Source organism: Chanodichthys erythropterus, chromosome 3 (assembly GCF_024489055.1).
Source record: "Chanodichthys erythropterus isolate Z2021 chromosome 3, ASM2448905v1, whole genome shotgun sequence".
Lineage (NCBI taxonomy): Eukaryota > Metazoa > Chordata > Actinopteri > Cypriniformes > Xenocyprididae > Chanodichthys > Chanodichthys erythropterus.
Genome location: NC_090223.1, coordinates 7,471,344 through 7,615,522, shown reverse-complemented (window position 1 = coordinate 7,615,522; position 144,179 = coordinate 7,471,344). Strand labels below are relative to the sequence as shown.

The 144,179-nt window shown below is 38.7% G+C and overlaps 8 protein-coding genes and 1 pseudogene across 13 annotated transcripts in view; 5 read left to right on the top strand and 4 right to left on the bottom strand.

Annotated features, from left to right (window-relative positions):
- LOC137008218 (CD9 antigen-like) overlaps nucleotides 1-5,819 on the top strand; it is a 10,716-nt gene extending 4,897 nt beyond the window's left edge. For 2 of the 3 annotated variants that reach the window (XM_067370136.1, XM_067370126.1), the window contains exons 5-9: nucleotides 1-4; nucleotides 86-187; nucleotides 597-686; nucleotides 4,746-4,829; nucleotides 4,960-5,819. The exon at nucleotides 1-4 is cut by the window's left edge and continues 71 nt beyond it. In XM_067370136.1, coding sequence (XP_067226237.1) covers nucleotides 1-4; nucleotides 86-187; nucleotides 597-686; nucleotides 4,746-4,829; nucleotides 4,960-5,088 — 409 coding nt within the window. In that variant the 3' untranslated portion in view covers nucleotides 5,089-5,819. The remainder of the gene's footprint in view (nucleotides 5-85; nucleotides 188-596; nucleotides 687-4,745; nucleotides 4,830-4,959) is intronic. The other variant, XM_067370144.1, reaches the window with a different exon arrangement.
- An 8,931-nt stretch (nucleotides 5,820-14,750) lies between these two features.
- Nucleotides 14,751-16,285, top strand: LOC137002907 (CD9 antigen-like). The gene is made up of 7 exons (XM_067362847.1): nucleotides 14,751-14,826; nucleotides 14,955-15,052; nucleotides 15,140-15,214; nucleotides 15,296-15,397; nucleotides 15,712-15,801; nucleotides 16,021-16,104; nucleotides 16,238-16,285. Exons 1-7 carry the CDS (start codon nucleotides 14,754-14,756, stop codon nucleotides 16,283-16,285), a joined length of 570 nt encoding a protein of 189 aa, XP_067218948.1. The 5' UTR covers nucleotides 14,751-14,753.
- Nucleotides 16,286-22,467: 6,182 nt separating this feature from the next.
- On the top strand, nucleotides 22,468-24,045 carry LOC137002898 (CD9 antigen-like). Its single transcript, XM_067362836.1, has 7 exons — nucleotides 22,468-22,540; nucleotides 22,669-22,766; nucleotides 22,854-22,928; nucleotides 23,010-23,111; nucleotides 23,470-23,559; nucleotides 23,781-23,864; nucleotides 23,998-24,045. Exons 1-7 carry the CDS (start codon nucleotides 22,468-22,470, stop codon nucleotides 24,043-24,045), a joined length of 570 nt encoding a protein of 189 aa, XP_067218937.1.
- A 6,162-nt stretch (nucleotides 24,046-30,207) lies between these two features.
- LOC137002892 (CD9 antigen-like) lies at nucleotides 30,208-31,800 on the top strand. The gene is made up of 7 exons (XM_067362827.1): nucleotides 30,208-30,297; nucleotides 30,426-30,523; nucleotides 30,611-30,685; nucleotides 30,767-30,868; nucleotides 31,227-31,316; nucleotides 31,536-31,619; nucleotides 31,753-31,800. The coding sequence occupies exons 1-7, from the start codon at nucleotides 30,225-30,227 to the stop codon at nucleotides 31,798-31,800; spliced, it is 570 nt and encodes a 189-aa protein (XP_067218928.1). The 5' UTR covers nucleotides 30,208-30,224.
- Nucleotides 31,801-53,320: 21,520 nt separating this feature from the next.
- LOC137008212 (epithelial membrane protein 2-like) lies at nucleotides 53,321-57,296 on the top strand. Its single transcript, XM_067370113.1, has 5 exons — nucleotides 53,321-53,379; nucleotides 53,836-53,915; nucleotides 54,288-54,390; nucleotides 56,264-56,404; nucleotides 56,491-57,296. The coding sequence occupies exons 2-5, from the start codon at nucleotides 53,838-53,840 to the stop codon at nucleotides 56,649-56,651; spliced, it is 483 nt and encodes a 160-aa protein (XP_067226214.1). The 5' UTR covers nucleotides 53,321-53,379; nucleotides 53,836-53,837; the 3' UTR covers nucleotides 56,652-57,296.
- A 168-nt stretch (nucleotides 57,297-57,464) lies between these two features.
- LOC137002884 (germ cell-specific gene 1-like protein) lies at nucleotides 57,465-60,668 on the bottom strand. Its single transcript, XM_067362817.1, has 5 exons — nucleotides 60,383-60,668; nucleotides 59,012-59,059; nucleotides 58,762-58,926; nucleotides 58,572-58,683; nucleotides 57,465-58,014 (listed from the first exon to the last, which is right to left on the bottom strand). The coding sequence occupies exons 1-5, from the start codon at nucleotides 60,666-60,668 to the stop codon at nucleotides 57,465-57,467; spliced, it is 1,161 nt and encodes a 386-aa protein (XP_067218918.1).
- A 7,036-nt stretch (nucleotides 60,669-67,704) lies between these two features.
- On the bottom strand, nucleotides 67,705-71,193 carry LOC137002875 (uncharacterized; annotated as a pseudogene).
- tcf20 (transcription factor 20) lies at nucleotides 70,352-88,463 on the bottom strand. Of its 4 annotated transcripts, none has more exons than XR_010894537.1 (7): nucleotides 88,162-88,463; nucleotides 73,488-81,375; nucleotides 73,260-73,353; nucleotides 73,098-73,147; nucleotides 71,761-71,854; nucleotides 71,291-71,684; nucleotides 70,352-71,211 (listed from the first exon to the last, which is right to left on the bottom strand). XR_010894537.1 is itself a non-coding variant. In XM_067380895.1 (6 exons), the coding sequence occupies exons 2-5, from the start codon at nucleotides 80,442-80,444 to the stop codon at nucleotides 71,798-71,800; spliced, it is 7,158 nt and encodes a 2,385-aa protein (XP_067236996.1). In that variant the 5' UTR covers nucleotides 80,445-81,375; nucleotides 88,162-88,463; the 3' UTR covers nucleotides 70,352-71,684; nucleotides 71,761-71,797. The 4 variants fall into 4 exon arrangements, 2 of the variants coding, with proteins under 2 accessions (XP_067236996.1, XP_067236997.1); XR_010894536.1 differs by having other exon boundaries at nucleotides 71,296-71,684; XM_067380895.1 differs by having other exon boundaries at nucleotides 70,352-71,684.
- An 8,670-nt stretch (nucleotides 88,464-97,133) lies between these two features.
- grin2ba (glutamate receptor, ionotropic, N-methyl D-aspartate 2B, genome duplicate a) lies at nucleotides 97,134-123,689 on the bottom strand. The gene is made up of 14 exons (XM_067370104.1): nucleotides 123,447-123,689; nucleotides 107,115-107,258; nucleotides 106,378-106,648; nucleotides 106,119-106,311; nucleotides 105,544-105,658; nucleotides 105,202-105,410; nucleotides 104,780-104,951; nucleotides 102,567-102,720; nucleotides 102,352-102,477; nucleotides 101,517-101,746; nucleotides 100,737-100,897; nucleotides 100,430-100,617; nucleotides 99,315-99,553; nucleotides 97,134-99,170 (listed from the first exon to the last, which is right to left on the bottom strand). Exons 1-14 carry the CDS (start codon nucleotides 123,672-123,674, stop codon nucleotides 97,134-97,136), a joined length of 4,467 nt encoding a protein of 1,488 aa, XP_067226205.1. The 5' UTR covers nucleotides 123,675-123,689.
- Between the last annotated feature and the right edge of the window lie 20,490 nt (nucleotides 123,690-144,179).

The window sequence follows — 144,179 nt, the reverse complement described above, 5'->3', positions numbered from 1 at the left end:
AACGGTAAACAGACAAAGAGATCATGAGCACATATCTGTATAATAGGACAGATTTGAAGGCAGTTGTGTGTTTATTGTGTTGTAGTTGTCAGAGGAATTGGCGAATTTCTACAAAACGATCTATGCTCAGTATGTGAACACCGGGAGTCCCGGTCAAGCCATGACCCTCAAAATATTCAACAACGCTGTAAGCCACTCACACACACACTCACACACACACACACTCACACACACACACACACAAACACACACACACACACACACACACACACACACACACACACACATTGGTACTTCAATCATTATGATAACATTCCATAGACATAATATTTTTATACTCATCAAATCCAATTTCTTTAACCTCTAACCCTAAACATATTCCTCACAGAAAAATGTATGCATTTTTACATTTTTAATAAAAAATAATTTATTATGGTAATTTAGTTATTTGAATTATGAGGACATGCAGATGTCTTGTAGCGGGTGTGGCCTGAAACCTGAATACATACTGCATACTGCAGACGTTGGTTTAGGGCACATGATGTGGGTAAACCAGTGGAAACATCATTTAACAGCTGTGTGTGTCTGTCTGCCAGTTTGACTGCTGTGGCATCGGTGGACCCATTGAAATTTTAGTGCGTGACACCTGTCCAGAAGGCAACTTCCTGAAGCAGATCACATTTCCCGTGAGTCACTTCCTGTTTGAATTAAGGCCCGTTCACACCAAAAAACTATGACCATAAAGATAACGATAACTATATTATTGTTCACACCAGTGGACGATAACTATAACGATAACTATATTAGTGTTCACACCAGCGAACGATAACTATAACGATAACTATATTAGTGTTCACACCAGCGAACGATAACTATAACGATAACTATATTAGTGTTCACACCAGCGAACGATAACTATAACGATAACTATATTAGTGTTCACACCAGCGAACGATAACTATAACGATAACTATATTAGTGTTCACACCAGCGAACGATAACTATAACGATAACTATATTAGTGTTCACACCAGCGAACGATAACTATAACGATAACTATATTAGTGTTCACACCAGTGGACGATAACTATAACGATAACTATATTAGTGTTCACACCAGCGAACGATAACTATAACGATAACTATATTATTGTTCACACCAGTGGACGATAACTATAACGATAACTATATTATTGTTCACACCAGTGGACGATAACTATAACGATAACTATATTAGTGTTCACACCAGAGAACGATAACTATATTAGTGTTCACACCAGCGGACGATAACTATATTAGTGTTCACACCAGCGAACGATAACTATAACGATAACTATATTAGTGTTCACACCAGTGGACGATAACATTAACGATAACTATATTAGTGTTCACACCAGCGAACGATAACTATAACGATAACTATATTATTGTTCACACCAGCGAACGATAACTATAACGATAACTATATTAGTGTTCACACCAGTGGACGATAACTATAACGATAACTATATTAGTGTTCAAACCAGTAAACGATAACTATAACGATAACTATATTAGTGTTCACACCAGCGAACGATAACTATAACGATAACTATATTATTGTTCACACCAGCGAACGATAACTATAACGATAACTATATTAGTGTTCACACCAGTGGACGATAACTATAACGATAACTATATTAGTGTTCAAACCAGTAAACGATAACTATAACGATAACTATATTAGTGTTCAAACCAGCAAACGATAACTATAACGATAACTATATTGGTGTTCACACCAGTAAACGATAACTATAACGATAACTATATTAGTGTTCACACCAGCGAACGATAACTATAACGATAACTATATTAGTGTTCGTACCAGCGGACAATAACTATAACGATAACTGTATTAGTGTTCACACCAGCGAACGATAACTATATTAGTGTTCACACCAGAGGACGATAACTATAACGATAACTATATTGGTGTTCACACCAGTAAACGATAACTATAATGATAACTATATTAGTGTTCACACCAGCGAACGATAACTATAACGATAACTATATTAGTGTTCGTACCAGCGGACAATAACTATAACGATAACTGTATTAGTGTTCACACCAGCGAACGATAACTATATTAGTGTTCACACCAGAGGACGATAACTATAACGATAACTATATTAGTGTTCACACCAGTGGACGATAACTATAACGATAACTATATTAGTGTTCACACCAGAGAACGATAACTATATTAGTGTTCACACCAGCGGACGATAACTATATTAGTGTTCACACCAGCGAACGATAACTATAACGATAACTATATTAGTGTTCACACCAGAGGACGATAACTATAACGATAACTATATTAGTGTTCACACCAGTGGACGATAACTATAACGATAACTATATTAGTGTTCACACCAGAGAACGATAACTATATTAGTGTTCACACCAGCGGACGATAACTATATTAGTGTTCACACCAGCGAACGATAACTATAACGATAACTATATTAGTGTTCACACCAGTGGACGATAACTATAACGATAACTATATTATTGTTCACACCAGTGGACGATAACTATAACGATAACTATATTAGTGTTCACACCAGAGAACGATAACTATATTAGTGTTCACACCAGCGGACGATAACTATATTAGTGTTCACACCAGCGAACGATAACTATAACGATAACTATATTAGTGTTCACACCAGCGAACGATAACTATAACGATAACTATATTATTGTTCACACCAGCGAACGATAACTATAACGATAACTATATTAGTGTTCACACCAGTGGACGATAACTATAACGATAACTATATTAGTGTTCAAACCAGTAAACGATAACTATAACGATAACTATATTAGTGTTCACACCAGCGAACGATAACTATAACGATAACTATATTATTGTTCACACCAGCGAACGATAACTATAACGATAACTATATTAGTGTTCACACCAGTGGACGATAACTATAACGATAACTATATTAGTGTTCAAACCAGTAAACGATAACTATAACGATAACTATATTAGTGTTCAAACCAGCAAACGATAACTATAACGATAACTATATTGGTGTTCACACCAGTAAACGATAACTATAACGATAACTATATTAGTGTTCACACCAGCGAACGATAACTATAACGATAACTATATTAGTGTTCGTACCAGCGGACAATAACTATAACGATAACTGTATTAGTGTTCACACCAGCGAACGATAACTATATTAGTGTTCACACCAGAGGACGATAACTATAACGATAACTATATTGGTGTTCACACCAGTAAACGATAACTATAATGATAACTATATTAGTGTTCACACCAGCGAACGATAACTATAACGATAACTATATTAGTGTTCGTACCAGCGGACAATAACTATAACGATAACTGTATTAGTGTTCACACCAGCGAACGATAACTATATTAGTGTTCACACCAGAGGACGATAACTATAACGATAACTATATTAGTGTTCACACCAGAGGACGATAACTATATTAGTGTTCACACCAGAGGACGATAACTATATTAGTGTTCACACCAGAGGACGATAACTATATTAGTGTTCACACCAGCGAACGATAACTATAACGATAACTATATTAGTGTTCGTACCAGCGGACAATAACTATAACGATAACTGTATTAGTGTTCACACCAGCGAACGATAACTATATTAGTGTTCACACCAGAGGACGATAACTATAACGATAACTATATTGGTGTTCACACCAGTAAACGATAACTATAATGATAACTATATTAGTGTTCACACCAGCGAACGATAACTATAACGATAACTATATTAGTGTTCGTACCAGCGGACAATAACTATAACGATAACTGTATTAGTGTTCACACCAGCGAACGATAACTATATTAGTGTTCACACCAGAGGACGATAACTATAACGATAACTATATTAGTGTTCACACCAGAGGACGATAACTATATTAGTGTTCACACCAGAGGACGATAACTATATTAGTGTTCACACCAGTAAACGATAACTATAATGATAACTATATTAGTGTTCACACCAGTGGACGATAACTATATTAGTGTTCACACCAGTAAACGATAACTATAACGATAACTATATTGGTGTTCACACCAGTAAACGATAACTATAATGATAACTATATTAGTGTTCACACCAGTGGACGATAACTATATTAGTGTTCACACCAGCGGACAATATGAATCATAAAAACATATTCCGGACAGCGAATCACAATACACAGCTAACCAATCTCAGTCCATTGCGTATTTCTGAGGGAGGGGCTTCATTGAACCAGGAACTCAACAGAGCATTTTTAGGAGAAGGGAAACAGCAGTGTAGAATAAAGGTAAAATATATGAAAAATTTGGCATCTTTTTCTTAAAACGAAGCATTAAGACATGTTTAACTGCGCCCCATAAACACAATCAAGCCTAGAAAAAAACAGTGAACCACCCCTTTAAAGCAGGATGGATTCTGATTATCGTTTATCAGCTGGAAAAAAATCATCCTGAAAGTGATTCCAATGATATCGTTCCTCTGCGCTGTTATCGTTATAGTGCCGTGGACTCCCTACTCTTTTACATTTAGAAGGATTTTGAAAACTACTATAGTTACAGTAATCATCCATTGTGTGAACGGGTCTTTACGTTTATTTCTGCATGTGTGATGATAGAGGAACGAAGCTAACACTCATCTCTGTGTGTGTGTTAGAGCTGTCCCAGTGTGATCCGGGACATGTTCAAGTCAAGCGCTCCGCTGGTGTTGGGAGGGTTCCTAGGGACGGCAGGAATCATGGTGAGTCCATCTGAACAAACACTGGAGTTTATGTCCATTCACATCCACTCACACTGGAAGCGTGTCCAGTGCTGCATGCTGATCGTCTGTCTTTGTGTGTTTGTCTGCATGTGTTCCCGCTCCTCATCAGGTGGTGGCACTGGTGTGCAGTGTTGTTCTCAGCAGACACGTCTCTCGGTCTCACGCATCTCCTCCTGCATACGTGCTCCTCACCTCCCAGCCATCAGTCCTGATTCCTCCAGCAGTCCAGCAGATATAATCTCTCTCTCTTTCTCTCTCTCTGTCTGTCTGTCTGTCTGACAGTTGGCGGCGCTGTTGTGCAGCTCCATTCTCTATAAAAGTCTGAAGTCGCCTGTCTACTCGTCTCCTGCCTACTACTGAGAGCCGACCTGACCCTCCACTTGTCTGTCTGATGGAGGGATGAACACTTTCTTCAGCCGCGCAGGTCAAGGAGAACCACACCTGAGTGTGTGTGTGTACCATCCAGAAATTAGTGTATTAAAAATGTTTTTTCTTGGTTATGCAAATGTTAAGGGAACGTTCCATTTTATCACTCTGTAAACATTGTGAGAACGTTACAATTGAAAGTTTTCAAACGTTCTAAAACAAGTAGAAACATTTAAAAAATGTTAAAGAACATCCAACTAAAATGTTTCAGAAAATCATTCCATGAACAAAGTATAGATAATATTTTTGTACTAATGCTTTGAGAACATTAAAGACCAGACAACTTTGAACAAATTGTTTGTTTATAACTTTGAGAGAACGTTGCCAGAACGTTAGAAAGGTCCCTGTTAGCTGTGCAGAAACATGTTCAGACACAACCTATAGCCTTAAGGTTGGGGTTTATTTCATTTTATTTAATGGAACTTTTCATTTCTGAATTCTGCATAAACTCCGTCTGTTACAATCCCATCCTGAATATTTCATTTTCTTGTCTTGTTGTATGATTAAAGCTTCAATTTTACTGAAAAACATTAAAGAAACTTCCACAAACCCGTCTCAGTCGAGTGTGTTTCATCAGATGGATTTTTAATCCATATCAGGATATTTATGGATTGATTAATTAAACCTGTCACTCATATCTTTTAAGTTGTTGCGTTTGTGATAATGATAACGTCAACATGGCGGATGATGTCTGGATCGCATTCATACTCAACGAGGTCAGGCTATATAGCGTTCGTTAAGTAAGTAGCCTACTTATTGAAATTAAGTTCCTCCTCATTCAGTAGGTGGTTTCTCCGTCTCGCCTGCACTTGTTTCACTCCTCCCTCACCCTACTCTCGCCTGCTTTTCAGGGGAAATGAGGCGCATCTCTCTTTTTTTAAGTTCAGAAAAAAAACATCAAACAGCACTGCATTGAAATACCATAACAAAAAGGAAAAACAAACAATAACGCCTCAATCGGTATGAAAATATCACCATAAGTCTTAAGAAACTTGTTATCAATGAGTTGAAGAGATTTAACAACAAGCAAAATCTCAACAAGAAAGACATCTCAAACTAGCCTATACTCTTGCGTCATCAGAACAGGTGTCAGCACGCCACAGTTTCCATTTTAAAACGCTTCGGGGCTGAACGCAAACATAACAAATGTGACCACATGTTTTTTTTGTTTTTTACTTTCTTTTCCACATAAATCTTTTAAGCCCGCTGCAATTGCATGTTGTAAAATGACCATGTGGCATCTCAATAATTGTATCTGATCTAATAAAAACATAACCCCATAGATTATGCAGTTTAATGTCGAAAGTCCTGTCTGGATGGATGCCAAACTTCTCATATATGAAGACTTCAAAGACTGAAATGTTCTTCTATCAAGCTCGTATGCTTAGGTTCAGTTATTTAACTTCAATGGCAATAAAAATAACCTATTATATGCCATTAAAGTGAAATTAAAGTGCAAAAATTGACAGTGAGTTTTGTTTGTATATTGACTTGCTAGAAAAACTTAAAGTACAGCAGTGCTCAGTGCAGCTGATCGTTAAAACGATCGTACCAATGATCTTAATATTATGGTCTGTTTCCCAAAAGCATCGTAACTTAAGTAGCATTTGAAAATGATCGTAGATCTACGAGTCCTCTGGAGTAATTGTAAAGCCCAAGTGCAGAAGACAGAGTTATGAGGTCACCTGCAGGACAATCGGCAGATTACACCTTTAACTTTATTCATGTGCAGTCTTGTTTTTTGTTTAAATGAGGGCAGAAAACAAAGAAATAAAATATAAAACCACATTTAAATTAAATGACTGAACAAACATTGAATAGAAGAACACCCACAGATGCTGCAAGGATCAGGATCAAGGTACCATCGATCACTCCGATGACCTGTGGGATGTGATGATGTGTAAATACACATTCTGTGATGTCCTGTCTTGAGGCTGGAAATTTAATGTGTTTCGCAGTAAGTGGAAGTAATGCATTGGTAACCGTTCGAACTGCTCATGACACTGATGCCTTACACAGTCCAAGCACATTACCAAGTAGCTGGAGAAAACTGCCTGTTGCAAAAAATCTCAAGGCTGCTAAGAGTTGGACTTAAGAGGACAAACCAAAGTTTCTCCTGGTGGCACACATCAGTTAAGGTCCAATGCTATTCAGCCGTTGGGCTATTTGTCCTATTGGCAGACGGTATCTGCCGATTACAGCCATGTCATCAAGGATGCCCAACATAACCACACACAGAGTAACTCAAATGACCGCAAATAGAATAACAGGGAAAATAAAACACTTTAAGCAACAAAGAAAAATAAAAGGTTGGTTCCATTTACACTTTAAGCCTTATATAGGTGTTGTCAGGGAAAACACACACCAACAGGTAATCAGGCATCCCTGCCGAACATGAGAAAATAGGGTGTAATCAAGTTGGAAGGCCATAATCGATTAAATACTTTTCACAAATAGTCTTTGCCACAGTAGGAACTTCAGACGGCTGAAGTTGGTCTTCGTCATTTTTTTTGGCCGATTCGTCAGGTAGAATCGGCGTCGGGTTTGTATCAGAGAACTCTGATTGACTGTTCAGTACAGCAAACCAGTCAGTTCACGAGAATATAAGCAAAAGTTATGACGGCACAGACTAATTTTACATCATCTTACCGAGCACTCGAATGCACAAATATTTTCATAATAACATGAGTGGAGTGGAATAAAGAACGTGATCAGCATACTGAAAGGCAAACTGTTCATCGTAAAACTGTAATATATTGCTAAATCACATGATGTTTCATATCAGCAGAAAAATATACCGGGATAACCTTCTTTTGAGACTTTGAGCGGTCAGTTAATGATATGCTAAAGCTCCGCCCCCCTCATGACGTGATTGGTTACAAGGTAGTTAGAAACTGCAGTTTTAAAGAGAAAACACTCCAACTGTAAATAATTTCTGTTTTCACAGCATTGTTACTGTATTCTCAACAGTTCCCTACTGTAGACTCTGAGTACAGCATATTACTGTAGATTTTCAATGCTTTCTGGAAAATATTAGCCTACTGTATATCTAAATACAGTACTAAATGACTGCAAAAAACAACCACACATGCATGACAGACTCATCTTGAAGATGACAAGAGTATGGTGGGTTAACTTTTCTTTTTTCACTTTATATGTTTTATTCTGATGTTACTTGCAAGATATAAAGCTATGTTTTAGTTAATAGGTTTTCAAAAGAGTATCTGAGCAAGCGTTCGTTTTCTGGCCTTTTCCTCCAGCAGCATGGTGAAGATGAAAGTGCAAATTGTGTGCAGTGTAAAGTTTAGAATAGATTGGTTCAGGAATGTGCTACCAGGATGGTGTGTCCATTAAAACACAGTGGATCTAGTACTCAGTCCATGATCTTTATTTGACATCTTTATTTGAGGCATAGGAATTGAGCCATCTCAACATGTGTTTCAGACAGAGTTGTATGGTGTCTTAAAAAAACAAAACAATAAAGAGCAGACAAGTCTTAAATTCAATACAACTCAAACAAATCATATAATCCAATTAACACAACAAAACAGTTTAGCTATCAAATATGAGCACTAATACATATGAATCAAGTGACATAAAACTCAAACATACATAACTTCAAGCAATAACATTAAATACTAAAAGAAATAAACTTACATAATCATAACACTAGAAGTCCCAGAGAGCAGCCATTTGGCTTTTCTACCTATAAAACCCGCAGGACAGCCGATGGGCTGGAAGGCTTTAGGCTAATATCCTTAATCAGCTGTGAACAGTTGCTTTTGTTATGTAAACAATGTGGGGCCATGCTGAGCCACTTCAAGGAAACTTGTGTTTCACTTTGCCATCTTAGGGAGAAATCAACACACATGTTTTTTTTCCTTTGTTGCTGAGATTTATTGATAAAAATAGTACAAAATAAAATAAAGAAACCAACCATTTGTACACATATTTACAAATAATATTAAAAAGTGAGTGAGTACATTCCAGCAATCACTCACAATCCTGGCACTGCCTGGCAATATATTATAAATACATTTTGTATATATTCATTATATATTAGTCTTATATTTGAAATACATCATAAGTCCATTTTTAAAAGTGTTTGAAAGATGGGTTCAAGTGTACTACAAGTGGTAACTAAACTACAAGTGGTAACTAAATACATTTTTCTATACAGATAGTATGTTAAAAGCACATTTTAGTTCAAATTCATGGTGTCTCAAAATAGCACAGTTGAGTACACTTAGATGTTCTTAAGATTATCTTAAGAAGTACTAAAGAAGAGCTTTTAGTATGTTAAGTACAAAATAAGTGCACGGAAATAGAGCACTGGACATTATGGAAGTGTAAAAGTGTACTAAAATAAAAGTGTATTTTACTGCACTTTTTTTTCACCTGGGTAGACACTCCAACAATTTCCGTTTGCATTAAGATTATTTTTATTACCACACTGGCAGATCATTTTACTTAAGTAAAATGCACTTAATTTAGATCCCCCCAGGAAACAAGACTAAATATCATATATAATTTTCTCCTATAGAAAATCCATCTTGATTTAAGATTTTTTTTTTAATTTACTTGAAATAGGATAAAAAATACTTAGTATGAAAAGCATTTTTGCAGTGTGAATGAGTGAGTTAACTTTTTAAACATCACTTGCACTCCCTCATTTCAGGGTTAACATACTCAGAGTTTTCACTTAACCTCCTTTCTGAAACCGGCCCATGGTCAATCAAGTTCTCCGCTTTTAGCAGCCCTCCCTCCCCCACACATACAAACAAGCCACCAGCAACCATTCACACACACACCCCCAACCCCCCTGCAGATTGCTCAGGTAATGACCATATTTACACATGAATTGATGCTAATGATAGCCAAAAGACTAGCCAGTTAGCATCCACTTGGCTAAAGGAGGGTTACAAATCTCTGGGACTTCTAGTGTTAAACACATCAACTCTACTAGAAGCTCTCTATGAGGAGGAGAAGGAGGAGGACAAGGAATGTCAGGTTCAGCTGCATGCTTCACACACACCAAACAACTGCAGCTAAATAATGATCAGTGCACCTGAGGAGACTTAGCTCCACCCCTGGCTGACTGTCATGTGACCTGGGAATTCTCCACATGCAGAATGTGAAATTGGTGGGGTCGGTATAATTGTATTTTGTTCTTTGATGAAATTAATATGCTGGTAAATCTGCATTCAAGTTCAGCTATGAAATGTAAAAGATGTGAAGCAATAACTTATGTTATTGAATATATAACATTTAAATTTAAATAAATTAATAATAATAATGATAAAAACAGTATGGTAACAGTATTTTTTATGGTAGTTTTACTATGAAATACAGCAACTACTGGATAATTGTTGCCACTAAGTTACTGTTAATTTGACAATAAACATTGTACAGTGTTGACTGAATCTGCACATGGTTTGTCTTAAAGCATATTAAAAACACCAGACAAATAAACAATAAATGTAAATTTAAATACAGAAATGCATTTCCATTTTACATATTACATTTTATATTGAATAATGCTACAAAACAGCTTTCATATTACAGTACTGTACTGCTAAATCTACAGCAACATTTAACACTGATGAACTCTTTTGTTCATTTTCAGATGTTTGTTTAATTAAATGCTCAATAGTGTGAGATCTAATGTTGTGGCCGATCTAGGCTACAGTTTACATTTACATTAAATCTGTACACAAACCTTATAGGTGATTTATTCCCTCTTAGAAAACACTGCCAAAAAAACAACAAAATTATGTAAATGAAAATTATGTAGAGTTTTAACCATAATTCGGCTTTGGTTTTCACTGTTCATGTTATAGCCAGGCCTATAAATTATTACTAATAATATATATGTGTGTTAATCAGTTATCATCATCATTAGTGTTTAGTAGATCAGCTGACAGAAGAAAGTCAGCCACAGAATGAGATGGATGACAATCAGTGAATCATTGAATATGAATAGAAGAAATAGATTTGATCAGTGAAGTAAAACATAAAATCTTTTTGCTTATTACTGTGTTTCATGGAATTAGTTATTGATCTGAAGCTCATTTCATCAGAGCTGCTGATATAATGACACACAGTGTGTCAGGTTTGAGTTTAGCACATCACATGTGTGGACTAACATGCCTCATCATGACTATCTATCGAAACAAACACTCATTAAAGACATATAATCTCACTTAACCGTTAAATCCTGTTCTGTCCAGCTGTTCACCGTTGTTGTGCTGCCTGTGTTAGTGTTTATTTCGGGTCCTTGTATCTTTTGGTCATTCGTTTTTTTTTTTTGTTTTTTTTTTATATTTTAAAATATTAAATATGAGGTCGATGGCGTTTCTGACGGTGGTGCTTCTCCGCTCTCACCTGCTGGCCTGTCATATTTTATAAAAATATAATATATATATATATATATATATATATATATATATATATAAATTTAATATAGAAATGAAAAAACGGCACCTTTTTCGTTTTTTATTTTGTTTAAACAACGATTTGACGATTTGGTAAACGATTTGAATGTGGCTACTGTTGGAGCACACCTGATCTCTTCTGGAAGCTGGTTCCAGCTGCGGCTGGCGTAACAGCTAAAAGCAGACTCTCCTTGCTTTGAGTGAACCCTTGGTATTTCTAAATGACTTGATCCTGATGATCTGAGTGATCTGTTAGGTTTATATTCTATGAGCATATCTGCAATGTATTGAGGTCCTAGACCATTGAGTGATTTATAAACAAGTAACAGTACTTTTAAAAAAAATTAATTCTAAATGCAACTGAAAGCCAGTGCAAGGACCTGAGGACTGGTGTGATGTGTTCATGTTTTCGGGTTCTGCTTAGAATCCTGGCAGCAGCGTTCTGTACGAGCTGCAGCTGTCTTATGGTGTTTTTGGGAAGACCAGTGAGGAGCCCATTACAATAATCCACCCGGCTGGTGATGAAAGCATGAACAAGTTTCTCTAAGTCTTGACTGGAGACAAAGCACCTAATTCTTGCAATATTTTTGAGATGATAATACGCTGATTTAGTTACTGTCTTTACATGGCTACTGAAACTCAGGTCTGACTCCAAAATCACACCAAGATTCCTGACTTGATTTTTAGTTGTTTGACCCCTAGAGTGAAGGTACATGTTCACTTTGAAAACTTCATCTTTGTTTCCAAACGCAATGACTTCAGTTTTGTCTTTGTTTAACTGAAGGAAGTTTAGACACATCCAATTTTTAATTTCATCAATGCACTGGCACAGGGAGTCAATGGGGCAGTAGTCGTTAGGTGATAGGGCTAGGTAAATCTGGGTGTCATCTGCATAGCTGTGATATGCAATTTGGTTCTTTCTCATTATTTGGCTCAGTGGCAGCATATATAGGTTGAACAGGAGGGGTGCAAGAATTGAACCTTGAGGGACTCTGCATGTCATGGATGTCCACTCAGACTTATGGTCACCGATACTCACATAATAACCTCTCCCTTCTAAGTATGACCTGGACCATTTAAGGACCATCCCAGAAAGCCCAACCCAGTTTTCCAGCTTGTCAAGAAGAATGTTGTGATCGACAGTGTCAAATGCAGCACTGAGGTCGAGTAGAACCAGCACTGATAATTTACCTGAATCTGTGTTTAGGCGAATATCATTTAATATCTTTAAGAGTGCTGTCTCTGTGCTGTGATGCTGTCGGAAACCAGATTGAAAGTTGTCAAAGTATCCATTCAAGCTTAAGAACTTGTTCAGCTGATTGAAAACAACTTTTTCAATGATCTTGCCTATGAAAGGAAGATTTTAGATTGGTCTGTAGTTGTTCAATATGGCGCTATCCAGATTGCTCTTTTTCAGGAGGGGCTTAACAACTGCAGTTTTCAGGGATTTTGGAAAAGTCCCAGAGAGAAGTGAGGCATTTACCACTTCTAGGAGATCTGCTTCTAAACAGTTAAACACGCTTTGAAAAAAGATGTGGGAAATGTGTCAAGGGCGCAGGTTGATGTTTTAAGGTGCTGTACTGTTTCTTCCAAGTGATCCAGTGATGATAATTGTGATCCAGTGATGATGATTGTGATGCAGTGGTGATGATTGTGATGCAGTGATGATGATGATTGTGATGCAGTGATGATGATTGTGATGCGGTGATGATGATTGTGATGCGGTGATGATGATTGTGATGCAGTGATGATGATGATTGTGATGCGGTGATGATGATTGTGATGCAGTGGTGATGATTGTGATGCAGTGATCCAGTGATGATGATTGTGATGCAGTGATGATGATTGTGATGCGGTGATGATGATTGTGATGCAGTGATGATGATGATTGTGATGCGGTGATGATGATTGTGATGCAGTGGTGATGATTGTGATGCAGTGATGATGATGATTGTGATGCGGTAATGATGATTGTGATCCAGTGATGATGATTGTGATGCAGTGGTGATGATTGTGATGCAGTGATGATGATGATTGTGATGCGGTAATGATGATTGTGATCCAGTGATGATGATTGTGACGCTCTGATGATGATTGTGATCCAGTGATGATGATTGTGATGCAGTGATGATGATTGTGATGCGGTGATGATGATTGTGATGCAGTGATGATGATGATTGTGATGCGGTGATGATGATTGTGATGCAGTGGTGATGATTGTGATGCAGTGATGATGATGATTGTGATGCGGTAATGATGATTGTGACGCTCTGATGATGATTGTGATGCAGTGGTGATGATTGTGATGCAGTGATGATGATGATTGTGATCCAGTGATGATGATTGTGACGCTCTGATGATGATTGTGATGCAGTGATGATGATTGTGATGCAGTGATGATGATTGTGATGCTCTGATGATGATTGTGATGCAGTGATGATGATTGTGACGCTCTGATGATGATTGTGATCCAGTGATGATGATTGTGATGCTTTGATGATGATTGTGATGCAGTGAAGATGATTGTGATGCAGTGATGATGATTGTGATGCTCTGATGATGATTGTGATGCAGTGATGATGATTGTGACGCTCTGATGATGATTGTGATCCAGTGATGATGATTGTGATGTGGTGATGATGATTGTGATGCAGTGCTGATGATTGTGATGCAGTGATGATGATTGTGATGCAGTGCTGATGATTGTGATGCAGTGCTGATGATTGTGATGCAGTGATGATGATTGTGATCCGGTAATGATGATTGTGATGCAGTGATGATGATTGTGATCCAGTGATGATGATTGTGATCCAGTGATGATGATTGTGATCCAGTGGTGATGATTGTGATGCAGTGATGATGATTGTGATGCTCTGATGATGATTGTGATGCAGTGATGATGATTGTGACGCTCTGATGATGATTGTGATCCAGTGATGATGATTGTGATGCTTTGATGATGATTGTGATGCAGTGAAGATGATTGTGATGCAGTGATGTGTGTGTCTTTCAGCTGGTGGGTTTTGGCCTAGTCTCTCTGGGAATGTGGCTCCTGTTCGGCGCTGAAACCAGAGGATTGTTCGACATCGATCTGAACACAGCACAGTTCACTATCGGTTCGTCCTTCTATGATTTCTCATTTGACATCTGTTGAACTGTTGATATCTACACTCTCTTTATGCTGACACTCTTTCAGTCTGTAAGTTTATCCATGATTTGATGTGTTCTGTCTGTCATCTGTCAGGTGTGGCGGTGTTGGTCGTCACCGGTGCACTGATGCTGCTGGTCGCTGTTATCGGCGATTGTGGCGCATGTAACCACAGTAAATCTGCTCTTGGTGTGGTGAGGAAAATACTCATATTGTCAGACCTGAATTAGATGAACTCTGTTTATGTACTGAATAAACATTTCTGTTTTTCTGATGTTCAGTTTTCTGGCCTGCTGTCCTTTCTGATCATCATTGAAATTGCAGCTGGTGTGATGGCCTTCATGTGGAGTGAAACGGTAAACAGACAAAGAGATCATGAGCACATATCTGTATAATAGGACAGATTTGAAGGCAGTTGTGTGTTTATTGTGTTGTAGTTGTCAGAGGAATTGGCGAATTTCTACGCTACAATTTATGCTCAGTATGTGTACACCAGGAGTCCCGGTCAAGCCATGACCCTCAAACTACTCCACAACGCTGTAAGCCACTCACACACTCACACACACACACACACACACACACACACACACATTGGTACTTCAATCGTTATGATGACATTCCATAGACATAATGGTTTTATAATCATCAAATCCAATTTAACCTCTAGCCCTAAACTTATTCATCACAGACAAATGTCTGCATTTTTAATAAAAAATAATTTAGTATGTTTATCTAGTTATTTGAATTATGAGGACATACAGACGTCCTGTAGAGGTGAAACCTGAATACATACTATATTATGAAGACATTGAGTGGAAACATTATCTAACAGCTGTGTGTGTCTGTCTGCTAGTTTGACTGCTGTGGCATCGGTGGACTGATAGAAGTGCTTGTGCGTGACACCTGTCCAGAAGGCAACTTCCTGAAGCAGCTCTCATTTCCTGTGAGTCACTTCCTGTTTGAATTAAGGCCCATTGTCAGTGTAGTTGTGCTGTGGACTCACTATTCTTTTACATTTAGAAGGATTTTGAAAACTACTATAGTTACATTAATCATCCATTGTATGAACAATTGGTCTTTACTTTTATTTATGTGTGATGATAGAGGAACGAAGCTAACACTCATCTCTGTGTGTGTGTGTGTGTGTGTGTGTGTGTGTTAGAGCTGTCCCAGTGTGATCCGGGACATGTTCAAGTCAAGCGCTCCGCTGTTGTTGGGAGGTTTCCTAGGGACGGCAGGAATCATGGTGAGTCCATCTGAAAACACACTGGAGTTTATGTCCGTTCACATCCACTCACACTGGAAGTGTGTCCAGAGCTGCAGCATGCTGATCGTCTGTCTTTGTGTATTTGTCTGCATGTGTTCCCGCTCCTCATCAGGTGGTGGCACTGGTGTGCAGTGTTGTTCTCAGCCAGGGGCGCCGCTAGCAATTTTGTGCCCTATTAAAAAATATGAGGTTGGGCCTCCAACCACACCCATTCCGCACCAAACATACAAGCCAACCTAGCTATCCAAAATGTTTGTCTGCAATTTAATAATACTGACCTATTACCTTTGCTATTGCTTTTGACCAGTAGGTATCAGTATTTAGTCAGAGACCTACCATGGCTATTGCACTAGCAGATGATTTATTTATGCAAATGTAAATGTAATACAGTACAGTATTCAAATATTCATAGAAAATGCAACATTCTTAAACAATGATTAAACATACATTATATTAAACACAAACATATATAAAAATAGTTCAATATGCAATACACTGCAACAGTGACTTAACAGTCAATTAGACACAACATAAATTAGAAAATTGTCTTTTGTTTAACCTGCCAGTGACTTAAATGCCAAAACAATTTGCAGGGAGTTTGATTGACATGATCTAACCAATCTTAGTGCCGAATCTGCTGTTTTGTCCGATGATCGGTTCACGAGCCGCTTAAACTGAGGAGCTACAGTGATCTGTCATGACACATTAAGGAACCACATATGGTTATTTGTTTAAATTTTTCAAGAAATTACAAATTTAGAAATTTGAGACTGTGTTTCATATCAGAAATCACCTGCTCTGTCTTGTCTGTCGACGCGTTGTCAGTGTCCTCTTTGCTCCGCAATGTATTTTTCACAGCTTAAGAGTGGCTTGGTCGGATGTAGCAACAGTAGCCTAACTAAAGTTGTCGGGTCTTTGCGAACATTCAATTGTTGGTATAATTTTGCTGGAAATGTAGAAATAAGCCGTTGTTTTGTTTTATTTGTAACTCTATAATTTCTATTACATTGCTACTAATACTATTTCTACTAATAAAACTTATCTCTGGGGGCACCAAAAGTTTGTGGGCCCTTAGAATTGTCCTAACTTTCCCCCCTTAGTGGTGCTAACTGTTCTCAGCAGAGACTCTTACGCATCTCCTCCTGCATACGTGCTCCTCACCTCCTAGCCATCAGTCCTGATTCCTCCAGCAGCCCAGCAGATATAATCTCTTTCTCTTTCTTTCTCTCTCTCTCTCTCTCATTGTGTGAGTGGATGTGTGTGAGAGCATTTCTAATTGTTGCATATTGTTGCTTTTCTACTCTTTCTTTATTTCTGAAACATACTGAGATAAATCTTTTTTTTAATTTTTTTTATTTGTTTTTTTGGTGTTGTTTGGTAAGTTTAGGTCAGTTTAGGGAGTTTTTTTTTTCTGTGCTGCCTTTTTTGCTTTCCGCATGGAGGGAACGATGTCGGTTTCCCTCCGGAATGGGTTTAGATGCGTACCGGAGACGACCGCTTCGATTGAGGACATATTGATTGTAGTTGGTGATCAGGTTGGTCACGAAAATATAAATTCAACTTCACAAATGAACAAAGCATGCTTTTTTTTTGAAGACTGAACAACTTGTCAATCAAGTAATCGAAAATGGGCTTTATGTGAAAGGAAATTTATTTAAAGTGAAGTGATTGTTAAAGAATTGTCTCATTTTGGGAAAGTAGTCAGTTAAGATGATACCTTAAGGATGTATAAATCCAGTGCTAAAACATGTACTGTCATTTAGAAGTTCACATGTTTTTAAATTCTCAGGATAAAAATCTAGATGGACTTTTAGAGTGAATGTTCCTATGTGTTATATGCAAGCACTGTGAAAGCTTAAGGTGCTTTGAGTATGGTGATATTAGCCACAATAATTCCTGTGTCTGCAAAGAAATAGACCAGAGGAGCCTCGGATAAGAGAAGAACAAGAGGTGGAAAATGAAGCTACAATGGAGAGTCAGGGTGACCAGAATCAGGGACCAGAGAAAGTTTCAGAAGGCCAAAGTGTGAATACTGGTGAAATTAATGAAGTGAGTGCAATTTCTAGTGAATCTGCTTTTTTTGCAAGAAGCCTTGTTGTAGTAGCAAAATAGGCTTAAAAGCAGTAACTGCTGCTAAAGATCTGGTTCCTGATGAGGCCTTATCAGTGAGTCAGGATGTAAAGGTGGTGACTGTTGTGGAAGATCTGGTTCCTGATGAGGTCTCACCAGTGAGTCAGGATGTAAAGGTGGTGACTGTTGTTGAAGATCTGGTTCCTGATGAGGCCTTACCAGTGAGTCAGGATGTAAAGGTGGTGACTGCTGTTGAAGATCTGGTTCCTGATGAGGTCTCACCAGTGAGTCAGGATGTAAAGGTGGTGACTGTTGTTGAAGATCTGGTTCCTGATGAGGCCTTACCAGTGAGTCAGGATGTAAAGGTGGTGACTGCTGTTGAAGATCTGGTTCCTGATGAGGCCTTACCAGTGAGTCAGGATGTAAAGGTGGTGACTGCTGTTGAAGATCTGGTTCCTGATGAGGTCTCACCAGTGAGTCAGGATGTAAAGGTGGTGACTGTTGTTGAAGATCTGGTTCCTGATGAGGTCTCACCAGTGAGTCAGGATGTAAAGGTGGTGACTGTTGTTGAAGATCTGGTTCCTGATGAGGTCTCACCAGTGAGTCAGGATGTAAAGGTGGTGACTGCTGTTGAAGATCTGGTTCCTGATGAGGCCTTATCAGTGAGTCAGGATGTAAAGGTGGTGACTGTTGTGGAAGATCTGGTTCCTGATGAGGTCTCACCAGTGAGTCAGGATGTAAAGGTGGTGACTGCTGTTGAAGATCTGGTTCCTGATGAGGTCTCACCAGTGAGTCAGGATGTAAAGGTGGTGACTGCTGTTGAAGATCTGGTTCCTGATGAGGCCTTACCAGTGAGTCAGGATGTAAAGGTGGTGACTGCTGTTGAAGATCTGGTTCCTGATGAGGCCTTACCAGTGAGTCAGGATGTAAAGGTGGTGACTGCTGTTGAAGATCTGGTTCCTGATGAGGTCTCACCAGTGAGTCAGGATGTAAAGGTGGTGACTGCTGTTGAAGATCTGGTTCCTGATGAGGCCTTACCAGTGAGTCAGGATGTAAAGGTGGTGACTGCTGTTGAAGATCTGGTTCCTGATGAGGTCTCACCAGTGAGTCAGGATGTAAAGGTGGTGACTGTTGTTGAAGATCTGGTTCCTGATGAGGTCTCACCAGTGAGTCAGGATGTAAAGGTGGTGACTGCTGTTGAAGATCTGGTTCCTGATGAGGCCTTATCAGTGAGTCAGGATGTAAAGGTGGTGACTGTTGTGGAAGATCTGGTTCCTGATGAGGTCTCACCAGTGAGTCAGGATGTAAAGGTGGTGACTGCTGTTGAAGATCTGGTTCCTGATGAGGCCTTATCAGTGAGTCAGGATGTAAAGGTGGTGACTGCTGTTGAAGATCTGGTTCCTGATGAGGTCTCACCAGTGAGTCAGGATGTAAAGGTGGTGACTGCTGTTGAAGATCTGGTTCCTGATGAGGCCTTACCAGTGAGTCAGGATGTAAAGGTGGTGACTGCTGTTGAAGATCTGGTTCCTGATGAGGTCTCACCAGTGAGTCAGGATGTAAAGGTGGTGACTGTTGTTGAAGATCTGGTTCCTGATGAGGTCTCACCAGTGAGTCAGGATGTAAAGGTGGTGACTGCTGTTGAAGATCTGGTTCCTGATGAGGCCTTATCAGTGAGTCAGGATGTAAAGGTGGTGACTGTTGTGGAAGATCTGGTTCCTGATGAGGTCTCACCAGTGAGTCAGGATGTAAAGGTGGTGACTGCTGTTGAAGATCTGGTTCCTGATGAGGCCTTATCAGTGAGTCAGGATGTAAAGGTGGTGACTGTTGTGGAAGATCTGGTTCCTGATGAGGCCTTATCAGTGAGTCAGGATGTAAAGGTGGTGACTGTTGTGGAAGATCTGGTTCCTGATGAGGCCTTATCAGTGAGTCAGGATGTAAAGGTGGTGACTGTTGTGGAAGATCTGGTTCCTGATGAGGCCTTATCAGTGAGTCAGGATGTAAAGGTGGTGACCGTTGGGGAAGATCTGGTTCCTGATGAGGCCTTATCAGTGAGTCAGGATGTAAAGGTGGTAACTTCTGTTGAAGATATGGGTATTGATGAGGCCTTATCAGTGAGTCAGGATGATGGAGTAAAGGATGATGATTATTGCTCTGATATATCTGATTGTCCAAAAGTAGGTGATAATTTATACACTTTGAAACAGATCAATGAGTTTTTGGATGAAACAAAAGGTAGAAAGGTAAATGTTGCTGATTGTTTCCCAGATACTGACAAATTCGTTGCTTCAGTTGTGGGCAAGTAAAACGTATAATTTTTCTGTGTTATCACAACAGAAACGCTTTCGATAAGGCAAAAGAAAAGAGTAGGAAAGGAAATGAGGGGAGAGTTTTTAAAATAATTATAATGGCCGTTTGTCTGCCTCTTTGTTTTTCCTTTCTTCACTGTTTTTCCTTCCTTTTCTGTCTCATGGAGCCATTGCGAGTAGCATCTTTGAACACAAATGGCCTTAGAGATAGGAGAAAACAAGTCTTGCTTTCAGAATGTTTAAAATTAAATAAATATGACTCAAAAACAGTTTTTATCCAATAGCTGTAGTTATGAATAATTATTAATATTCCCCCTTTGAGTTAATTTGCTACAAGGTTTTCTATTCTATTCTATTCTATTCTAAATAACCTTATTGCATCTTCACTCTGGCATAAAATTGCTATCTTGGACCCTCCTCTTAACTTTATCAAAGATATCCAAAGACAATTGGTTAATTTTTTATTTTGGTTTGACATAAAAATGTCTGTTTTCTGCCCATTTATTGGCTGAATTTGCCTATTATAAACTTATTGGAAAATTAGAAAATTACTCACTTTTCAGGAAGTTTGGTGCTTAAATGGAATTTTATGCATGATAAGTGATGGTTGTTTGGAAATTAATTTGTAATTTTATAGAGTATGTAATACTAATACAGTTTTAAACTCTCGAAAACAAGGGTGTGTCAGTTTTCTGGGGAAATGAAGAATTCGTAATGTATAATCCTGTGCTGTCTGTAAAAATTTTAAAATCTGTTTCAATGAGAAATGCATTTGTAAGAGCAGGTCTCTGCAAGGTTTCAGCTTTTTGGAGTAAGGTGTTTTTTATTTTATTTTGATGATTGTGTAATTTTGTAAATTTGTTTTTAAATTGTCATTAAAGGGTTTTGAAAAGTCAAAAGTCTCTCTAACACACTCTCTCTCACTCTCTGTCTGACAGTTGGTGGCGCTGTTGTGCAGCTCCATTCTCTACAGGTTGCCTGTCCACTCCAAGATACAAACTGTCTACTCGTCTCCTGCCTACTACTGAGAGCCGACCTGGGGTGTGTTTCCCGAAGGCATCGTTAGTCAACTATGGTCGTAAGTCCAATTGAACTCTAGTGGTAACGACGGAACTTGCGACCACAGTTCGCTTTGGGAAATGCACCCCTGACCCTCCACTCTTCTGTCTGATGGAGGGATGAACACTTTCTTCAGCCGCACAGGTCAAGGAGAACCACACCTGAGTGTGTGTGTGTACCATCCAGAAATTAGTGTATTAAAAACGTTTTTTTCTTGGTTATGCAATCGTTCCATTTTATCACTCTGCAAACATTATGGGAATGTTACATTTGAATGTTTTCAAACTTTCTAAAACAAGTAGAAACATTTAAAAAATGTTAAAGTACATCCAAACAGAAAGTTTCAGAAAATCATTCCATGAACAAAGTATAGATAATATTTTTGTACTAATGCTTTGAGAACATTATTAAAGACCAGATAACTTTAAACAAATTGTTTGTTTATAACTTTGAGAAAACGTTGCCAGAATGTTAGAAAGGTCCCTGTTAGCTGTGCAGAAACATGTTCAGACACAACCTCTGTTACAATCCTGTCCTGAATATTTCATTTTCTTGTCTTGTTGTACAATTAAAACTTAATTTTTACTGAAAAACATTAAAGAAACTTCCAGAAACCCGTCTCAGTCAAGTGTGTTTCATCAAATGTTGAGCTGGATGGCGATGAGGGGTCAAAGGTCAGGGGTCATCAAATCTGTGATCGGCACATGAAACAGTGAGAAGATCATGCTGTTCTCTGTGGGAGAGAGAAAGAGATGAAGATGAGGTGTGGATCTGTGTCGAATTAAAGTGTTTTCAGAAGTGTCCCAGTCTCACCACAGATTGAAGGACTCAATCATCCTCAATATGTCACACACACTTCAAACTGACATGAAATCAGCTGGTGGGTTTTGGCCTAGTCTCTCTGGGAATGTGGCTCCGGTTCGGTGATAAAACCAGAGGATTCTTCGACATCGATCTGAACACAGCACAGTTCACTATCGGTTCGTCCTTCTATGATTTCTCATTTGACATCTGTTTAACTGTTGATATCTACACTCTCTTTATGCTGACACTCTTTCAGTCTGTAAGTTTATCCATGATTTGATGTGTTCTGTCTGTCATCTGTCAGGTGTGGTGGTGTTGGTCGTCACCGGTGCACTGATGCTGCTGGTCGCTGTTATCGGCGATTGTGGCGCATGTAACCACAGTAAATCTGCTCTTGGTGTGGTGAGGAAAATACTCATATTGTCAGACCTGAATTAGATGAACTCTGTTTATGTACTGAATAAACATTTCTGTTTTTCTGATGTTCAGTTTTCTGGCCTGCTGTCCTTTCTGATCATCATTGAAATTGCAGCTGGTGTGATGGCCTTCATGTGGAGTGAAACGGTAAACAGACAAAGAGATCATGAGCACATATCTGTATAATAGGACAGATTTGAAGGCAGTTGTGTGTTTATTGTGTTGTAGTTGTCAGAGGAATTGGCGAATTTCTACGCTACAATTTATGCTCAGTATGTGTACACCAGGAGTCCCGGTCAAGCCATGACCCTCAAACTACTCCACAACACTGTAAGCCACTCACACACTCACACACACTCACACACACACACACACACACACACACACACACACACACACACACACACACACACACACAAACACACATTGGTACTTCAATCGTTATGATGACATTCCATAGACATAATGGTTTTATAATCATCAAATCCAATTTAACCTCTAGCCCTAAACTTATTCATCACAGACAAATGTCTGCATTTTTAATAAAAAATAATTTAGTATGTTTATCTAGTTATTTGAATTATGAGGACATACAGACGTCCTGTAGAGGTGAAACCTGAATACATACTATATTATGAAGACATTGAGTGGAAACATTATCTAACAGCTGTGTGTGTCTGTCTGCTAGTTTGACTGCTGTGGCATCGGTGGACTGATAGAAGTGCTTGTGCGTGACACCTGTCCAGAAGGCAACTTCCTGAAGCAGCTCTCATTTCCTGTGAGTCACTTCCTGTTTGAATTAAGGCCCATTGTCAGTGTAGTTGTGCTGTGGACTCACTATTCTTTTACATTTAGAAGGATTTTGAAAACTACTATAGTTACATTAATCATCCATTGTATGAACAATTGGTCTTTACTTTTATTTATGTGTGATGATAGAGGAACGAAGCTAACACTCATCTCTGTGTGTGTGTGTGTGTGTGTGTGTGTGTGTGTTAGAGCTGTCCCAGTGTGATCCTGGACATGTTCAAGTCAAGCGCTCCGCTGTTGTTGGGAGGTTTCCTAGGGACGGCAGGAATCATGGTGAGTCCATCTGAAAACACACTGGAGTTTATGTCCGTTCACATCCACTCACACTGGAAGTGTGTCCAGAGCTGCAGCATGCTGATCGTCTGTCTTTGTGTATTTGTCTGCATGTGTTCCCGCTCCTCATCAGGTGGTGGCACTGGTGTGCAGTGTTGTTCTCAGCCAGGGGCGCCGCTAGCAATTTTGTGCCCTATTAAAAAATATGAGGTTGGGCCTCCAACCACACCCATTCCGCACCAAACATACAAGCCAACCTAGCTATCCAAAATGTTTGTCTGCAATTTAATAATACTGACCTATTACCTTTGCTATTGCTTTTGACCAGTAGGTATCAGTATTTAGTCAGAGACCTACCATGGCTATTGCACTAGCAGATGATTTATTTATGCAAATGTAAATGTAATACAGTACAGTATTCAAATATTCATAGAAAATGCAACATTCTTAAACAATGATTAAACATACATTATATTAAACACAAACATATATAAAAATAGTTCAATATGCAATACACTGCAACAGTGACTTAACAGTCAATTAGACACAACATAAATTAGAAAATTGTCTTTTGTTTAACCTGCCAGTGACTTAAATGCCAAAACAATTTGCAGGGAGTTTGATTGACATGATCTAACCAATCTTAGTGCCGAATCTGCTGTTTTGTCCGATGATCGGTTCACGAGCCGCTTAAACTGAGGAGCTACAGTGATCTGTCATGACACATTAAGGAACCACATATGGTTATTTGTTTAAATTTTTCAAGAAATTACAAATTTAGAAATTTGAGACTGTGTTTCATATCAGAAATCACCTGCTCTGTCTTGTCTGTCGACGCGTTGTCAGTGTCCTCTTTGCTCCGCAATGTATTTTTCACAGCTTAAGAGTGGCTTGTCGGATGTAGCAACAGTAGCCTAACTAAAGTTGTCGGGTCTTTGCGAACATTCAATTGTTGGTATAATTTTGCTGGAAATGTAGAAATAAGCCGTTGTTTTGTTTTATTTGTAACTCTATAATTTCTATTACATTGCTACTAATACTATTTCTACTAATAAAACTTATCTCTGGGGGCACCAAAAGTTTGTGGGCCCTTAGAATTGTCCTAACTTTCCCCCTTAGTGGTGCTAACTGTTCTCAGCAGAGACTCTTACGCATCTCCTCCTGCATACGTGCTCCTCACCTCCTAGCCATCAGTCCTGATTCCTCCAGCAGCCCAGCAGATATAATCTCTTTCTCTTTCTTTCTCTCTCTCTCTCTCTCATTGTGTGAGTGGATGTGTGTGAGAGCATTTCTAATTGTTGCATATTGTTGCTTTTCTACTCTTTCTTTATTTCTGAAACATACTGAGATAAATCTTTTTTTTAATTTTTTTTATTTGTTTTTTTGGTGTTGTTTGGTAAGTTTAGGTCAGTTTAGGGAGTTTTTTTTTTCTGTGCTGCCTTTTTTGCTTTCCGCATGGAGGGAACGATGTCGGTTTCCCTCCGGAATGGGTTTAGATGCGTACCGGAGACGACCGCTTCGATTGAGGACATATTGATTGTAGTTGGTGATCAGGTTGGTCACGAAAATATAAATTCAACTTCACAAATGAACAAAGCATGCTTTTTTTTTGAAGACTGAACAACTTGTCAATCAAGTAATCGAAAATGGGCTTTATGTGAAAGGAAATTTATTTAAAGTGAAGTGATTGTTAAAGAATTGTCTCATTTTGGGAAAGTAGTCAGTTAAGATGATACCTTAAGGATGTATAAATCCAGTGCTAAAACATGTACTGTCATTTAGAAGTTCACATGTTTTTAAATTCTCAGGATAAAAATCTAGATGGACTTTTAGAGTGAATGTTCCTATGTGTTATATGCAAGCACTGTGAAAGCTTAAGGTGCTTTGAGTATGGTGATATTAGCCACAATAATTCCTGTGTCTGCAAAGAAATAGACCAGAGGAGCCTCGGATAAGAGAAGAACAAGAGGTGGAAAATGAAGCTACAATGGAGAGTCAGGGTGACCAGAATCAGGGACCAGAGAAAGTTTCAGAAGGCCAAAGTGTGAATACTGGTGAAATTAATGAAGTGAGTGCAATTTCTAGTGAATCTGCTTTTTTTGCAAGAAGCCTTGTTGTAGTAGCAAAATAGGCTTAAAAGCAGTAACTGCTGCTAAAGATCTGGTTCCTGATGAGGCCTTATCAGTGAGTCAGGATGTAAAGGTGGTGACTGTTGTGGAAGATCTGGTTCCTGATGAGGTCTCACCAGTGAGTCAGGATGTAAAGGTGGTGACTGTTGTTGAAGATCTGGTTCCTGATGAGGCCTTACCAGTGAGTCAGGATGTAAAGGTGGTGACTGCTGTTGAAGATCTGGTTCCTGATGAGGTCTCACCAGTGAGTCAGGATGTAAAGGTGGTGACTGTTGTTGAAGATCTGGTTCCTGATGAGGCCTTACCAGTGAGTCAGGATGTAAAGGTGGTGACTGCTGTTGAAGATCTGGTTCCTGATGAGGCCTTACCAGTGAGTCAGGATGTAAAGGTGGTGACTGCTGTTGAAGATCTGGTTCCTGATGAGGTCTCACCAGTGAGTCAGGATGTAAAGGTGGTGACTGTTGTTGAAGATCTGGTTCCTGATGAGGTCTCACCAGTGAGTCAGGATGTAAAGGTGGTGACTGTTGTTGAAGATCTGGTTCCTGATGAGGTCTCACCAGTGAGTCAGGATGTAAAGGTGGTGACTGCTGTTGAAGATCTGGTTCCTGATGAGGCCTTATCAGTGAGTCAGGATGTAAAGGTGGTGACTGTTGTGGAAGATCTGGTTCCTGATGAGGTCTCACCAGTGAGTCAGGATGTAAAGGTGGTGACTGCTGTTGAAGATCTGGTTCCTGATGAGGTCTCACCAGTGAGTCAGGATGTAAAGGTGGTGACTGCTGTTGAAGATCTGGTTCCTGATGAGGCCTTACCAGTGAGTCAGGATGTAAAGGTGGTGACTGCTGTTGAAGATCTGGTTCCTGATGAGGCCTTACCAGTGAGTCAGGATGTAAAGGTGGTGACTGCTGTTGAAGATCTGGTTCCTGATGAGGTCTCACCAGTGAGTCAGGATGTAAAGGTGGTGACTGCTGTTGAAGATCTGGTTCCTGATGAGGCCTTACCAGTGAGTCAGGATGTAAAGGTGGTGACTGCTGTTGAAGATCTGGTTCCTGATGAGGTCTCACCAGTGAGTCAGGATGTAAAGGTGGTGACTGTTGTTGAAGATCTGGTTCCTGATGAGGTCTCACCAGTGAGTCAGGATGTAAAGGTGGTGACTGCTGTTGAAGATCTGGTTCCTGATGAGGCCTTATCAGTGAGTCAGGATGTAAAGGTGGTGACTGTTGTGGAAGATCTGGTTCCTGATGAGGTCTCACCAGTGAGTCAGGATGTAAAGGTGGTGACTGCTGTTGAAGATCTGGTTCCTGATGAGGCCTTATCAGTGAGTCAGGATGTAAAGGTGGTGACTGCTGTTGAAGATCTGGTTCCTGATGAGGTCTCACCAGTGAGTCAGGATGTAAAGGTGGTGACTGCTGTTGAAGATCTGGTTCCTGATGAGGCCTTACCAGTGAGTCAGGATGTAAAGGTGGTGACTGCTGTTGAAGATCTGGTTCCTGATGAGGTCTCACCAGTGAGTCAGGATGTAAAGGTGGTGACTGTTGTTGAAGATCTGGTTCCTGATGAGGTCTCACCAGTGAGTCAGGATGTAAAGGTGGTGACTGCTGTTGAAGATCTGGTTCCTGATGAGGCCTTATCAGTGAGTCAGGATGTAAAGGTGGTGACTGTTGTGGAAGATCTGGTTCCTGATGAGGTCTCACCAGTGAGTCAGGATGTAAAGGTGGTGACTGCTGTTGAAGATCTGGTTCCTGATGAGGCCTTATCAGTGAGTCAGGATGTAAAGGTGGTGACTGTTGTGGAAGATCTGGTTCCTGATGAGGCCTTATCAGTGAGTCAGGATGTAAAGGTGGTGACTGTTGTGGAAGATCTGGTTCCTGATGAGGCCTTATCAGTGAGTCAGGATGTAAAGGTGGTGACTGTTGTGGAAGATCTGGTTCCTGATGAGGCCTTATCAGTGAGTCAGGATGTAAAGGTGGTGACCGTTGGGGAAGATCTGGTTCCTGATGAGGCCTTATCAGTGAGTCAGGATGTAAAGGTGGTAACTTCTGTTGAAGATATGGGTATTGATGAGGCCTTATCAGTGAGTCAGGATGATGGAGTAAAGGATGATGATTATTGCTCTGATATATCTGATTGTCCAAAAGTAGGTGATAATTTATACACTTTGAAACAGATCAATGAGTTTTTGGATGAAACAAAAGGTAGAAAGGTAAATGTTGCTGATTGTTTCCCAGATACTGACAAATTCGTTGCTTCAGTTGTGGGCAAGTAAAACGTATAATTTTTCTGTGTTATCACAACAGAAACGCTTTCGATAAGGCAAAAGAAAAGAGTAGGAAAGGAAATGAGGGGAGAGTTTTTAAAATAATTATAATGGCCGTTTGTCTGCCTCTTTGTTTTTCCTTTCTTCACTGTTTTTCCTTCCTTTTCTGTCTCATGGAGCCATTGCGAGTAGCATCTTTGAACACAAATGGCCTTAGAGATAGGAGAAAACAAGTCTTGCTTTCAGAATGTTTAAAATTAAATAAATATGACTCAAAAACAGTTTTTATCCAATAGCTGTAGTTATGAATAATTATTAATATTCCCCCTTTGAGTTAATTTGCTACAAGGTTTTCTATTCTATTCTATTCTATTCTAAATAACCTTATTGCATCTTCACTCTGGCATAAAATTGCTATCTTGGACCCTCCTCTTAACTTTATCAAAGATATCCAAAGACAATTGGTTAATTTTTTATTTTGGTTTGACATAAAAATGTCTGTTTTCTGCCCATTTATTGGCTGAATTTGCCTATTATAAACTTATTGGAAAATTAGAAAATTACTCACTTTTCAGGAAGTTTGGTGCTTAAATGGAATTTTATGCATGATAAGTGATGGTTGTTTGGAAATTAATTTGTAATTTTATAGAGTATGTAATACTAATACAGTTTTAAACTCTCGAAAACAAGGGTGTGTCAGTTTTCTGGGGAAATGAAGAATTCGTAATGTATAATCCTGTGCTGTCTGTAAAAATTTTAAAATCTGTTTCAATGAGAAATGCATTTGTAAGAGCAGGTCTCTGCAAGGTTTCAGCTTTTTGGAGTAAGGTGTTTTTTATTTTATTTTGATGATTGTGTAATTTTGTAAATTTGTTTTTAAATTGTCATTAAAGGGTTTTGAAAAGTCAAAAGTCTCTCTAACACACTCTCTCTCACTCTCTGTCTGACAGTTGGTGGCGCTGTTGTGCAGCTCCATTCTCTACAGGTTGCCTGTCCACTCCAAGATACAAACTGTCTACTCGTCTCCTGCCTACTACTGAGAGCCGACCTGGGGTGTGTTTCCCGAAGGCATCGTTAGTCAACTATGGTCGTAAGTCCAATTGAACTCTAGTGGTAACGACGGAACTTGCGACCACAGTTCGCTTTGGGAAATGCACCCCTGACCCTCCACTCTTCTGTCTGATGGAGGGATGAACACTTTCTTCAGCCGCACAGGTCAAGGAGAACCACACCTGAGTGTGTGTGTGTACCATCCAGAAATTAGTGTATTAAAAATGTTTTTTCTTGGTTATGCAATCGTTCCATTTTATCACTCTGCAAACATTATGGGAATGTTACATTTGAATGTTTTCAAACTTTCTAAAACAAGTAGAAACATTTAAAAAATGTTAAAGTACATCCAAACAGAAAGTTTCAGAAAATCATTCCATGAACAAAGTATAGATAATATTTTTGTACTAATGCTTTGAGAACATTATTAAAGACCAGATAACTTTAAACAAATTGTTTGTTTATAACTTTGAGAAAACGTTGCCAGAATGTTAGAAAGGTCCCTGTTAGCTGTGCAGAAACATGTTCAGACACAACCTCTGTTACAATCCTGTCCTGAATATTTCATTTTCTTGTCTTGTTGTACAATTAAAACTTAATTTTTACTGAAAAACATTAAAGAAACTTCCAGAAACCCGTCTCAGTCAAGTGTGTTTCATCAAATGTTGAGCTGGATGGCGATGAGGGGTCAAAGGTCAGGGGTCATCAAATCTGTGATCGGCACATGAAACAGTGAGAAGATCATGCTGTTCTCTGTGGGAGAGAGAAAGAGATGAAGATGAGGTGTGGATCTGTGTCGAATTAAAGTGTTTTCAGAAGTGTCCCAGTCTCACCACAGATTGAAGGACTCAATCATCCTCAATATGTCACACACACTTCAAACTGACATGAAATCAGCTGGTGGGTTTTGGCCTAGTCTCTCTGGGAATGTGGCTCCGGTTCGGTGATAAAACCAGAGGATTCTTCGACATCGATCTGAACACAGCACAGTTCACTATCGGTTCGTCCTTCTATGATTTCTCATTTGACATCTGTTTAACTGTTGATATCTACACTCTCTTTATGCTGACACTCTTTCAGTCTGTAAGTTTATCCATGATTTGATGTGTTCTGTCTGTCATCTGTCAGGTGTGGTGGTGTTGGTCGTCACCGGTGCACTGATGCTGCTGGTCGCTGTTATCGGCGATTGTGGCGCATGTAACCACAGTAAATCTGCTCTTGGTGTGGTGAGGAAAATACTCATATTGTCAGACCTGAATTAGATGAACTCTGTTTATGTACTGAATAAACATTTCTGTTTTTCTGATGTTCAGTTTTCTGGCCTGCTGTCCTTTCTGATCATCATTGAAATTGCAGCTGGTGTGATGGCCTTCATGTGGAGTGAAACGGTAAACAGACAAAGAGATCATGAGCACATATCTGTATAATAGGACAGATTTGAAGGCAGTTGTGTGTTTATTGTGTTGTAGTTGTCAGAGGAATTGGCGAATTTCTACGCTACAATTTATGCTCAGTATGTGTACACCAGGAGTCCCGGTCAAGCCATGACCCTCAAACTACTCCACAACACTGTAAGCCACTCACACACTCACACACACTCACACACACACACACACACACACACACACACACACACACACACACACACACACACACACAAACACACATTGGTACTTCAATCGTTATGATGACATTCCATAGACATAATGGTTTTATAATCATCAAATCCAATTTAACCTCTAGCCCTAAACTTATTCATCACAGACAAATGTCTGCATTTTTAATAAAAAATAATTTAGTATGTTTATCTAGTTATTTGAATTATGAGGACATACAGACGTCCTGTAGAGGTGAAACCTGAATACATACTATATTATGAAGACATTGAGTGGAAACATTATCTAACAGCTGTGTGTGTCTGTCTGCTAGTTTGACTGCTGTGGCATCGGTGGACTGATAGAAGTGCTTGTGCGTGACACCTGTCCAGAAGGCAACTTCCTGAAGCAGCTCTCATTTCCTGTGAGTCACTTCCTGTTTGAATTAAGGCCCATTGTCAGTGTAGTTGTGCTGTGGACTCACTATTCTTTTACATTTAGAAGGATTTTGAAAACTACTATAGTTACATTAATCATCCATTGTATGAACAATTGGTCTTTACTTTTATTTATGTGTGATGATAGAGGAACGAAGCTAACACTCATCTCTGTGTGTGTGTGTGTGTGTGTGTGTGTGTGTTAGAGCTGTCCCAGTGTGATCCTGGACATGTTCAAGTCAAGCGCTCCGCTGTTGTTGGGAGGTTTCCTAGGGACGGCAGGAATCATGGTGAGTCCATCTGAAAACACACTGGAGTTTATGTCCGTTCACATCCACTCACACTGGAAGTGTGTCCAGAGCTGCAGCATGCTGATCGTCTGTCTTTGTGTATTTGTCTGCATGTGTTCCCGCTCCTCATCAGGTGGTGGCACTGGTGTGCAGTGTTGTTCTCAGCCAGGGGCGCCGCTAGCAATTTTGTGCCCTATTAAAAAATATGAGGTTGGGCCTCCAACCACACCCATTCCGCACCAAACATACAAGCCAACCTAGCTATCCAAAATGTTTGTCTGCAATTTAATAATACTGACCTATTACCTTTGCTATTGCTTTTGACCAGTAGGTATCAGTATTTAGTCAGAGACCTACCATGGCTATTGCACTAGCAGATGATTTATTTATGCAAATGTAAATGTAATACAGTACAGTATTCAAATATTCATAGAAAATGCAACATTCTTAAACAATGATTAAACATACATTATATTAAACACAAACATATATAAAAATAGTTCAATATGCAATACACTGCAACAGTGACTTAACAGTCAATTAGACACAACATAAATTAGAAAATTGTCTTTTGTTTAACCTGCCAGTGACTTAAATGCCAAAACAATTTGCAGGGAGTTTGATTGACATGATCTAACCAATCTTAGTGCCGAATCTGCTGTTTTGTCCGATGATCGGTTCACGAGCCGCTTAAACTGAGGAGCTACAGTGATCTGTCATGACACATTAAGGAACCACATATGGTTATTTGTTTAAATTTTTCAAGAAATTACAAATTTAGAAATTTGAGACTGTGTTTCATATCAGAAATCACCTGCTCTGTCTTGTCTGTCGACGCGTTGTCAGTGTCCTCTTTGCTCCGCAATGTATTTTTCACAGCTTAAGAGTGGCTTGTCGGATGTAGCAACAGTAGCCTAACTAAAGTTGTCGGGTCTTTGCGAACATTCAATTGTTGGTATAATTTTGCTGGAAATGTAGAAATAAGCCGTTGTTTTGTTTTATTTGTAACTCTATAATTTCTATTACATTGCTACTAATACTATTTCTACTAATAAAACTTATCTCTGGGGGCACCAAAAGTTTGTGGGCCCTTAGAATTGTCCTAACTTTCCCCCCTTAGTGGTGCTAACTGTTCTCAGCAGAGACTCTTACGCATCTCCTCCTGCATACGTGCTCCTCACCTCCTAGCCATCAGTCCTGATTCCTCCAGCAGCCCAGCAGATATAATCTCTTTCTCTTTCTTTCTCTCTCTCTCTCTCTCATTGTGTGAGTGGATGTGTGTGAGAGCATTTCTAATTGTTGCATATTGTTGCTTTTCTACTCTTTCTTTATTTCTGAAACATACTGAGATAAATCTTTTTTTTAATTTTTTTTATTTGTTTTTTTGGTGTTGTTTGGTAAGTTTAGGTCAGTTTAGGGAGTTTTTTTTTTCTGTGCTGCCTTTTTTGCTTTCCGCATGGAGGGAACGATGTCGGTTTCCCTCCGGAATGGGTTTAGATGCGTACCGGAGACGACCGCTTCGATTGAGGACATATTGATTGTAGTTGGTGATCAGGTTGGTCACGAAAATATAAATTCAACTTCACAAATGAACAAAGCATGCTTTTTTTGAAGACTGAACAACTTGTCAATCAAGTAATCGAAAATGGGCTTTATGTGAAAGGAAATTTATTTAAAGTGAAGTGATTGTTAAAGAATTGTCTCATTTTGGGAAAGTAGTCAGTTAAGATGATACCTTAAGGATGTATAAATCCAGTGCTAAAACATGTACTGTCATTTAGAAGTTCACATGTTTTTAAATTCTCAGGATAAAAATCTAGATGGACTTTTAGAGTGAATGTTCCTATGTGTTATATGCAAGCACTGTGAAAGCTTAAGGTGCTTTGAGTATGGTGATATTAGCCACAATAATTCCTGTGTCTGCAAAGAAATAGACCAGAGGAGCCTCGGATAAGAAAAGAACAAGAGGTGGAAAATGAAGCTACAATGGAGAGTCAGGGTGACCAGAATCAGGGACCAGAGAAAGTTTCAGAAGGCCAAAGTGTGAATACTGGTGAAATTAATGAAGTGAGTGCAATTTCTAGTGAATCTGCTTTTTTTGCAAGAAGCCTTGTTGTAGTAGCAAAATAGGCTTAAAAGCAGTAACTGCTGCTAAAGATCTGGTTCCTGATGAGGTCTCACCAGTGAGTCAGGATGTAAAGGTGGTGACTGTTGTGGAAGATCTGGTTCCTGATGAGGCCTTACCAGTGAGTCAGGATGTAAAGGTGGTGACTTTTGTTGAAGATCTGATTCCTGATGAGGCCTTACCAGTGAGTCAGGATGTAAAGGTGGTGACTTTTGTTGAAGATCTGATTCCTGATGAGGCCTTACCAGTGAGTCAGGATGTAAAGGTGGTGACTTTTGTTGAAGATCTGATTCCTGATGAGGCCTTATCAGTGAGTCAGGATGTAAAGGTGGTGACTGCTGTTGAAGATCTGGTTCCTGATGAGGCCTTATCAGTGAGTCAGGATGTAAAGGTGGTGACTGTTGTGGAAGATCTGGTTCCTGATGAGGCCTTACCAGTGAGTCAGGATGTAAAGGTGGTGACTGCTGTTGAAGATCTGGTTCCTGATGAGGTCTCACCAGTGAGTCAGGATGTAAAGGTGGTGACTGCTGTTGAAGATCTGGTTCCTGATGAGGCCTTACCAGTGAGTCAGGATGTAAAGGTGGTGACTGCTGTTGAAGATCTGGTTCCTGATGAGGCCTTACCAGTGAGTCAGGATGTAAAGGTGGTGACTGCTGTTGAAGATCTGGTTCCTGATGAGGTCTCACCAGTGAGTCAGGATGTAAAGGTGGTGACTGTTGTTGAAGATCTGGTTCCTGATGAGGCCTTACCAGTGAGTCAGGATGTAAAGGTGGTGACTGCTGTTGAAGATCTGGTTCCTGATGAGGCCTTACCAGTGAGTCAGGATGTAAAGGTGGTGACTGCTGTTGAAGATCTGGTTCCTGATGAGGTCTCACCAGTGAGTCAGGATGTAAAGGTGGTGACTGCTGTTGAAGATCTGGTTCCTGATGAGGCCTTACCAGTGAGTCAGGATGTAAAGGTGGTGACTGCTGTTGAAGATCTGGTTCCTGATGAGGCCTTACCAGTGAGTCAGGATGTAAAGGTGGTGACTGCTGTTGAAGATCTGGTTCCTGATGAGGTCTCACCAGTGAGTCAGGATGTAAAGGTGGTGACTGCTGTTGAAGATCTGGTTCCTGATGAGGCCTTACCAGTGAGTCAGGATGTAAAGGTGGTGACTGCTGTTGAAGATCTGGTTCCTGATGAGGCCTTACCAGTGAGTCAGGATGTAAAGGTGGTGACTGCTGTTGAAGATCTGGTTCCTGATGAGGTCTCACCAGTGAGTCAGGATGTAAAGGTGGTGACTGTTGTTGAAGATCTGGTTCCTGATGAGGTCTCACCAGTGAGTCAGGATGTAAAGGTGGTGACTGCTGTTGAAGATCTGGTTCCTGATGAGGCCTTATCAGTGAGTCAGGATGTAAAGGTGGTGACTGTTGTGGAAGATCTGGTTCCTGATGAGGTCTCACCAGTGAGTCAGGATGTAAAGGTGGTGACTGCTGTTGAAGATCTGGTTCCTGATGAGGCCTTATCAGTGAGTCAGGATGTAAAGGTGGTGACTGCTGTTGAAGATCTGGTTCCTGATGAGGTCTCACCAGTGAGTCAGGATGTAAAGGTGGTGACTGCTGTTGAAGATCTGGTTCCTGATGAGGCCTTACCAGTGAGTCAGGATGTAAAGGTGGTGACTGCTGTTGAAGATCTGGTTCCTGATGAGGTCTCACCAGTGAGTCAGGATGTAAAGGTGGTGACTGCTGTTGAAGATCTGGTTCCTGATGAGGCCTTACCAGTGAGTCAGGATGTAAAGGTGGTGACTGCTGTTGAAGATCTGGTTCCTGATGAGGCCTTACCAGTGAGTCAGGATGTAAAGGTGGTGACTGCTGTTGAAGATCTGGTTCCTGATGAGGTCTCACCAGTGAGTCAGGATGTAAAGGTGGTGACTGTTGTTGAAGATCTGGTTCCTGATGAGGTCTCACCAGTGAGTCAGGATGTAAAGGTGGTGACTGCTGTTGAAGATCTGGTTCCTGATGAGGCCTTATCAGTGAGTCAGGATGTAAAGGTGGTGACTGTTGTGGAAGATCTGGTTCCTGATGAGGTCTCACCAGTGAGTCAGGATGTAAAGGTGGTGACTGCTGTTGAAGATCTGGTTCCTGATGAGGCCTTATCAGTGAGTCAGGATGTAAAGGTGGTGACTGCTGTTGAAGATCTGGTTCCTGATGAGGTCTCACCAGTGAGTCAGGATGTAAAGGTGGTGACTGCTGTTGAAGATCTGGTTCCTGATGAGGTCTCACCAGTGAGTCAGGATGTAAAGGTGGTGACTGCTGTTGAAGATCTGGTTCCTGATGAGGCCTTACCAGTGAGTCAGGATGTAAAGGTGGTGACTGCTGTTGAAGATCTGGTTCCTGATGAGGCCTTACCAGTGAGTCAGGATGTAAAGGTGGTGACTGCTGTTGAAGATCTGGTTCCTGATGAGGTCTCACCAGTGAGTCAGGATGTAAAGGTGGTGACTGCTGTTGAAGATCTGGTTCCTGATGAGGCCTTACCAGTGAGTCAGGATGTAAAGGTGGTGACTGCTGTTGAAGATCTGGTTCCTGATGAGGTCTCACCAGTGAGTCAGGATGTAAAGGTGGTGACTGTTGTTGAAGATCTGGTTCCTGATGAGGTCTCACCAGTGAGTCAGGATGTAAAGGTGGTGACTGCTGTTGAAGATCTGGTTCCTGATGAGGCCTTATCAGTGAGTCAGGATGTAAAGGTGGTGACTGTTGTGGAAGATCTGGTTCCTGATGAGGTCTCACCAGTGAGTCAGGATGTAAAGGTGGTGACTGCTGTTGAAGATCTGGTTCCTGATGAGGCCTTATCAGTGAGTCAGGATGTAAAGGTGGTGACTGCTGTTGAAGATCTGGTTCCTGATGAGGTCTCACCAGTGAGTCAGGATGTAAAGGTGGTGACTGCTGTTGAAGATCTGGTTCCTGATGAGGCCTTACCAGTGAGTCAGGATGTAAAGGTGGTGACTGCTGTTGAAGATCTGGTTCCTGATGAGGTCTCACCAGTGAGTCAGGATGTAAAGGTGGTGACTGTTGTTGAAGATCTGGTTCCTGATGAGGTCTCACCAGTGAGTCAGGATGTAAAGGTGGTGACTGCTGTTGAAGATCTGGTTCCTGATGAGGCCTTATCAGTGAGTCAGGATGTAAAGGTGGTGACTGTTGTGGAAGATCTGGTTCCTGATGAGGTCTCACCAGTGAGTCAGGATGTAAAGGTGGTGACTGCTGTTGAAGATCTGGTTCCTGATGAGGCCTTATCAGTGAGTCAGGATGTAAAGGTGGTGACTGTTGTGGAAGATCTGGTTCCTGATGAGGCCTTATCAGTGAGTCAGGATGTAAAGGTGGTGACTGTTGTGGAAGATCTGGTTCCTGATGAGGCCTTATCAGTGAGTCAGGATGTAAAGGTGGTGACCGTTGGGGAAGATCTGGTTCCTGATGAGGCCTTATCAGTGAGTCAGGATGTAAAGGTGGTAACTTCTGTTGAAGATATGGGTATTGATGAGGCCTTATCAGTGAGTCAGGATGATGGAGTAAAGGATGATGATTATTGCTCTGATATATCTGATTGTCCAAAAGTAGGTGATAATTTATACACTTTGAAACAGATCAATGAGTTTTTGGATGAAACAAAAGGTAGAAAGGTAAATGTTGCTGATTGTTTCCCAGATACTGACAAATTCGTTGCTTCAGTTGTGGGCAAGTAAAACGTATAATTTTTCTGTGTTATCACAACAGAAACGCTTTCGATAAGGCAAAAGAAAAGAGTAGGAAAGGAAATGAGGGGAGAGTTTTTAAAATAATTATAATGGCCGTTTGTCTGCCTCTTTGTTTTTCCTTTCTTCACTGTTTTTCCTTCCTTTTCTGTCTCATGGAGCCATTGCGAGTAGCATCTTTGAACACAAATGGCCTTAGAGATAGGAGAAAACAAGTCTTGCTTTCAGAATGTTTAAAATTAAATAAATATGACTCAAAAACAGTTTTTATCCAATAGCTGTAGTTATGAATAATTATTAATATTCCCCCTTTGAGTTAATTTGCTACAAGGTTTTCTATTCTATTCTATTCTATTCTAAATAACCTTATTGCATCTTCACTCTGGCATAAAATTGCTATCTTGGACCCTCCTCTTAACTTTATCAAAGATATCCAAAGACAATTGGTTAATTTTTTATTTTGGTTTGACATAAAAATGTCTGTTTTCTGCCCATTTATTGGCTGAATTTGCCTATTATAAACTTATTGGAAAATTAGAAAATTACTCACTTTTCAGGAAGTTTGGTGCTTAAATGGAATTTTATGCATGATAAGTGATGGTTGTTTGGAAATTAATTTGTAATTTTATAGAGTATGTAATACTAATACAGTTTTAAACTCTCGAAAACAAGGGTGTGTCAGTTTTCTGGGGAAATGAAGAATTCGTAATGTATAATCCTGTGCTGTCTGTAAAAATTTTAAAATCTGTTTCAATGAGAAATGCATTTGTAAGAGCAGGTCTCTGCAAGGTTTCAGCTTTTTGGAGTAAGGTGTTTTTTATTTTATTTTGATGATTGTGTAATTTTGTAAATTTGTTTTTAAATTGTCATTAAAGGGTTTTGAAAAGTCAAAAGTCTCTCTAACACACTCTCTCTCACTCTCTGTCTGACAGTTGGTGGCGCTGTTGTGCAGCTCCATTCTCTACAGGTTGCCTGTCCACTCCAAGATACAAACTGTCTACTCGTCTCCTGCCTACTACTGAGAGCCGACCTGGGGTGTGTTTCCCGAAGGCATCGTTAGTCAACTATGGTCGTAAGTCCAATTGAACTCTAGTGGTAACGACGGAACTTGCGACCACAGTTCGCTTTGGGAAATGCACCCCTGACCCTCCACTCTTCTGTCTGATGGAGGGATGAACACTTTCTTCAGCCGCACAGGTCAAGGAGAACCACACCTGAGTGTGTGTGTGTACCATCCAGAAATTAGTGTATTAAAAATGTTTTTTCTTGGTTATGCAATCGTTCCATTTTATCACTCTGCAAACATTATGGGAATGTTACATTTGAATGTTTTCAAACTTTCTAAAACAAGTAGAAACCTTTAAAAAATGTTAAAGTACATCCAAACAGAAAGTTTCAGAAAATCATTCCATGAACAAAGTATAGATAATATTTTTGTACTAATGCTTTGAGAACATTATTAAAGACCAGATAACTTTAAACAAATTGTTTGTTTATAACTTTGAGAAAACGTTGCCAGAATGTTAGAAAGGTCCCTGTTAGCTGTGCAGAAACATGTTCAGACACAACCTCTGTTACAATCCTGTCCTGAATATTTCATTTTCTTGTCTTGTTGTACAATTAAAACTTAATTTTTACTGAAAAACATTAAAGAAACTTCCAGAAACCCGTCTCAGTCAAGTGTGTTTCATCAAATGTTGAGCTGGATGGCGATGAGGGGTCAAAGGTCAGGGGTCATCAAATCTGTGATCGGCACATGAAACAGTGAGAAGATCATGCTGTTCTCTGTGGGAGAGAGAAAGAGATGAAGATGAGGTGTGGATCTGTGTCGAATTAAAGTGTTTTCAGAAGTGTCCCAGTCTCACCACAGATTGAAGGACTCAATCATCCTCAATATGTCACACACACTTCAAACTGACATGAAATCAATACAAAACTCCAGTGTGTGCAGCACACGAGTGTGGCCACTAGAGAGCAGCAGCTCTGTCACATTCTCGGTCAGTGACGTCACAGGCACTCTCTGTAGTTGTGTCTATTTCATTTTTGGTTTAATGTTTAATTTAACATGAAAACAGGCATACTGTATGTGTGATTTGGTAAGGCAGTCGATACAAGTAATAAATAACAGTTGCCTAATGAAACATTTCAAAATCCTGCGTTTTGACTGGACCCTGTTCCAGAATCAGTGCTTCTGAAATGAGTGAGGGCTTCTCTCACCCTTTTCTATAGCCCATGATGACTACTGTTAGTAATCCCGCAGTTATATGCAGATGGGACTGTATTAAAGCATGTATGTGACCGCTTATAGAGCATGGAAAACAAAATCATATATCGCCTAAAAAGCGCGCAAAAGAGCGTACCTTTATAAAGCTGCCACTCAGTCAGTGAGCACGATCTCACAAAGTTCAGTTACATTAATCAGTCAATCTCTTATTTACATAATGTCTGCACTTTGTTAGAGAGGATTTTCAAGCGTGCAGGACTGGACAAAAGCTCGAGCGGTGTCTGGATTCAACTTAAACACCTGTGATTGGCCATTCTGTTCCAGAAATAAGCAAACTTGTCTGTGATTGGCTACATTGCTCGCCGAAGCAAAAAGTCGATTGAATATTTTCAGGTTTGTTTCTTGTTATTCTTTTCAAAATATTAATAAATAGAAATGAGCAGTTATTAGTGTCATTGTAACCAAGTATCATCATAAATAGTGATCAAATATCGAAGCTATCTCCAATAGGCTACTTCAAAGCTCATGATCAAATCAAATTATATATTAAAATATTTGTGTAACAACTGTATATATAGTATAGGCTATAGGCTACTTTTTAGTTTTAGGGCTAGGGGTTGGTTAGGACAATATATAAATTAAACTTAAACAACTAAATCATTGCTAGGGTCCTAGAAATGCGGTCCTGAAAATGCAGCCTCCAGTATTGCAGGCAGATGCTACTCCCCCTCTCTGCCACCTTTTTGAACATTTGATCATGTGTTATTTTTTAATAACTCATTAGGCCTAATCTCTCTCTCCAGTTTAACCACTGCAACACGCGCTGTTGTTTTCCAATCAGCGTATTTCAAGGAATCAATGGATGGATTGAACTCACTCGTTAAGACAGCGACATGCTGCCACCTGCTGTCTGTTTCAGTTTCATGTTAACTTTTCATCATGTCATATTTCTGTCTTCAAAATGTAAAACATTTATCTCATAACACGTTTATGCACTTGTAGGCTAATTACTCTGTAAATGCATTGATGTCTCTTCTGTATTGATGTTTCTGATGAAGCTCTGGTTGGATTTTACTGGAAACTGCCTTACGGACAAAGACATGTAAAAAAATGCATAAATGTGAAAATAATGAAATGTAAAAATGCATAAATGTGGAAATAAATAAAAATCGAAATTAATAAATGAATGAATAAATAAATAATAATTCATAATTAATAAAATAATAATTAAAAGTGAAAAAAAAAACAAATATATATATATATAAGGAAATAAATGTGTAAATAATATTTATTTTTTTATTTTGCTTTTCTACATATATATTTTTCATATATTTATTTATTTTTGCTTTTTTACATTTCTTTGTATATTTATTTATGCATTTATTTATTTTTAATCAGATTTAGCATAATTCAAGCTGTGACAGGCGAGTGATGAGGTGTCCGACATTCCACACTTCTGTTTTCCGGTTATTAGGTGCATCATCCGGGTGTGAAGTGCACTTTTTCAGTCTGAACAGCACAGAATAGTGCATAAGTATGTGAATTGGGACGTACCTTGTGTGAAGGTTTCAGACATGACAAAGCAAACATTTAATTAGTCCTTCCAGGATTTTACGGGATTTTTTCAGATTTTTGCGGCCTAAAATGACTGAATTTGTGGTGGCTTTTTTCAAAATTTTGTGGCAATATTTACAGCATGTTTTCATGGATTCACAGAGAGCATCGCCCCCAGTGGCGAAACATTGAAATTTCAAAGCGTCACATGAACTGTTTTAAGTATGTCTTTAGTAGCTTTCTGGGCGTTAAACGTGTTAATTAACTTGCTTTGCAGGCCTCACTGAGCTATTGGATTTCATCAAAAATATCTTAATTTTTGTTCTTAAGATGAATGAAGGTCTTACGGGTGTGGAACGACATGAGGGTGAGTAATTAATGACATTATTTTCATTTGTGGGTGAACTACAGATAATAGCCTATTAACTTTTATTTTATTATTAATAAATATTAATAAGTGCTCCTCTGCAGCATCTACTACAGTGGTAATTTATTCTTTTTTATTTCTAAATAAGTGTTTGCTTTCCTACATCGTGAAACCTTTAGTTTTACAAATAAGGACAAACTATTAAATATGAACAAATAATATTTTGGACATCACATTAAAAAAAATATCATTCAAACTGGGCAATATTTAAAGCTTTGAAGTGCTGAGGAAAGTTGTGTGAAGCACTTAAAAGCACTCGAAAACAGACCACGGGTAGTGACTAAGCCCAAAATCTGCGGAAAAAATGCGAGCTCCTCCGATTACTGCGGAGTTTACTTGTTTTTGCGATAAATTCAGTGATCGCAGAATCGTGAAATCCTGCAGGGACTGATTAATCACTGAAAACTGATCGACTTGGGTTAGTGGTGGGCCAAAAAAAAAAAAAAATTAACTAGATCCAACAGATCTAGACACTATTTTATTGGTTCCACGAAACGCCAAACCACATGCACAGAATTTTGGGATATCGTAGGCAGAAGTTTCGGTATTTACAAGTCTGTTCACTCCTCACTACAACTATAACAATAACGACACAGCGTAACAACAACGTTGGAATTGATTTCAGAACTATTTGTTTCAGCTAATGAACGATATAAACATTGGCAGCCAATCAGAATCCATCCTGCACTGGTGTGGTTATATAGTTATAGTTATCGTCCAATGGTGTGAACACTAATAAAGTTATCGTTGTAGTTATCGTCAGCTGGTGTGAACACTTATATAGTTATCGTTATAGTTATCGTCTGCTGGTGTGAACACTAATATAGTTATCGTTGTAGTTATCGTCAGCTGGTGTGAACACTTATATAGTTATCGTTATAGTTATCGTCTGCTGGTGTGAACACTAATATAGTTATCGTCCGCTGATGTGAACACTAATATAGTTATCGTCCGCTGATGTGAACACTAATATAGTTATCGTCCTCTGGTGTGAACACTAATAAAGTTATCGTTGTAGTTATCGTCAGCTGGTGTGAACACTTATATAGTTATCGTTATAGTTATCGTCTGCTGGTGTGAACACTAATATAGTTATCGTCCGCTGATGTGAACACTAATATAGTTATCGTCCGCTGATGTGAACACTAATATAGTTATCGTCCTCTGGTGTGAACACTAATATAGTTATCGTTATAGTTATTGTTCGCTGGTGTGAACACTAATATAGTTATCGTCCACTGGTGTGAACACTAATATAGTTATTGTCCACTGGTGTGAACACTAATATAGTTATCGTTATAGTTATCGTCTGCTGGTGTGAACACTAATATAGTTATCGTTATAGTTATTGTTCGCTGGTGTGAACACTAATATAGTTATCGTCCTCTGGTGTGAACACTAATATAGTTATCGTCCTCTGGTGTGAACACTAATATAGTTATCGTTATAGTTATCGTCCTCTGGTGTGAACACTAATATAGTTATCGTCCTCTGGTGTGAACACTAATATAGTTATCGTTATAGTTATTGTTCGCTGGTGTGAACACTAATATAGTTATCGTCCTCTGGTGTGAACACTAATATAGTTATCGTTATAGTTATCGTCTGCTGGTGTGAACACTAATATAGTTATCGTTGTAGTTATCGTCAGCTGGTGTGAACACTAATATAGTTATCGTTATAGTTATCGTCCGCTGGTGTGAACACTAATATAGTTATCGTCCTCTGGTGTGAACACTAATATAGTTATCGTTATTGTTCGCTGGTGTGAACACTAATATAGTTATCGTTATAGTTATCGTCCTCTGGTGTGAACACTATTATAGTTATCGTTATAGTTATCGTCTGCTGGTGTGAACACTAATATAGTTATCGTCCTCTGGTGTGAACACTAATATAGTTATCGTTCGTTGGTGTGAACACTAATATAGTTATCGTTCGTTGGTGTGAACACTAATATAGTTATCGTCCGCTGGTATGAAAACTAATATAGTTATCGTTATAGTTATCGATCGCTGGTGTGACCACTAATATAGTTATCGTCAGCTGGTATGAAAACTAATATAGTTATCGTTATAGTTATCGATCGCTGGTACGAACACTAATATAGTTATCGTTATAGTTATCGTCCGCTGGTGTTAACACTAATATAGTTATTGTTATAGTTATCGTCTGCTGGTGTGAACACTAATACAGTTATCGTTATAGTTATCGTCTGCTGGTGTGAACACTAATATAGTTATCGTTATAGTTATTGTTCGCTGGTGTGAACACTAATATAGTTATCGTCCTCTGGCGTGAACACTAATATAGTTATCGTTATAGTTATTATTCGCTAGTGTGAACACTAATATAGTTATCGTTATAGTTATCGTCCTCTGGTGTGAACACTAATACAGTTATCGTCCTCTGGTGTGAACACTAATACAGTTATCGTCCTCTGGTGTGAACACTAATATAGTTATCGTCCTCTGGTGTGAACACTAATATAGTTATCGTTCTCTGGTGTGAACACTAATATAGTTATCGTTGTAGTTATCGTCAGCTGGTGTGAACACTAATATAGTTATCGTTATAGTTATCGTTCGTTGGTGTGAACACTAATACAGTTATCGTTATAGTTATCGTCTGCTGGAGTGAACACTAATATAGTTATCGTCCGCTGGTGTGAACACTAATATAGTTATCGTTCTCTGGTATGAAAACTAATACAGTTATCGTTATAGTTATCGATCGCTGGTGTGAACACTAATATAGTTATCGTTATAGTTATCGTCCGCTGGTGTGAACACTAATACAGTTATCGTTATAGTTATCGTCTGCTGGAGTGAACACTAATATAGTTATCGTTGTAGTTATCGTCTGCTGGTGTGAACACTAATATAGTTATCGTTATAGTTATCGTCTGCTGGTGTGAACACTAATATAGTTATCGTTACAGTTATCGTCCGCTGGTGTGAACACTAATATAGTTATCGTCCTCTGGTGTGAACACTAATATAGTTATCGTTATAGTTATCGTTCGTTGGTGTGAACACTAATATAGTTATCGTCCGCTGTTATGAAAACTAATATAGTTATCGTTATAGTTATCGATCGCTGGTGTGAACACTAATATAGTTATCGTTATAGTTATCGTCCGCTGGTGTGAACACTAATATAGTTATCGTTATAGTTATTGTCCGCTGGTGTGAACACTAATATAGTTATCGTTATAGATAACGTCCGCTGGTGTGAACACTAATATAGTTATCGTTATAGTTATCGTCCGCTGGTGTGAACACTAATATAGTTATCGTTATAGTTATCGTCCGCTGGTGTGAACACTAATATAGTTATCGTTATAGTTATCTTCCACTGGTTTGAACACTAATATAGTTATCGTTATAGTTATCGTCCGCTGGTGTGAACACTAATATAGTTATCGTCGGCTGGTGTGAACAATAATATAGTTATCGTTATAGTTATCGTCCTCTGGTGTGAACACTAATATAGTTATCGTTCGCTGGTGTGAACACTAATATAGTTATCATTATAGTTATCTTCCACTGGTTTGAACACTAATATAGTTATCGTTACAGTTATCGTCCGCTGGTGTGAACACTAATATAGTTATCGTCCTCTGGTGTGAACACTAATATAGTTATCGTTATAGTTATCGTTCGTTGGTGTGAACACTAATATAGTTATCGTCCGCTGTTATGAAAACTAATATAGTTATCGTTATAGTTATCGATCGCTGGTGTGAACACTAATATAGTTATCGTTATAGTTATCGTCCGCTGGTGTGAACACTAATATAGTTATCGTTATAGTTATTGTCCGCTGGTGTGAACACTAATATAGTTATCGTTATAGATAACGTCCGCTGGTGTGAACACTAATATAGTTATCGTTATAGTTATCGTCCGCTGGTGTGAACACTAATATAGTTATCGTTATAGTTATCGTCCGCTGGTGTGAACACTAATATAGTTATCGTTATAGTTATCTTCCACTGGTTTGAACACTAATATAGTTATCGTTATAGTTATCGTCCGCTGGTGTGAACACTAATATAGTTATCGTCGGCTGGTGTGAACAATAATATAGTTATCGTTATAGTTATCGTCCTCTGGTGTGAACACTAATATAGTTATCGTTCGCTGGTGTGAACACTAATATAGTTATCATTATAGTTATCTTCCACTGGTGTGAACACTAATATAGTTATCGTTATAGTTATCTTCCACTGGTTTGAACACTAATATAGTTATCGTTATAGTTATCGTCGGCTGGTGTGAACAATAATATAGTTATCGTTATAGTTATCGTCCTCTGGTGTGAACACTAATATAGTTATCGTTCGCTGGTGTGAACACTAATATAGTTATCATTATAGTTATCGTTCGCTGGTGTGAACACTAATATAGTTATCGTTATAGCTATCGTCCGCTGGTGTGAACACTAATATAGTTATCATTATAGTTATCGTCCGCTGGTGTGAACACTAATATAGTTATCGTTATAGTTATCGTCCGCTGGTGTGAACACTAATATAGTTATCGTTATAGTTATCGTCCTCTGGTGTGAACACTAATATAGTTAACGTTATAGTTATCGTCGGCTGGTGTGAACAGTAATATAGTTATCGTCCGCTGGTGTGAACACAAATATAGTTATCGTCGGCTGGTGTGAGCACTAATATAGTTATCGTCCGCTGGTGTGAACACGAATATAGTTATCGTTATAGTTATCGTCCACTGGTGTGAACACTAATATAGTTATCGTCCGCTGATGTGAACACTAATATAGTTATCATTATAGTTATCGTCTACTGGTGTGAACACTAATATAGTTATCGTCCGCTGATGTGAACACTAATATAGTTATCGTTATAGTTATCATCCGCTGGTGTGAACACTAATATAGTTATCGTCGGCTGGTGTGAACAGTAATATAGTTATCGTTATAGTTATCGTCCGCTGGTGTGAACACTAATGTAGTTATCGTTATAGTTATCGTCCACTGATGTGAACACTAATATAGTTATCGCTATAGTTATCGTCTGCTGGTGTGAACACTAATGTAGTTATCGTTATATTTATCGTCCACTGGTGTGAAGACTAATATAGTTATCGTCCACTGGTGTGAACACTAATGTAGTTATCGTTATAGTTATCGTCGGCTGGTGTGAAGACTAATATAGTTATCGTCCACTGGTGTGAACACTAATGTAGTTATCGTTATAGTTATCGTCGGCTGGTGTGAACACTAATATAGTTATCGTTATAGTTATCGTCGGCTGGTGTGAACAGTAATATAGTTATCGTCCGCTGGTGTGAACACAAATATAGTTATCGTAGGCTGGTGTGAACACGAATATAGTTATCGTTATAGTTATCGTCCGCTGGTGTGAACAGTAATATAGTTATCGTCCGCTGGTGTGAACACTAATATAGTTATCGTCCGCTGGTGTGAACACGAATATAGTTATCGTTATAGTTATCGTCCACTGGTGTGAACACTAATATAGTTATCGTCCGCTGATGTGAACACTAATATAGTTATCATTATAGTTATCGTCCACTGGTGTGAACACTAATATAGTTATCGTCCGCTGATGTGAACACTAATATAGTTATCGTTATAGTTATCGTCCGCTGGTGTGAACACTAATATAGTTATCATCGGCTGGTGTGAACACTAATATAGTTATCGTCCGCTGGTGTGAACACGAATATAGTTATCGTTATAGTTATCGTCCGCTGGTGTGAACACTAATATAGTTATCGTTATATTTATCGTCCACTGGTGTGAACACTAATATAGTTATCGTCCGCTGATGTGAACACTAATATAGTTATCGTCCGCTGGTGTGAACACTAATATAGTTATCGTTATAGTTATCGTCCACTGATGTGAACACTAATATAGTTATTGTTATAGTTATCGTCCACTGATGTGAACACTAATATAGTTATCGCTATAGTTATCGTCTGCTGGTGTGAACACTAATACAGTTATCGTTATAGTTATCGTCCACTGATGTGAACACTAATATAGTTATTGTTATAGTTATCGTCCACTGATGTGAACACTAATATAGTTATCGCTATAGTTATCGTCTGCTGGTGTGAACACTAATACAGTTATCGTTATAGTTATCGTCCACTGGTGTGAACACTAATATAGTTATCGTCCACTGGTGTGAACACTAATATAGTTATCGTTATAGTTATCGTCCACTGATGTGAACACTAATATAGTTATCGCTATAGTTATCGTCTGCTGGTGTGAACACTAATACAGTTATCGTTATAGTTATCGTCCACTGGTGTGAACACTAATATAGTTATCGTCCACTGGTGTGAACACTAATATAGTTATCGTTATAGTTATCGTCCACTGATGTGAACACTAATATAGTTATCGCTATAGTTATCGTCCACTGATGTGAACACTAATATAGTTATCGTTATAGTTATCGTCCACTGGTGTGAACACTAATATAGTTATCGTCCACTGGTGTGAACACTAATGTAGTTATCGTTATAGTTATCGTCCACTGGTGTGAACACTAATATAGTTATCGTCCGCTGATGTGAACACTAATATAGTTATCGTCCGCTGGTGTGAACACTAATATAGTTATCGTTATAGTTATCGTCCACTGATGTGAACACTAATATAGTTATTGTTATAGTTATCGTCCACTGATGTGAACACTAATATAGTTATCGCTATAGTTATCGTCTGCTGGTGTGAACACTAATACAGTTATCGTTATAGTTATCGTCCACTGATGTGAACACTAATATAGTTATTGTTATAGTTATCGTCCACTGATGTGAACACTAATATAGTTATCGCTATAGTTATCGTCTGCTGGTGTGAACACTAATACAGTTATCGTTATAGTTATCGTCCACTGGTGTGAACACTAATATAGTTATCGTCCACTGGTGTGAACACTAATATAGTTATCGTTATAGTTATCGTCCACTGATGTGAACACTAATATAGTTATCGCTATAGTTATCGTCTGCTGGTGTGAACACTAATACAGTTATCGTTATAGTTATCGTCCACTGGTGTGAACACTAATATAGTTATCGTCCACTGGTGTGAACACTAATATAGTTATCGTTATAGTTATCGTCCACTGATGTGAACACTAATATAGTTATCGCTATAGTTATCGTCCACTGATGTGAACACTAATATAGTTATCGCTATAGTTATCGTCTGCTGGTGTGAACACTAATACAGTTATCGTTATAGTTATCGTCCACTGGTGTGAACACTAATATAGTTATCGTCCACTGGTGTGAACACTAATGTAGTTATCGTTATAGTTATCGTCCACTGGTGTGAACACTAATATAGTTATCGTCCTCTGGTGTGAACACTAATATAGTTATCGTCCACTGGTGTGAACACTAATATAGTTATCGTCCACTGGTGTGAACACTAATATAGTTATCGCTATAGTTATCGTCCACTGATGTGAACACTAATATAGTTATCGCTATAGTTATCGTCCACTGATGTGAACACTAATATAGTTATCGTTATAGTTATCGTCCACTGGTGTGAACACTAATATAGTTATCGTCCACTGGTGTGAACACTAATGTAGTTATCGTTATAGTTATCGTCCACTGGTGTGAACACTAATATAGTTATCGTCCTCTGGTGTGAACACTAATATAGTTATCGTCCTCTGGTGTGAACACTAATATAGTTATCGTCCACTGGTGTGAACACTAATATAGTTATCGTCCTCTGGTGTGAACACTAATATAGTTATCGTCCACTGGTGTGAACACTAATATAGTTATCGTCCACTGGTGTGAACACTAATGTAGTTATCGTTATAGTTATCGTCCACTGGTGTGAACACTAATATAGTTATCGTCCTCTGGTGTGAACACTAATATAGTTATCGTCCACTGGTGTGAACACTAATATAGTTATCGTCCACTGGTGTGAACACTAATGTAGTTATCGTTATAGTTATCGTCCACTGGTGTGAACACTAATATAGTTATCGTCCTCTGGTGTGAACACTAATGTAGTTATCGTTATAGTTATCGTCCACTGGTGTGAACACTAATATAGTTATCGTCCTCTGGTGTGAACACTAATATAGTTATCGTCCACTGGTGTGAACACTAATATAGTTATCGTCCACTGGTGTGAACACTAATGTAGTTATCGTTATAGTTATCGTCCACTGGTGTGAACACTAATATAGTTATCGTCCTCTGGTGTGAACACTAATGTAGTTATCGTTATAGTTATCGTCCACTGGTGTGAACACTAATATAGTTATCGTCCTCTGGTGTGAACACTAATGTAGTTATCGTTATAGTTATCGTCCACTGGTGTGAACACTAATATAGTTATCGTCCACTGGTGTGAACACTAATATAGTTATCGTCCTCTGGTGTGAACACTAATGTAGTTATCGTTATAGTTATCGTCCACTGGTGTGAACACTAATATAGTTATCGTCCTCTGGTGTGAACACTAATGTAGTTATCGTTATAGTTATCGTCCACTGGTGTGAACACTAATATAGTTATCGTCCACTGGTGTGAACACTAATATAGTTATCGTCCACTGGTGTGAACACTAATATAGTTATCGTCCACTGGTGTGAACACTAATATAGTTATCGTCCACTGATGTGAACACTAATATAGTTATCGTTATAGTTATCGTCCACTGGTGTGAACACTAATATAGTTATCGTCCTCTGGTGTGAACACTAATGTAGTTATCGTTATAGTTATCGTCCACTGGTGTGAACACTAATATAGTTATCGTCCGCTGATGTGAACACTAATATCGTTATCGTTATTGTTTGCTTGTGTGGATGTTATTATAGTTATTATTACAGTTGTCATTATAGTTATCATCCACTGGTGAAGATGGGCCTCAATTTTGATTTTATGGATTATATTCAAAATATTTCAGAAAATCTTGAAAATCAGAATTGGCTTCTACTTAATTTAATATGCAATATCACACAAGTAGTCATGTGATGTCTGTCTATCAGCACAGCTGTGATTCGGCCATATAGACACGAGGCCGCAGGCTTTTATAAAAGTCCCTTCCATGTTTAACCAGTATAAGACACAGCAGCAAACCCCCGAGATGAAGCTGTTCTCAGCAGGTACACGAGCTCTGAACGACCGCTGACGGCCTGGAGCTCACGTCTCCGGAAACAGCTAAACAAATTGTAATAATAAAAATAAATAAAAATAGTAATAATTAATGTGATTTTCATGTAATTAATAAGAATGATGATGATGATGTTCAATCACAGTCCAGCAGATGAGGATCTCAGGAGCAGGAGGATGTGACGCTGCGCTCTTCATCGGTGGGACGGAGTGTGGAGGGTGCGGCGGCTGATGACTCATGTCATGTTGAGTTGCCTGGCAACTGCACTTGTTTTCTTTTAAGCTCAGAAGAAAAATATGAACGTCTGGATGCCATTCACAGAGAGACGCTGTTCTTCCTGCTACACAACACAATAAAATATGAAAGAAATAACTCAATGTAAAGTTCTGCACTAGTACTGGCTCAGGCTGCTTTACAAACAAGTCAAAGGAAGAAAAGGAAGAAAACGTGTGTGTGAGAGGGAAGGGAGAGGTTTGAATGTGTGTGTGTGTGTGTGTGTGTGTGTGTGTGTGTGTGTGTGTGTGTGTGTGTGTGTGTGTGTGTGTGTGTGTGAGAGAGAGTGCGTGTGTGAACGTGAGTATGGGAGCGTCCAAAACATTCCCATCCGGATTTCAACACAAACACTCAACAATAAAAAAACGCATTTCAAAACGCTATCTGATGTTCCTTCTCTCTCTCTCTCTCTCTCTCTCACACACACACACACACACACTAAAGGTGGATAACAGGAGACTACAGATCAGTTGAATACAATTTGAATACAGATCATAACGGATTAAACACACGATTGTTGCAGGACTTGTTCTTGTTCTTGCACAAAGACATCATTGTGTGAGAGTGTGTGTGTGAGAGTGTGTGTGTGTGTGTGTGTGTGTGTGTGTGTGTGTGTGTGTGTGTGTGTGTGTGTGTGTGTGTGTGTGTGTGTGTGTGTGTGTGTGTGTGTGTGTTCTGGTGCTCAGGTGATGTCCTGCAGGTGAAATCAGGTTGAACAACATTTCCAAATTCTTTCGTCTTCTCATTAGGGTGTGTGTCTGTCACACAGGGTGTGTGTGTGTGTGTGTGTGTGTCTGTCACACAGGGTGTGTGTGTGTTTCCTCACTGAGAATCAGACACTAAATTCACGGAAACAGATTTCACAAAAAAACACAGCAAAGAGTGAAAACAACAGGAGTAATTGAGGCATGTCATCTCTATTATTTTGTGTTTTTAGGGATCCGGGCAACAAATACCTCAGATGTCACCACGCCTTCTTTCAACATCTCACCATCCCACATCCACCAACGTACTGAAGATCACATTCTCCTTTGACGAAATCCACTGTTTTTAATTATTTGAACCATCCTGAAAAGCTTTTCCGAAGTTTTCCTGATCCAAACTGAGCTCTGGCATCTGCAGACTCTCATTAGAATAACTGAGTTTATTTCTACACACATGATCTGCGTAAGGGTTGAGTGTTTTCCAGTACAAATATGAGACCTCCTTAAATCAAGACGCGTGTGTTTGAGACTCGAGTCTGGTTTTCTGAGGAACTGATCTACAATATCACAAGAAAAACCAAGCTTCTGCCAACAGGGTCAGAAAGATCAGCTTGTTTTCTCTTTGCATTAAGATGGCAGATCGCTGTTCTTGTTTTATTTTGACCAGTTTCTCAGTAAACATGTGGCCGGTCAGTCCTTTTCCTACTGAGCGCCCAAACTGTCACATGAATCTGGATGAATCGAATCATCGACGACAGATAGACTGAATCTCCTCTGAAGACGTTTGACAGAAATGATCATTTTCTGCAGTTATTAGAGGATTTCAGTGACACACTGACTCACTGCAGCCTTTCATGTGTATCGAGTCCTCCAGCTGGAACTGATCTTAAATCCAGCCAATAAACCTCCAGTGTTTCAGCGGTTGATGTGAGAGATTGTCTGTTACAGGGTGTGGAGTGTATGTTTTCACAGACTCAATACAGGACAATATTTACCAATGAATCACACAGAAACAGCTCATGTGTGTGTGTGTGTGTGTGTGAGAGAGAGAGCCAGTGATTGGTGAAGTTATCAGTTACACAAAGTTTTCACAGAGCCGGCGGGAAAAGGGCTTGTCAGGACCTTCCCAAACGCCACACCCTTTGAAAGAGAGACACTGCAGGAATGAGAGTGAGGGGGCAGGGCTGGGGGCGGGGCCAGGCACAGAGTGTCCAGGGTAAAGGCAGGAATGAGAGTGAGGGGGCGGGGCTGGGGGCAGGGCCAGGCACAGAGTGTCCAGGGTAAAGGCAGGAATGAGAGTGAGGGGGCGGGGCTGGGGGCGGGGCCAGGCACAGAGTGTCCAGGGTAAAGGCAGGAATGAGAGTGAGGGGGCGGGGCTGGGGGCGGGGCCAGGCACAGAGTGTCCCGGGTAAAGGCAGGAATGAGAGTGAGGGGGCGGGGCTGGGGGTGGGGCCGGTTAGAGAGCGGTTGGAGGGATAGTTCAGAGTAAAGAGCTACAGTCGGACACAGATCACATCTGGAAGTGTGCAGTTGCTCTCATCCTTCTGTTCCTCAGCAGGTAAGATCTGAAACTCTTCTCTCGTCTCTCGTCTCCACCGCTCTGGAGCTTCACCAGATTGAGAACAGCTAGTTTAGAGAGTTTGTGTGAGTGTGTGCTGCTGTTTGTCAGGATGGCATGACTGCGTCTGGTCAGGGAGGGTCTATCTGCCGCTCTTCTGTGTGAAATATGAAAAATCCTGAGAAACGTGGAGAATGGGAGCGTGTGAAGTGTGCAGAATGGATGAGAGGAGGGATGCTTCTTTAGGGAGCGGCATTTTTGTGCAATGCTGAGGACAAGTTTCAACCCATCTAGCTGTGAACACTAGATCCACTCATTCATACCTGCTGAACACACACACACACACACACACACACACACACACACACACACACACCCTGTGGGCGGATTCACATGGCTGCTGTTGAAGTGTCCAGAGCGAAGTTCATACCTCTGTGTTTTCTCTCTCTCCGTCAGTCATGTTGGTTTTACTCGCTGCCATCTTCTTCCTCCACCTCACCTGCATCGCTCTGCTGCTGGCCGCCACCATCCATAACGTGAGTGACACGGGAGAGGGCGGGCCTCCTCCATTATTCAGCATGTTTTAATAAAATTAAGGTTCTTCATTGCCACTGATGGAAGCTTTAACATCCGTCGCACTTTATATTGGAAACACTTCGTTAAAATGTTCTTCACACTAAGAATGAAAGCTTCTTTGGGGAACCAGAAACGTAATGTTTGGTTTACTATAGTTAATACACATAATGTAATGTCAATATTTCTGGTCGACAGTTATTAAACGTTTGATAAGTTTGTGTGGAACGGACATTATAGTGGAAATAGATGAATGACAGCTTGTGAATTGTGTTTTCTCTCTCCTGCTGCTTTGATATGTGTGTGTGTGTGTGTGTGTGTGTGTGTGTGTGTAGGCCTGGTGGGTGACCGGCACAGTGTCCACTGATATCTGGGCTCGATGGACTCTGATTAACGGACAGTGGAACTACACTGAGCTTCCTGATTTCTATCCCAAAGGTACATGAATATTAATGAGTTCAGTTACGTAATCACAATTTGAGGGATTTATGAATCACACATTCCTCTCCTGTTAAATGCCAAACGTGCTCCGAATGACTGGGATTTTACTCATTTTCAGCAGCTTTTCTATGAACCACAATGCATTTAGTAACTTTTCTCTATGGTTTCGTCCACTCACTACAGCAGTGTTTCATGACCATCATATATTTCTATCTGACTCTGAGATCAAGAACAGTTTCTGTGTGGTTCTGTACAGAACTCTAGAGTTCTTGGATCAACTTTAAAGAACCCAAAAAAGTTCTTATCATTTCTATAAGCAGAAATGTCTTAAATTATTACTTTTATGGGTTACTTCCAGGGTTGGGGAAAGTTACTTTTAACTCTTCCCTCGCCAGAATTTTTTTAGGATAATTTTCTCAAAACTTTCATGGCCCCTAAAATATTTTTTAAGTGAATATTATGAAAGAACAAAACTGTTTTATTATAGTGTTATGCATTCTTTTTTTTTTTATATCAACACTTGAATGTGGGCAAGTTTCATAAAAAACAACATTTCAAACAAAAAGCTGAGAAAATCGCTTTTTCTTCATCCGAATAGGATTGAGTAAAGCGACTCCATCAACACCCTCAGCCAGATTCTGAGAAAACTAAACTAAATTAAATGAAACTAAACTAAACTAAAGCCGGGGAAAGAGTTAAAAGTAATGCATTACAATTATTGCGTTACTCCCTAAAAAGTAACTAAATTACATTACTTATGGAAAGTAATGCGTTATGTTAGTTTTTACTGTTTCTCACCTGGACTGGGCTTTCTTGATTGTTTTTAATAACTTTTTTTTTTTTTTTTTGGAAAAGTTCTATTTTTGGCAATTGTAAAGGTCCTTTCACGCCAAAAGTGAAATGAATACGTCTCAGGTTGAAGGAAATGCATAGTTAAACTTGTGTTACTTGTAATGCGTTACGCCCGACACTGGTTATTTCAATAATTCTAGTAATAAGGTGTGTTTATGCACTGTAGAATTCTTAAAATTAACATTAAAAATGAATTTAAACAAAATTAAACCCTTAAGTTTTTGAGAACAGATGTGAAAATGCTCTATCCACACTTAAATGATTATTATTCAAGACTGCTTTGGAGTACAGACCTCAGTTCGGTCTCGTTTTAAAGACGACACCCCGCAGATTATTGAAGTGAGATAGAATTAAAGCATGAAAACGTTATGGAAGTCAAATGTACTGTACTTTTCTATAAAATGTATATTTTATTAAATATATTTTACTCTAATTCAAATGAAAGCCATATGTGTAACCAACTTGTGTTCCAAATTTGAAGTTCTCAAAAATTGAAGTCCCCATGAGATTTTGTTTAGGTGCTATACCAAAAATAGCCACCTGGTGTCACCGACATTCAATTATTACAAATTGATACATTTCTGTCCAAATCTCAGTTCTATCACAAAACAGTTGGCAAACATGGAACCGGGAGACTCTTTCCGATGATATGTGTTTGTCAAGATAAATATTGCAGCAAAAATAAATATTGTAATATGAAACTTGACACCACCCACTAGGGGAGGAGCTTGCTAAAAGAAATGAAAGCACTGTTTCCATGGAAACGCAACATCCCATTTCAAAACGTTTTTCGCATTCTGAATCTTTAGTTTGTAAGCTTTCCAATGATACCTAATTTATGATGATTACTAAAATATGTGATATGAAAAAGCGGCATAAAGCGCTGGCACTTAAGGGCCGGTGAATTCAAACTAAAAGGTTGTACACATTAGCTTTTCCTCCTAGCCGTGTGGTTTCTGAGTATATGTCAGCAGCTGAAGCATGAGATACTCACGCGTGTGCCGTGTTGATGTTTCAGAGTATCTGCAGGCGGTTCAGGCCAGCTCCGTGCTCGCGTGCATCTTCTGCATCCTGGGCCTGTTCGTGTTTGTGGCGCAGCTGTACACGCTACCTAAAGGAAAGCGCTTCCTGTTCTCCGGAGTCTTCCAGCTGCTGGCCTGTGAGTGACACACACACACACACACACACACACACAGCTCAATGTCTGAATGCCGTACAGTGTGTTTAAACGCTTGTGCTCCTCAGGGCTGTGTATAATGATCGCGGCGTCCATCTACACGGACATCTTCCATAAAGACGAGCATTTCGGGAGCTACGGAGCCTCCTTCATCCTAGCCTGGATCTCCGTCTGTCTCACCTTCATCTCCTGCGTCACCTACTTCGTCCTGCGCAAGAAAACAGCGTGAGGAAGAGCACAATCGCAGAGACTACAGGCATCCATCCTCACCTCTGACAGACACACAACAGATCCTCAAACGCTCGTCTCAGGCTGCGCTCGAGTGTTTCATCTGTACATATGTAATCTCACTGACATTCAGAGTCCAAATCTGTTTAACGCTACTCATGGTATGGGCTGTTTACCGTCATAAACATACCGCCATACGGGTGATTCTTCACTTCAACTACCTGAAAAATGAAAAACTTAATTCTGCAAACTCTTTGTTTCTATGTTTAACTAAAGATATGATCCTGGCATCAGCCACTTTTGGCTATTTAAGCATTTATAGTCCATATAATTCCCAACACTACATGAAATAACTGATTTTAATTAAAAGTAAATCACTTCATCACAATCAATAAGACCCACGATAAAGAGACATGTTTGAACAGCTTTTAAAGTTCAGCAGTCTTTAATAAATCCTTTAAAACGGGAGTCAGACAGAAAAACATTAATGTCAAGATAATTCTGTCTCTTTGTTTCCATGGAATAATGTATTACTGTTGATGTTTTCTGATAAAAGGCAACTTTAGAGTCTAGTAGTAATTAAAATATGAACAGCAGATATCAATAAAGCACACATTTATTGTTTATTTACAGAATGAAGTGGAATTTCTTCCTCACTGACAGTGTGAACATTTCAAAGGGCAAAACAGTCGTAACATCACAAGAAAAAACACTGAAATACATTGATATTTTCACGAAGAGTCGGTGTTCAGTTTGTCATGAACAATGTTGAGTACACAGAAACAGAAACACAGTATATGGATAGATGAACAGATCAGAGCGGGCTGAACTCCTCGTCCGAACACTGAGACAGCGAGAGAGGGGCGGGGCATGGACAGTGAGGGGCGGGGCCAGGTGATAGATGGGCTGGGCGTTGTAATAGAGGGGTGGGGCAGGGTGAGAGGTGGGCGGGGCATGGTGGGGGAGGGGCGGGGCATGATGAGAGAGGGGCAGGGCCAGGTGAACGATGGGCAGGGTGTTGTAAGAAAGGGGCGGGGTGTGGCGAGCGAGGGGCGGGGCATGATGCGAGAGGGGCAGGGCCAGGTGAACGATGGGCAGGGTGTTGTAAGAGAGGGGCGGGGTGTGGCGAGTGAGGGGCGGGGCATGGCGAGCGAGGGGCGGGGCAGGCGGGAGGCGGCGGGAGCGGAGGGCCGAAGTACGGCGACAGCGGCGAGAGCGACGGCGGCTGCGGAGGGAAGGTGAAGTTTCTGCAGGGGTAAAACACACCCCTGTTTTTGGGTCCCAGCATCATAAACTTCTTGGTGTAGTTGTTGAGCGTCAACACGCCGGACGACATGCAGCAGCTGAAGGCCACCCACGCCACGCTAGCAAACACGAGAAACAGCGTCAGAAACGGAGCGTGAAGACATGTATATACAGAGTCAAGGCTGGAAAGCACCACAGCACCGTTACAATCTGAACTGAGTTAAGAAACGTTTCTTCTCTATTGTGTCGTATATACGAGTGAAACGCTTCGCAAACAAGAACAAATGTAGGGCGGGGCTTGATTTTGTCTGTGGGGAATTGATTGGATGGTTGTGGTTTGCTATTGGTGGATCTCATGTGAGTGACAGGTTGCCCCGCCCTCATCATCAGAGAAGAGAAGAGATGCTGCAAGAGGAAGATATTCTGATTCAAGATATTCCATAAAAAACTTTGTAAATTGTTGCAGAGAAGAACTGGGCATCACATCTAAACGAGTATGTGTCAATCACATAAATCTGCAGACTGACTTTCAGAAATTTGTGTAGACTTGTTCAGACTGAAAATCAGGGCAAAAGTTGCATAGTGTATTCCAGCCTTCACACACACACACACACACACACACACACACACACACACACACACACACACACACACACACACTCTCTCTCATACTCACTAAAAGGCCCAAGAGTAGCCGTAACTGTGAGGTCTAAAGTCTTCCGGGCCGTTAGAGATCGTCACCTGGAACACCTGCATATACATCATGTGAGCGACCATCCCAACCAGCCCTGAGAGAGAGAGAGAGCTGAGGAGGAACAGACAGGACAAAAGCTACTGCGTGTGTGTGTGTGTGTGTGTGTGTGTACCTGCGAGGACCGTGCAGACGGCGGCGAAGGCGTTCAGTAAGTGAGCGCAGCGCTGCTGTGGAGGACACCAGGACGACAAACACAACTGCAGCAACAGGAGCAGAGAGCTGACGCACAACAGACCCACGTACAGCAGCTCCATCCCCACGTACAGCCACACCATCCCTGCACACACACACACATTTACACACAGAAGAGCTTCAGCAGACATTCAGAGAGTGTGTGTGTGTGTGTGTGTGTGTGTCATTGCCTTTCTCTGCTGCAGGTGTGAGGGCCATGAAACTGCGACACTTCTCCTCTGAAACAGACAGACAATTAAAACAGAAGTTTCACTGTGGAAAACATCCACACAGCTGACAGGAAACGTTCTCAGAACGTTCTCTTAGAGTTATGAACAAACCTTCCTCCAGTAACACTGACTGAACACAGTTATCTGGTCTTCTCAAGACAAATACATTACTTATACATCGTTCATGGAGTGTTTTTTTAGTTGGATGTTCATCTAACCTTGTTTAAATGTTGCTGCTTGTTTCAGACAACATTCAAAGTAACGTTCCCATAATGTCTGAAGAATGATGGAATGGAACGTTCCCTCACATAACCAATGAGAGCGCTAATGAAAATGCTTCTGTTGTTCATTTCCAGAAGTTTGATTATGAATGAAGCGATCTCAGTGTTTGTGTGTCACTCTGATCTGAGACGTGAAAACTGTACAGAGTCACATGATCAACTCTCGTTCACGTACATCTATCTGAAACGAATCATACACATAAAGAGTCTCTGTTTAATAGTCGTCATAGCCAGGTTTAAATGAAAATAAGTATTTCATATGCTTTCTCTCTCTCGGTCTGTTTGTAATATTTAACACAGTCCAGCAGCTGTATGAAAACTAGCACAGCTGAAGTAATCCTCTTTAGAGAATATCTCTCTCAGATCGAACACACAAACCTCTCCAGTGGCCGTAATGAGTCTGTAAACCACTGGAACACTGACTGATGTACGACAAACGCCAATCATTTGATCCCTTAAACTCATCTTTGATCACCAAAATTACATACTTAAATATTTTTTCTTCGTGCCTTAAAATAGCTTGAATGTAACTCAACACCCCTGCTTCATTTAATATATGCGGATCTATGAATATGCAAATTAGCCACGCCTCCACTCGGTCAACTTACTGAGGTAAACGCTGCTCTTTACAACACCGGACACATAACGGTAATTATTAATATGATTAGTGACGTGTGACGTGACACCAGAAACATCATGACTGTAACACGGGACATCTCGAGGTGCAGGGCCCGTTTACACGACACCAGCCTGAAAACTTTTCACAAACGTTTGAAAACGGTGACGTCTTGCGCACATGTGTTCAGTCTATAGGTGCGTCGTGTTTTTTTACAAAGTGACAACGCCATCTACTGGCCTGGCAGCAGAATGCAGCGTTTTTAGTTGTCTTCGCTGATCCGTGTGAACGAAGATCGTTTTGATCATTGTCAGTGTGCGATAAACGCAAAGGAAAAACATTTTAGTTTTCAGTGCACCGCTGTCGTGTAACCGTACCCTTAGTGTGAAGAAGAAGACACCGCGTCAGAAGAACTGAGTGGATTTGACCTCTCACCCCAGGCGTCGGTGTAGATGTTCTCGTCGCAGACGGCCCAGAGTCCCGCGTGGAAGGTGGGGAAGATGAAGCGATCGTCGCCCGTCTCCCAGGAGAAGGATCCGTCCGTCATGCCGGGCACCGGAGTGCACTTGAGCCGGCGGACGGGCGAACACAGCGGCTTGGGCATCTTCTGCCGGCCGACGCACCAGTGCGAGGACGAGAGCGACAGCAGCGACAGCAGCAGCGCCAGCAGCGTCTGGAGGAAGGACAGCCGCGGAGAGCGCAGGAGCGACAGCACGGACATGCTGCGGCACACAGAGACCGGACTCACAACATGTTCCTTAAGGGTACCAAACCTCAAAATTCATCAGCTAATTACACTTTCAGTCTGCCTGCAAATGACCCATTCCGCATGTACGCAGTGGCCTGTTTTCCAGACTGACTGTACACAAAACATAATGTGTAGGCCCAATATTACCATGTGACAGGGTTGCCAGGTTTTCACAACAAAACCCACACTTCTGACACTCAAAACTAGCCCAGTCGCGTTTCAGGGGGTTCCACGGATCCAGGGGTGTTTTTAGCGAGTTTCCCTGGTAAAATTTGCATTGCAGGGGCTAAATATCATGTTATTTGGGGTCACTTCAACCCTCAGACGTGAAAAACAACCCGCAGCAACAGTGTAAAAGTAGCCCAATTCTGCGGGAAAACCGCAGGCAAAGAGCTGGAGTGTTAGTCAGCGTCACACACCGTCTCCAGGCCAGCTCCGGAAGGATAACAGGACTATCTTGTGTTTTATTATGTTTATATGCGGCAGTCGTACACTAGGGGTCGCCGCTCACTTTAGTTTTTGTTATGTTAATTTTATTACTAAAGTTGCGTTTTCTTCCTCCTCTTTCCCGGAGACTTTGTTACAATTAACTTTTAGATTTTATATAGAAACTTCCTATATAAACACATTCAGAGAGTTTCTCATCTAAAACGCCAAACCATTCGGTTAACAGTCAAACAATGAAACAAGAATGAACAAAAAAAGAACAAATACAGAAAGCAAGCAAGAAAGATTAGGTTAATGAACACTGTAAATTAGACTGACCTTATTAAAGCCAATGGTGGAGCTCCTTCCTTTAGATGTGACACATGCATGTATTTCAGAAACAATGAAATGAAATGAAATGAAATATGACATCCAGCAGCTTTCTCTCTCTCTCTCTCTCTCTCACACACACACACACACACACACACACACACACACACACACACACACACACACACACACACACACACACACACACACAGGATTAACCTGAGCTCTAATCTGTCAATCTGTTCCAGATCAGTGACAAACTCTGACACAATGAACTTCAATCAGTTCTAACAGACACACACACACACACACACACACACACACACACACACACACACACAGTGATCAGGGGTTGTTGAGAGGACAAACATCATTAAAACACCATGAATGCATTTCATTCAAACACTAGTTTTCCATCCCATGTCTCTAATGTCAGATTATATCTGTGCACAGCAAACATTTCTACATCATATTTAAAAACGTATATGTGATTATTAACTTAACTTTAATGTTTCTATTGAAAAAATGATTATGTTTTAGATAAAAGTCCTTGGTTAACAGATTCACAATGACTGTCCAGCTGATGTGTGTGTGTGTGTGTGTGTGTACAGAAGCATTACCTGAAGACAGTAGCGTCCAGCAGAGGGCGCTCTTTCTCTCTCTCTCTCTCTCTCTCTCTCACACACACACACACACACACACACACACACACACACACACACACACGTCAGGGGTGTTTCCCTTCCTGTCTTAACTCCTCCCTCTGCTAATGTGAGGAAAGGGTCAGAAAAACACAAATAATACACGTTTCTAAAATGACACACACTTCCAGAAATAAAATGTGTGACTAACCAGCTAACAGGGAACGGTCCGGCAATGTTCTTCCAGGAACATTAACAGAACGTTTGCTCAAAGATATCTGGTCTTTAATAATGTTCTCAAAACATCTATACATCATTCATGGAACATCTCTTGGACGTTTGTTTAACGTTGTTTAAACGTTACTACTTAACTTTCAGAGAACATTCAAAAATAACATTCCCATAATGTTCTTCAGAACACAAATTAAGATATTTTTGATGAAATCCGATGGCTCAGTGAGGCCTGAGCAATGTCATTTCCTCTCTCAAGATCCATTAATGTACTAAAAACATATTTAAATCAGTTCATGTGAGTACAGTGGTTCAATATTAATATTATAAAGCCACCAGAATATTTTTGGAGCACCAAAAAAACAACAAAATAATGACTTTTTATCAATATCTAGTGATAGCTGATTTCAAAACACTGTTTCAGAGTGTTACGAATCTTTTGTGTCGAATCATGATTCCGGTCGCGTATCAAACCTCCAAACTGCTGAAATCATGTGACTTTGAGAAACGCACTTAGTACGCATCCCTGGGGAACACCGGTATTAAGCACAATGGTGGGTGATCATTCATCATGAATTTATTACTACTTGCGGTCTATTAGAAAGACAATGATAAATCCAGTGTATTAGTGGTGATGGAACTTGCCTGTGGTTTCTTGATTACCTGATGACGCTGGATTGAGTTAAAGGCAGAACTAAAGTCAATAAAAAGAATTCTAGCATAATTTCCAGGGATATCCAAGTGTTGAAATAGACAATGCAGAAGACAAGACATCATCAGAACCTCTTTTCTGTTTATATGCAAACTGAAGAACGGTGAGACCTATGGAAGCATGATTTCTTGAACCATTTTCTCAAAACATTTCATGACACTACAGTGCACTGTCTGAAGCGAAACTGTAGAAGGTTGCATGGTTATAATTTTCTCTCTAATATTGTCAATCTTGCAAGTAAAGAAGTTCATAAAGTCGTTACTGCTGTGCTCTTTGGAAACATCAGAAGTTGAAGCTTTATTTCTTGTTAATTTAGCCACTGTGTCAAATAAATACCTAGGGTTGTGTTTATTTTCTTCTAAAAGTTTTGAGAAATAGGCAGATCTGGCAGTTTTTAAGGCCTTTCTGTACTTAAAGTCAGCATGAACCGTAAGTTGCAAACGTCTTTTCTCCAGTGTTGTGACGTATTTGCAAGTGCAATGGAATATTGAATAGAGGGCAGGGTTATACTTTAGCGCTCTTTAGTGGTTTAAGCATTTTCAACCCAAGCCATCAAACTGACGTCATTAAAGAAGGAACGCTATTCCAGACTGGAAGAAACTTTTGTTCTGTCAATTAACTTGCACGGATTAATTGTTCACCACAAGGCTAGTAATGTGCAATAACAAAGTAAATAGGGTCGATTTTGATTTCATGCCGACTTCAATCATTCTCTCTCTCCACGAAATGCGAAAAACCTCTAGTTTTCTTTATAGAAATGTTGTCAAATGATATCAAAATAAAACACATAAAAACATAAGTACATAAAATAAAAAATAAAAAATGCAATATTTGTTTTGTTTTCCTTTACAAATATCTGAACTTTAAGTGATGTGCACTTACAACAAGAACAAATATCGGTCCCACTTTATATTCAGTGGCCTTAACTACTATGTACTTACATCAAAAAATAAGTACGGTGTACTTATTGTGTTCATATTGAATTGCAAAACACATTTGCAGCTATTGAGGTGGATACGGGTAAGGTTAGGGACAGGTTTGGTGGTATGGGTAGGGTTAAGGGTAGGGGTAAGGTGTAAGGGATGGGTCAACAGTGTAATTATAAATGTAATTACAGAAATTAATTACAGATGTAATTACATGCAGGTGTTTTTAAAATATAAGTAAAATGTAAAAACATGTATGTAAACAATAAGTGCATTGTATCAAATGATTAATTTACATGTAAGTACATAGTAGTTAAGGCCACTTAATATAAAGTGGGACCCAAATATCTTCCATTGGGGTCAGAAAAATCAAGTGTATGGCGTCAGTTCTGGCAGACACGTCAGTCAAGCTCACGTCAGCTGACATTCAGCTGATCCATACCATCCAATAGGAATACATTTCAGATTAGACCGTCTTTCAAATGCACCTTCCAGAATTCAGATGCTGCTTGATCGCAGCGCTGCACTCATATGAGAGGGATGTCAAGAGAGATCAAGAATCCACGCCGGCTAGTTCATTCTCCTTCATCTCTGAATGTTTCCAGAAGTAAGCCAAGTTCTTTTTAAGGCTCATTGTTTTTCGCCTTTGTATAATGCTATACATCACAGATTCAAGACAGGAAAACAATGATTCTTAGTGCAAACGGATTATTCTGCAGTAGCGCAGCAAATAGTCTGACCTTTCTGTCCTAATTAAATAAGTAAGGCATGATAAGATTTCATTTTGGTAAAATAAGCATAATCTAGAGGCCTTTGCCTTTCATATAAGCCACTTCTGATTCCAAATGATCAGCTAGAAGTAAAGTTATTATTTGTTGTTCCTACAACTTGGATAGGCGACAAGACTTTTGTCAGGGTGTGTATAAACACAAGATGCAGTAAGTTTATTCAGGTACATGCTATCTTAAGCTGCTGTTTTAGACTTAATGCTATCCAGGCATATTGCATATTATTTTATGTATCAGGCAACGGGTGTATGCTTCCCTGACCGGATTGCCACTAGTTTAAACGACTCTGTGATTTTCAGCAAGCTTGTTGTATCAGATTTGCTGCCACTAGGGGTGTAATCTTCCCTATTAGAGAAGAAAGGCCATCTGAATTAGGTTTGCAACATACTTGTTGCGATAAAGGCTCATCCGGGATCGGTAACATGCCTGTTACTATTGCTGATTCATGTTTTGGCAGCATGCTTACTGCAAGAAAACACTACAATGTTGTCTGCAGCTTCTGTTGAGTTTTTGTTTGGGACGGTTTACAGTTTGTTTCTCAGTTGATAACAAGCATCGGTCAAAACTGAAGCCACATGTTCAAAACTCTTCACACATTCAGTCAAACAGAAGTCTGTGTGGACTGAACTGTCAATCATTTTTCATTGCTTTCACATTCAATGAGCCCCAAAATCCATGAACACGTCTGTCATTCATACTTCACCATCTGCAGCAGATTGATCTAATGCTAACACACTGCTTTAAACTGATAAAATCACATTCAGATCAGAACGATGATAAACTCTGAGCAGGAATTATATTGAAATATAGAAAATCTTATCAGAAACTGAAATAATAATCATTTGGCCCTGCTTCAGTCTCATTACAGTGTTTTAGGCTTGGAGCTGATCTTGTGTGGAAATATGGATCAGGTTGTTGGGAAAGAGGAGAGGAACAGAGAGGAATTGCTGTTATTGCTGCTTTAGTAAGACGCTGCTGCATCAACAGACAAACATCAACGTGACGTCCATAAGTGACTTCAGACATCAAGTTTCCATTGTAAATGAACACTGAAAGGAGCCTCTTAGTGTCTAAGTATCTTGAACTATTGCAAATACTTTTGTATGATACTAAATGATGTTTGACCACACTGGTTATTAAAGAAACCCACTCCATCAGTTCAAACTGGGTTCAGTGATGATCTCATTTCCTCTTCTTTCTTTAAGTGTTTCTTTATTAACTTGTGTGGTTAAACTAACTGAGGTTTCAGCAGTAACATATTTCCAGACCTCAACAGTGAGATCACACCTCTGAAAATACCTCAGAAACCATACGTAAACTATAAAACTAGACTAAATATCACGTAAACAGTTCTGAAAACACTAGAACACAAGTAGGACAAAAAGAAAACGTGTAGAAAGCCATTATTTCATTTGCATATTGCTGTGTTCTCCAAAACAGCTTCATTCTCTTCATTATATAGTTACAGCTCCTGATCTGAGTGACGACATCATGCTAGAGTTGCTATAGTGACTCTATACCGCAGTGAAGTGTTGCTTTACGTCTGTGTGAAACATGATGTTCAGTGTGATAAAGTGCATATTGTAAACCACACTGACTCCACACATCTGATCTGAACACAGTTTATAGGATATTCTTTTGCACACAAACTTGTGCATTACTGTTAGTTCATGCTATTAAAATCTAGAAATAAAATCATTAATTTATTAGTGATAAAGCAGGTTTGTTACTGAAAAGGTTTCCTCTGTCCACTTTAAACAGTTTTAAAGTATTGTAAAGTAATTATTATCATCATCATCAGCTCTAGTTTGGTCAAACAGAAAGCACACACTACATGAGCGTCTCTAAAGAAGGGAGTGTGTTAAAGTCATTAGTTTATCAAAGTGGATTTCTGAACTAACCAGAATAAAGTGAATTATTATGAACATGAATGAATCATTTCATTATTAGTTTATCTTTGCTGTTGTTCATCCTCACGTTACAAGCTCATGAATCACCATATTTGTGACAAACATCTCAGGAAAGAGACATATTAAACAATTACAGAGCTTTAATTAAGAAAATGAGTAGAAATCATTCAAAATGAACAAAGATGCTAAAAACAGGAATGAAAAGACAAGATATGAGAATCAGCAAATCATATTAATCACACAGAACAGAGAGAGGATTTTACAAACAGTCTGTCCATTACTGTATTTAATATTATATTTAAAGCAGTTTATATATGAAGCACAAGAAAATGACATTCAACACTGTAGGAAAATATCCATCAAACCATATAAATGAACATAAATCTGGCTTTTATTTGTACAAGATATTTGAATCTAAACTTGATGGTGTCACTATTTCTTCAGGGAGTTTTTCTCTGTTTTCTGAGAAGAAGAAAATCAAACAATGAACAATCCTCTGTGAGTTTTTGCTGTTTTAAATCTTGTTTCAGATGGTCTCCAAACTCAGCAGTATTTTATTGTAATATTGTAGGCATCTCTATTTCCTCTGGGTGCTGCGAGTCCTTCCTCCCTGCAAAATAAAAGCATTGACTGACCTCTCGTATGTGTTTTTACCATGATTGATCCAGATCAGATGAGTGTGAATCATCAGATTGTGTGAAGCTCAAACTCACCAGCTCTTCTTGCACAGATGATCTGAAGAAGAATCACAGTAGGAGCAGCAAACACTGCCATCTCAACAATCATCACAATCACTGCAGGAAACATGTGTGGAAGAAGAAGAAGAAGAGAAACTGGATATGACTGAAGTCAAGGGGATTCAACTATGAACAGTTATGGATGAAGCATTTACAGACTGACTGATAGTTTAATGGTGTAAATCTGTCAGTAGAAATGAACGTGTCGTACCTCTGAATAATGATCCAGCAGTCACACTGACTTCAGTTTCTGATGCTGCAGAAGATGAATGTTCAGATGTTCATCTGTAGGACATTAACATCATATTTTACAGTAGTAATAGTTGTTTCTCACCTGAATACTTGACAGTGTATCTGACTGAGGTCTTGGATTGATTTCTGAGAGTAAGCTGACATCTCCACTCTCTGTTGTCATCTTCATTCAGGAGTGTTGTAGTCAGAGTGATGATACAGTGATCTGATGAGAATAATATCTGATATCTGGAGTCTGTCTTCAGATCAACACCAGCCTGATTCACCCACAACAGCTGAAATCGCTCAGAACGGACCCAATAATGACAGAAGAATCCATCATATGAATACAACCGACAGGAGAGAGTCACAGAGCGACCTGGACTGATCTCAGTCTGTAATGATGATGATGATGATGATGATGATGGAGACACTGAAACTGAACACAAGACACAAATCACAGACTCTTCAATCATCATGTGAGTTTAAAGGGAGAATCTGCTCTTTTTAAATTGATCACATAATCATAAACTCACCATGAAGAACATGCAGATAAACATATTCATCAGTTCCTTGTTGTTCTCCATTCACATATTATTTGCATCTGTAATATCCATAATCTTCTTCTGTGACGTTCTTGATGTTCAGAGAGCAGTCAGACCCCAGACTCAGTCTCTCATGTCTCTCTGTGTCTTTATTCTTTATCCCTCGATCAATCAGTTCAACTGTCTCTGAATGTCTGAAACTGTTATAGATCCATGTAGTTGATTTGCAGTCAGAAAGAGCATTATTACAGGGCAGACGGACATTTTCACCAGAACTGATGAACACACGATCATCATTCACTCCACTGGTACCTGAAACAGTATATTTGACTGATCATCATGATATATATTAACAAATGAAGATATAAAACATAAAAAGCAGAAGATGCAGATCATCCAGTATTTTTCCTCATGAACACAATCATCACAGTCTCAGAATAAAGTGTTTGTCTTGATCATGTAGCTGTTGAAATCTCTGAATATGAAGATAATTGTTGATCATCAGAGGTTTGAGTGACTCTATGTCCAGTATCAGGAATAATACAGTATGATCTGTATGTATCAATACACAACTCTGAGATCACAACGTGAATGTGTGCAAGAATAAACTGAGCATGTTCAAATCAACTCTTTCCACACTAATTCCACTAAATGTCTTTAGAGAAAATCCAGATTTCTTTACCTGTGAGAAGTGAAGAGAGAATGATCAGTCCCAGCAGACACAGATCACACTGATCAGCCATTTTCTGTTTCTGTCAGTCTTTCTCTTCATTATATAGTTACAGCTCCTCCTTTAATCATCATCAGCTCCTCCTGTGGTCGAGAACTTCCTCTGATCTGAACTAGTGTTTAAATCCAGCTAGAGTTGATATATAGTGACTCAGACTCATTTTACTCTCTGTAGATTGGGCTCATATAGACACAGTTTTTCCTCTCGTGTTACACGAGCTCTTCCACTTCTCTCTGTCCAGTCCACCTTCATCACTTTCACCTTCTTTATCCAGTCTAAACAACTTCATTTCTGTGTGTTCAACAAAAGCATGAATATAATTTTATTTTCATTAAACATAATTTGAGTATTGCCAAATTATCATTATCAATCAATTATCAATTATCAAAGTTTAGTATTTTAAATACCAATCAAATCAAGGTCTATTCTGACCCAGTACACTAGATACTGCAGCAATAGTACGAGCAGTGTGGTAGTGTGCTTTTCTGAACACAGACGGTGTTTTGAGCCAATCCACTCAAGCTAAATGATCATGTGACAAATGACTTTAGGACTGCAGGAAAATGAGAACAGTGATTGGCTAATGACATAAAAATACACAAAAACCGTCCAGAAGAACACAGATAAAGATACGGCAGAGAAAACTAAAGAGTAGTGTGACAGTACATGCTCATCAAGCCCAAAAGTACTGAAAAGTTTTCAAAAAAGCCATTTGGATTGAGACTGGTAACATGAATCACATCATTGCCCACCCACTTTATCCAGAAGCCTTTTTTCCCATAGAAATTAAAAAAAAAAAAAATCTTTGTAACAGAGTTATACCGTTACAAACTTTGAAAAGAAGCAACAAAGTATTTTAAAATCAGACAATAAGACAAAGATACATGATTGTGAACTTCAGTGAGGGAAAGAACTACAATCCCAAGAAGCATTGCGAACAGCATAATCAAACTAAAAATGGAGGAATATAAAAATACTAATTTAAAAATGTTGATTATATATATATATATATACATGCATATAAAACAATATCTCTTAAGTTAATTGCAAAATATGCATATATATATACAGAAAATACTACAGTAATTTCTGTACAGCCTCATGGGTAATGTAGTTTTTCACCACAAATTCCATAGTTTGCATGGTTATAACATTTTCTCTAATATTGTCAATCTGGCAAGTAAAGAAGTTCATAAAGTCATTACTGCTGTGCTGTTTGGAAACATCAGAGGTTGAAGCTTTATTTCTTGTTAATTTAACCACTGTATCAAATAAATACCTAAGGTTGTGTTTATTTTCTTCTAAAAGTTTTGAAAAATAGGCAGATCTAGCAGTTAAGGCCTTTCTGTATGCAATCATTCTCTCTCTCCACGAAATGCAAAAAAACTTCGTTTCGTTTTCTTCCAGCTGCGCTCCATTTTTCTGGCTGCTCTCTTAAGGGCCTTAGTGTGCTCGTTGTACCACGGCGTTGGATTAATTTCCTAAATCTTTTTTAAATGCAAAGGAGCAACTGAGTCTAATGTGCTGGAAAAGACAGAGGCAATAGTTTCTGTTGCAACAGAAACTAGGTTTATGTCATTAAAAATCAATGTGAACTTCCAGATCCCAACTGTTGCACTCCATTTCAACATCAGAATAGTGAATGAGTTTGAGCAGGTTATCCAGGTAATTATTCAATGCATACATGTATGGGAAGTAAACTGGTCTGAACAGAGACACACACAACAGTTCTCATTTGTATAACTGTATTCATGAGTCAGAAGCATATTGACAGTTTTCTAGTACATGTTTTCATATGGTGATTCTTTTCTTCGTGTTCTTATTTTTAAAAGAATTTTTTAAAAAAATGACAGCGATTGTTCTGGAGATGGAGTTCTGCACTGCTTTTCCCGGAATGTTTGTCATGGTCAGCTCGACCCCTTCAAATCCCACGGAAACTCAGGAGTCCGAGTGCAGCTCCTAATGCCAGACTTCATCTGAACACGTTCATAACTTTGAAAAATAATGCAATGTTGTCCATTTGCTTCTCCTTTCTCTCATCTATAGCACAAAACTCTTGGAGGTGGAAAATAAGAACACTTATCAAAGGAGCAAAAACAGACACAAACAAGCAAACACACACAGCAAAACTCTCTCTCTCACACACACACACAGGCACACCTTCGAAGGCAATATATGTGCGTCTCCATGACAACAATGTCTCTGTGGCAACTGGACTTCCGTTCCACGTGATGTCACCGAGTATGATGTCATAACGGGTCCTCCTGATACGGACATTCCATCAATCGCTCAGAATTCGGTCTAAAATACTGATTAAAACAATAGTGATGTTTAAAATAATGATAATATGGGTTATGATAAAATACTACATATAACTGGTGTAAATACACTGCCTCTTTCTCTCTTTCCTTCTGTCCACATGGTCCCGTTCTCTTGTTCCCAAGGCGGAGCTCCACCGCTCCGTTTGTAGCAGAATGAACTATAACAAAGATAAAAGATGACGACAGCAGACTCAAACGTCAAACGGAATTGTTGTTTTTAAAAGGCAGTTAGCGTTTCTTCATCTCAGAGGAAGGTCCATCTTCTGTCCACCACAGAACAGGTGATAAATGGAAAACCTCCATCAGCGACATGCCAGTTTTCCCGGTTATTAGTGTTCTTTAGAAAAAGTCTTTGAACTTTACATTCCAAAATGTATCCATCAGTAACCATGGTAACTCCCATCTGGAAGCATGAAGGCATTCCCACTTGAAGCTCGCACAGTCAGGCGCGGATCTGTCTGCTGGGAAAGCACAGCACAGGTACAGATCAGCGGATGCACAGGGATTGATGACAGAATCTAGCAGACTTCCACTCACGTGTCTGATCTGTGCGTGGCTCGTGTGGAGTGTGTGTTCATCCTCTCTCTGACTGCTCCAGATACACGGCTCCAGGCTTGGCAATTCGGTTGCTCTGTCAAGACAGAAGGCATATGTACACTAATGCACACTGGAAAAAAATGATGCACTCAGAAAATAGATACATCATGACCATGAATTAAAAATTCATTCCCTCGTGTGAGTTAAATCCAAACAATTAGTAAACTGCGGCCGTGATTTACTAAAAGATATAAGTGAAGATATAATTAAATGAGGGAACAAATTCTTAATTCGTAAAACAAGGGAAATAATTAGTAAATCGTGGTTACAAATTAACTAAAATGAGGTAACAAGTCGTGGGAACAAAATCTTCATTCATGGCCATAATTTACCTTAAAACTGGGCAACGAATTAGTAAATTGTGGCCATGATTTACTAAAAACTAGGAAACAAATTAAGTCGAGGGAACAAATTCTTAATTTGTGACCACGCTTGAACTAAAACAAGGGAATTAATTAAGTTGTGGGAACAAACTCTTGAATTAACGATTTAACTAAAAATGAGGGAATTAATTAATAAGTCATGGGAATTAATTAATTCATGACAATGAATTAAAAAATACGATGGAATGAATTAGTAAATTGCGGGAACAAATTCTTCATTCGTGGCCACTGTTTAACTAAAATTAGGCAACGAATTAGTAAATTGTGGCCATGATTTATTAAAAACTAGGAAATAAATTCTTAAATAAAAATAAATCATGGCCAGGATTTAATAAAACAAGGGAATAAACTGAGGGCACAAATTCTTAATTTGTGGCTATGATTAAATAATTAGTAAAGCATGGCCTCAATTTAACTAAAATGAAGAAACAAATTAATTTGTGGGAACAAATTCTTATTTTGTGGCCACAATATAACTAAAATGAGGGAATTCATTAACAATTCATGGGAATTAATTCATTAATGGCCACAATTTACCAAAACGAGGGAACATTAATAAGTCGAGGGAACAAATTATTCATTAATGGCCACAATTTAAATAAAACTAGGGAACGAATTAAGTCGCTGGAACAAATTATTAATTTGTGGCCATGATTTAAATTTAACTAGGGAACAAATTAAGTTGAAGGAACAAGTTATTAATTTGTAGCCAAGATTTATCTAAAATTTGGGAACAAATTAGTAAATTGTGGCCATGATTTACTAAAACAAGGGAAAGAATTAAGTCGTGGGATCGAATTCTTAATTCATTGCTGTGATTTAACTAAAATGAGATAAATATTTTGTAAATTGTGACCACATTTCCATATTAATTGTGAAGTCTTGTTCTCTTACCTTGTGCTTTGGACACCTCAGAGAAAAGTTGTCTTCATTTAGAGAGCAATCTTTAGTTTGAGAGTAAAAAAAGAAATTTAATGTCAGTCACTCATCTGATTAAAGACTGGTGCATTTTGCTTTAATAAAACAAGTGCAGGTCAAAGCGACGTCACATCTCACCTGCTTCTATGGCACAAAGGTAGTGGTACCTCAGGGTGCAGCCTTTACTGTAACAGCCAAGAGTGGAGCCTACCATCTCACAATGAGAGCAGCTCTGAGGAGTGGAAATAATCAAAAGTAAAGAGAAACTATAACAGCAAGAACTAACATAAACAATACGTCAATATTACAGCAATAAGACGCATTACAACAAGCCTTGCAAAACAAGCTGCAGAACTTTATACTCACTGTGTCTCTAGCACCATCTAGTGCCTCCTGAAGGCCATACAGTCTCCCATTGACCAGGTATATGCCACTGGTCCAAACGATGCAGCCCTCGTGCACCCACAGCTCCTCAGGGTCCAGAGGCACTAGTGGGAGCTGGGCCAGTTGGGCCATGGGGCCCAGAGAGTCCAGGCTGGGTGGGGGAGGCTGGAAGGGCAGGGAGGCTTTGCTGTTGATGGGGACAGTTCGAGGTAAATCTTCACTGGACTTATGTCTTCTTTTGAAGCGTGGATGGGATGTCAGTTTTCTGTGTTGGGGCCTTTGTTGTGAACTTTCGACATGCAACTGCTTCAGTATGATTTCACTATCCAGTTCTTGTACATTTGAAGTACCCAGCCCACTCACAAGTTCTGCAGCCGGATCCCAGGTGTGAGCAGTTACCTTTGAGGTAACGCTGCTGGTCTTAGCATGGAGAAAAGCCATTTCTTCACCCATGCTGGGAGAGACAGTGCCAATGGTGGTGGCCGGGGATGTTGGGTTTGTTGCCTGACTTACTGTGCAATCGCTATCAGTAGATGACTTGACATTTTGTGAGTCTTGTAATAATGTATCCTGGGGAGTCGAGTCTGTTGGGATGGATGTCACACTGGAACCTGTGGTAGCTGCCCCATGCTGGGACAAGGTTTGTCGGACTTGAGGTTGATTCTTAGGGAGCTTGGCTGCATATTCAGCTGGGTAAAAAGGACCATAGAGATCCCCGAGATGTTTGTAGTTGGCCCATTTCTGGCAAAGACAGCATAACAGGCGACCAGTGTGCCCAGTCTCTGATGTCACGGGCCCTTGCAGAACATATCCAGATGTAGGAAGTGTCTTTCCTGATTGCAAGGCAGAATCAACTTGCTCTGAAACCCAATTTTCTTTTGTTCTTTCATTTTCCTTTTCTTTTCTCACAAGCTGTGATGACAGTGGTGTATTTAACTGGCCATCAACCCCAGAGTGACCAGCTTTACCTCCACCTTTTGATTTTTCATCCTCTGCATTAATAATTGTACAGACTGCCCCGATCTCTGCTACCTTTTTCTCCACATGTATGTAAGGAGCAAAAACATTATTCCTGGCATCTGAAAATATACCACACAGGCTCATGCTTCCCCTACTACTCGTTTGAGTGTCCAGCTCCTCTTTGGAAGCCATTCCTCTCCTTCTCCTTCGCTGATTGCCACTTGAGCCAGCAGTCTCGTTGCCCTCTTTCCCCTTTCTCTGTTTATGTTTAGCCGGCTTCAAATCTAACTCTGGCTGGGTCTCTTCACTCTCTACATCCACCTTCACCACCTGGGTTTGAGCAGGAGGGACCAAAGATGGACAGGGTTTCTGGTCAGGTGGTGTTGATACTTCAGGCACTTCACCTGCAGTGTTTGGGACTGGGACAGACTGAGGTACAGCTGTAGGTGAGGGAAGAGGAGCGGCAGGTATGCTTGTTGCTGCAGTCTGAATTTGTGCTTGGGCACGTTTCTGCTTATTCACACTGCCTACTGGGCGACCTTTTTTCTTCCCTGATGGGAAATAACCTTTGGGCACAATATTTTCAGATGGTTTAGACTCTGAACTTGTCAACCTGAGAGAAGTCATCTGGTGCGGAGGAGCTCTGGACAGAAGGTGGTGCCCAGGGCTTTGACTATGGCCAGTAGTGGTCCCATAGTAATCCCCACCTGGGTAATCATCAAAACCCATGCCAGTCTCCTGCAGTTTCTGCCTAAGCAGGTTAGCAGCCGACTGCTCACTTCGCCGGGTTTCCAGCTGTTGATAAGTGTTTGTGAACTGCTGTATGTCAGACAATGCAGATGAAGATGGAGGAGGGGATCCCTGTACAGGACAAGGTAATGGAGGAGCTGGTGGAAGGGGTCCTAACAAAGTAAAATCATCCTTATCATTTTCACCCACCAAGGACCCTGATGTTCCAGCAGCACCTAATCCAAAGTCAAAATCTTTTGGCAAACTTCTGAGGGTACTACTGCTAGAAGCTGTCGCACCTGGTTTGAGAGACTGAGAATCACAAGAGAATGCATCTTCAACTGCTCTGTATGGCATAAGATCCTCTAAAGTATGAGAATCATCTAGGTAAGATAAACAGGCATCCTCTCCTTGAGGAACACTAGCAAATGACGTTCCACCCTCAGGGTCTGGTATGTCAGAGGTGTAATGAGGTACTTCCAAGAAGTCAGATTCCACATGACTATTGTTGAAGTCATTTTTTTTCACACTGGGAGTAATTTTCTGCACGATTGCCTCAAGTTTTAGACCACGACCCTTTCTTGAGGGAAGAAACTTTGCTTTAGACTGAGGAGGTGAGTTTCCACTGGATATAGAATGCTGTGTCTTAGGAGATGGCAATTTTGGCTGAGCATCAGTACTGCTAGAACAATTGTTGGTTGCAAGTCTAGAATCAGAGTGGGACTGAGAGAGTGGGGAGTGATAAGCTGATCCTGGCCGCTGACCTGGAACATCCTGATGCTGCCTCTTAGCTGGAATAGGAGAAATAAAAGATCTAACTCTCCTTCTCATGATTAAAGGGTTGGTTTCAGCCGATGCTCCAGTTTTGGTTGGTCTCTGCCCCTGCTGAATCCCTTGGATAGGCTTACCGGTGTGCCCAGCAGGACTAATAGCACCAGCTGGAGACACTGAGTGGAAAGATTTGGCAGTGTCTTCTGCACTCTTATCTGAGATGTCCTCTTCTCCAAGTTTAAGGCCAGCATTTGTGACTGGTTGAGAATTAACATACTCACGAGGGACTGCAGTGGGTGGTTGTCCAGCTCCATCTCTTTCGGGATAAGCATCCCATATTTTCATGTCAAAGTGTGAACTGGGATAAGAGTGCTGCCGAGATATGTGATGCTGACTAGGCAGAATATCACTTGAAGTTTGGGATTTACACTTCTGTTCAGGGAGTCTCTGAAGAATGTGCCTGTCCATACCTCTTAGCCTTTGCCTGTCAGGAGTCCAGTCAGGTCTGTCTTGAGGGGGTAAACTCTGTGGAAACACTTGTAACTTGTTAGTAGAGGGTGTGGTTTTAGAATATGCTGATACTGTGTGGAATGGTCGATGAGGCGTAGGATGGGAGATAATTTTTGGTCCATCCATGGTGTCACTGAAGCCATATGCTCTGAAACCATCAACTGCCTGTGAGAATGACTGGTGTCTCGGTGGTGAGGACAAAGGATTCAAGGACATTTGTGAAACATATGGCATGTTGCTGGTGGTTTCATTGTTGCCTTTGGCTCTGCTGGTCTTTTCTAAGTCAGAATCAACATCTACAGGGGCATGAAGGGGCTTATTAGATTCCTTACTGGGTGACGTGCTGCAGTAACCATCTTTGTTCTGACCTGCAGTTTCAATCTTTGATGAGTCCTCCTTGTTTTGTGCTTTCTTTGCTTTTATTTCTTCCTTGCAGCATTCTTGATCGTTTGATCCAGAAGAAGAAAATGGCTGCTGAATGACTGAAGGTCCAGAGGTCCCAGAGTGCCCTCTCTCTCTTTCTGGTGTTGTTCGCCGAGAAGGGGACACATCACAGATTACTGAGCGCCTTCCTGAGGCCGAGGATGTCTGAGATTGAGTGTGACTGATGGGACCTACACTGCATGCCAATGGCTCAGCTTCCTGTAAAAGCAGTTGTTCCACAGCAGAAGGAGAGGTACCATATCTGGAGGATTTTCTGTGCTGCAAAGAATAGTCAGCCAAATTAATGTGCTTTGGAGGGGCTCCTGTTGTGAGATCTAGAGACTGCTGCATGTGGGTGGACTGGCTTGGAGACAGACTGGTTTTGCCTTTTTCTAGGGAGATCCCATGTGTTACGTTGGGCTTATGTGCTTCAGAATCCCAAGAGGGATGAGGAGGGCCTAAAATAATCTCATTATCTGGTCCCTTATTTTGGCTTGAACTTGGTGGTTTTCCAGAGGCCATTTGATTGAACTGGACATTAAGTCCACCCATAACTGTTTGAGAGCTCATTGCAGTAGAACTCAAATTTTCAATCATACTGTAAGGTAGTCTAGTTTGATAACGTTGCTGGGATGTGTCTTGAGGTTGTTGATGAGCACTAGATGTCTGGTCGGGCCGTCCATAGCGTCGATCTAAGTGATGACCTTGGAGGACTTCTTGCAACAGACTTGGAAACGATTGCTGAAACTGAGAACTGCTATCCTGACTTCTTGAGACGATACCTCTCCCCCCCTCCAAAGCAAAAACCCCAATCTCCTTCCTGGCAATAGACCCATAGCTGGCCTGCAGCTGATAATTCTGGCATCTGTTTGCACCCATACCACTTCCTAATCCTACCTTTCCCTTGCTCTTCGTGGAATTGTAATGTACCTCGGGATTACTGTATTTAAATGACACTGGGTGAGATTGAACAGAGGGGATGTTTTGGCCAAATTCTTGTTTAAGGGAAATATCATATTGTGACACATATGTTTCCATGCACATCTCGCCCTCTCCATTGTGATTTCTTGTCTCTCTCAAGACATTGACGTCACGTCGCTCCTCGGGATTGCTGTGTTTGTTTGGGTAATGAGAAACACCATATCGTGGAGGTTTGGCTTCAGTGTGCTTGCTTGATTCAATATTCAGCTCAGAACGAGCAGAGACAATAACCCCAACACCTCCAACATTATGCTGCTCTGAAACATTCACATTTTTACTCGGGTTTTCAAATTGTTGTGCATCTGTCTCTGCTTCATCATGTGATGGAGAGACTGACAGTCTACTCTCTGAATTTTCTCTATCACAGGGAGGACCTGCACTTTCAACTTCACTATCTTCATCTTTTATCATTTTGATTTGTCTTCCCTTCATTCCATTATCTTTATTATCAAGGTCTCGTTCTGCCACACAGTTTGGATGTGCTGAGTGAACGGGAGATGGTGGAGCAGGGGGATACACTTGTTGTTTTGGGCTGTGTTCTGCAGAAGGTTGAACTGATGGTGGTGAAGAGGAGGAGGGAGTCAGGGTTTCTGGTGTCTTTGTTTGAGACTCTCTAGTAGACGATTGTTTTGAAGCTGTTGAAATGACTCCAGTGTTGACCTGGAGATTCAATGCCTGTTCTGATGGCATCTGACTCTGTGATGATGGGTAGCTCTGTGGCTCAGATTCATTGCTTGTTCCACTTGCCTGCCTAATTCTTTTACGTTCTAATTGTTGATGCCCTTTTGTTTCCAGCATCTCAGAACTGTTTTCATTCGCTGAGGTCTGACCACTGGCGCTGGAATTTCCAGATTTGTTTTGGTTGCTCGGTAAAGACTGTGATCCCTGCTGCATCTGAAGGTGATGTGCACTGTCTCTGCTCTTCCTCTGAGGCAGCACGGTGTCTGTTAGCAGCATGTGCTGCACTGTATTAGGTAGATTTTCCACTTGAGAGGTCAGAGCATTTAGACTATTTAGACCAGGATCCTGCAAGAGTTTGTCATGAGGGTACAGGGAGCCATCGTCCCCTGGACCGCCCCGAAGACCTAGTCCCATTCGGTTCTGACTCATGGCAGCATGACCAATCCCTGCACTGTGGTTCAAACCAGCCATTTTAGTTCCTACACCACTACCGCAACTACTGATACTGCTATTTGAATTGGGAGTGGGGCTCAGCTGAGGTACAGCCTGCAGAAGACGTCCATGGCTTTGGCTGCTGCGAGTGTTTGAAACAGAGGGGTGTGATGACGTCTGCAGATGAGTAGCTGCACTATTTCCCTCTGAACTCCCCAATAGTGGAGACGAAGAGGAGCTGCAGCTTGGAGACTGTACAGCAGACGGAGCAGGGGAGGGATTAGATATGGGGCTGAAGTTTTGATGAATGTTAGCCTGTTGATTTTGGGAATGCATAGGAGATTTGGTGAGGTCTTGAGGGGGTTGTGAAGGCAGAGCAGGGCTAGAGGAGACAGATGAATGGGGCAGTTTGGTTTGCAGGTGTCCTTGGTGCTGTATTTTGAGGGAAGGGTCATAACCTGCTCCAGTGCTGTGCTGAGAGGTACGCTGGGAATGGGGAGCATGCTTATGAAGGGACTGAGACTGGGGCGAATATGGAGGATGAGCAGACGATGAGTAGCTTTGTCCCATATTCTCACAGCTGTTTGAAGCAGATGAACTTGTATGAGTATTTGGATTAGACTGAGTAGGTGAGTTATTCATTTTGGCATCCGTACTGCTGCTGCTGATCACGTCGTATCTTTGCGGTGGAGAGTTATACATTCCAGTAGAGCCTGAGGTTGCATTAATGGGGGCATAGTGTCCAAACTGAGGGGGTATCCTGTTTCCAGAAAGCGGGTATGTCCGGTGATGCTGACCTTGGTGTAATCCTTGATGTGGGGAATATTTCTGACCATGCTGGCGTTGATGCATTTGAGCACCTGATTGTACTGAAGTACTATGAGTCATACTGTATTGCTGGGAAGGAGAAAAGGAACCAGTGCTGCCGCTATTACTACCCCCAACTGCAGAGCCACTGCTGGAGCCATAATCAATAGAGTATGGAGAAATCATTCCAGAAGACGGCCCTGAACCAGATAAGTGTTGGTACTGATGAGGTGCATGCCCATCCATGTTTGTGTACCTAAATCCTGCACCATACGCTGCTCCGCCTCTTCTGCTTCTTTCTCGCCCACTCACTGAAAAATAATAATCCACACTGTCTTTACGGTAAGAGTTCCCCCCTCCTCCTCCACTGTGAGTGTTTCCCTGCGTCATCTCTCCAGTTGATCTTCTGGATCCATAGCTGTGTATAGGAGGAGCGTGTAGAAGATGCTGTTGGCTTCGCAGGTGCAGGTGCTGCCCATGACTCTGCAGGTTAGGCTGAGCTTGCTGCAAGGCCGCATAGTCCTCGGAGGTTCTGGGGGATATCTGAAGGTCTGAAGGGTGGGGTTGATACGGGGAACTGACGACACTTCCTCCCCGGCTAAACCCTGGATGAATAGGGACTGGACTGTTTGGGAAATTCTGCATTTTTGTGATTTAAAGTTTTGCAAAAGCAGTTATTAGCAATCTTTCTTATGAAAAGGATCCAAATGGCAAACTGGAATGTTTAGTATTAGCTTCACATTAAAGAAACAAAGACACATCTGTAGCAGCAATGTAGGTCGCCCCAGCAAATGTCTGCTAATCAAAACTGAGCTTTGAGCTGAATTTGCTGCTCGAGTTAAAAAGTAAACAGTAAACAATGTAAAGATGGGAAATGCAGCAGCCTCAATTCATTCAAAAAATGGTGTCACAACTGCCACTGTGGTTTGGCACTAGATCCAAAGAGCTCTGGAAAAAGATAGTGAATGAAAGTTCAGTATTGTCACAAATTGTCTATTAGCCAAGAGGTAAAAATACTCCTCCAAAATTACAACTCAATTACGTTTCATCACAAGAATGTCAATATCTTGATACTGTAGTGTGAAAGGTCTCTTTGCCATTTGGTAACTGTGCGAATGGATGTGGGTAGCAGCCATGCAGTTTTATTATAATAGTTCATTGACTGGTTTGCAACAAAAAAACTAAATATTTCTCCAGTTGGCACATGTATTCACTGACACTGAAAATAGCTTGAGAAAGATCAATACTTCAAGATCATGATTTCTTTTCATATTTCCTGTGTAACAGGGATTTTCGGCACTCTCTCAAGTAATGTTCCATTAAGGTCTTTGCCAACAAATATTTTCCAGCTGCATTCAAACATTTATCTTTTCCCATGTTAGTTCCACTCCAGCAGGATTGTTGTTTTGTTTCTTTGTTCGTCAAATCCTTGTCCGTTACAGTACGGTGTATTTCATTCTAGCTGGTCCTAGCTTCAGGTTTTCCATGGTCAGTGACACGCCATCCAGTTGCTCGTTTTATCCGATCCTTTCAATATGTCTTTCTCTCTCTCTTGAAACGGGAAGCTTGAGACGGTCTGAAAACACAGGGAAAACACAGCAACAGTTTGCTTTAGTGCTACATTCATATTTAACTTAGCCTAGAGTCAATTTGTCTATAGTCAATCTACAAGTACAACCAAACATTTGAATTGCCATGAAACTCTAAAACATATTTTCTGCGATGATGAGTGTGACAGCTGGCTGTACGTGATGGTTTATAATTTAGAAAGTTTAAAATATAAGTATTTTTTTACACCGCAAAGGGTGCTATAGCGCAGCCAGTTAAAGTTGACATGTTTACAGCACCTATCTGAATCTGATTTAATGGCACAGGCATCTGAAATAAACAATCGCCCCCTTGAGTACATTATCATCTCAATAACATACATTATACATGTTCAGCAGGACAGCACATTTGCAATGGCAATCATTCTGTTCTCGCTTGCATACTAGTATAAAGTAAGTTTCTGGCCTGAGGCTTTACAATTGTTCAGCTTTACGAGACCAACATATTGAACCATCAACTTTTCATAATCCCTTACTAAAGGAGTCCAGACTTTAGAAAAATGTCAGTCTATACAATAGTTTTATATTTTAGTTGAGGGAAATATACAGCATTACGGACGTGACAAAAAAAAGTCAGTTTTAGGTGTCAACATATATTTTAGGAATTCTGTGAATTACACTGCGCAAACCAAAAGTAATACTGCCCACCGAATGAAGAAGGGTTGCCTCTCCACAGAGCATTATATAATAATTTTATTTCATTTTTCGTTTGCATAAATGAGGAAAAAAACGTTACGGATGTGACTGGTCTAAAAGCGGCACAGAATACTGCTTTAAAACTTTCACAGAGACCTCAAGCAAACATTTAAACCACCAAATACTGTATGGTAAGACTGCACAATTTATCAACGTTTTACTTAACTTTACACTCTGATTTGCAAAAGGTCTTTCTCAAGCGTGTGCGTTCAAGAATCAATTTAGAGACCATGATTTTCCTTCTTACAGAACTGCTTGATAAAATACATTGACAAATATTAATGTTTATCATAAAGAAGTTTAAAATCGCATGTTTTCCCCACAGTCAGGTGAACCGATTGATGCATTGTCAATCGCAATCATGTCAGTTTTATGTTTTGTGTCTAAATGATCACACAGATTTCGGCTAGTTTGCACAATTTAAAATGATCAAACTTTATTTCAAGTCATTGCAATCTTATTATTTTTATTTTGTCAGCTTGATCGCGTGGATTGTGATTAATAGGCTATTCATTTTTTTTTTTAAACCAACACATGTCGTGTCCTACGAGACAATGCTCTTCTATAAGTTGTACTGTATCATATAGGCCTACCTTCTGATGTTCATATTTCATTCTGTAACTGGCGAGAAGAAGAGAAGATCGGTTCATGTGCGCCTGATCTGTCGCTTGATCTGCAGTAGCTAATCTGTCACGCGCTGTAGGCTATTAAAGAGCAACATCTGCTGTTTAAATTGTTATAAAATCGACTGAACTTGAAAGTTGAACCTTTTTCATATTAAAACTAACAAAGCACAAAGAGTGTTGCGATTATTGGGTATCTTCTGATATATATGGTAAGCCTAAACAGATCACAGCAATATAAAGTAGCAAAGTCATAAGATTTAATATGAAGCGTCCGTAACGGTCACGTCCGTAACGCTTATTATGGTTGTTCAGAGCAAAGTAGTGAAATTAATTGATGATCCCAATAAGCATAAACATAATTTAGCTTTGCATATAAAGTTTCACGTTATTTGCATTTATAATTGTTATATGACATAAACTTAATCTTTAAAACGTTACGGACGTGACAGAGCACTGAAGCGTCCTGACCTCTTTATTCCAGCCCTTATAAATTCAACAGGCAGTGCGGTTATGACCAAATGAGTGTATTTATTTCTCAGGCATGCCTCCATCTTTCTGCACAACGCTTACTGTTAAAATAAAGTTTAAAAAAGGGGGGGTCTTTGATCCCTTTTTTGAAAGCATGAAATATGGTTGGTTGAAAATTTAATTTAAGCGTTGTTGCTTACCTCATATATTGTGGATAAACAAGGCAATTTTCTTAAAATTTCTGTTAGAGCACATTAATACAGTATATTACAGACCTAAATGGACAATTTAAAAAGGGATTTGGAATTACCCCTCTTCATGGTCATCGAATGGTTTCAGATATTACTACTGCATCTGTGTCTCTGGGACGCGCGTAGTGATCAGTGTGTAAATACAGCGTGTTCTCGCGTATGAACATTGCTCTGCTCAGTTTAGGCTCAATAAACATGTTAATTTGACACATAATTGCAATCACACCGCGTCTGCACTGCAACTCTGGCTCGCGATTGGAGTCAAAGAAGTGATCTGTATAATGCCATTTCTACTAGGGCTGGGACAGTAAATCATTGCAATAAATCGAGAAATGATTCTGGATCGATTCTGAGATTTTCCAAATACATCATGATTCTCTCTCGAATTGATTCTGAGCTTAGTTTCTAACAGCAGATGGCGCTCTAGGCTAGTGTTTAACCACATGCTCAAACGCTCACGAAGAAGAGCGCTCGTGTTCGGCTGAGTCTGAGAATGCACTTGCACCTCAGGATGCGAACACTCTTGCAATTCGCTTCAACCTTTTAGAACTTTATGAATGGTTATTTTATAGAAGGCATTATTTTACAGGCTGTTTCTAAAGCACACAGTGCCATCTGCTGTTAAAAACTAAGCTCAGAATCGATTCGAGAGAGAATCACCATGCATTCAGAAAATCTCAAAATCAATCCAGAATCATTTCTCCATTTATTGCAAGAATTAATTGTCCCAGGCCTAATTTCTACACGGCCTACATTAAGCTTGCATTACATAATATGTATTGTAAAAACAAATTGAACTGAGTGTGCAAACCTTTTTATTTAACAACTGTAATTTCTATGAAAAAAAATACATCTAAAATATGAGAAGGCATATATATATATATATATTAAAATATATGTAGGCAAAGTTGCAGTTAATAAATCACAATTTATGTTACTGCAATACTCAGTATTTTGCAAAAGGTTTTAAAACGGTGTATCGTGGCTTGTGGATCCTGGGAAATGAGCACAATGAAAGCAACCGGCAGTCTAGGAAATGATGTGAAAATACGTGGTTTAAAAATAGCTTTAATAAGGTTTCAGTGGCGAATGGCATGGTAGTTCAGTTAAAGCCGTGTGATGATTACACATGCAGACTCTACCTGTGCCTGAATACAGTCACAAACCCTTCACACATCTGTAATCTGGATTATTTCAGTCAATGAACAACACAGAGTCACACGGCTGCTCAACTGGGAACTTCAGGACAAACATTTCAAGTGATATTTCTCATAATGGTGTCTGTGTACTTTCGTTCAGGATCTTAATACAAATCCAACACGAAACTGAGACTGAACACATCCTGTGCATGTGCTCTTCACTGACCCCAACCTTCAGGTTCAGCTCGAGCACGATGAACGACACCAGTGCCACAGGAACGCTCAAGAAGAAGAACATCGCCTTGCTTATTTTTTAATTATGATACATTTGTATTATGGATGTTAACGATTAATTGTCAATAATACATAATAATTATCAATCATCGATTAAGCAGGGTCATGCGCACTCAACCGCCAAACACATGATGCAGACACGAGGATAAATGGAGTCATGTTTGGGAACATTTTGTGTTAATAGGCCTTCATGACTAAAAGTTTGTGCATTCACAGCCTTTTGTTTTGTGCAAATGTGAGTTGTAATATTGTGTTTATTTTGTGCAGCCCTATCTAGATGTGATTTATCTCATAAACTGGTTAAGAATTAATGCTCTAGTAAAGCGTGATCATCTCCAGCTCAAACATCAATGCACAGCTAATAATGACTATGATTGGGACTGTCATATGACATAACATTATAACGAGAACAATATGACAATAAAACATTGTGAATTATTTGGCTTTAGCTGGCGTTTAGTGGTTTCCTCGGGTTGCTCCAGGAAGTCCACCATGTGACATTCTGAATAGTATGCAGCTTTAAGTTCACTTGTACATTCACATCATTTCGTGCAGATAAAACCTGTAATATTACGTATATTTTGTATATATCAGATTAATCTAATATAGAACGTGTTTCTTTGAGTTAAATAATGCGCTAGCAAAGTGCTCCAGTTTACCGGTGTTCATTCATTCACACAGCAATGCACGAATAATAATAACTATGATTAGGACTGTCATATTACATAACATTAATGAGAACACCATTTTAATAAATCGATAGTTTCTGTTTTCAGCGCGTTGTTGCAGGAAGAGCGCGTTCACAACAGTACACACATCTGAGGCGGCGTTGGTAACGCGTCATATTAGTTGTTATATTTGATTATTAAATAAATCATTTAATAAATGATCACATCAACTCATCCTACTAGCCCTTTATTTAGAAAAGTACCCCGTCATGCTGGTGAATATATGCCACTGCAGTGTTAAGGCTAACGATTAATTGATTGTTAATTTAAACGACAATCGATCATGAGAATTTGTGTAAATTGACATGCCTAATTTGTATTAAATCATCAAACGTAACATACAGAAAAAAAAAAATAGAACAGACAATACAGAAGAAATAAAAAAAATAAAATGGAACTGATGTAAAAAATAAAATACTTCATATTAATATTATAAAGCCATGAGAATATTTTTGGTGCGCCAAAAAAACAAAATAACGACTTATTTAGTGATGGCCGATTTCAAAACACTGCTTCAGGAAGCTTCGGAGCGTTATGAATCAGTGTGTCAAATCAGTGGTTCAGAGCGCCAAAGTCACGTGATTTCAGCAGTTTGACACGCGATCTGAATCATGATTCGACACACAAGATTCATAACACTCCGAAGCTTCATGAAGCAGTGTGTTGAAATCGGCCATCACTAAATAAGTCGTTATTTAGTTTTTTTGATGTTCCAAAAATATTCTAGTGGCTTTATAATATTAATATTGAACCACTGTACTCACATGAACTGATTTAAATATGTTTTTAGTACATTAATGGATCTTGAGAGAGGAAATGTCATTGCTCAGGCCTCACTGAGCCATCGGATTTCATCAAAAATATCTTAATTTGTGTTCTGAAGATGAAAGAAGGTCTTACGGGTGTGGAACGGCATGAGGGTGAGTAATAAATGACAGAATTTTCATTTTTGGGTGAACTAACCCTTTAATGATTACAACTTAATAAACAAACAAAAAAAAATACAGAATTTGGGGGGGAAAATAAAATGTAAAAATAAAATACTTAATAGGGCCCGATTACTAAAATAGCTAAAATAGTAATAAATTATTAGTTTAATGAATTCAATTGATTACGCACATGCTTTTTAATGATTACAACTTGATGATAAACAAATACAGAATTTTGCTGGAAAAAAAATTTAACGTTATTTGGGAAAAACAAAATGTATTTCATAGGGTCCTACATACGGACAGCTGTTACTTTATTGACGAAGCAATGACTGAAATGATAATTTTAACAATAACTATACTAGCGTCCACACCAACACACTATATCTCTATCGATGTTTATTCATCTGCCGCTTTAAATGCGCGATCTCTTTAAAGCAGGATGGATTCTGATTGGCTGTCAGTGTTTTTATCCTTCATCCACTGGAAAAATATTGTTCTAAAAGTGATTCCAATGATATCGTTCCGTGTCGTTATCGTTATAGTCGTGCTGTGCTATTCTCTTAGAGCAGATTGTTAAAACTTTATGGTTATCGTTACAGATATCGTTCTTGGTGTGAGAATCGGACCTAAATCGCACCAATCATGGACTAAACAGATGTAGATAACGCCAGTTTTCTCAGCGATTCGATTACACTCGCACAGAGGCTCGATTTTACCGTACTCGCTGTAGCACAAATTTTCAGATTAAACAGTGAGAGAAGGATGATCACTTAAGGACGGATAAGGCAAAGTTTTCACAAAGTTACCCCTGTCAAGCATCCCTCTGTATCTTACAGACGGGAAGTGTCGCGAGCGCAGACAGACGTAATCCATCTATGGTATGTGTGTTTAATTAGCAGTCTTTAATGAGGGTCCCAGGCTCTTTAATGGGATCATCAGTCATGTGGACGCGTGTCTATTGTCTCTCACACAATGAGTTTATGAGTCTTCCTATAGTGAATCCCAATGCAGTCCTGTGTGTGTGTTTAGTGTGTGTGTTTAGGGTTTGATTACACAATCTGTACTGTATAAAGAGCTACACAAATAAAGGTGCAGAAATGTGGATTTGAGATATGCAAATGTGTCTACCTGTGGTGTGTGTGAGATGCTATTCCCAGTTTCAGGAATGTCTAAGCACTAGTTTAATGTGACATCTGTCATTACCTCAGGATGAAATAATAACAATAACAACAACAACAAGGATGATTATGGTGGTGGTGGTGACGCTCAGAGGAGTTTGCAGTGTGTGTTCATCAGATGAAATCACAATCTGGGATTAATGATGGAGCTCGACATGATATTGAGGAACAATCTAGAAATCTCCTCACTCGTTCCTCTCAGCACATTAGCATTAGCGCTTTAGCATGGCTCAGATTCGCGCAGAAATGCTGGATAAACACGGACAATCCGCCGATTTATAAACGCGTCAGAACGCGACACACATCGACGCTCGCCTTCGCTGCAAATACACGCGATCGTGAGGCGAAATGGCGAACGTGACGAACAGCCAGACTGATGCTGGGAAGCACAACAACGCCACATTAACCCAAGCACGAATGTCTGATAATGTGATGTTTTTTACCGGACAGGCCCGTCTGATCTCCCCGGGCTCGAGTCCCGCGCTCCGCTGCTCCGCCTGCACCGACCCGCGGCTCCCGCGCCGCGCACAACCGCCTCACGGAACCGAACGGGCCTCGATATTCCCACCAGCTCAGATTCGTTTCTCTTCTGCCGTTTTTTTCCCCCTTTTGTCTTTCTCACGTCAGGAAACGAACGAGAGGAGCTCGAGCGGTCCACGCGCTCCCGCCCCCCTCACGCGCGCACCGCATCCATCACGCACACGCGTCTGACGCGACAACGCAGCAGCAGCAGCAGAGAAATCACATCAGCACACTCCTGAAATAAAGGTTCTGGATTGGTTCCAGGACGAACCTTTGCACAACAGATTATTAAAACATGCTAAGAGCACAAAATGGTTCTTCTGAGAGAAACACCCCTTTTGGAAGCTTTATTTTTAGAGTTTTAATTTTTTTTTTTCAGTCATCATTTTGATAAATCTGATCGCGAGCATCATTTGGTCACGTGTGTTTGATTTTATGGATTATAATAGCTGGATTTGTACTAATGTCTGTTAAAACAGATCTTGTAAATACGCGCTGATTATAAACGGCTTCTCGAACAAGAACAAAAGTCTCGCTCTGATTGGCTGGATGAATAGCGCGCTCTCGTGTCGATCATTCGATCACAGTAACAGTTGTATTTATAATGCGCGCTCATGCCATCGACTCAACAATAACCCGCGCCGCCGCTCCTATGGCTATTTCCATCACGGTTACCATGGCAACTGAATCACAGCGGCCTAGTGTAGATCATTTATAGGCCACACATTCACAGACACCCGTGCAGCAGACATGAATAAATATGAAACAAGACCTGTTTGCTTACAAACACTAATGCTTTGTTTCATAGACAAATATATTGTTTTGTTGTGTTATATTTGCTTCAAACACATTTCTAAAATGTAAAGCAACTTTTTGCTTGTGTTATTTTTATCATCATCACATTCATGTTTTATCACGCGTTCTCTCTTGAGCTGCAGAAATGATCAAACTAGAAAGAAAGACTGATTCTCTGCCATGATTTGAGGCTGTTCAGAGATCAGACGGAAGTGAGGTGGAGTCCTGACCTGCTGTAGTTCCCCCGTTCGCCACACGAGGGCGGAGCGCCACCACAAACACTTGAATGAGAATACTGATCGTTTTCATGCACGTTTTCCTAATTAAACAGCTCGCAGGATTCACTGCTTGGATGTTCTTCCATTTAGTAGGAATAAGTTAGCAGCTGATTAATGTCGAACACACAGAGGAACAATTAGATTGAGGTTTTTGGAACTACAAGAAGAGTTTCTGATAAGTTTGGATGTAAACCCAGCGATCTGAGAGGATGAGGAGGAAAGGTATAAGTTGGCTTGGATGACAGGTAAAGTTGAGTGTCAAATCTGAATCCCAGATTTCCCAAAAAATATTACCAAGAGATAAATAATAAAAGACTGAGCCCTGGGGAACACCATGAGATAACATCGACAGACAGAAAGCTAGTATAGATTCACGAGTTTACACTTACAAATAATCAGAACGACAGAGGATTATCTCTTCCCAAACTGTGTTAATAAAACGTCATTAAATGTAGCTGACAGTAAGTCATTAGAGATCTTAACTAATCTCAACACGATGACAGGAACAGAAACCAGACTGGAACTGTTCATATAAACGTATAAATCAGAGAGATGACACAGGTGTGTATACCTACATGTTGATGACACTATAACCTATATCACAGATACTGGGTCTATTATGAACTTTATATAGTAAATCACAGGAAATATTTATCTTTTCACATTTATATAGTCACACACACACACACACACACACACACACACACACACACACACACACACACACACACACACACACAGTTAATCATGTGTGAAACGCTGCTGTACTGTAAGTGTAAGTTTGTGTCCTGCAGTTCTCTGCTCGTCCTGCAGGGGTCAGTGTCGTCTAGTTATTTACTCACGTATCGCGCGCTCTCGTCGCCTAGCAACCAGGCCTGGAGGGCACAAGTATTGGCATCTCGCGCGTTTCGGAGACTTCAGTGATCTGCCCTCTGAAACACAAAGTGTGTTGCCGTGGCAACCGCTCACTTCAGCATCCTCATTCACTCATTTACATGTGGAGATGAATTACTTCACTGGTCGAGTGGACACTCGGCTCAAAATACACCGGGAACCAAATCACATGTGTTATGTAAGGTTCGTGCCAGCAGAGAGTGTGCAAATGTGCTGCAGCTCACACACCTGCATTACTGTGGAAAGCGTTAGATAAACCATATGGGCTTCTTGTGCTTAACCCCGGGTTATCCTCGTTAACCCAGGCTAGAGAAATGAGTTAGAGCTAGAGTTAGCAGCGCTTTTAACCAGGGTTATGAACCCCTTTGGTGCAGGATTAGCGCTATCAATGCCGACTAGATGCTTAGCAACCGACAGCCAATCACGTGCCTCATATTCACAGTGGCGGAAACACGCGTCGTGTAAACAGTAGTATGAGGGGAAAATGTCAAATGGTGACGGAAACGCATCAGTTCAAGTAAATAAGATTTTATTCTTACCTTTATAGTCCGAAACGTCCATTCAGAAAACAAACCGCGATAGTCAAATGAGGATAAGCTAGACCAATCGCGTACTGCGCTCGTCCAATCAGTGACGCTGCAACGCAAATTTGCAAACAATTAAGCCAGACTTAGAGATGTACAGCATCAATGAAGACAGGTTTAATGATTCTGTAAACACGAATGACCCAGTTAACCTGTTCAAGTGTGGAAACCCTGAAGGTGAGCCTCATTTACCGAATGTTCGCGGGTGAAATGCAGTCGTTGGAGTTTCACGTGAGGGCGACGAATTTCCGCCATGCCGATTTCAATAGAAAGCTGTTTGTTTTCAACAGTGTCAGCTGTGCTTATTGATAATATGGCCTTTTTGCTCACTGACAGATGATGGCGTTAAAGCACTGCCATAAAATACAGCCGTGCTTTTGAAACTTTTTTCTTTCCGCCTTATTTTTAACGTTAGGGCGGCGCGGCCATCTTAACCCTTGTGCCGTCGTTTGGGAAGCACACTCTGGGATCTCCAGAGGCCCCGGGCAACAAAATGTCATTTTGTAACAATATATCTTTTCTTTTATATATATATATATTTTTAAATTTTACTCTATTTATTAATGTTTTTACTCCACATTTGTGCAGTTTTTGGAAGATTTATCATATTTTTTTTACATTTATATCAATTAAAAAATATATATTTTTTAATAGTTTTTTTTTTTTTTTTTTAAAAAAACAGGTTTTTATGTAAGATTCACTTTATAAAAGACCCACATTTGTAACTTTCATTCATGGGGATAACATGGATAATTTAAAAGTGTTAAACTGCATTTTCCAAAAGATGGGCAAAAATCTCACACTAAACCATGTCAAATTATCCATGTGATCCCCATGAATGAAAGTTACAAATGTGGGTCTTTTATAAAGTGAATTTTACATTTACATTTTCTATAAAAACCTACTCAACAAAATATTTATTTATTTATTTATATAAATTTAAAATATATGACAAATCCTCCAAAAACTGCACAAATATGAAGTAAAAAAATAAAACAATTGTTTTGTTACAAAATTTCATTTTGTTGCCTGGAGACCCCAAAGACTCTGAGTGTGACTTTATTTCTACACTAACATAAAAACAAGATATCACTCCAATTATTTTATTTGTAGATCTAGAAAGTGTTAACAACTGTACAAAGTTTCATGTCATTTGGACAAAGAGAACATTTGTTTTAATGTTAGCAAACGTCGTTTGGGGTCTAAAAAGAGGGTTAAACTCGAATGTGTTTCCGGTGTCAGTTATTTTAGATGTGCAGAAACGGTTTATTAGCTTGACGTTGCAAAATGGTAGCTATTTGTTTTGATATTATTTTAATCTATTAATGATAACATTTAGTCTATTAATGTTTTACCGTTTACTGCATTTTAAAGGGTTAGTTCACCCAAATATAAAATTTCTGTAATTTATTTGTTTATTTGACCTTCGTTCTCCTTTAGAACAAAAATTACCACATTCAATGTCGAGAAAAATAGTCGACATGGACGAGAAAATATCAAAAATATCTTAATTTGTGTTCTTGCAGGTGTGGAACGACATGAGGGAGAGTAATTAATGACAGAAACTTCATTTTTAGGTGATCTAACCCTTTAAGTGATCAGATGAGAAGTCTCGCACACACAGAAAATAACTCACTTCCACATCGAAAGATGTTTCTTTCCAAGAAAACGAAACTTAACACCAGAATATGGGATCATATATTAAAACAAATAATGGTAAGCATTTCAAGAGGCTTACTAACAGTTATGTTTAGGGTTAGGGAATCAATTACAGTTACAGAATTGAATGGATGTGATGCCGGAGGGAGGGAGGTAATGTGGCTCTGGAGCCTCTGCACTGCAGTCAGTCAGTGAGTGAAGCTCAGGAAACTTTGCTGCTGTGAGTCAGTGGAGTGGGCGGAGCTTCTGATGATGATTATCCTCTTACCCCCCGCGCGCGCGCGCCGCTCTGTTGCTAGGCGACCGTTAATAAGAGCGAGCCGCAGCTTCACAAAGCATTGTGGGACTGTGGGGGAAGATGCAGCAGGTTCATTAAACGCCACAGTCAACAAGACCAGTCATCTGAACTTCCTGTCTCTCTCTCGCGCGCTTTCTTTCCTGTCTGTCTGCTCTTCTATTGTCTGGAAGCCCCTCCTCTCCTGTCTGCCTCTCTCTCTATCAATATTTCATATGCGTGAATAAGAGGATGACAGGAGAGTAATAGAACACGCAGAAGAACACTTGATGTGTTTTTTTAATTCGCTTTATTCAGCATGTGAAAGAATTCTGATCCATCATCATCATCATCATCATCAAAACACTCTCTCACTATTAAAGTCTCATAGAGGTTTGTGTTCATATTGTCATACAAAAGGAGGAATTCTGTCATTATTATATACACAATCTGTACATGTATTCACTTGAGAATCGTTTCAGAGATGAAAATGACGTAAAAATTTTGGTAACATATCAAAGTGGATGTAGCTCTTATTCCATAGTGAAACAATTCACTCATTCAGCCCGCATCCTCTTGCACTGCAGTTACCATGGGAACAGCATTGTAACACCATGGCAGCGCCATAGCAACAAGAGTATTTAACATAGAAGTCCGTGTCTCACGCGCACACACACACGTCGGTGGAAATAACAGATGGAGTCGGCGATGTGGATAAACGACAGGGCGTTTCTTACCTGTAGAATAATACTTCAGACCAGCTATACTTACCTTAGAATAATGAGAATATAGTAGTCAACAGAACGCTAAAGTTGCTTATATATCGCGAGTACACTAGAAAAATTATAACTACAGCTATGCGTAATAGGCGTATTTCTCTATGAACACAAGAAAATGTGATTTTCAAGCATATAGAGCTCAAGCTATAAGCATGTAGGGAAGTGTGTGTGTGTGTGTGTGTGTGTGTGTGTTTGAATCTAAACTATGTATGTTTTTAGGAAAACTCAAACATAGATTAGTCGGGAACATTTACACCGCCGGCTTCAACATACCAGAAGAAAACACCCTAAAATGCTTCGATATAATAATAATAATAATAATAATAATAATGCTCTAAAAAGAAAGGTTAAAGACATGGTTAGAGTTCCTCTAACTGGAGATGAAAGGTTATTCTGCGGTATAAACCTAAAGCGAGGACGGGACCTCACTATAGCGATACAATTAAAAAACATGACGCACTCTATCAACATACTAATTAGCTTTACAAAGTCAGTCAGTCGTTAGAAAGGGTTAAATTAGCCCTGCTTTGACGGATGCTGGAGATCTGTGTGTGTGTGTGTGTGTGCCTTTACTTCGCTACACTCTGAGGATGAATGTTAGCTAAATCTGACAAAAACACAAATGCGTATCTTTATAATTACCTTTAAACGGTTGAAATCTCTGATACTTATAGAAGCTTGTTTTTATAGTGCTTAAAATAAGGAAAAATGTGACTTTTTATCTCAATTCATTATAAAGTAAAAATTGTGATATATAAACTCGCTATTGTGAGAAAAAAGTCTAAATTGCATTTGTCTCACAATTCTGACTTTTTTCTCACAAATTTCTAGTTATAAATTGAGAATTACGAGATTTTTTACTTTATATCTTGCAATTCTGACTTTTTTATATAAATATAAATTTGCAATTGCGAGTTATCAAGTGAGAATTACGAAATATAAACTCACATTTGCAATAAAAACTTAATATTACATATATTATTTCCCAGAACTGAATTTATATCTCGCAATTCTGACTTTTTTTCTCACAATTGTGAGATATAAACTTGCATTTGGCGATTAAAAAAGTCTGAATTAAAGTTTATATTATTTCTCAGAACTGCGATTCATTTCTCAGAATTGACTTTGGATCTCGCAATTTTGACGTTTTTCAAATTACATGTTTTTGCATTTTACGTAATTTGCAATTACAAGTTATAAAGTGAAAATTACGAGATATAAATTTGCATTTGTGAGAAATAAAGTCAGAATTGTAAATTTATATTATTTCTCAGAACTGCAATTTATTTTTTACTTTATATTTCGCAATTATGACCTTTTATATAAAGTTTTAAATTTGCAATTGCGAGTTATAAAGTGAGAATTACGAGATATAAACTTAACCTCAACCAAAAAAAAAAAAAAAAAATCTTATTTATCCTATCCTTTCATTACCTATCCTTTCACTTCCTTTAATCCCTCTCTATTGTAGCTTATGATACTCTGAGCAATGTCTGAAACTTGTATTGTGAGCACTTCTTGTGTCTATTTGCCTCGTCATGACGACTCGCTTGTTGTATTCCTCACTTATAAGTCACTTTGGATAAAAGCGTCTGCCAAATGAATAAATGTAAATGTAAATAAACTCACATTTGCGATTAAAAAGTCAGAATTGCAATTTATAACTGTAATTTGTAGTTTATATTGTATATTTCTCAGAATTGCAATTTGTCAGAATTGTGAGATATAAATTTTTAATTGCGAGTCATAAATGGACAATTAGAAGATATAAACACATTGGTCGAGAAAAAGTCAGAAATGGGAGTTTATTTTATATATTATATTATTTCCCAGAACTGATTTATTTCTCAGAATTTAATTTTTATCTCAAAGTTCTAACTTTTTTCTTCAAATTGTGAGATATAAATTCGTAAGTGCGAGATAAATTCGAGATAAATTCGTAACTATGAGATATAAACTCGCATTTGTGATAAAAAAAGTCTGAATTGAAAGTTTATATTATTTCTCAGAACTGCAAATTATTTCTCAGAATTGATGTTTTATCTCGCAATTCTGATGTTTTTGCACAATTGTGAGATATAAATTCGCAATTGCGAGTCATAAAGTGAGAAGTAGGAAATATAAACACATTTGCGAGAAAAAGTTAGTATTGCAAGTTTATTTTATATATTATTTCTCAGAATTGCGATTTGCCAGAACTGTGAGAAATAAATTTGCAATTGCGAGAAAATGTAAGAATTGCGAATTGATATATATTATTTCTCAGAATTGTAATCTTTTTCTTAGAATTGTCTTAGAATTTCTTAGAATCACTTTGATAATTTGAATTCACGAGTTATCAAGAGAGAATTACGAGATATAAATGCACATTTGCGAGAAATAAAGTCAGAATTGTAAATTAATATTATATATTATTTCTCAGAATTGACTTTATATTTCACAGTTCTTTTTTCTCAGAATTGTGAGATATTAACTTGCAAATGTGAGAAAAAATTAGCAATTGCCTTTTTTATTTTTTCATTCAGTGATGAAAACAAGCTTCCATAGAAATGTCCTCATTCACACAGCGAAGTAAAGGCGTTTATGTATGAAAGAGAGAGTCTGGAAACGTTTAAGAGAAACTTAGCAAGGAGTATTCGGTAAACTAATCGAGTAAATTAACCATGTCCACGACAGCACGGCTCAGCTCTGTTACACTGCGGCTAAACGAATAAAGGTAAATTCTTAAAATGAAGCTGGTTAGGAGCTATCAGAGTTAAGTAATAAACATGAATTTAAAAAGCAAACTATCGCTTAAAATATCACTTATCATGAATTATAATGCTTTTGCTAATTTTTGCATATTTTATGTTTTTGTGTATTTTGTTGTGTTTTTGTCTTTATTTTGGTTATTTGTTATACTTGAAAAAGCTATATTAAAGGTCAACCTTGTAGGCTTATATAAAGAGAAATGTATTTACAACCAAAACAAAGAGAGGCGTTAATACTGTCATTTCAGCCTTTGTTTTTCACCTTTCAGAGATTTCTCATTGGATATGAAATATCACGGCAGTAGAGACTCGAGTATAAATGATGGCAGAGGCTTGTGCACTTTCACTAATGCACGCGTGTGTCACGGCAGTAAACAGCATGGGAGAGGCTGTTGCCATGGATACATTAGCGTGATGTGGAGACTGGATTGATCATCACATTCAAATATCCCTAATGCTCACCAAAGGCCTCTAGAGCAAGGTCAAGAAAAGAACAGACAATTGAAACCCAATTTCATCAACAGATTACCAGTCAGCAGCGTCTCTGAGGTACAGTTATTACCCTGTTTCAAAAGAAATCAATCATGCTTTTATGATTGTATCTTCACAAAAGACAAGAGTTCAGGACTGGGCTGTTAGATGTGAGGATGGAGAGGGACGGAGGTGAAACGGCCATCTGCTCTCCTGTTCTTCTTCTTGCACACACTCGGCAGATGGACCTGCTCTTGTTCTCACCCGCTCGTGGAGATTGGTGTGGACGTGAACTTCACAGGAAATGACATTTTCAATTCTCTCAAGTTCTGCGTGTTCTGCTAAAATCTGGCGGTGGAGCGCTAACAGAATGTTTGCCTGTCCCTTATCGCGCGCTCCTCTCCCTTTCTCACACGTCGGACTCTATGCTGGAGAGTTTCTCGTACACGTGTCCGTTGCTGCCGTTGAACGGTCGAGGCGGACCGAGACTGAGCTTGCTGGTGTGGTGGTTCCCCATGCACAACTCCGCAGGGAAGCGTGGAGCCAAGTTAGACATGACTCCTGAGGCGGCCGACGCCGGCAGGAAAGAGGTTGTGCCCATGGGGCCGCGCATATCGCCCTGCTGCTGCTTAGTCACGTAGTAGGACTTGCCACCATGCAACAGACACTGGTCGTCTCCGAACGTAGGGATGAAGGGGTTGTGGTCGGTTCGGTCGGGGTAGAGGGATTTGGATAAGGAGTGAGCTGGCCCCTCCATGAGACCTCTGTCTCTCTGATCCCTCTCCCCAACCGAGCGCCGCTGAGGGAACAATCCAAATGGTGTTCCCGTGCTCTTTCCCCTCTCTAGACCACCATAGAACAGCGGGTCTCGGTCCGCATCCTCAAATATATGTGCGAAGGGACTGGAGGGGTCCATGCAGCGCTCCCTCTCCTTGAGGCTGACACTGCGGGGCGGAAGGGGCAGCGCTCCGGCCCCACCGAACCCCAGCGGCACACCCAACTCTTCCCTCTGCAGGTCCACAAAGGTGTCATAGGAATGTTGCCGGCGTAGCGGTTTACCGCTGAAAGCCCTGCGACGCTGCGCCGGCGTCAGTTGCTCCAACAGGTGGTTACTGTCCTCGCTGATGTCGTACAGGTTGCCCGACTTCTTGCAGGCTTCGCACCGCATGCAAGTGGCTGAACTGGGGCGACTGCTCCCGACACCTCCACCTGCCACACAGTAGCCCGTCCCGCCTGTGTGCAGGGCCGTCTGCTTGCTACCAGCACTGCTGGCGCGACAGGTGCGACATTCCCACTCGCTCTTGCTGTCCGGCTTCTTGGGTTTACTCTTCAAGAAGTCGTCCACTGACACCAGGCTGGTGCAGTTGCCTCCACCTCCCCCACTGGGACCATCCGTAAGATCCACGTGCTCCCACTGCGGGACGCCTTCTTTGGGCCGGAACTGGTCCAGGTAGAAATCCCTCAGGCTTTCCTTGTCCTGTAACAAGTACGAGGAAGAGTTCACACGGCTGCCTCGCTTGCGCTCAGACGGAGGAGAGGCGGAGCGATGCCCGTGGTGATGATGGTGATGGCCGTGGTGCTGGCGGCGGCGGTATCCTAGCTCCAGCTCATCGAGTTCGCGGCGGGACTTTGCTGACGCGGGCCGCTTCTTCAGACTGTCTCTGTACTGCTTCCGCTTCTTAGCATTGCCCTCCAGATTGCCGTAGGTCACAGTATGAGTGGAAATGTCTGACACATCAGAACGGATGTTTCCGTCATCGGCTCCACTGCAGTACCGGTCATGCCCTGCAATATATCCCGAACTGGATGCTCCGCCTTTAAAGGAGAACTTTCCGTACAGGTCGGCCAACCCCTGCTTCAAGCCTGGCCCAGACGGAGGAGTCTGGCTCTGCAGCAGGTCGAATTTGCTCATGTTCCTATGGGTCAGCGCAGAACGCGGCTGGGTGCTGAAGATCGGGGCCACGCCGCCGCCACCGCCCAGGCTGTCGCAGTCAAACATGCCACCCTCCAGAGAACTGCTGGATCCCAGGCTGTGGGGCCGGTTGGGTGGCGGCCCTGTCAGCCCCAGGGTTGAGCCTCCGTGGTGGTGCAGATAGTGATCCTGGTACAGGTTGCTGTCCTTCAGGTGCAGGTTGCCGAAGGTGCGCTCCACCTCATTGATGTAGTCGCTGAACATGTTGTCCTCGGGGAGGTACGGGGCCTTGCAGTCTGAGTGTCCGGCCAGGCTGCGGCGGTGCTCGCTGATGTCGTACACAGAGGACTCCCGGCGGATGAAGTCGAGCGCGCTGTGCGGAGAACCGTTGACCCCGGAGAGAGATGCCATGTTCTTGGCGGTGCGCAGCAGACGCAGAATGTTTGAGTGGGTGTTGTTCATGGTAGCGGAGGGTGAATTCAGCGCTGAACTCTTCTCTTCGATTTCAACTCCATGAATGCAGCTGTAAATCTCCTGAGAGAGGAAGAGAGAAATTTCAGTGTTCAGAGACACTATCTTCCCGTATGTCTATCATGCTAATTCATGCTAGTAAAGTGTTAAACATGCTAAGCTTTGATTCTCATCTTCAGCATGTGTTGTGTAAGCATGTGTAATTACCCTGCTGATGGTGTAGGTGAGCCCTGGTTTCCCAGAGCACACGCCCATGAAGCAGAAGCGCAGGTGCCAATAGAAGACGTGTTCGGCGATGAAGGTGATAAGCGAGAGAGCCATGGCGGCTCCCAGCATGTAGAACACGCCTGCCATATTGTCCACATCCAGCTGACTGCTCATCACTTCATTCTTCTCGTGATGGCAGATCCCGGTGAGCCAGAGAGCCTCCAACTCCTCCATATCACCTGAGACACACACACATAATATAAAGGGTTACTGGTTTGTGGTTGGTTTGTATTTGCAACAAAAGCTCAGGTGAGCAGCTCACAGCCGCTGGCAGAAAAATGCAGGATTCTAAGGTGAGACCAGATCAAAAGATCAAACAAGACAGAAAGCATGAGGACTATCTTGCTCCTATGTCATATAAATCTGTTAAAAATAGGACCCAGGATTTACTCCCAGGGAAGACAGAAACAAAATTCCAAACTTAAAAGCCATACAAGTGCAGAAGGCAAAAGCAATGATGAATGTCAAGGAGCTTTCAGAAGAGAGACTTTGTGATGAGCTCCTTCACAGAACAATATTTAACAATGTCTGCAGAACGTTCTCAGTTACAACTATGGTCAATAAAACAATGAGACTTACAAAACGCAAACATCATTTCTGAAACTAAATACACTTGAAATGTGAATGCCATCCAGTTATAACAAGAGCTGAGCTTAATAGACATCTTTTTACCAGGACAATAAAGATTAACAAACACATTAACATCAACGCACTTATATGACTCTAATATAGTAAACGGAAGCTCAAGTCAGAGCCAATGAGGTGAACTGGGGGGAACTAACACTTTGAGAACATGCCGCTGACATGCAAAAACTGCTTTCTTGTCTATAACAGATTTTTCGCTATAAGCAATTTTCTGGAGTGCATGAAAACATAGTGACTAAGGGTTGCATGATTTTTTTTTTTTTTTTTACTACTAAACCAGTTGGCAGAACATTGTTTATCTGATGAGTCAACATGAGCAGTTGTACAAAATTAAATGTCAATTTGGTCATCTCCACGTACGGAATAAGCAGAACTCAAGTCTACAGAGACTAGTGTGTGAGTGTCTGTACCGTCTCCAAAGAGCTGCAGGATGGCAAGGTCCACCTGTCTCTTCCAGCCCGATTCTTTCTGGATGGCGATGCCGTAGCCGGTGGAAGCGAACACTTTCCCAGAGCCGATGGTGACCAGCTTACAGCCCTCGTCTCGTCCCGCCATGTAATTCAACACCGCAGCATCGTAAATGAACGCATCCAGTTTCCTGTGATTAAAAACACCAGACACTCAGAGCATTCTGAACCCACAGTAGCATTTCTACATGGATAATATTTTTCATTAATAAGTAATAGGAGCTTATTAGCTGGTTTTCCTACGCCTCACCCTGTTTTCAGACTGTACAGAGCTTCGTCCACATTGCGCTGGTGGAATTTGATCATGTATGAGTGCATCTCTCTGTAGTTATTGCGGATATTTCTCTCAGTGCTGCCGTTCGGCACCGTCCCAAAGCGAAACGGCGGGGAGAAATCGTTGGGTCTCTGAAACTAAAGACAATACCAACAGCCCAAGAGTGAGAGAATAGACAGACTGAGCATCAAGCTCTCTGAACCTAAACGTTTATATTGTCTAGCTGTGCTGAAAATCCTTTATTTGGTGTTCCGGGTCAAAAATGACCCGCCTTTTAAATGGTTTGTAAAGTTCTCATTATGCTATATTATCACCAAATATTGGATTTAATCTTTTTGGATTTAATCTTCTTTTTCGTTCAATTAGTACAGGTTTTGTGTTTCTTTTTTGAACTGATTGATCGTAGGCCTCACTGATCCGAGCTTATGCTCCTCAAGCTTATTCACCTTAAAAAACGAAAGCATATCGGCTCACATCAATGAGGCCTGCAATCAGTAAGATCTGAAAAGAAACAAAACCTGTGCTAATTGAAAGAAAACAAGTTGACAAATAAAGTGAGATTTATAAGCAGTTTTTTGTAGGCGGAACATTTTTGACCCAGAACACCACAAGTGTAACAAAGTACAATGATTATTAAAAATGTTTTTTGAAGTTGCTACACCCTGTGCGAGCAGTTTTAGTCCAATGCGATAACATTAACTAGCATTTTCAGGAAAAACTCAAAATGACCAGAACACAAGATGAGGATTAAAGCACCTTTTTGTCGCTGAGCCCTGACACCTGGTCCACGTACTCTTCCTGAATCATGAAAGCGGCCAGGTTGGCTGTATAGCTGGCCAGGAAAATCACAGCAAAGAAGGCCCATACGGACACCATGATCTTGCTGGTGGTTCCTCTGGGGTTCTGCACGGGGACAGAGTTATTGAAGACCAAACCCCAGAGCAGCCAGATGGCCTTCCCAACGGTGAACGATGGCCCTCCGGCCTCTGAGAGCAGAGAAACAACACAAACCACTCCATCATTGGCGGGGAGGAGGAGAAAAACGATGCTGACAGCAGAACAAATAAGATCACACTTCAAATGGAAGGAGAAAAAAACTTCCTATATCTTCTATTGTGGGCGTCAAAGCTTGTGTGTCCAATCAAAATCTATGGTATTTTGGCTCCGTTTTGTCTGCCATTTGGTAGAACTGATTCAAATTAGACCGATGTCAACATGCCAACAGTGTTTACATAGTTCATGGTAAATGCTCTTCCATGGGTTTGTGTCTCTGATAATGGGATTTTAGGCAACATATGCCAGCCATTTCACCAGATTTGTAATGAGAATCGCTTATAAACCTGTTTTCAACAAAGGAGAAGTGTTACGGCTACCTATAGTGTAAATAGCAATTTCTATCATTTCTATATACTTTTCTCCATTATGTTTCAGCTGTAAGAAATACCATCCAGATGCATCGTCATCCTCATCATAATGAGAAGAACTGCATGTCACTAAAGTTCTGGAAATTACAGTTAATAATGAATGACTCCCAGGAAAGAGCTATTTGCCAGCGATGCGCTCATATCTGCAGACGGAAGGCGTGTCTCACCTCGGCCGTCAGCGAGACAGCGGTTGTAGCCCACGGGACTGAAGTACTCGAACACGAAGACGGCGATGGCAGAAACCAGCAGCAGCATGACGAACATCATGATCCAGACGTCAGCACTGAAGGGCTCTGTGGACGGAGAACAGAGACAGACGTGTCACACGGCAACACAGACAGACAGACGGAGGGGCAGACAGAGCCGGAGCCGAGTGTCTCACCGAGGAACGCAGACGGAGAGACGGTGCCGTTGCTCCGCGAGACCATGACGCTGATGCCCGTCTCTATGAAGGGCACAGAGAAATCGATGACCTCTGACCTCTCCTCGTTGATGGTCAGCGAGCCGACGGCCATGTGAGCGTTCTTCAGCACCACCTGCAGACAGACAGACAGATAAAAGACAGACAGACACCTCGTCCCGTCAGGATACTCGCAAGCACATTAAACTTCACCAACATCTGTACACATATACACCAATCAGGCATAACATTATGACCACCTTCCTAATATTGTGTTGCTGCCAAAACAGCCCTGACCCGTGGAGGCATGGACTCCTCTAGACCCCTGAAGGTGTGCTGTGGGATCTGCACCAAGATGTTAGCAGCAGATCCTTCAAGTCCTGTAAGTTGTGAGGTGGATCCTCCATGGATCGGACTTGTTTGTTCAGCACATCCCACAGATGCTCCATTGGATTGAGATCTGGGGAATTTGGAGGCCGAGTCAACACCTCAAACTCATTGTTGTGCTCCTCAAACCATTCCTGAACCATTTTTGTGCATTATCCTGCTGAAAGAGCCACAGCCACCAGGGAATACTGTTTCCATGAACGGCTGTACATGGTCTCAACAATGCTTAGGTAGGTGGTACGTGTCACAGTAACATCCACATGGATGGCAGGACCCAAGGTTTCCCAGCAGAACATTGCCCAAAGCATCACACTGCCTCCGCCGGCTCGCCTTCTTCCCATAGTGCATCCTGGTGCCATGTGTTCCCCAGGTAAGAGACGCACACGCACCCGGCCATCCACGTGATGTAAACGTGATTCATCAGACCAGGCCACCTTCTTCCATTGCTCCGTGGTCCAGTTCTGATGTCACGTGTCCACTGTTGGCTCTTTTGGCGGTGGACAGGGGTCAGCATGGACTGGTCTGCAGCTCCATACGCAACAAACTGATGCTCTGTGTATTCTGACACCTTTCTATCAGAACCAGCATTAACTTCTGGAGCAGTTTTAGCTACAGGAGCTCGTCTGTTGGATCGGACCACACGGGCCAGCCTTCAATGAGCCTCGGCCGCCCATGACCCTGTCTCCGGTTCACCACTGTTCCTTCCTTGGAGCACTTTTGATAGATCCTGACCACTGCAGACCGGGAACACCCCACAAGAGCTGCAGTTTTGGAGATACTCTGACCCGGTCATCTAGCATCACAATTTGTTCCTTGTCAAACTCGCTCAAATCCTTACTCTTGCCCATTTCTCCTGCTTTTAACACATCAACATTGAGGACAAAATGTTCACTTGCTGCCTAATATATCCACCCACTAACAGGTGCTGTGATGAAGAGATGATCAGTGTCATTCACTTCACCTGTCAGTGCTCATGATGTCATGCCTGATCGGTGCAGCTTCTTAATAATGTCTGGTGTACTTTGAACTGTCAAGGCTTCAAAACACATGCAAAGGATAAACTGATGACACACATGAACATATCTGTGATAGAAATGATAATCCCAAATGTCTATTGATTTATCGCCCACCACTATATGTGAACACTATTAAAAAATCACCTAAATACACATCACACGCACACTTCGAGAGGTAGGTTAACTTCATTCCCAGCATTCATAGCTGCACTATGTTGACATGAGGAGAGACATGAAGACATGAAGCAGCAGAGATTCATGTGTGAGAAGAGACGAGAGATTCTAGATCAACAACAGACAGTAAGTGGGTTATCACACTGTCTCTCTCTCCTTCTGTCTGTCTTTCCGTCTGTCTCTCTGTCTGTTGGTAAATTTAGCTCTGAATACCTGAACTTTGCTTCACATGACTAAACTGGGGCACCAAAGAGTGTGTGTGTGTGTGTGTGTGTGTGTGTGTGTGTGTGTGTGTGTGTGTGTTTTGATGGGATGGCAGTTTGTGAAATGTAGATTGAAACTATGAACATTTTTTTAGCACACACACTCTTTCATTCACGCACTCTTACACTCACACACACACTCTCACACACACACACACACACACACACACTCTTACACTCTCTCACACACACACACACACACTGCTATCTAAATGGGGACACCACACACACAAACACACACACTTTGATTATTTTTATAGACAGTTAATTATAAATAGTAACCCAAACACACACACAGAACAGTGATAATGACTCTTTACTTCATTTATAATTGATCTGAAACACTGAGCCGTACCTCCCCCACCATCCCGTTCCACGTGCCGTTGATCTTCTTGCCGTGTTTGCCGTTGGTCACCAGATAAAGATCGTACGTGAACTTCACAGACTTGGCGATCTTCTTCAGGATGTCGATACAGAAACCTTTACAGCAGCGCTTGATGTAGACCGCAGGTTCACGCGTCTGATTACTGACAGATAGATAGATAGATAGATAGATAGAAACATTAACCATAAACAACCTGCAGTTATATTAATGAACACTATAATGAATGTATGTATTTATAGATTATTGGTGTGTTTTATTTTATTTTACGTGATATACTGAGATTATTTTGTCCATTTCTAGCTGGTTTTAGGATGATCAGAAAGGGCTTTAAAAGACCACTACAACAGCCACAGAAACAGGGTGAGACGATCAGAAGACGAGTGTGTGTTTACATTGTTTTGAGCTGCTTTCGGCAGGGAACCGTGTTCCTCATGCAGGTCCCGCTGAGCGGATCCACGTCCTCCACGATCACAAACGGCGCCTCCTCCAGCGTGACGATGGACAGATGATCGTCCTCACGGTTCTCCGTCCCGGAGTACAGCTCGAAGCGCGGCCACACGTGATACTTCATGCTCAGAGAGCCGTTCTCCCACTTACCCACCTGCGCACACACACACACACACACACACACACACACACACACACACACAGACGTGGACATCAGTCACATGACAGAGAGGCAGTAAAACCAACAGCTGACGGGCGTTTGATGTCATTCACGTCACGAGCCTTACTCTGTCCCACTGTCTGTCCTTGTCCAGCAGGATGATCACCAGTTTGGGGTGCATCTGATACCCGTCCTCACTGAAGGAGAGATTACGGCCCTCAAACGTCACGTTCATCAGATACCTGTCAAACACACACACACACGTGTCATCTGAGATAATATCTATCTATCTATCAGTCTGTCAGTATGTATTGATGTTTTATAGCTTCATTGTTGAGGGGGATGTGTGGCATATGTATTGTGCAGTTATGGCAACCACAACCACTGCAGCTTCCAAACTCCTCCCCGTGTTACTATGGAAACATCATCATGAGAGAGAGAGAGAGAGACCTCTGCATAAAACAAGCTGCTCTGTAGCACACACTGAGAAACCACACACACACATTTATCAGGACTAGAAAGAGGCGTAATGATTTGTATATTCTCTCCCCTACTCCTAACCCTAATCCTTTGCAGAAAACTTTCTGCATTTTTACATTTTCAAAAAACATTGCATCAGGTTTCATGATGCACACACAGACGGTAAATGACGGGGCATGTTAAGAATGGATTATTCAGCAGCCATACGAACACGAGTCTCACCTGAGCACCTCGTTGTTGCTGCCCGTGATCTGGCTCTTCTTGTCCGGCGCCCCGTGGCACTCGGACTTCAGCAGCGTGTGCGGCCCGCGGTCGATCATCATGGTGGAGGTGGCCGACGCGATCACAGCCACACCGTCCCGCACGCGCGCCTCCAGCCCGTAGTCCCACTCGTCGTAGGACACCGAGATCATGCCTGCAGAGACACAAGCGTCAGAGATCCGCACCGTCCTCCTCATCAACTGTGAGCCTCGACACGCACCTGTGGGAAACTCGGGCGGGATGTGGTCGGCGTCGCCCGCCACCAGAGACGGCACGATCCAGGTGTATCCGTATCCCGTCAGGCCCACAGAATGCGCCACCTCGAAGATGACGTTGGCCTCCTCTTTGGTGGAGTAGAGCAGGATGACGGGGCTCTGCAGCTTCTTCAGCTGGTTCTGGATCTTGGCGTCTCCGTCGTCCACGGACATGTCCAGCAGCAGCACCTCCTCCAGCTCCCAGCCCACAAAACTGTTCTCGATGGTGCTGCGGATCTGAGGTTCACACATCGAAACAATCAACAGAGCTGCTGTGCATTACTGAAGGGTTAGTTTGATGGTCAGTCAATACAATTTTGTGATCTGATTCGAGCTTTGGATGAGTCAAAATATTTTAACTTTTGCGTATTCGACCGCCCAACTGGATGTGATTACCAATTGCCATTATTTTAGCAATAAAACATTTACATTTATGCATTTGGCAGATGCTTTTCTCCAAGGCTAATTACACTGCATTTAAGGTAGACATGTGACTCGAACCCATGGCCACACTCAACCTTTGTACAAATTCCAAAGCAAATCACCCGCTGTTTTATGCAAAATCTCATCCTGTCCGAATGCAAATATCTGTGACTGCTGATATCATATTATCCCAGTGCTTGTCCTTGCGTGTTTTTGACAAACCCAAAGTGTTAAAGACACACATCAGTGTCTGGTGAGTGCGTGTGTCTGTGTGAGTTACCTTGGTAACAAAGTCCTGGTAACCGGGGTAGTATGTGGTAACTATGGAGAAGATGTACCAGTCATATTCCTCCATGATGTTGAGCATGACGGACGCCTGCTGCTCGATGGAGGGCCCGAACTGAAAGAACATGGAGCTGTCGTCCTGTGGAGAGACAGACAGGGTGGTTTTCACACAGGTTGATCTGTCGTGCTGTTCGTGAGAACAGACACATACAGCACACACCACCTGTCTCTCTCTCTCTGGATCATCATGTCTCACTGCTGCAGCATTCAGCGAGTCACAAATACAATCAAAATATCTCAGATGGAATCCCTCTGTTTTTATCCGTTTACAAATCACATATTTCATGGTATTTTTAGAGGCAGTCACAGAATACAGGTCTGATTCAGATGGAAGATTGAAATCAATGAAGTGATTTATTGGTGATTTAAAGTATTTGACATAAATGTGTTCTTATATAAAAATGCTGACGTATCGCACAGCTCTCTATATAAAGTCAGATATATATAAAGTTGGATATATAAGTATTGCACAGCTCTATATATAAAGTTGGATATATAAGTATCGCACAGCTCTATATATAAAGTCAGATATATAAGTATCGCACAGCTCTATATATAAAGTTGGATATATAAGTATTGCACAGCTCTATATATAAAGTTGGATATATAAGTATCGCACAGCTCTATATATAAAGTTGGATATATAAGTATCGCACAGCTCTATATATAAAGTTGGATATATAAGTATCGCACAGCTCTATATATAAAGTTGGATATATAAGTATCTCACAGCTCTATATATAAAGTTGGATATATGTGTCACACAGCTCTATATATAAATTCAGATATATAAGTATGTACAGCTCTCTCTATATAAAGTCGGATATATAAGTATCGCACAGCTCTATTTATAAAGTTGGATATATAAGTATCGCACAGCTCTATATATAATGTCGGATATATAAGTATCGCAGCTCTCTATATAAAGTCAGATATATAAGTATCGCACAGCTCTATTTATAAAGTTGGATATATAAGTATCGCACAGCTCTATATATAAAGTTGGATATATAAGTATCGCACAGCTCTCAATATAAAGTCAGATATATAAGTATCTCACAGCTCTATATATAAAGTTGGATATATAAGTATCGCATAGCTCTATATATAAAGTTGGATATATAAGTATCACACAGCTCTATATATAAAGTTGGATATATAAGTATCGCACAGCTCTATATATAAAGTTGGATATATAAGTACCGCACAGCTCTATATATAAAGTTGGATATATAAGTATCGCACAGCTCTCTATATAAAGTTGGATATATAAGTATCTCACAGCTCTATATATAAAGTTGGATATATAAGTGTCACACAGCTCTATATATAAATTCAGATATATAAGTATGTACAGCTCTCTCTATATAAAGTTGGATATATACGTATCGCACAGCTCTATATATAAAGTCAGATATATAAGTATCGCACAGCTCTATATATAAAGTTGGATATATAAGTGTCACACAGCTCTATATATAAATTCAGATATATAAGTATGTACAGCTCTCTATATATAAAGTTGGATATATACGTATCGCACAGCTCTATTTATAAAGTTGGATATATAAGTATCTCACAGCTCTATATATAAAGTTGGATATATACGTATCGCACAGCTCTATATATAAAGTTGGATATATAAGTATCGCACAGCTCTATATATAATGTCGGATATATAAGTATCGCAGCTCTCTATATAAAGTCAGATATATAAGTATCGCACAGCTCTATTTATAAAGTTGGATATATAAGTATCGCACAGCTCTATATATAAAGTTGGATATATAAGTATCGCACAGCTCTCTATATAAAGTCAGATATATAAGTATCACACAGCTCTATATATAAAGTTGGATATATAAGTATCGCATAGCTCTATATATAAAGTTGGATATATAAGTATCGCACAGCTCTCTATATAAAATCAGATATATAAGTATCTCACAGCTCTATATATAAAGTTGGATATATAAGTATCGCACAGCTCTCTATATAAAGTCAGATATATAAGTATCTCACAGCTCTATATATAAAGTTGGATATATAAGTATCGCACAGCTCTATATATAAAGTTGGATATATAAGTGTCACACAGCTCTATATATAAAGTTGGATATATATCACACAGCTCAATATATAATGTCGGATATATAAGTATCACACAGCTCTTTATATATAAAGTCATATATATAAGCACAGCTCCATATATAAAGTTGGATATATAAGTAACGCACAGCTCTATATATAATGTCGGATATATAGGTATGTACAGCTCTCTATATATAAAGTTGGATATATACGTATCGCACAGCTCTATTTATAAAGTTGGATATATAAGTATCTCACAGCTCTATATATAAAGTTGGATATATACGTATCGCACAGCTCTATTTATAAAGTTGGATATATAAGTATCGCACAGCTCTATATATAAAGTTGGATATATAAGTATCGCACAGCTCTCTATATAAAGTCAGATATATAAGTATCACACAGCTCTATATATAAAGTTGGATATATAAGTATCGCATAGCTCTATATATAAAGTTGGATATATAAGTATCGCACAGCTCTCTATATAAAGTCAGATATATAAGTATCTCACAGCTCTATATATAAAGTTGGATATATAAGTATCGCACAGCTCTCTATATAAAGTCAGATATATAAGTATCTCACAGCTCTATATATAAAGTTGGATATATAAGTATCGCACAGCTCTATATATAAAGTTGGATATATAAGTGTCACACAGCTCTATATATAAAGTTGGATATATATCACACAGCTCAATATATAATGTCGGATATATAAGTATCACACAGCTCTCTATATATAAAGTCATATATATAAGCACAGCTCCATATATAAAGTTGGATATATAAGTAACACACAGCTCTATATATAATGTCGGATATATAAGTATCGCACTGCTCTATATATAAAGTTGGATATATAAGTATCGCACAGCTCTATATATAAAGTTGGATATATAAGTATCGCACAGCTCTATATATAAAGTTGGATATATAAGTATCGCACAGCTCTATATATAAAGTTGGATATATAAGTATCGCACAGCTCTATATATAAAGTTGGATATATAAGTATCACACAGCTCTCTATATATAAAGTCATATATATAAGCACAGCTCCATATATAATGTCGGATATATAAGTATCGCACAGCTCTATATATAAAGTCATATATATAAGCACAGCTCTATATATAATGTTGGATATATAAGTTTCGCACAGCTCCATATATAAAGTTGGATATATAAGTATCGCACAGCTCTCTATATAAAGTTGGATATATAAGCACAGCTCTATATATAATGTCGGATATATAAGTATCGCACAGCTCTATATATATAATGTCGGATATATAAGTATTGCACAGCTCTCTATATATAAAGTCATATATATAAGCACAGCTCCATATATAAAGTTGGATATATAAGTATCGCACAGCTCTCTATATATAAGGTCATATATATAAGCACAGCTCCATATATAAAGTTGGATATATAAGTATCGCACAGCTCTATATATATAGTTGGATATATAAGTATGTACAGCTCTCTCTATATAAAGTCATATATATAAGCACAGCTCCATATATAATGTCAGATATATAAGTATTGCACAGCTCTATATATAAAGTCATATATATAAGCACAGCTCTATATATAATGTCGGATATATAAGTATCGCACAGCTCTCTATATATAAAGTCATATATATAAGCACAGCTCTATATATAATGTCGGATATATAAGTATCGCACAGCTCTCTATATATAAAGTCATATATATAAGCACAGCTCCATATATAAAGTTGGATATATAAGTATCGCACAGCTCTCTATATATAAAGTCATATATATAAGCACAGCTCCATATATAAAGTCATATATATAAGCACAGCTCCATATATAAAGTTGGATATATAAGTATCACACAGCTTTCTATATATAAAGTCATATATATAAGCACAGCTCTCTATGAAGTTGGATATATAAGTATTGCAGCTCTCTATATAAAGTCATATATATAAGCACAGCTCTCTATGAAGTTGGATATATAAGTATTGCAGCTCTCTATATAAAGTTGGATATATAAGTATCGCACAGCTCTCTATGAAGTTGGATATATAAGTATGTACAGCTCTCTATATATAAAGTCATATATATATAAGCACAGCTCCATATATAAAGTTGGATATATAAGTATCACACAGCTCTCTATATATAAAGTCATATATATAAGCACAGCTCTATATATATAAAGTTGGATATATAAGTATCACACAGCTCTCTCTATATAAAGTCATATATATAAGCACAGCTCTATATATATAAAGTTGGATATACAAGTATCACACAGCTCTCTCTATATAAAGTAATATATATAAGCACAGCTCCATATATAAAGTTGGATATATAAGTATCACACAGCTCTCTATATATAAAGTCATATATATATAAGCACAGCTCCATATATAAAGTTGGATATATAAGTATCGCACAGCTCTCTATGAAGTTGGATATATAAGTATGTACAGCTCTCTCTATATAAAGTCATATATATAAGCACAGCTCTATATATAATGTCGGATATATAAATATCACACTGCTCTATATATAAAGTTGGATATATAAGTATCGCACAGCTCTATATATAAAGTTGGATATATAAGTATGTACAGCTCTCTCTATATAAAGTCATATATATAAGCACAGCTCTATATATAATGTCGGATATATAAGTATCGCACTGCTCTATTTATAAAGTTGGATATATTAGTATCTCACAGCTCTATATATAAAGTTGGATATATAAGTATGTACAGCTCTCTATATATAAAGTCATATATATAAGCACAGCTCTATATATATAAAGTTGTATATATAAGTATCACACAGCTCTCTGTATATAAAGTCATATATATATAAGCACAGCTCCATATATAAAGTTGGATACATAAGTATCACACAGCTCTCTATATATAAAGTCATTTTTATATAAGCACAGCTCCATATATAAAGTTGGATATATAAGTATCGCACAGCTCTATATATAAAGTTGGATATATAAGTATGTACAGCTCTCTATATATAAAGTCATATATATAAGCACAGCTCCATATATAATGTCAGATATATAAGTATCGCACAGCTCTATATATAAAGTCATATATATAAGCACAGCTCTATATATAATGTCGGATATATAAGTATCGCACAGCTCTCTATATATAAAGTCATATATATAAGCACAGCTCTATATATAATGTCGGATATATAAGTATCGCACAGCTCTCTATATATAAAGTCATATATATAAGCACAGCTCCATATATAAAGTTGGATATATAAGTATCGCACAGCTCTCTATATATAAAGTCATATATATAAGCACAGCTCCATATATAAAGTTGGATATATAAGTATCACACAGCTTTCTATATATAAAGTCATATATATAAGCACAGCTCTCTATGAAGTTGGATATATAAGTATTGCAGCTCTCTATATAAAGTTGGATATATAAGTATCGCACAGCTCTCTATGAAGTTGGATATATAAGTATGTACAGCTCTCTTTATATAAAGTCATATATATATATAAGCACAGCTCCATATTATATGTCTTGAAGAATTTTCAGTGACTTCAATTTCTTTGAGATCTTATATAAAGTTGGATATATAAGTATCACACAGCTCTCTATATATAAAGTCATATATATAAGCACAGCTCCATATATAAAGTTGGATATATAAGTATCACACAGCTCTCTATATATAAAGTCATATATATAAGCACAGCTCTCTATGAAGTTGGATATATAAGTATCGCACAGCTCTCTATGAAGTTGGATATATAAGTATCGCACAGCTCTCTATGAAGTTGGATATATAAGTATGTACAGCTCTCTATATATAAAGTCATATATATAAGCACAGCTCTATATATAATGTCGGATATATAAGCACAGCTCTATCTATATATAAAGTTGGATATATAAGTATCTCACAGCTCTATATATAAAGTTGGATATATAAGTATCTCACAGCTCTGTATATAAAGTTGGATATATAAGTATGTACAGCTCTCTATATAAAGTCATATATATAAGCACAGCTCTGTATATAAAGTTGGATATATAAGTATGTACAGCTCTCTATATAAAGTCATATATATAAGCACAGCTCTGTATATAAAGTTGGATATATAAGTATCGCACAGCTCTATATATAAAGTTGGATATATAAGTATCGCACAGCTCTATATATAAAGTTGGATATATAAGTATCTCACAGCTCTATATATAAAGTTGGATATATAAGTATCGCACAGCTCTATATATAAAGTTGGATATATAAGTATCTCACAGCTCTATATATAAAGTTGGATATATAAGTATCTCACAGCTCTATATATAAAGTTGGATATATAAGTATCGCACAGCTCTATATATAAAGTTGGATATATAAGTATCGCATAGCTCTATATATAATGTCGGATATATAAGTATCGCACAGCTCTAAATATAAAGTCAGATATATAAGTATCGCACAGCTCTCTATATAAAGTTGGATATATAAGTATCGCACAGCTCTATATATAAAGTTGGATATATAAGTATCTCACAGCTCTATATATAAAGTTGGATATATAAGTATCGCACAGCTCTATATATAAAGTTGGATATATAAGTATCTCACAGCTCTATATATAAAGTTGGATATATAAGTATCTCACAGCTCTATATATAAAGTTGGATATATAAGTATCGCACAGCTCTATATATAAAGTTGGATATATAAGTATCGCACAGCTCTATATATAAAGTTGGATATATAAGTATTGCACAGCTCTATATATAAAGTTGGATATATAAGTATCGCACAGCTCTATATATAAAGTTGGATATATAAGTATCGCACAGCTCTATATATAAAGTTGGATATATAAGTATCGCACAGCTCTATATATAAAGTCGGATATATAAGTATCTCACAGCTCTATATATAAAGTTGGATATATAAGTATCTCACAGCTCTATATATAAAGTTGGATATATAAGTATCGCACAGCTCTATATATAAAGTTGGATATATAAGTATCGCACAGCTCTATATATAAAGTTGGATATATAAGTATCGCACAGCTCTATATATAAAGTTGGATATATAAGTATCTCACAGCTCTATATATAAAGTTGGATATATAAGTATCGCACAGCTCTCTATATAAAGTTGGATATATAAGTATCTCACAGCTCTATATATAAAGTTGGATATATAAGTATCTCACAGCTCTATATATAAAGTTGGATATATAAGTATCGCACAGCTCTATATATAAAGTTGGATATATAAGTATCGCACAGCTCTATATATAAAGTTGGATATATAAGTATCGCACAGCTCTATATATAAAGTTGGATATATAAGTATCTCACAGCTCTATATATAAAGTTGGATATATAAGTATCTCACAGCTCTATATATAAAGTTGGATATATAAGTATCGCACAGCTCTATATATAAAGTTGGATATATAAGTATCGCACAGCTCTATATATAAAGTTGGATATATAAGTATCGCACAGCTCTATATATAAAGTTGGATATATAAGTATCTCACAGCTCTATATATAAAGTTGGATATATAAGTATCGCACAGCTCTCTATATAAAGTTGGATATATAAGTATCTCACAGCTCTATATATAAAGTTGGATATATAAGTATCTCACAGCTCTATATATAAAGTTGGATATATAAGTATCGCACAGCTCTATATATAAAGTTGGATATATAAGTATCGCACAGCTCTATATATAAAGTTGGATATATAAGTATCGCACAGCTCTATATATAAAGTTGGATATATAAGTATCTCACAGCTCTATATATAAAGTTGGATATATAAGTATCGCACAGCTCTCTATATAAAGTTGGATATATAAGTATCTCACAGCTCTCTATATAAAGTTGGATATATAAGTATCTCACAGCTCTATATATAAAGTTGGATATATAAGTATCGCACAGCTCTATATATAAAGTTGGATATATAAGTATCGCACAGCTCTATATATAAAGTTGGATATATAAGTATCGCACAGCTCTATATATAAAGTTGGATATATAAGTATCGCACAGCTCTATATATAAAGTCGGATATATAAGTATCGCACAGCTCTATATATAAAGTTGGATATATAAGTATCGCACAGCTCTATATATAAAGTTGGATATATAAGTATCGCACAGCTCTATATATAAAGTTGGATATATAAGTATCTCACAGCTCTATATATAAAGTTGGATATATAAGTATCGCACAGCTCTATATATAAAGTTGGATATATAAGTATCGCACAGCTCTCTATATATAAAGTCATATATATAAGCACAGCTCTATATATAATGTCGGATATATAAGTATCGCACAGTTCTCTATATATAAAGTCATATATATAAGCACAGCTCCATATATAAAGTTGGATATATAAGTATGTACAGCTCTCTTTATATAAAGTCATATATATATATAAGCACAGCTCCATATTATATGTCTTGAAGAATTTTCAGTGACTTCTATTTCTTTGAGATCTTATATAAAGTTGGATATATAAGTATCACACAGCTCTCTATATATAAAGTCATATATATAAGCACAGCTCCATATATAAAGTTGGATATATAAGTATCACACAGCTCTCTATATATAAAGTCATATATATAAGCACAGCTCTCTATGAAGTTGGATATATAAGTATCGCACAGCTCTCTATGAAGTTGGATATATAAGTATCGCACAGCTCTCTATGAAGTTGGATATATAAGTATGTACAGCTCTCTATATATAAAGTCATATATATAAGCACAGCTCTATATATAATGTCGGATATATAAGTATCACACAGCTCTATATATAAAGTTGGATATATAAGTATCTCACAGCTCTATATATAAAGTTGGATATATAAGTATCGCACAGATCTATATATAAAGTTGGATATATAAGTATCTCACAGCTCTATATATAAAGTTGGATATATAAGTATCTCACAGCTCTGTATATAAAGCCGGATATATAAGTATCGCACAGCTCTATATATAATGTCGGATATATAAGTATCACAGCTCTCTATATAAAGTCAGATATATAAGTATCGCACAGCTCTCTATATAAAGTTGGATATATAAGTATCTCACAGCTCTATATATAAAGTTGGATATATAAGTATCTCACAGCTCTATATATAAAGTTGGATATATAAGTATCGCACAGCTCTATATATAAAGTTGGATATATAAGTATCTCACAGCTCTATATATAAAGTTGGATATATAAGTATCTCACAGCTCTATATATAAAGTTGGATATATAAGTATCGCACAGCTCTATATATAAAGTTGGATATATAAGTATCGCACAGCTCTATATATAAAGTTGGATATATAAGTATTGCACAGCTCTATATATAAAGTTGGATATATAAGTATCGCACAGCTCTATATATAAAGTTGGATATATAAGTATCGCACAGCTCTATATATAAAGTTGGATATATAAGTATCGCACAGCTCTATATATAAAGTTGGATATATAAGTATCGCACAGCTCTATATATAAAGTTGGATATATAAGTATCGCACAGCTCTATATATAAAGTCGGATATATAAGTATCGCACAGCTCTATATATAAAGTTGGATATATAAGTATCGCACAGCTCTATATATAAAGTTGGATATATAAGTATCGCACAGCTCTATATATAAAGTTGGATATATAAGTATCTCACAGCTCTATATATAAAGTTGGATATATAAGTATCTCACAGCTCTATATATAAAGTTGGATATATAAGTATCGCACAGCTCTATATATAAAGTTGGATATATAAGTATCGCACAGCTCTATATATAAAGTTGGATATATAAGTATCGCACAGCTCTATATATAAAGTTGGATATATAAGTATCTCACAGCTCTATATATAAAGTTGGATATATAAGTATCACACAGCTCTCTATATAAAGTTGGATATATAAGTATCTCACAGCTCTATATATAAAGTTGGATATATAAGTATCTCACAGCTCTATATATAAAGTTGGATATATAAGTATCGCACAGCTCTATATATAAAGTTGGATATATAAGTATCGCACAGCTCTATATATAAAGTTGGATATATAAGTATCGCACAGCTCTATATATAAAGTTGGATATATAAGTATCTCACAGCTCTATATATAAAGTTGGATATATAAGTATCGCACAGCTCTCTATATAAAGTTGGATATATAAGTATCTCACAGCTCTATATATAAAGTTGGATATATAAGTATCTCACAGCTCTATATATAAAGTTGGATATATAAGTATCGCACAGCTCTATATATAAAGTTGGATATATAAGTATCTCACAGCTCTATATATAAAGTTGGATATATAAGTATCGCACAGCTCTATATATAAAGTTGGATATATAAGTATCGCACAGCTCTATATATAAAGTCGGATATATAAGTATCGCACAGCTCTATATATAAAGTCGGATATATAAGTATCGCACAGCTCTATATATAAAGTTGGATATATAAGTATCGCACAGCTCTATATATAAAGTTGGATATATAAGTATCGTACAGCTCTATATATAAAGTCGGATATATAAGTATTGCACAGCTCTATATATAAAGTTGGATATATAAGTATTGCACAGCTCTATATATAAAGTTGGATATATAAGTATCGCACAGCTCTATATATAATGTCGGATATATAAGTATCGCAGCTCTCTATATAAAGTTGGATATATAAGTATCGCACAGCTCTATATATAAAGTTGGATATATAAGCACAGCTATATATATATAATGTCGGCTATATAAGTACATTAATTGATCAGCTCATAAAGACTTCACATGGCTCTTGCTCTCTTGTGTTTTGTTCCGTTATGTCACACATATTGTGGATTCTCTAATTAAAGTCATGGACATGTAATTAGTCCTTATAGCTTAATTAGAGCTGACCTTGTTCTAACTCTCAGTTTTTAATTAAATATTTGGCTCATTTTAACGAGATCATTAGAGACAATATTAGTGACTAAACCAGATTCGTAAACATTAACTATTTAATCAATATGAGAATGTGATTGGCCGCAGGTGATCACATGACTGTCACACAGTGAACATCATGATCATGTTTTGACAAAAACAAGCTTTATAAAAATTTGAAACCTCACATTTCAGCCTTTTTAAAAATGTTTTTAAGAGTCAAAATATTACTTAATTATATATACTGTATATATATATATACAGTATAGTAGTTATATATAGTTATGATTTATTATATTTTGACAAAAATATTTTGAAAAAGCTGAATATAGATATTTAACATATTTAAGACTTTTTATGACCTTAAAATTGACAATTTTGACATTGCTATAACAAACACTATGAGTGCGTTTACATGCACGCTCTTACCCCGATCATGATTAATAAGCATAATAATGCCTGTGGTCATGTGAATGCGTTACACAGCTGTTACAATGACGGACACAGCTAGACTTTTGTCTCTTACCCTGACTTCTCCTGCCATGTAAATGCATGAACCTGCGTTCTGTGGCTTGCTGAAGTGCGCATGTGTGCTATATGAAAGGAAAGTGTCCATACTGTGGATTTAAGCGCATCCAAACAGAGCGAGTGTTTCGCTGTAGGGGAGGAGGAAATATATCACAAACTCAAACTCTTTCTTGACCTGAAGAATTATAAATGTGTTCTGAACTCGTGCAGAAGTGCCGTATCTGTGACTGCATGAGCGGAGAATACATGAGCCGTAATGCTTTATTTAACATCACAACAGACATAACAAGTGGAATAGTCAGAGTCTATACGAATGATTTTGACGTCACTACCGGGAAATAAAGGGAATTATTAATAAAGTCTTGTGAACGAGGTTTACTTGTGTTGTGGGGTTATTGGTTCGCATGTAAACCGGGTTATTTCAATAAGCTGCATTTTGTGAGTTCTCAGAATATCTGTGTGCATGTAAACGTGCTCTATGATATAGTGATAAAGTCATATTAGATAGAAAGTGATGTATCTAACAGCTACTCATCACACACACACACACACACATGCGGTTCTTCCGCTGTCACACTGTGGCTACACACTGCTTTGGCAGCTGTGCTTCTCTGACTATCCTGACACACACACACACACACACTCATGAATGTCTCTTGTCAGTCACATTCTAAAATGCTCCTGAATTATGAGTGACTGATTTTTGCATTAATAACAACCGTTAAGCATCTAACATGTAAAAGTATTTTTCCATGTTCAAGACAGACATCACTGCCCCAACATCAAAGTTATTTTCTTGAGCGTTTCTCAATTATTCGGTGCTTTCATCGCTTTCTCCGGTCCACTGTCAGTCCCACAATCCACTGCGAAAGGGTGAAGCTCAACTCCCATACAGTGTAAGTCGAGGCCCGTTCACAATAACTGTAAGGATTCAGTTTTTAACAAATAATTCTAAAAAACAACGTAAGATAGTGTGAATAGTGAGTCCACTCCACAAATATAAACAATAACGGCAGTTATAATAGTTATAATAGTATATATTATATTTATTGTTACAATTAACGTTATAGTTATCATATTAGAGTTATAGTATTCGTTATAGTTATTGTTATGGTTATAATTATAGTTGTCAGATAACTTTAACTATGATAACCATAACTATAATTATAAGGATAATTAAAGCTGCAAGCAGCATTTATCGGTGTTCAAGCATTTAAGGCCTTTAAGCACATAAAAAGGTATTATATTTTATTCAGCAAGCATGTAAACATTTAGATCATAGACAGAAAAGACCATTTCAGCCGATACAAGCAATCTAGTAAGGAAAAATATGGTTTTTAAAGGTTTTTTTGACAGTTATAGCGCCATCTATTGCCCAATCTCCACCACTTTTTTTGGGTGTCCTCAGAGTGTGCCCATACAAATGTGTGCCAATTTTGGTGAAAATATCTCATTTCGTTTTGAAGTTATAGACACTTATATATAAGAGAGCATAAAAAATGACCTATGACAGACTTTGACTGGATTTTTTTGCCACTTTCTATCATAATTTTGACATTTGGGCAGTGCCAGTTTGTTAATCAACTTATGTTCTGTGTTTTCTATGCTGGTTTCGTCTCGATCGGAGTAACAGTTTCAAAGATATTTGCAAAAGTTCTTTAAGCACTAAATCACAACGTAGCACAAACCATAAGGCGAAACCTAACATGTTTGGTATCGTTGGACTCGGCAAGGATTCCGGAGTCTAAAAACATGACTCCCGTGAAAATAAGTCAACCACATCCAAAGTTCTATACATTTTCAACCAAAACCATTAAAAAAAACTGTTATAGCGCCACCTATGGACCAATCTACATAAAAGTTGCTATTTTGTTATAAAGTTATTTTGGTGAAATTCTGAGTTTTTGTTTAGGTTTTAAAGGCTTTTAAGTAAATTTGGCCACGCCCATTTTCTAAATGACCCAGTTATAGCGACTCAAAGGGTAAAGTTAAACTTTTTTTGATAATTATTGATCTAGAGAGTCCAGAGAATTGTCCTGCACTGGTTTTGTTCCGATCAGGCAAAAAACCTAGGACTAGTTTGCAAAAGTAGGTTTTTCACTTAAATGAACGATTTGATTGACAGCATTGGTTCTTGAGGCAAAGTTGTTCAGCATGAGGAGATCTATCAAATGATATGCATATTGCGTGGATCTGTGAAACACCACGTGAATACTGAGGCGTAAAACCCGTTAGCCCCAACTAGTGGCTGATTTCTTTCAAAATTCTTACAGACCTGTACGACCATGAGTCGAACATGCCCACTGAGTTTCGTTCCGATCGGCCTCCGTTAACCTTGTCTAATAAGTGCTCAGATTTCATTGGCCGATGGCGGCCATGTTTTTTTAGATACGCCAATGTCCTCATAGACTATCATGCCCCCTTGGACCAAGACACTGCATGCCAAATTTCAAGTCAATCGGACTAACGGTTACGTAGTTACAGCTTTCAGGTTTTTGTGTTTTTTTCAAGTTATTGCACCACCTAGTGTTTGGTGCAAATATCTCATTTTGACCGTGAATCAAAATTTCAGCTTTTTTTAATAATTATTGATAGTCAAACTCCAGAGAATATTTCTGCACTGGTTTGGTTCCGACCAGGTGAAAAACTCATCGCAAAAGTGTTTGAAAAAATAAAAAATACCCGAGCCAGTTATCGTTATAGTTATCATTCATTATTGTTATAGTTATTATAGTTATCGTTAAAGTTATTGTTACAGTTATCACTATAGATATCAATAATGATTGTTAGTTATTACAGTTATGGTTACCTTTTTGCACTCTAAAATTTGCTAATGTTTCCACATCTTTATTCCTTGAATTTGGTGATTAAACGGACAGAATCTGAAAGCTGACTCTTTGTATCAAAGCTCATTGTGATCACTGGATGGCAGGCGCGTTTAGTGAAGTTTTGTTCGCAGCACAGACTTTGGGTCTGTTTTCCAGTGTTTTTCTATGTAAACACAGTAGATGACACTGCGCTCAAGCTTCGCACGTCTTGCAGTGATGAAAATGCGTCTACAAACGGTGCTCAAGTCGAAAGAAGTTCTTCCATTCCACCGAACGGCCCCTAAAACATCTTTTTCAGCTTTTATTTCACAAACATTAATCTGAACATGAGGTGCTGAAGGTGACCGTGAGATGCTGCGGTTCACAATCGCACAACATACACACATGACAACTGCAGGAGCGGTCACATGACTTCCTTGCTCAGTGACTGCTGTGTGTGTGTAACAGATTGTGGCGTCCTGACAGCAGGCATCTTGGCACAGGACTCTGGGTAATTGACTGAGCTCAACTCGTACTCTCATTCAGCGTGTCTCTCTCTCTCTCTTCTCTCTGTGATGATCAGCAGACAGCAGGAACGGAGAGCAGGACGGAGGAAGGACGAACAGACGGAGAGATGTGAAGACGAACACAGAGAGAGAGAGAGAAGGAGCCCTAAATATGTGTCCTAGTTCTCTGGTCTTTAAAGCGGAGCACACATGATACACTGATACTATCTAAACCAGGCCACGGAGAGAGAGAGAGATGGAGAAACAGGTGAGACTCTCTCTCTCTCTGGGCTGAAAGTTGTGCTGTCTGACCTCTGACCCCTCGGTGCAGAAGATCAGCAGAACATCACAGGGCTCACGAGAAGAACCATCAAACCTGGTTTCATGTGGTCCATGTCACAAGACTCAGTGATCACACTCAAACAGCCAGACCTGGATCTCTCAGCACACTCAGTCCCGCTTAAAGGGATGGTTCGCCCCCAAAAATGGGTCGTTCCTCATGTCGTTCAAACCTGTGTGGCTGTCCATCTTTCTTCAGACAATAGAAGATTTGCTGAAGAACACTGACTTTCATTTCACAGACCTTTCTCAAAATGTCTTCTTTTAAGTGCACAGGTTTGTGAAGTGACGAGTTTTGGACGAAATGACCCTTAAACTCTATAGAGTATATCTAGTGAATAATATCAGTACGGTCTCCTGTAGAGCTGCTTTATGCTTCATAATTGTAGAGTTTTGCGACATTAACGCTGTTATTTTCCTGACATTGTAAAGGTTGCGCGCGGTTAGAGCCGCTGGACAGCTGAGCGTGGGCTGAGCCGCTCTTCATCTTCATCTTCATCCGCGTGTTTCGAGAGACGGTGTGATTTCACAGGCGTTTAAAGCGCGCGTCCTCTGAGCGTGGGCGCAGATCTGACTCACAGCGCTTACGACGAGGACCTGATCGCTTTCTGTGTGTGTCTGTCGGCTCATCATCATTATCATCCTCACACACACACACACGCATTCTCCCATCATGCATCTGTGCTGCACTCTTTAGGATGCGAGTCAGCGTGAAATCAAAATGTACTTTTTTTATACTGCAGTGTTTATTATAAATGATTTATCGGTGCACATCATTATTGTGTTGAATTCATGTTCCTCATAATCTTGAATCAGCATCTCTTCTCTGATGATGAGGGCGGGGCAACCTGTCACTCACATGAGATCCACCAATAGCAAACCACGACCATCCAATCAATTCCCCACAGACAGAATCAAGCCCCGCCCTACATTTGTTCTTGTTTGCGAAGCGTTTCACTCGTCACCACAGGGAATAAAAGTTTAAGAGCAGCGCGTACCTTAGCGGCCATGATCATGGAGGATCCTCCCTTCACGCCCAGGATGGGGATGTGCGTCTGTGCCGAGATGAAGTCCAGGATCTGCGCGATGGCCTCCTGGTCGGTGTCGTCTCCGAACACCACGCCCTGCAGCCAGTGCTCCGTCATCAGGTCGCAGATGCTCTTGATGATGCTCTTGGGGTCCGTCTCGTTCATGGTGAGCATCTCTACGTTGGGCGCCAGCGGCATGTGGCTGAAGTCGTCTTTGTCGCGGGTGCCGGCGAGCGCCACCTCACTGGAGTTCCCCACCAGCACCACTGCGATGCTCAGGCCCTGCAGCAGCTTGGATATGGGCGGGAACTGAGCCACCGATGACGGGATGTAGTGGGCCACGCCCCCTCCGCCCCGATCGCGCCGCGATTGGACGGCCGCCGGCAGAAGCAGCAGCAGGCACACGGCAAACAGCTGGTAGAGCGAAGGGCGGGGCCAGTGGAATGAGGGCGGGGCTGGCTGACAAAGCCACGCCCGCTTTTCCTGAGAGGGTGGAGCTAAGCCACGGTAAACGCAGATGGACATGATGGAGGAGAGAAAAACCTGTGAGAAAAAAAAGCACATTCTTTAACTGTGGCTCTTGTTTTAGAAAAAACCTAATGACTTTACAAACAACTTTCATAAATAAGGCCCATCATTCGTACATCAATACTGTGAAATGAAATCAGATAAACGACTAGAATCCTGAACTTCACAATATTACACAAAATGTGATAATAATATAATCTGGATGGGCTGTTTCTCTGTTTAAGAGAAACTTTTTAACGCGTTTAACATGCTTAACGGAAAACTGAGCGCTTCTGACCAAAGCGTCTGTTTATGTCATGATGGACGGACAGACAGACTGACAGACGGATGAACGGATGGACAGAAAGATAGATTGACAGATAGATAGATAGATAGATAGATAGATAGATAGATAGATAGATAGATAGATAGATAGATAGATAGATAGATAGATAGATAGATAGATAGATAGATAGATAGATAGATAGATTTTCATTCAAATACTTTCAGCTGTTTCATTTTAATTATTTGGCAAAACAAAAAAAGTGTTTTGTTTTTGAAATGAGGTAAACTAAAGGAGAAAAAAATAAAATCATGGTGATGAAATTTAGATAAAAAATAAAATAAAAAAATACATGAAAGAGAAAGGCTTCTAAACAACAGCAGAGGGACAGATCAAGCCAGCAGCAGGCTTCAGCTGCCCTGTGACAGAGGACAACACACCTCAAATCTCCTGATGAAGCAGATGAGCGTGTGGGTTCAGACGCGAGCCGGTGTCTGTGACACACACGGATCAATATTTGATGGGAGCGTCGCGCGTCTTCAGGCTGTTTAATATGGATGAGATAAACTCTCCCCTGACGGCGCTCCACTCGGACGATACGCCGCCTACACACTGTACGACTGCAAGAGCCACGTTACACAACAGCTGTAATGATAATCACCGACAGCCTGTCATTATAGTCAGAAGACACTGGGGAGCTCGAGTGATCCTGCCATCATTCTCGCTCAAACACAAAAACGTCCCAGTGATTCTTGTCCATATAATGAAAGTCAGCGGGGTCCAATGTTGTTTGACCCCCAATATTTTATATTTTATACAACAGTTCTTTCTGGTTCTTGAATCTGATTGGCTGAGAGCCGTGCGACATTCCCCCAGTATCTGGAACCGTTTCACCGTTTGTATCGCTCCACTTGCAGCGACTGTCGTGGCGGCTGAGCAAATCCAACGTTTTATTCATTTATTTATTTTTTTACAAATACTGCTGTTGTTGTGTCACAGAATTTCTTTAGGTGAGAACCTCAAATATGTGACTCATATATAAACACAGCGACTATTTCAGATGTGATCTCCAGGCTGTCAGCGGAGGTTCAGAGCTCGAGTACCCGCTGAGAACAGCTTCATCTCGGCCAGTTCTCTGGCTCTCATGTAGATAGTGGTTCAATATGAGATATAACTCATTTGGGTATATAATTGATTTGGGTTAAGGGGAAAATTAAGTTTCAGAACCCTATTTTTAGGCTATATCTAACTTAAATAATGTACTAGAGCGCTGCTTTTGTACGTTTGACTGAATTGTTTGCTTGTGTTTTTTACTATTGTCTAATTGCTAGTGTTGTTCATTTAAATATTATTATTCAATAAATATTATTTTTATAAATACTATGCAGTATTTTAAGCTACATTATTACGCCATTAGATGGCAGCAAAGACTCTCTTTATGAGTGATTCAGAAGAAGGAAGTTGTTTTATCACTTTAATGGGAAATCCCCTTAAGTTTTAAAAGGACAAAGACAAAGATATCGCTTTCCTCAGCGGACATTCAAACAGATTTTAAAGACAATCTGTTGTTCTTATTTCTTACATCAGCACACTGTGATTACCTACAGCCTGGTTTTTTAAAGGTTTATTTTCACTATAACATCCTTCTTTTTTCCAGGAGGTGATTCTTTGGGACTAAAGACAGAAAGCACACGTTTGAGGAGACGAAAGCGTTGTGATGCAGAGACTGACACACAGTTCAGAGATCTGAGTCTGCACTTCTCTCGACCACTCAGTTTCCATAGCAACCATTAAAATAGACCTCTCCATACAGTTGATGGCCTAACTCAGGCTCCGCCCCCCTGCAGGAGCCACTCACGTCACTGTAATTAGCATAAGAGAGTGCCGTTTATGAGATGAGAAACACACACACACGCCGGACTGTAATCAGTGGAATGAGATTGATTGAAGCTTTTCACAGATTACAGCATCAGCTCACTCGGCTATTTCAGGAGCACATTATATGGATGAGGACCGTGTGTGTGTGTGTGTGTGTGTGTGTGTTCGGGGCTCTGATCAATTATCGATGATCAGTGATCTCAAACTGAACCCAGCAGCTCAGATCTTCAGCCATTAACACACATCTTAAGCTTCTCAGTGAAACCAGATGTTCTCTGAGGAATAAAACACACACTGAGGAATCTTACATAATAACATCAAGAATATGAACTAAAATCCACATATGCAGCGTCATCGAGACACGAGCGAATTCTAGCAAACAGATGTGGGCGTGTCCAGTGACCTCAGGCGTTGAGAAAAGTATGCAAATGAAGAGCGATTTTCAACCAATAGGAGTGAAGCCCGACAGTGGAGCTCAGATGTCTGAAGTTTTGATGGAAACACATTTACAGAATAAATCATGTGACTTTATCTCAGCAGAGGCTGTGATTGGATAACTGGACTAACCAGCGGACCAATCGCATCGCAGCATCTCAATGTTGGTTTGGTGGATCTGAAACGTCTGAATCAAAGTCTGTCATCAGAATGATTTAGTTTAATTCCCTCCAGAAGCGTCTCACATGATTGTGTTCCCAAACACCAGCATCCGAAGATCACATGACAGCGTTTCGGCTGACGCTCTGAGACCAACTCATTTATGATGGAGGAGAAAAGAGCCTGATTGAAGAAAGTTAGTTTTATTACTGATATTTATGCCAATTTCCCAGGAAGTGACGATGTTGTTCTCTTCAACACATGCTTTATTCACAAATGTTTTTTTGTTAATTTTGTGCACAAGTTAAATTTGCAATTAAATTTGTTAAAATTAAGTCATTTTAGACAGTTTCATTCATAGATTGATATTATTATTATTATTATTATTTGCTTCATCTGTTTATGGAACTACTAAATCCAACATTTCTTGCTCTTCTCATGTTTCTTTATCCTATTAATGCTGTATATGTGTCAAAACTCTCTGGCAACAGGATTTTACTTGATTCCTCGTCTGATCAGAAGGACGTCTCAGTTTAACCGTCAGTGTATCTCATCTGTGATCGCGTTTTATTTAAAACACACAAATAACCTCTAGAATCTGAAGAGTCCAACAGAACCAGATGAGTCCTGTAGTTTCTGAACACACACACACACTCACACACACTCACTGAAGCGGTGCAGGTGATTTATTCATCAATCAGTCAGTCTGAACACGTGCGGCCGCTGCGTGATCATGAGTGCCAAAACATGATGAACTCAGATTAATCTGATCTAATTACACCATCAGAAATGAAAATAAACCACAACACTTCACACACACACACACACACACTCACACTCACACACACACACACACACACACACACACACACACACACACACACGATCGATGGGTTAGTAAACTGTTAACACATTAACAGCAGCCCATCTGCTCATACACGCTCTGATTATGAGGTGCACAGGTGTGTGTGTGTGTGTGTGTGTGTGTGTGTGTGTGTGTGTGTGTGTGTGTGTGTGTGAGTGTGAGTGTGTGTGTGTGTGTGTGTGAGTGTGTGTGTGTGTGTGTGTGTGTGAGTGTGTGATTAATGATTTGACGGTTGGGAACATTATTTCTGATAGTCCTGCTGCACCTTTTCTGTCTCTCCTGCCATTTCATACATAAAACTGCTTCACTCAATTAATTATTACAATATTACAAAAATCACAAGACCCAGATATTTAAAGAGACATTAAATTAAAAGAAGAGAATGAAAGCCTCAGTTCTCAAACGCCATCATGACATCAAAGCAACGGTTTCTCCCAATCACTAGATCACGAATGATCACATCTACAGCTCCGCTCTCACCTAAAACAATCATAACTATAACTATAACAATCATAACTAAAACAATCATAACAATAAACAATCATAACTATAACAATCATAACTATAACTATAATAATCATAACTATAACTATAACAATCATAACTATAACTAAAACAATCATAACTATAACTATAACAATCATAACTATAACTAAAACAATCATAACAATAAACAATCATAACAATAAACAATCATAACTATAACTATCATAACTATAACTATCATAACTATAACTATAATAATCATAACTATAACTAAAACAATCATAACAATAAACAATCATAACTATAACTAAAACAATCATAACTATAACTAAAACAATCATAACTATAACTAAAACAATCATAACAATAAACAATCATAACTATAACTATAATAATCATAACTATAACAATTATAACGGTCACTATAACAATCATAACTATAACTAAAACAATCATAACTATAACTTAAACAATCATAACAATAAACAATCTTAACTATAACTATAACAATCATAACTATAACTATAATAATCATAACTATAACAATTATAACGGTCACTATAACAATCATAACTATAACTAAAACAATCATAACTATAACAATCATAACTATAACTAAAACAAACATAACTATAACTATAATAATCATAACTATAACAATCATAACTATAACTATAACAATCATAACTATAACTAAAACAATCATAACTATAACTATAACAATCATAACTAAAACAATCATAACTATAACTATAATAATCATAACTATAACAATCATAACTATAACTATAACAATCATAACTATAACTAAAACAATCATAACAATAAACAATTATAACTATAATTAAAACAATCATAACAATAACTAAAACAATCATAACTATAACAATCATAACTAACTAAAACAATCATAACTATAACAATCATAACTAACTAAAACAATCATAACTATAACTATAATAATCATAACTAACAATCACAACTGTCCCTATAACAATCATAACAATCATAACTATAACTAAACCAATCATAACAATAACTAAAACAATCATAACTATAACAATCATAACAATCATAACTATAACTAAACCAATCATAACAATAACTAAAACAATCATAACTATAACAATCATAACTATAACTAAAACAATCATAACTATAACTATAATAATCATAACTATAACAATCATAACTATAACTCTAATAATCATAACTAACAATCACAACTGTCACTATAACAATCATAACAGTTACTATAACAATCACAACTGTCACTATAACAGTCATAACTGTCACTATAACGATCATAACAATCGTAACTATAACTAAACCAATCATAACAATAACTAAAACAATCATAACTATAACAATCATAACTATAACTAAAACAATCATAACTATAACTATAATAATCATAACTAACAATCACAACTGTCACTATAACAATCATAACAATAACTATAACAATCATAACAGTTACTATAACAATCATAACTGTCACTATAACAATCATAACAATCATAACTATAACTAAACCAATCATAACTATAACTAAAATAATCATAACTAACAATCACAACTGTCCCTATAACAATCATAACAATCATAACTATAACTAAACCAATCATAACTATAACTAAAACAATCATAACTATAACTATAATAATCATAACTAACAATCACAACTGTCACTATAACAATCATAACAATAACTATAACAATCATAACAGTTACTATAACAATCATAACTGTCACTATAACAATCATAACAATCATAACTAACTAAAACAATCATAACTATAACTATAATAATCATAACTAACAATCACAACTGTCCCTATAACAATCATAACAATCATAACTATAACTAAACCAATCATAACAATAACTAAAACAATCATAACAATAAACAATCTTAACTATAACTATCATAACTATAACTATCATAACTATAACTATAATAATCATAACTATAACTAAAACAATCATAACAATAAACAATCATAACTATAACTAAAACAATCATAACTATAACTAAAACAATCATAACTATAACTAAAACAATCATAACAATAAACAATCATAACTATAACTATAATAATCATAACTATAACAATTATAACGGTCACTATAACAATCATAACTATAACTAAAACAATCATAACTATAACTAAAACAATCATAACAATAAACAATCTTAACTATAACTATAACAATCATAACTATAACTATAATAATCATAACTATAACAATCATAACTATAACTCTAATAATCATAACTAACAATCACAACTGTCACTATAACAATCATAACAGTTACTATAACAATCACAACTGTCACTATAACAGTCATAACTGTCACTATAACGATCATAACAATCGTAACTATAACTAAACCAATCATAACAATAACTAAAACAATCATAACTATAACAATCATAACTATAACTAAAACAATCATAACTATAACTATAATAATCATAACTAACAATCACAACTGTCACTATAACAATCATAACAATAACTATAACAATCATAACAGTTACTATAACAATCATAACTGTCACTATAACAATCATAACAATCATAACTATAACTAAACCAATCATAACTATAACTAAAATAATCATAACTAACAATCACAACTGTCCCTATAACAATCATAACAATCATAACTATAACTAAACCAATCATAACTATAACTAAAACAATCATAACTATAACTATAATAATCATAACTAACAATCACAACTGTCACTATAACAATCATAACAATAACTATAACAATCATAACAGTTACTATAACAATCATAACTGTCACTATAACAATCATAACAATCATAACTAACTAAAACAATCATAACTATAACTATAATAATCATAACTAACAATCACAACTGTCCCTATAACAATCATAACAATCATAACTATAACTAAACCAATCATAACTATAACTAAAACAATCATAACTATAACTATAATAATCATAACTAACAATCACAACTGTCACTATAACAATCATAACAATAACTATAACAATCATAACAGTTACTATAACAATCATAACTGTCACTATAACAATCATAACAATCATAACTAACTAAAACAATCATAACTATAACTATAATAATCATAACTAACAATCACAACTGTCCCTATAACAATCATAACAATCATAACTATAACTAAACCAATCATAACAATAACTAAAACAATCATAACTATAACAATCATAACAATCATAACTATAACTAAACCAATCATAACAATAACTAAAACAATCATAACTATAACTAAAACAATCATAACTATAACTATAATAATCATAACTAACAATCACAACTGTCCCTATAACAATCATAACAATCATAACTATAACTAAACCAATCATAACAATAACTAAAACAATCATAACTATAACAATCATAACAATCATAACTATAACTAAACCAATCATAACAATAACTAAAACAATCATAACTATAACTAAAACAATCATAACTATAACTATAATAATCATAACTATAACAATCATAACTATAACTCTAATAATCATAACTAACAATCACAACTGTCACTATAACAGTCATAACTGTCACTATAACGATCATAACAATCGTAACTATAACTAAACCAATCATAACAATAACTAAAACAATCATAACTATAACAATCATAACTATAACTAAAACAATCATAACTATAACTATAATAATCATAACTAACAATCACAACTGTCACTATAACAATCATAACAATAACTATAACAATCATAACAGTTACTATAACAATCATAACTGTCACTATAACAATCATAACAATCATAACTATAACTAAACCAATCATAACAATAACTATAACAATCATAACAGTTACTATAACAATCATAACTGTCACTATAACAATCATAACAGTTACTATAACAATCACAACTGTCACTATAACAGTCATAACTGTCACTATAACGATCATAACAATCGTAACTATAACTAAACCAATCATAACAATAACTAAAACAATCATAACTATAACAATCATAACTATAACTAAAACAATCATAACTATAACTATAATAATCATAACTAACAATCACAACTGTCACTATAACAATCATAACAATAACTATAACAATCATAACAGTTACTATAACAATCATAACTGTCACTATAACAATCATAACAATCATAACTATAACTAAACCAATCATAACAATAACTAAAACAATCATAACTATAACAATCATAACTATAACTAAAACAATCATAACTATAACTATAATAATCATAACTAACAATCACAACTGTCACTATAACAATCATAACAATCGTAACTATAACTAAACCAATCATAACTATAACTAAAACAATCATAACTATAACTATAATAATCATAACTAACAATCACAACTGTCACTATAACAATCATAACAATAACTATAACAATCATAACAGTTACTATAACAATCATAACTGTCACTATAACAATCATAACAATCATAACTAACTAAAACAATCATAACTATAACTATAATAATCATAACTAACAATCACAACTGTCCCTATAACAATCATAACAATCATAACTATAACTAAACCAATCATAACTATAACTAAAACAATCATAACTATAACTATAATAATCATAACTAACAATCACAACTGTCACTATAACAATCATAACAATAACTATAACAATCATAACAGTTACTATAACAATCATAACTGTCACTATAACAATCATAACAATCATAACTAACTAAAACAATCATAACTATAACTATAATAATCATAACTAACAATCACAACTGTCCCTATAACAATCATAACAATCATAACTATAACTAAACCAATCATAACAATAACTAAAACAATCATAACTATAACAATCATAACAATCATAACTATAACTAAACCAATCATAACAATAACTAAAACAATCATAACTATAACTAAAACAATCATAACTATAACTATAATAATCATAACTAACAATCACAACTGTCCCTATAACAATCATAACAATCATAACTATAACTAAACCAATCATAACAATAACTAAAACAATCATAACTATAACAATCATAACAATCATAACTATAACTAAACCAATCATAACAATAACTAAAACAATCATAACTATAACTAAAACAATCATAACTATAACTATAATAATCATAACTATAACAATCATAACTATAACTCTAATAATCATAACTAACAATCACAACTGTCACTATAACAATCATAACAGTTACTATAACAATCACAACTGTCACTATAACAGTCATAACTGTCACTATAACGATCATAACAATCGTAACTATAACTAAACCAATCATAACAATAACTAAAACAATCATAACTATAACAATCATAACTATAACTAAAACAATCATAACTATAACTATAATAATCATAACTAACAATCACAACTGTCACTATAACAATCATAACAATAACTATAACAATCATAACAGTTACTATAACAATCATAACTGTCACTATAACAATCATAACAATCATAACTAACTAAAACAATCATAACTATAACTATAACAATCATAACTGTCACTATAACAATCATAACAATCATAACTATAACTAAACCAATCATAACAATAACTAAAACAATCATAACTATAACAATCATAACTATAACTATAATAATCATAACTAACAATCACAACTGTCACTATAACAATCATAACAATCGTAACTATAACAGTCATAACTAGAACTATAGCATCTTCACACGATGGGTGACAGGGTCTTTTTTATACTTATAACTATAATATAACTATAAACTAATGATAACTGTAACAATAATATCAATAACTAATGATAACTGTAATAACATCAATAACTAATGATTATTGTTATAACAACTACACTGCGTTCCAAATTATTATTCAATTTACAAATCAGTAAGATTTCAGTACAATAAACATTCAGATTTTAGTTTTTCTAAGAAAATGTTTGTTTGTTTATTTCTCCATGTCTTTTTAGATAACTGGTATCAATCTCAGACATAATAATTTGCCAGGTCTATGGAAACACTACTTAGAGGTTGTTCCACATTATTAGGCAAGTCACAGTTCTCATGCAATATGGGGAGGAAGAAAGATCTTTCTGAAGATGAAAAGCATGAAATGGTGCAATGTTGTGCAAAAGGCATGAAAACAACTAATATTGTGTGAAACTGAATGGAGATTATCGAATTATCATAAGATTTGTGAGTGATTTAGAGCACAGCAGGACTCGGTCAGATAAAGGCTTATTAATGAAAGTTCCTGTCAAAAAAATTAACTGTATTAACACTCTGAGGTCTGAGGATATCGCCGGCGGTACCACCGCAGTTTTTTTCTTATCAGTGTGAAAGAGACTCAAAATACTCCGTCAATGTTGCACATACAATTAAGAGCTATACACCATTTTAATCTGTGGAATGTCTTCTTTTATTTGTGTACACTCAGAGTAAAAACAAAATGTTGTGCTTTTTGTAAAATAAAGAAAACTAACATGATGCGTGATCTCTCGTCTCCCTCTGAACTCCAATCTGATAGTTCTCAGAAAATGAACTGTAACTTAGTGAATACTAATCACAAAAAAATTAGACTTGAATGAACTTGAAAAACGTTAAGATGTCAGGTTTTAAATCATGTAAGTCAAATCCAAAACAAACCTTCTGTGTTTATGTAATCTGTATGAAAAGAGAGCCATGTCAGAAATCGGTGATTCAGCTCATTATCCGCTAATGCGGCCACGCCCACGGAGCCAGCGCTATTCAGACGCAAATTCAGTCAATACATGCATTCATCGTCTCAATCGTGTATTTATTGTCTTGAAAAGTGTTTTGAATAGCCATAGTTAGCGATCTCTGGCCTCTGTTAGTTCAGTTAGTTCCTGGATTGCCTATTCTTCTTTAGCATTGGCATTTGTGGACTAAAAGTGTACAGAGCGCCCTCTGGCTGCAAGTATGAATTAAAAACACAGTATCCAGCACTCATAGTAATGACTATAAATCCTGAATAAATATTACTCTTCTGTATAGAAAATTGACAAACATATGAGAATCCATCAGTATTTCTCCAAATGTGCATGCTTTTAAGCTAAAAGCCTATATGAAATGCCATAGAGGTAACATAAGTGTTCAGACACTTTGCATCACAGAAATACATTATATTTTAAAGAATATAATAGAATACCATTATTTTAAATTGTAATACTATTTCACAGTATTGCTGTTTTTTTCTGTATGTTTGATTTACACCATGATGAGCTTGACACATGATCACAGAGGGTTTTCTTTTTACAGCCTACCTGACTGAAAGGCCTCAATATGCAAGTTATTATTATGCAATTCATTATTATGCGATTCTTTTGTCTTCTCAGATGAGAATCACCCATTATTCATGATGATTCAACTCTAGTCTACAACCTCCAATACCCAGAAGTCTTGTGAACAAAGATTTAATTTATATTTTTTGGCTTTATTTCAGTGACTTAAGTTTTTTGTTTTTTCAATAACCATGCATAAACGTTATTCCTTCAAAAATACAAACATGTACATACATGTTCCTCACATATTATTGTACCCTAGTTTGTGCTGAATACAGTGTAATGACACTTTTTCCATTAATATGTTTATGAACAACTGAAAAAAGCACAAATGTCAGGGCATGTCAAAACTTCTCCAGGGTCCCAAAAATCCTCAGACCCCTGAGGGTTAAAAGGGCAGCTATAAAAAGCCAGTGTTGAGCAGCAAACAGGTATTTGAAGCTGCTGGTGTCTCTGGAGTCTCAAGAAGCTCTCCATGCAGTCTGGCAGTTGTGGCAGTTGTGAAATAACAATACCATAAATATGTTAAGATAACAATAACAAGTCACCTTTATTTATATAGCGCTTTTTACAATGCAGATTGTGTCAAAGCAGCTTTACATTGATAACTGGTACATAATTTTTGCTGCACAGCAGCTCTTAAAGAATAGTGTCAATGCAGGCAGATCAAAGCACTGCTGAATAAATGTCAAGAATACTATTGAATATCAAATGTCAAGTCAAATGTCAAGTGTCCCCAACTAAGCAAGCCAAAGGTGACAGCGGCAAGGAACCCAAACTCCAACAGGTGACATCAGGTGGCAAACAAGTGGCAAATAGGTGTTAAAATGGAGAAAAAAACCTTGGGAGAAACCAGGCTTAGTCGCGGGGCCAGTTCTCCTCTGGCGAACAGTGATTTGTTATGAATCAGGTTGCTATCATAAGTCTGATAGGATCGCAACAATCAAAGTATTTATTTCAGTTCCATCCAGTTGAGGATCGTATTCATCACGCCGGTATAGACGGTTTGTTAATAACATAACTATAACTAATGATAACTGTAATTATAATAAATCTAGTAACTATAACTATCAAGTAACTATAACAATAACTAACGTTAACTATATTAGCGTACTCACTAGCGCATGATATTATTGTGTTTATTATAAGCACTGCTGTTTTCATCTCTTGGATCGCGGGATGGATTCTGATTGGCTGGCAATGTTTTATCATTCATCAGCTGGAAAAGATCGTTCTGAAAGTGATTCCAGCGATATCGTTCCTCTGTGCCGTCACAGTTGTTGTGTGGTTACAGTTATCGCGATAGTTACGGTTCAGCTGTACATTTACAGTCACTGAGCGTCTCACCATAATCACTTCCAGAATAACACCTGTCACAATATCCAGGGCTTTACGCATGTCCTCAACTACACGATCACGCTTTATTTTACAGGATGGTAAAGAAGGAAACTACACGATATAACCACCTGCAGCCGCTATTAAAGGGACAGTTGAAGCAAACATATACTGTCTGAAACACACACAGCTGTGTTTCACTGAACGACAGTGAGTGTGTGTGTGTGTGTGTGTGTGAAACTCTGATGAGAGCAGCAGCTTTATCACAGATTATCACAGATTACTGCGAGTGTGTCAGGTGTGCCATCTTTATGTGATCAAACGCCTAAAAAGACAGTCGGATCTGAACGCGGCAGCAGATGGACCCGAGAGAAAAAACGCTTCATAAACACAAAGAATAATGAAATGATGATGAACGCGTTCACAGGCTGAAAGAGGTCGACGGCAGGTGTGTGTGTGTGTGTGTGTGTCTCACCTCGTGTGTTTTCAGCCAAACTCTCACTCCTCCATCTCAGAAACCACATGATGCTGTAGCGCTCTCATTCCCTACTGAACACACACACACACACACACATATATCAGCATTATTGGAACATATATGTGATACAGTCTTCATATGTTCTATATTGTGTGTGTTTGTGTGTGTACCTGTGGACACAGTCGGTCTGCAGTTTCTCTCTCTGTTCTCGTGTGAGTGTGTGTGTGTGTGTGTTTGTCCTCTGGAGCTGCTGATCTTCAGCGTCCTGGTTTTCAGAGCGTCTGCAGGGAGAGAAAAGACCTTCATCTTCAGACTGAACTCAAAACACACACATTCAAATTCACTGAGAATGGAGTTCATTTTCATTAATCTTCCCTTTTAAAAAGTTTGTTTTTTTAATCAAAGTTTATCTGTTCAAACAACACTCAATCACATGTTTCTGATGCACATGGACAAAAATATGTGCAACAAAGTCACAAATAACCTGACTATATAAGAACAGCATTAAATATTTAGTTTAAAACAATACAGTTACAACCCTAAAACCACGATCGAAATGAATAAAAAGCTGAAGTAGACTCATGGTGAAATATTAAAAACGGACCTCCTATGTAAACATCACTGCAGCCTTCAATAAAACCAGCAAACGGGTTGAATTTATTAAACAAATTCAAGAGGGAAACGCACAAGTACAATCATCCTTGGACTTCACAGTGATCCGCCTGAAAACAGACAGAGATCTGAGATAACTATCATCCTGAAATCACAAATCTGACCCACACTAATTATATGCAAATGAGCTTCCAGCACAGAGAACTTTCATGATACACGTTTCATATTTTACTAAATTTGCACTAATTATTGCTATTAATTATTAAAGGGGACCTATAATGCCCCTTTCACAAGATGTAATATCAGTCTCTGGTGTCTCCAGAATGTGTGTGTGAAGTTTCAGCTCAAAATCCCCCACAGATCATTTATTATAGCTTGTCAAATTTGCCTCTATTTGGGTGTGAGCAAAAACACACAGTTTTTGTGTGTGTCCCTTTAAATGCAAATGAGCTGCTGCTCCAGAAGAGGGCGGAGCTTTAACAGCTCAACAACAACAAAGCTGGAGAATCTCACGCAGCCAAAATGACGAAAGTGTTCAGCCTTACATTGTTCAAACCGGAGTCGACACTGATGGAGAGACTCAGGAAGAAGTTACAACTTTTAGACGTTTCTGAATGGTTAGTGGATAAATTGATGTAGTTGCTGTGGAGTTGATTCAACTCATCCACTAGCATGTGCCGTCATGTTCATCTTTTGTGTTGAATTGACCCTCGTTTGTGAAGCAGTCCGGCGTAAAATGACGGCATGACAACAACACTCGACTACAACAACTCTTCCTCTTCTCTAAAGCAGCCCAACATGGCCCCGCCCCCTTTGTTGTGTGTTCTCGGGGGCGGGGTTTATGTAAACTAACCCAGGAAGAAGCTCGCTGTAGTCCCTACCAGCCGTTTGTTGTAGTCCTTAAACAGTGATTTCTGTAAAAGAAAATATCTCTCTTTGCATTGAACTTTGAGCGTTGTAACTTTGCAGATGTTGTTTATGATCAAACAGCAACATTACACACTAACTAAGGTTAAAAAAGTCAAATCATAATCAACCACCCCTTTAAATTAACACTGATATTACTATAAAAACCAATAATAATTACATTCATATCACTAAGTTTACTTAAAAGTGTACTTTAAGTTTTCACCTTTTAAAGTGAAGCTGATATTCAATAAATTAAAAACTGTAAGACTCAAATCTTGCATAAATTAAATGTACATATTTTTGAGCATATATAGTAATCCTGAACAGAAGAAAACAAACTTCAAACGTTTGGAACAACGAATTGACAAAAACACAGCATGTGACCAGCATTAAATGCACAATACGAACACAAATCTCTGTCAAATTTAAACTGAAAACGAGGCCGTGTGCGTTTGTGCACATGAACTCAAACACCAGACTCGTCTGCGTCCAGAGAGACTAGCAGCATGAGGACGGATGGTGTGTTTGTTTGTGTCGGCGTCTCAGGTGTCTGGAGTGGCGCTCTCGGAGCGTCTGGCAGGTATAAACAGGTGTGAATGTGTCGGTGTGGAGTGTGAGCTCAGGGCGTCCAGCCGGAGGCGCTGCGGCTCCCACACCGACAACAATTAAACACTCTTCGTCTAATTACAGGAGACAGTATTCCAGTGTCGTCAGTCGCTTTCTTCCACTGAGGATTCTGAGCTGTTCAATAGGACTGACAAAGAGAAGTTTCTCAACAAACCTGGAGCCCTGTGCATTTGGACAAATCCAGATCCGACTAACAAACACAATTTCACATCAAATGTACAAAAGCAGTGCATTTCTCCTCAACTCGATGCAAACTAAACCTGGAATCTGCCAAACATGCAGCTGCGTCTGTATCGTAAATAAAAATGCACATTAATTGCTTTTGTTCCTCTTTAGTAAGTCCGTTCGGATAAATGCGTGAATGTAATTGGATGTCTGTTTGGTGCAGTCTCAGTGAAAATGAATAATTGTACTGATCTGAAATAGCATCGGTTGAGGGAACTGGTATCTGATGACTCGGGTTCGACACTGGATCAGTGAGCGTTAACCAAGAGGATGATGAGGAGGCGGTCAGACATCAGCTTGAGCCAATTACAGCTGGATGACTGACGAGCTGCTGTAATCTCTAATTACTTCAATCAATTTAAGAGCAGCACCACTCATCTGAGGAGCTATTAAGAGAAGGCAGAGAGTGTGAGACGCTAAAGTGGGTTATTCAGAGCGAGTGTGTGTGTGTGTGTGTGTGTGTGTGTGTGTAGGCAGTCATATGTAGGTTGGAGGATCCGGAGTTTGTGGGGTACAACAGAGACCAGAGGCGAGAGTTCTGCCCATTTGGGTCGGCCCAGTTTCTTAAAGTGGGACTGTGCTGCACTACCTGAGCTCTCCTCTGAGAGACACGCGTGTGGGAGAGACGTGCGGGACGCAACCGTGTGAAACATTTCTGCATGCAACATATGAACTGCAAGCGTTTCATTGCACTGTTTCATCAGTGATGGATTGTTTTTGGACTCTCTTTAAAGTATGAAATGATCTGCTGTCTTTCAATAGTGTTCCACAGAAGAAACACTCTTAGAGGAAAAGGGTTCTATAGGGAACCATAAAGGGTTCTGGCAGGCTCTTCCTATAAAGAACCTTTTATGGGTTTCAGATGACAAACGTTCCACACGATATATGTTCCAAATGACAGACGTTCCACAAATGAAACACTCTTAGAAGAAAAGGTTCTATAGGGAACCATAAAGGGTTCTGTCAGACTCTTCCTATAAAGAACCTTTTAGGGGTTTCAGATGATAGACGTTTCACAAGACAGACGTTCCACACAATATTTGTTCCAAATGTCAGACGTTCCACAAAGGAAACACTCTTAGAAGAAAACGTTCTATATGGAACCATAAAGGGTTCTGTCAGGTGCTTCATATAAAGAACCTTTTAAGGGTTTCAGATGACAGACGTTCCACACAATATACGTTCCAAATGACAGATGTTCCAAATGACAGACGTTCCACAAATGAAACACTCTTAGAAGAAAAGGTTCTATAGGGAACCATAAAGGGTTCTGTCAAACTCTTCCTATAAAGAACCTTTTAAGGGTTTCAGATGACAGACGTTCCACACAATATACGTTCCAAATGACAGATGTTCCAAATGACAGACGTTCCACAAATGAAACACTCTTAGAAGAAAAGGTTCTATAGGGAACCATAAAGGGTTCTGTCAGACTCTTCCTATAAAGAACCTTTTAAGGGATTCAGATGACAGACATTCCACACAATATACGTTCCAAATGACAGATGTTCCAGATAATATATGTTCCAAATGTCAGACGTTCCACAAATGAAACACTCTTAGAAGAAAAGGTTCTATAGGGAACCATAAAGGGTTCTGTCAGGCGCTTCATATATAGAACCTTTTAAGGGATTCAGATGACAGACATTCCACACAATATACGTTCCAAATGACAGATGTTCCAGATGACAGACGTTCCACATAATATATGTTCCAAATGTCAGACGTTCCACAAATGAAACACTCTTAGAAGAAAAGGTTCTATAGGGAACCATAAAGGGTTCTGTCAGACTCTTCCTATAAAGAACCTTTTAAGGGATTCAGATGACAGACATTCCACACAATATACGTTCCAAATGACAGATGTTCCAGATGACAGACGTTCCACATAATATATGTTCCAAATGTCAGACGTTCCACAAATGAAACACTCTTAGAAGAAAAGGTTCTATAGGGAACCATAAAGGGTTCTGTCAGGCGCTTCATATATAGAACCTTTTAAGGGATTCAGATGACAGACATTCCACACAATATACGTTCCAAATGACAGATGTTCCAGATGACAGACGTTCCACATAATATATGTTCCAAATGTCAGACGTTCCACAAATGAAACACTCTTAGAAGAAAAGGTTCTATAGGGAACCATAAAGGGTTCTGTCAGACTCTTCCTATAAAGAACCTTTTATGGGTTTCAGATGACAGACGTTCCAAATGACAGACATTCCACACATCAGACGTTCCACAAAGGAAACACTCTTAGAAGAAAAGGTTCTATAGGGAACCATAAAGGGTTCTGTCAGACTCTTCCTATAAAGAACCTTTTAAGGGATTCAGATGACAGACATTCCACACAATATACGTTCCAAATGACAGATGTTCCAGATGACAGACGTTCCACATAATATATGTTCCAAATGTCAGACGTTCCACAAATGAAACACTCTTAGAAGAAAAGGTTCTATAGGGAACCATAAAGGGTTCTGTCAGGCGCTTCATATATAGAACCTTTTAAGGGATTCAGATGACAGACATTCCACACAATATACGTTCCAAATGACAGATGTTCCACAAATGAAACACTCTTAGAAGAAAAGGTTCTATAGGGAACCATAAAGGGTTCTGTCAGACTCTTCCTATAAAGAACCTTTTAAGGGATTCAGATGACAGACATTCCACACAATATACGTTCCAAATGACAGATGTTCCAGATGACAGACGTTCCACATAATATATGTTCCAAATGTCAGACGTTCCACAAATGAAACACTCTTAGAAGAAAAGGTTCTATAGGGAACCATAAAGGGTTCTGTCAGACTCTTCCTATAAAGAACCTTTTATGGGTTTCAGATGACAGACGTTCCAAATGACAGACATTCCACACATCAGACGTTCCACAAAGGAAACACTCTTAGAAGAAAAGGTTCTATAGGGAACCATAAAGGGTTCTGTCAGGCGCTTCATATATAGAACCTTTTAAGGGTTTCAGATGACAGACGTTCCACATGATATATGTTCCAAATGACAGACGTTCCAAATGACAGACATTCCACACATCAGAAGTTCCACAAAGGAAACACTCTTAGAAGAAAGGGTTCTATAGGGAACCATAAAGAGTTCTGTCAGACTCTTCCTATAAAGAACCTTTTAAGGGTTTCAGATGACAGACGTTCCAAATTTCAGACATCCCACAAAGGAAAATCTTTTAATTTTGATTAAATGTTATGAATTAAGCAGCTTGTAAACATACTTTATCACTATAAAAATGTGAAATAATCTGTTAAATATGAAAGTATGCAAATATTTAAGACATTGCTCCTTATATAGAACCTTTTTGGCGTAAAGAGTTCTGTCAAACTGAACCCTAGAGTTCTATATAGAACCCGCTGAACCTTTTTTCTAAGAGGAAGTCTCATGAATAATGAAAACATTATTACAGTGTAAATTAACTGTTTTCTATATAATAAAGTGTAATTTATTCCTGTGATCAAAGCTGAATTTTCAGCATCATTACTCCAGTCTTCAGTGTCACATGATCCTTCAGAAATCATTCTGATATGATGATTTGCTTCTTTATGATTATGATCAATGTTGAAAACATTTGTGCTGCTTCATAGATTTGTGGATTTCAGATTCTATATCTTCGTTCATTTGTAACGTTTCATTAAAAGGCAGTTCTAGTCTTGATCAACCACAGGCTTGTCATCGTTCTTTCCCTTTATCCTGCATTTCTAACTTCATTTTACTTCTTTAACATCGTCCCTTCTCGATTTCTGTCAGCTATTCTCTCATCTTTGTTTTCTGTCCTAGTTTATGTCCCTCTTAGATAAAAAGGCTATAAATAAACGGTTCTATGTAGAACTCTGGGGTTCTTGACTCAGTTTTAATGAACGTGTTGTTATGACAAAAAGCTTCTATATATAAGGAGAAATGTCTTAAAGAACTGCAAAAGTTCAACGTTTTCTAATTAATTTAAACAAAATATTCAATTAAACAAAATGCTGCCTTAAATTTTTAATTGTCACAGATCTGAACTCAAAGGTTTATACACACCTAAGGTTGGGTTCTTTTTAAATAAGAACGAAACATTTTTATTTATTTTATGCAAAATAATATATATTTTACAAAATAATGTATGATGATTAGTAAAATATGTGATAGGAAAAAAGCACTGACTGTTAACAGGCTATATTATATTAGACTGAAAAAATCAAGTTGAAACAGATTACATTATTTTTTTATGAGGGAAGAACATATGCTGCCATGATTTACTGCTCATATTTTTAGTGTACAAACCCCTGAAGAGAGACAGACGGACGGGCTGAGAGTGAATATGAATGAATCCTGCAGTATGAGCTCAACCTAACAGCAAAACCTAAAGCTGTGGATTTAGAGAAGTGTCTAGAACACACACACTCACCGAACAGTCTGCGCGCTCACGTCCTCCGGCGGATCCGGCGTCCCGTTCACATTCACCTCCGCTGAAACGGCTTCACTCCGCATTTAGTCCAATTGTAAAAGAGCAGAAAGAGGCGCGTGTGTTTGCTCATCTGGAAAAGCGTCGCAG

Coding starts and splice junctions, on each gene's coding strand:
- LOC137002907 (XM_067362847.1), top strand. CDS start 14,754: ATGTGGCTCCTGTTCGGCGCTGAAACCAGAGGATTGTTCGACATCGAT. Junction 15,398..15,711: donor TCAAACTACTCCACAACGCT/GTAAGCCACTCA, acceptor TCTGTCTGCTAG/TTTGACTGCTGTGGCATCGG. Junction 15,802..16,020: donor TGAAGCAGCTCTCATTTCCT/GTGAGTCACTTC, acceptor TGTGTGTGTTAG/AGCTGTCCCAGTGTGATCCG.
- LOC137002898 (XM_067362836.1), top strand. CDS start 22,468: ATGTGGCTCCGGTTCGGTGATAAAACCAGAGGATTCTTCGACATCGAT. Junction 22,541..22,668: donor CACAGCACAGTTCACTATCG/GTTCGTCCTTCT, acceptor GTCATCTGTCAG/GTGTGGTGGTGTTGGTCGTC. Junction 23,865..23,997: donor TAGGGACGGCAGGAATCATG/GTGAGTCCATCT, acceptor GCTCCTCATCAG/GTGGTGGCACTGGTGTGCAG.
- LOC137002892 (XM_067362827.1), top strand. CDS start 30,225: ATGTGGCTCCGGTTCGGTGATAAAACCAGAGGATTCTTCGACATCGAT. Junction 30,686..30,766: donor CCTTCATGTGGAGTGAAACG/GTAAACAGACAA, acceptor ATTGTGTTGTAG/TTGTCAGAGGAATTGGCGAA. Junction 31,620..31,752: donor TAGGGACGGCAGGAATCATG/GTGAGTCCATCT, acceptor GCTCCTCATCAG/GTGGTGGCACTGGTGTGCAG.
- LOC137008212 (XM_067370113.1), top strand. CDS start 53,838: ATGTTGGTTTTACTCGCTGCCATCTTCTTCCTCCACCTCACCTGCATC. Junction 54,391..56,263: donor TCCTGATTTCTATCCCAAAG/GTACATGAATAT, acceptor TTGATGTTTCAG/AGTATCTGCAGGCGGTTCAG. Junction 56,405..56,490: donor AGTCTTCCAGCTGCTGGCCT/GTGAGTGACACA, acceptor TGTGCTCCTCAG/GGCTGTGTATAATGATCGCG.
- LOC137002884 (XM_067362817.1), bottom strand. CDS start 60,668: ATGTCCGTGCTGTCGCTCCTGCGCTCTCCGCGGCTGTCCTTCCTCCAG. Junction 58,684..58,761: donor CGTCTGCACGGTCCTCGCAG/GTACACACACAC, acceptor TCTCTCTCTCAG/GGCTGGTTGGGATGGTCGCT. Junction 58,015..58,571: donor GGCTACTCTTGGGCCTTTTA/GTGAGTATGAGA, acceptor CGTGTTTGCTAG/CGTGGCGTGGGTGGCCTTCA.
- tcf20 (XM_067380895.1), bottom strand. CDS start 80,444: ATGCAGAATTTCCCAAACAGTCCAGTCCCTATTCATCCAGGGTTTAGC. Junction 73,354..73,487: donor TAGATGGTGCTAGAGACACA/GTGAGTATAAAG, acceptor TCCACTCCTCAG/AGCTGCTCTCATTGTGAGAT. Junction 73,148..73,259: donor CCTTTGTGCCATAGAAGCAG/GTGAGATGTGAC, acceptor CTCAAACTAAAG/ATTGCTCTCTAAATGAAGAC.
- grin2ba (XM_067370104.1), bottom strand. CDS start 123,674: ATGCCGCTGGCGCCCAACGTAGAGATGCTCACCATGAACGAGACGGAC. Junction 105,659..106,118: donor AGCAACAACGAGGTGCTCAG/GTGAGACTCGTG, acceptor TGTGTTTGACAG/GTATCTGATGAACGTGACGT. Junction 99,171..99,314: donor TCACCTACACCATCAGCAGG/GTAATTACACAT, acceptor TTCCTCTCTCAG/GAGATTTACAGCTGCATTCA.